This window comes from Jaculus jaculus, chromosome 3 (assembly GCF_020740685.1).
Source record: "Jaculus jaculus isolate mJacJac1 chromosome 3, mJacJac1.mat.Y.cur, whole genome shotgun sequence".
In the NCBI taxonomy this organism is placed as follows: Eukaryota; Metazoa; Chordata; class Mammalia; order Rodentia; family Dipodidae; genus Jaculus; species Jaculus jaculus.
Window position 1 is genome coordinate 147,219,657 of NC_059104.1, and position 144,179 is coordinate 147,363,835.

General features: G+C 45.9%; 1 long non-coding RNA gene across 1 annotated transcript; it reads right to left on the bottom strand.

Moving 5' to 3' along the window:
• Window positions 1–27,837: 27,837 nt before the first annotated feature.
• On the bottom strand, window positions 27,838–107,125 carry LOC123459268. Its single transcript, XR_006636168.1, has 3 exons — window positions 106,999–107,125; window positions 98,149–98,299; window positions 27,838–27,949 (listed from the first exon to the last, which is right to left on the bottom strand). It is a non-coding gene; the product is annotated as an uncharacterized LOC123459268 (long non-coding RNA).
• Between the last annotated feature and the right edge of the window lie 37,054 nt (window positions 107,126–144,179).

Below are 144,179 nucleotides of genomic sequence, written 5' to 3' on the forward strand. Positions count from 1 at the left end.
GGAGACATTTTGCTGTGCATTTCATAGGGGTTATCTTAATTTCACAATTACAACAAGTCCATAAGAATCAGTGTTATTCCTCTTTTGAAGATGAGGACTCAGAAGTGTCTATATCTTTTCCAGAATTACACAGCTGGATATTGAGGTAGTTAGGCAACACAGCCAAGAGTTCTAGCTCCAAAAACTGATCATAGCCACTGTGAGAGTCCCTTGTTTCTATGCTATAAAAGACTGTCCAACCTGGGCCGTGCTATCTTGAGCTCCACTTTCAAAGGACAGGGCATGCTTTTTACAAGGAGAAGTAGAACGGCAGTGGTGGTTATAAAGCTGGATCCTATAGCTAATAGCTTTGATCTGCTCCATGGCTCAATTTCCATCTTTAACATGGACTAAAAACAAACAAACAAACAAACTCAAACTTCTTAAGAGAGCCTCTTAACTAAGAGAAAAATGTATTGGTTGCATTTTTTACTGCTATAGTCCAATATCTATCTGACAGAAGCAATTTTAGGAAGGAAAGAGGTTAAGAGGAGTTTCTTTTTGTTTTTTTGTTTGTTTTTTGGCTCCTGGTTCAGAGGATACAATCGCATTTTGGTGGAGAAGTCACTGAAGAGTTTGGTTGGTGAGGCAGGGGTGGGAGTGAGGATGAGAGCGTGTGACATTAAACCACAGCAGAGGTGAGGAAACCAAGGAGATTCCCTAGGGAAAGACTGTCTATAAATGCAAAGTTGAAAGTTTGGGGTTGCTCATAATTTCATACTCTCAGGATGCCCCACCACACACACTGACTCAGTTTCTCCCTCCAGCTTATTCAAATGCAGAGACAAGCACAGGAGTCTATGCAGTCTTCTTCACTGGTTATTCATCTATTCTTTTACTCATGTATCTCACATCCACTTAGCCACCTGCTCATAAATTCCTTTCATCCTCTAAGAGGGTTAATTCACTCAAAACACACCCACCTATTCCTTTACTCACCCACACACCCATCCATCTACCCACTGACTTATTAATCTACTGTCTCATCCATCTGTCCATTCACCCATTCACTACCTATCCTCCCAATCATTCATCAAGCCATGCACCTAATCATTCACCCATTCATTTACTGTCATAAATTGTAGCCGTCCTTCCACCCACGCACTTATCTATACATCCATGAACTCATCCATCCAACCCATTCTCCATGTATTCATTCATTCATCTACTCATCCACTTATTCAACCATCTGCATACCTACTTGTTAATTAATCCACCCAGTCATTTCTACATTAGCACACTTATCTATCTATCCTCCCATATTTTCATCAAACTATATGCCTATTCATTCCTCTAAATTCATAAATTCCATCCATCCTTCTATTTACCTTCCTGTGCAATGACTCTCACATCCACCTACCTACAGGTTTATCTGTCATCTCACCCATCCACCCACTACCCATTCTTCCATTCATTTCCCAACATATTTTGCCCACCTACTGTATCCTAGGCTCTGTATTATGTGACGAAGATACAGAGGTTAATAAATAACCAGCTCTGTCTTTGAGGAGGTCAAATTACAATGGATAAGATAGTGACATGAAAGTGAATTATTGTCATAATGTGTAATGAGGAGTGGGAGCGTTGGAAGCACAGAAAAAAATGTGGGATTTATAAGGAAGACCCCATGGGGATTAGACCATGTTGGTTAGAGAAGGCTTCTTCCAGGAACTGATGTCTGAACTGGGTATAAACAGGTGGTTAGATGTTACCAAAGTGAAGGGGAGAAAGTGATTCTCAGCTGGGAGTGACATTGCCCTTCATGAGCTAGTTAGCAATATCAGGAGAAATGGTTGGTATCACTAGTGGCAAGAGAGACAGGTGCCACTGGCATGCAGCAGGGAGAGCCCAGAGGTGCTGTTTAAACATAAAGCCACCAAAGACAGTCCCACCCCAGACAAAGGACTCAGCCCAAAATATTAATACTTTGATAGCTGAGACACTGCTCTAGAAGGTCAGCAGATGTTTATGATGGTTGTTATGAAGACAAGAGGAAGCTGTGAGAGAAAAATCCCTGGGAGGCAGATAGGAGATAGATGAAAGACTGTAAACCACACTTAGGAGCAGCCACCTTGTAGGAAGCTCTAGGTCAGGAACTGGGGACCCAGAGATAACACTGCACCCAGTCACTGCTCTGCAGATTTGTTATCCCACTGAGAAAAAGGCACATTGCTAACGAGGGCAAACAACCTCTAGGAACTCAGAGGCTCCTATGCGCCAGTCACTGTACCAGGATCTTGGCATTGCTAATTCATATAGTTCTTATAGATGACATATATTTGTATAATATATATAATATATAATTTATATATTTCTTGTAATTCTGAGGCAGATGCTATATTACAGGTGAGAATGCTGAGAATAGGATTTTTTGAAAATGGTTTTTGAGGGCTGGAAAGATGGCTTAGCAGTTAAGGTGTTTGCTACAAAGCCAAAGGATTCTCCAGGACCCATGTAAGCCCGATTCACAAGGGGGCGCATGCATCTGGAGTTCATTTGCAGTGGCTGGAGGCCCTATCTCTCTCTCTCTCTCTCTCTCTCTCTCAAATAAATAAAATATATATTTTAAAAAATGGCTTTTGAGCTCTGGCTGGTAATTTCCAGGGCCAGAATTGGGTCCCCCCCCCAAACACTGAGCTATGGGTCAGGGAGACACAAGGTCCCCAAAGTAATACAGACCATTGTCAAAGCACTAGGTTACCTGTAAGAGCTAACGGTAAATCCCTAATGCTGAAGATACCACAGCCTGTGGCCACAAGACATCAAGTGACCATGCTAGAACTGAGAAGGAATCCACTTCCTCCCAGCTAGCCCTCATGGTGCTGGAAAGTGCTATGGCAGCAGCTGGAGAATCACAGCTGTCAACGGATTGAATAAGCAGGAGATTCCGCCAGATGCAACATCAACCAGCCGCACAAGAAGTGTACGCTTGTGCAATAGTGGCACACCGCCAATGCAGGTAACCAGCTGCTCATGGATAAAACACGAGACCCGTTCAGTGGGGCAGAACTCATTTCTGTCTCTGGGCACCAAGCTAGATAGCCTAGAATAGGAAACCAATAGGCTCCAACTGCTCTTTAACTAAGAAGAGTGAACATGCCCATCAATAATCCCAATAACTATGTTTATCCCCTTTAATTCAAACTGCTTGCACCTTTGGCTGAAGAATCTGTTCTAACTTACAGATGGAGAACACTGGGGAGAACCAGGATGCATCAATACATAAAGAATAGAGAGCTGACTGTCTACCATGAGATGAGTCACCCCTACCACCTTTTCCCCAGGTCCAGAAGTCACTGCAGAGGAAGCGGTGACACAAATACTCCCCTGACAGCTAGCCGGAAAACCAGTTCCAGGGAGATGGTGACAGACCCTGCATTCCCTCAAACCTCATCAAAACATATATCCAGGGGCTACGGAGAGAGAAACACTAAATCAGATCTTTGTCTTGCCTGCCAAGGCTCAGAGAACCTTGTAGAAGAGGGGGTGGATAGATGGTAAGTGCCTCAGGGTGGGTGGGAATGGGCACCATGTCCCCTTCCTTCCACCCCACAGAGACTGACTGAGGCCTCTTGGTCCCCACAATGAATACTAATGACCTCACTGAAGAAGACCCTGAGCAGAACTGGGGGAGGGGGAGTGAGAGGGTCTAAGAGTACACACTTTTTATTTTAAAAAATCAATAAGTAATAATAAAAATTTAAATGGTTTTCATAGCCCTTAGACCAAATTCAGTGAAATCTTTTTTTTTTTAATAAAGTTTTCTTGGAATTCAAACAAAATAACACAACCCGGTTCTGCATTGCACAGTGAGAAAGTGGTAATACACCAAATCCCTACAACTCAGCCTGACAAGTACAGGTGACAAACTTTGGGTAAACTGGTAGCAGAGGATGAGGCAGGTCGCGGAGTTCTGGGGACAGCAGCACTTGGCCTTGAATCAAGAAGAGTAGTGAGAGCACTGAGGAGATGGATCAGTAGTTGAAGACACTTGCCAGGCCTGATGGCCCAGGTTCAGTTCCCCAGTACCCATGCAAATCCAGGCGTGCAAAGTGGTGCAAGAATCTGGAAAGTCACCTGCAAGTCATTTGCAGCGGCAGGAGGCTCTGGCCTGCCCATATACTCTCTCCCTCTCTCCCTCTCTCTCTAATTAATAAGTAAAAACTCTTTTAGAAAGAAAAGAAGAGTCAGAAATGCCAGAAAGACAAGGGGCGTTAATAAAACACAGATGGGTCAGAATGTGGCGAGTTCTGGAACACTGTGTAAGCAAGATAGTAGGAGAGGTGAGGTAAAGGATCCTATTAAGAGCCCACTGCAGAAAACTGCTTGTGGGCTGTGCTGGTTCAAGAAAGGCACACATTGGCACAGAACAGAAGGGAAGCCAAGACATAGGCATTGGAATGCCCCATCTGGAGCCTCGGAGGAATGAAGGAGAGAAGGAATGGAGAGGATTTGGTATTTTGAATCTGTGTTTGACCTCTCTGTTCCTGGCTCTTCTGATAAGAGAATCTGTTTCTTTCTCTTCCCTGGTCCACACAGAGTCCCCAGAAGCCCACAGGGAGCCTGCCTCAGTGTACCCTGCCCTGGCTTGTCCTGTCTTTAGCAACATCATACTCTTTCCTGTTACCCCTCCCTGGATGCCTTCAGTGGTCCACCTGCATCTCACACTCACATGCACAGTCACATACAAACCAGACCTCTGAGCTTGGTGGACACTACTCATGAGATGAGGAAGACCACTGACTGAAGAAAACGTTTGCTGGTCTGACCGCTCGGAGCTACACCAAGGCGTGAGGCTCAAAGAGAATCAATTTCATCCAAGGCATCAGAGAAGAGACAGGGAGGGGAGGGCTTACTTCAGTGGAAACCAAAGAGACATGATAAGGGAGCCTTAGCTTGGGCCAGGGAAAATCTTTACAAATTGAATTTCTGGCCCTGGTGGAGATAAGCCAAGGCTACCAGTGAGAGAAGCCTGCCTTCCATGGAAGAGCCCAGTACTCCAGAGTCAGAGAGCTACCCTTGGCCTCCAGGGAGGAAGGAGAAAAGAACAACTATAAAAATTTTATCACAAGAGTACAGTGTCTCCTTGCAAGCTGCCTCAGCCTTGCGATTCCCCTGCCAGAAGGAGACTGGCATGGGGTCCTAGAGGTGGGTGCCCCAGGACCCACTTCAGTACTTCAGGTCCAAAAGGAGGCTCCTGTCTGGATGGGACGGGCCCTTCCCTTGCACTCCTGTCTCAGAGAGCTCCTTGAGAGGATCAGGTTTGGCAGAACTCTGAGTTCATAGCCAGTGCCATGCGCACAAAGGAGGATGCTGGGAAGTGAGACCTGGGATGTGGAGAACAGGCTGTTATGACAAATATGTGTATGTATTCACATCCTCACATGTCTGTGAATGTGTGTTCATGTGAGCACACACATGCACTGAAAGAATCCAGCAGCAGGATGGACAGCAACGGAAATCCCTCAGAAGCTGCGCCTGCTGTGAGGTGAGGATGGCACCCCTCTGCCTTTCCTAAGGGTCTGTCACAATGCCAGTGACATTTCCTCATGATATGCCTTATACCCTCTACAGTTCTCCCACTCAGTCCTTCAAAGCACCAAGAACAGCACCTGGCTCTGGATTAGGGCATATATGTTAGGGAAATAAATGTCTGGTTCATTTAATCCTCATACCAGTCCTAAAAGGAAACATATCTGTCATCAGGATTTGCTAAGGAGGAAGTTAAGGTTTATGGATTAGGAGTACTTAATCTACGAAAAGAGGAACGCAGGCTTGAACCCACATGCATCTCATTCCAGAGCTCATTCCATCCTCTTCCGGCCCAAAGGCACCTTGCATTAGAATCAGAGAAGCATTATCCAAAATTTGGAGTTGTAAGATGTTACAAGAAGATACAACTGGATTTCTGTGAGTAGAATCACACACTGTGTTAGCTTTTTCTGGGGAGATTTGAACAAATATCTACTTACCCCAAATAGCATACCATCAATAGTCCGAAATAACAAGTCCACCTCTTTGGCGATTAATGAGTTTGTAGGACTTACATACAGGAGGATGGGTAAGCAGCTACTTACAGGAGTGGAACCCCAAGAAAGCCACATCGCCAAAAAGTCTCACCATCGCATGTATAAATACAAGTTCTCACTCCTCTGAAGTTGAGGCCTTTCACTCTCTCTACACTCCAGCCTCTCCAGGGACAAAGACAAGGCAGCTTGGGCAGGATTACATACGGCTGCAGTGTGGGGCAGGGGTTAGCACAGGAAGGAGAGTCTGGAATCTCAGGTTCCTCGCAGGTCAACACAGGTGCCGTAATTAAGAGAGTGATGGCTGTTATCCCCGAGGGACAGCATCCCACAACCCCACCCAAAGGAAATAGGCTTTGTGGGGTACTGGAAAATGAGGGGGAAAATGGAGGAAGGCTCTAAGGAACCCCAAGATTTTCCCTCCAGGGATGGTAGCCACATGTTGTCTAAGTCATGAGGTATTGGGAACCTCTGTGTCTCTGGGTATCTGGTTTGGTTGAGTGTTCTCTGTGTCTATTTCCTTCACCCTTATGCTGATACCATGGTCTAAGCTACTCAGCAGCAAACAACCTGACGTGATGCTCACACAAGTGCAATAGTGGCACACAGCCATGATGGGAAACCAACTGCTCTTGATTTGGCTAACTGATCTGCTCAGTGGAATGGAATAGCTGGAGCTGGGAAACAAGTCAGAATCAAATCCAAAATTGAGCCTGCTCTTCGTTATCAAGCTCCCACCAATTGTGGGCTACAAGAGGGCCTAAACCTGTTAAATTCACTCTACAAAAAACAATGTTATCCCATTTATCTGGTGCCAACTTTACTCTCTGTTGGAGAATTTGTTTCTCTTTTTCAGATAGATGAAGATCATAAGAAGAGAACCACCCCATCATACCTCAAAAGGGACCAAGATGAAACTAAGAATAAATGGGGAAACAAGGAAGAGTGCTCTTTTTATGGTGAACCTGGTACCAGCACAAGGGTGAAGGAGATAGACACAGAGAACACTCAACCAAACCGAATACCCAGAGACACAGAGGCTCCCAACACCTCGTCACTGAAGCAGACCAAAAATGAACCCAACATGGCTCAGGGAAATTTTGCGGAAGAGGGGGCAGAAAGAGTGTCAGAGCCACACGTTGGGTCATGATACACAGAGACATTGCCTTCTACTCATAACTGATGGCTAACCCCACAGTGCATGACCCATATTCCCCAACTAGGAAGGTCCCTGTGTAGGCGGGGGGGGGGGGCAGGGAGGAGGCTAACAATGTTATCAGCTTGACTGTATTCACTGAGTACAAAACTAATAAATAAAAAAGGACCCTTCCCCAATGGCTATAAGGACAACAGCCCCTTGGGTCCAAGGATTTCCTCTCAGCAAGACTTGAATCTGGAAGAGATTATGTTCTTTGCACAGCCGGTGAGCCACCTTCAAATGACAACCTGCACCTTGACACTGGCAAGGCAGGGACTCACCTGTAACATTCATGACCCGGACATCTGATCCTAACCCATCTTCCCCTGCCCAGACCATCCATGGCAAACCAACTTGTGGCATTTTGAGACACCTAGAGAGGTTAGACATCCTAACTAGGTCTCTCCTGGGCCTGGGCCCCTCTGTGACCTTGGGTTTGCCTGTGTGAGACACGATACTGCCACTCAGTCATGCATCCCTGAGGCTCAGACCTGTGACTTTCCCCTCCTGCCTCCCCAGGCCTTGTGCCTCCCCTTGGGCCCCAAGCAAAGTCCCTGGCCCATCCCCCAGACCTAAGCTGCTCACACCACTGCAGAGGGTCAGGTTCTCTGGGCCATGGGAGATCATTATTTTAGAATGTGCCCACACCTCTGGGAAGTGTCAGGGCACAGAACAGAGTGAAACTAACAAACCAACACCACCCAACAACAAATGCCACATATCCCCACACGGACCTGACAAATGAAGAAAATAATTTGGAAGAGGAAAAAAGGTTAAGGCTCTAAATCTTGGCAGGGCCATGGAGGTGAGAAAGTCTTCAAAGGGCGATGTCCCAAATTAGGGCACTGTCCCTTTGTTCCTGGGCTTGGCACTCCTCTCTGTGTTAGAGGCTGGTGGGCTGTGTGTGGCACACCAGTGGCTTCAGAGGACAGATGCTGGGGGCCCCATTGGCAGGGACTATTCCTCATAGGCCATGCTAAATGATCTGAAATGGGGTCACTAACTCCAGGACCACTGAACATGGAAGGGCAGGGCAGGGAAGGAGAGAAGATAGGCCAGCAAGTTCCCAAGCCCAAAGTGGCTTCTCATGCCCTTTTCATACCCGTCACAAGAAGCTTTAGAAAATGTAATGGTTAATCCTGTCAACTTGATTGGAATTTGGAACCACCTGTAAGCTACACCTCTGGGCATGTCTGTGAGTACATAGGCAAAGAGGGTTAACTGAGGGTGGAAGACCTACCCCTCGTGTGGGTGGCACCATCCCATGGGCTAGGGTCCCAGGCTGAATAAAAATGAGAAAGTGTGGACTGAGGTCAAGGCACTTGCCTCTGAAGCCTAAAGACCCAGGTTCAATTCTCCAGATCCTATGTAAGCCAGATGTACATAGTGGTGCATGTGTCCGGAGTTCGTTTGCAGTGGCTAATAGCCCTGGCGTACCCATTCTCGCTGTCTCTCTCTCCCCCTTTCTCTACCCCTCTCTATCTGACTCCAATAAATAAATAAAAATAAAATATTTTAAGAAAAAGAATCTATGGCCTAAAAAGGAGCTATGATCGGCCTTGTCAATGACAGAGATCCACCTGTGCACCTGTTTCCTGGCACATCTTAATAGTACAATAGGATTCCTTAACCTTATGTCCCCACTGTAGGCAACATGGCTTTTTAAAGGAAGAATTATAAGGCTGGAGAGATGGCTTAGAGGTTAAGGCACTTGCCTGCAAAGTCAAAGGACCCAGATTCAGTTCTCCAGGACCCATGTAAGCCAGATGCACAAGGCAGCTCATGTGTCTGAAGTTCATTTGCAGTGGCTGCAGGCCCTGGAATGTCCATTCTCTCTCTATCTCTCTGTGCCTGTTTCTCTCTCTCTCTCTCTCTCTCTCAAGTAAATCAAACATAAAATATTTAGAAGAAGAATTATAGTAAAATATACACACAATGAAAATTACTATTTTAATTACATTCAAGTGTGCAGGCTTGTGCATTAAGCACAATTACATTGTTGAACTATTGTCTTTACCATCTGTGTTCAGAGCTTTCACACCTTAAAAAACTGAAATTCCATACCCATTCAATAACTCCCTACTCCTGCTTCCCTCTAATCCCTAAAAACCACCATCCTACTCCATTTCTGTGTATTTGACCACTCATAAGAAGTTAAATTTTTGTAATTGGTGTACCTCATACAGCATAATGTCTTCAAGCTTAATCTGTACGTCTAGCTTTCGAAACAATTTTGTAGACACATGTATTCATGGAGGTACTTGATTGAGATGGCCAAACTGTCTGCTGCATTTCACAGCTGGGTGAAGACCAGAGAGAGGATCTACATTTTAAAGAACAAGTCCAGAACAAATCAGAAGACTTAAATCAATTAGTACTCCTGGATTGGGACTGGAAATATATAGCTTAATTGTGCTGGCCTAGCAGCATAAAACCCTGGATTCAATTCCCAGCATACACCATACACCTGATGTGGTGGTGCACAGCTGTAATACCAACACTTGGGAAGTAGAAGCAAGAGTATCGGAAGTTCAAGGTCATCTTTGGCTGCATAGTAAGATAGTGGCTAGCCTGGGATAATCAAGGCTGGTCTTGGTGGTGCACACCTTTAATCCCAGAACTTGGGAGAAAGAGGTAGGAGGATCACTGTGAGTTTAAGGCCACCCTGAGACTACAGAGTGAATTCCAGGTCAGCCTGGGATAGAGCAAGACCCTACTTCACACCACTCCTCAAAAGGAATAATAATCCTGGCTTGGTGTGATGGCCAGAACTTGCTATGTAGTCTAAGCTGGCTTTGAACTCATAATCTTCCTGCCTTAGCTTCCTAAGTGCTATGATTACACATATGCCCACTGTACCTAGCCCATGTGCTGATTTTTAAATTTTTGTCTTAATTCCACTTCTGTAAAATAAGCATACTTTATTCCAAAATATTGAAGAGTTACGTGAAATAGTGAATGTTACATTGTTTTTTCTATGACCTGACACATGTCGGAGCCTGAATATCTTTCTGCTTTCCTTCTTTCCTTATCCCCCTTTTCTTGCCTTCCTGCTTTCATTCATTCAGCCTGACTCTTTTCCTCTTCCTTCTCCCCTTTCCTCAGATAAACAGTCATTCATCAGGGGATTAGACTCCTTCAGCTTCCCTTCTGCCTGCCTCCCAGCCACCCCAGGCCAAGAAAAAAATGCTTTATGTATGTTCCAGGTAGCACATTAACTGAGCCCTGTGTGTTCAAATGTGTGGATCTATTTTGAGCCCTCTCTCTCTCTCTCTCTTGCTCTCTCTCTCTCTCTTCCCTCCAATCTAGGCAGATGTCCCTGTTGGGACCTGGATACCCTTTCTCAATGCCTTCCCATGTTCATCTGGCCAGTGGTAATAAACACCTAAGATTCACACACCTCAAGACATTCTTTGCTCTAGAATCTAGCATCTGCCCAGCTATTAATAAAGGAGCTCTCTTTTTTATTTTTGGCATACGTATATGATATGTGGATGTGTGTCCATATTAGTGTAAGCACACGTCTGTGTATGAATTCACGTGTGTGTAAGCATCAATAGCCAGAGGTTGACCCTGGGTGTCTGTAGCTTATTTTATAGCTTTTTTTTTTTTTTTGACATGAGACCTGTCACTAAGCCTGATGCTCACCAATTCAGCTAAACTATCTATCCCAGAAAGTTCTATGGATTCCCTGTCTCTGCTTCCCTATGGCTTGGTTATGGGCACATGTTGCCATGCCCACTTATTACATGGTTTCTGGGGATCCAAACTGAGGTTCACTTGCTTGTGAGGCAAGTACTTCACCCACTAAGTCACCTCCCCAGCCCCACTATTTGAGTCTTTACTCCCTCTCAACGTGTGGAAATCCTGAAAGAGCATATTTGTCATGTCAAGACATGAGCATTCCTGGGCCTCCGGCACGTAGGTCATCAAACGTTACCCTCCTCCATGTCACCTACCTGTAAGACAACTTCTGCTGTGACTGGCAAAGTCCTCTGGATACTTGGAGAAAGTCCCCCAGCCTTGACCCTTGTCCACGTCCCAGCAGAACTGTCTCCCCCAGACAAGACACCCCAACTTCAACAGGGCTTCCTCTATCCCTTCCCTCCAGGGAGGAACTGAGGGAGACATGGAAGAGGGCAATGATCACCCAGAAAGAGACATCCATACTACAATATACAATGCAAAAAGGTAACACTTCTCCCAGGCACACACCCTGCAGGGGGGTGGGGGACATACCTACTGGGATAGGAATTAAATAAATAAGCAAACAAATAAATAAGTAAATAAGTAAATAAGAACATGAATGGATGGAGAAAATGAAAGAGAAGAAAAAAGACTGTATTTAAGAGAAGGGGGCCCCACCTCCACCCTCAGACCAGCAGTCCAGTCCTCTCACCATCTGTTTAGGTAGGTCAGATTTTGTGGCTAAAAAAATTGATGCTGGCCCCATAAATATAGTTCATATTGCATTGCACATATTTATAAATATAAGTGCTGTAGCACCAGCACATTGCCTGTGAAGAACGCAGGCAGGTTGTGATTAGAGGTGAGCCAGTTCCTGATTGTGGGTTAATTAGCTCTGCTAATAAACTGCCTGTAGCTTCACTTAAGAAAAATAATATATTTCATCTTAGGTAGAACAATTACAGTACATGCCAAATAGATACATTTACTTTATGAACATTTAAAATGCTTTCCTTGAGGAAACACACACACACACACACACACACACACTATGTTTTCTTTTTTGAAAAAAAGAAAAAAATTCTCCCTCCTCCTATACTCCCCATGACTGGATTGTGGCATGGGAACTTCAAAGGGATCCAGGCACTTTTCCAGTTCAAACACTCACCTTTGGTCGCTGGCTATTGGCAAAGAGCAAGTGAATGACATTAGCTAGATCCTAGAAGGGTCCACAGGATGAAGGGCTCTAAGCTCTGCAGAAACGCCTTGGTGAGCAGTGACAGGGAAGCTTGGAGTGGACATCCCTAGCCTCCATGAAGGTGCCAGCATGGACAGCGAGTTGATAAAAGGCTTGCTTGCAAAACTTGCCTGCCCAGGTTCAATTTCCAGCATGTGGATGCAAAGCGGCACATTCATCTGTGATCCCAATACATCTAGTACAATGGAAGGCAGAGACAGGAGAATTCAAAGCTGTCAAGCCAGCTAGTTTGGCAGTTCATTTTCAGTGGTAAGAAGCCTTGTCTCAAAGAAGATGGAGTGGAAGAAGAGCAGAAGTGCCTCCATATACACATGATGGCACATGCATACACACACACACACACACACACACACACACATAAGTAAATAAATAAATAAAAATTTAACACAAAGAAAGAGCGTGGGAGATCCAAAACAGATGCATAGAAACCTGACCCCAGACCCAGTGTCAGGGCATATCTGGATCCAAGATGTATAGGAACTTCAAGTGTGGCCAGGAATCCAGAGGTAGAGTGGACATCCAGCTTTGACATCTCCTCTGCCCCTAAGGTAGCTAATACCTGACTAACATCCTACGTCCCTCCTTCTGTACCCTTTGCGTACATGGCTAACTGGTGGTGGCGTTCTCCCTACAGACCCCAAGCAACCACTGTGGACTAACTGAAAGTGGCAAACCTCCTTGATGTTCCTGGTTTAAACCTGCCTTTTCGGTTCATGACAAGAAAAGTGAGATTCAAAGTAAAATCATGCTGTGTTAGCATTTTCAGTGATCTTCACAGAGATCTCCCAACCCTCTACCACAAACTACATGCAAGGGACTTCCAGCTATATGTAGGACTTGGCTTCATGTGGTCTGTCTTCAAATAGGTCACACTAAATATCCCAGAATGCAAGAGAAATAAGTGACATCTGTTCCCAGCATCATCCTTGGATAAAGAATCTAAGAACATAGATTGGAGGGAGGGGAAGGGTCCATGGACCATTAAGTCTTCCATCACTAATAAACTTCCTCCATGGGCACTGAGCCAGGCGAGGTGACAGCAGCCATTTTGATCAACAGTGTTGCAGACTCCCGGTCACCGTGCCATCGTGGCTAGGGCTGTCATAACAAAGTGCCATACACAATGGGTGGCTTAAACAATTAATTTGTTTTTCAGTTATAGAGGTTAGAAGTCCAAGATCAAGGTGTCAGCAAAATCCATTTCCCATAAGGCCTCTCTCATTGATGTGGAGACATTGTCCCCCATGTGCCTGTATTCTTTGTGTCCTAATCTCTTATAAGGACACTAGTTATATTAAGACTCACTTTGATGATTCCTTTTAATCTCAATTATCTCTTTAAAGGTTCTACCTGTACAAGTGCTAGGAAGACCCAAAACGACAACAAGAAGAGAAAGCCCAGGGCTTAGCACTGGACAAGTATCTATCACACCTGCCAGAGCTCAGGGAACACTCCAGAGGGAGTTGTGAAAGAAATTTGAGTGCTGTTCTCACTACAAACCAGAGAACCTTCTCTGTGGAGATGGTGGTAGACACTGAGAAGACTCAAAACTTGGGCTCACCAGGCGTGGTAGCACATGCCTTTAATCCCAGCACTCGGGAGGCAGACATAGGAGGATCACCATGAGTTTGAGGCCACCCTGAGACTACATAGTGAATTCCAGGTCAGCCTGGGCTAGAGTGAGACCCTACCTCAAAAAAAAAAAAAAAAAAAAAAACCTTGGGCTGGAGACATGGCTCAGCAGTTGAGGGCCCTTGTTTGCAAAGCCTGATGGCTCTGTGTTCAATTTCCCAGCCCACAAAGTAGTACAAGTGTCTGGAGTTTATTTGCAGTGGCAGGAGGCTCTGGTGTACCCATTCTCCTATCTCCTCTCTCTCAAATAAATAATTTTTTAATTGTTTCCTTTGATGTTTCAGGCGGACCTGGAATTCACTCTGTAGTCTCAGGCTAGCCCTGAACTCACGGTGATCCTCCTACCTCTGCCTCCAGAGTGCTGGGATTAGAGACGTGTGCCACCACACCCAACTAATAAATATATTTTTTTAATTCATCGGAGTAGAAAATAAGAGGTTCTAAGAACTCAATACTAAAAGAGAGTTCCACCATGCCCCCCAAGGCTCAGGAACCACTGCAGAGAGTTGGGGGTTGAAAGAATGTAAGAGCCATGGGGTATATGAGTATACTTCAGGGCACTGTCCTCCTGACATAAACTGACTGTTGCATACAGTGGTTACTGATATCCCCATATGGTTGTTTGGGTTGGGTGTTCTGGGTTCTGGATCTCCAGCTGGTAGCAATTTAGGTATTGGAGCCTCCTGGAGGCAGTGTATTGCTGGAGGCAGACTAATGAGTATTATAGCCAGCTTCCCCTTGCCAATGTTTGGCACACTCTCCTACTGATTTTGCCCATCTGATGTTGGCCAGGAGGTGATGTCCACCCTCTGCTCATGCCATGTTTGCCCCTGCCGTCGTGGAGCTTCCCCTTGAGTCTATAAGACAAAATAAACCCTTTCCTCCCAAAGGCTGCTTTTGGTCTGGTGCTTTGTGTCAGCAACATGCAGCTAACTGCAACCCCCCACAAGATCATCACTGTTCTGAGCCCACCAACACTTTGACATGAAGGACAGAGAAGGACAAAAGGAAGGAGACAACATGACAGAGGAAGGACAACCTTGAGAGAGGAGGGTTCTCAGGGATGGGGATGTTGGAGAGGGGACAAGTAAGAATAAAGAGATGGAAACTTGATCAAATTACTATATGTTCATATGTTAAAGTTCTCGATAATATTTTTTTAAAGATCCTACATATAAACACACTGGAGGCTAAACAGTCAACGTATAAAGATGGAGTGCAATTTGGTCCATAGCACAAGGTCATCATTTGAGAGCCGTGGAGCTGGAGAGATGTCAAATGGCGCCATGTCCTACCCCTGACCAGAGCAGAACTCTGCCTCTAAGGCACATGGGGGCTCTTCCAACTCTGCTCCAACAGGGGCAGGACCTCTGCCACACAGAGGTGCATGGAGGAGGAGCTAGCTACTGTTGTCAAGGGTGTCAGTGCTCACCATGGTAAAGAACATTCTCTAATAGGCAGAATATGGAGACGTGCCATGAAAGAAAAGTGGAGAGGTGCAACATCACTGCATTTGACAGTGGAAGATGGGGGCTATACGCCAAAGGAAATGAGTCAGCCCAAGGAAAGGAAAGGGACCAGATTTTTCCCTGCAGTGTGTCCTGAAGGGAAAGCAGCTCTGCTGACAACCTTGAGTTTAGTGAGACCCATGGTGGCTGTGATAGTTTGAATAGATGGCCCCCAAAATAATCAGTGTTTTATTAGCTTGTAGTTTGGATCTGCAGCCAACTGGCTGGAGGTGGTGGCACTGGGCAGATCTTAGGGTCCATCCCTAAGGTGTGGTAGTGGGTTTGAGATTCCAATCTAAAGATAGGCAAAGGGTGCCTAGCTGGAGTTCCTGAAGTGTGCAGTGCTGTATGGCTTTTGGCTTTTAGGCTTGTGCTTCTCTCTGTGTGTTTGAACCTGTGAAGGCAGGCCAGCTTCTTCTGCCATGATGGAACTTTCCCAGGATCTGAAAGCTTCAATAAATCCCTTCCTCCATAGCTGTGCCTGGTCTGGAAGTTCATCTCAGCCAATCTGAAACTGTCAGCTGCAGTGGCTTTCTAACCTAGGGAACTCAAAGATAATACATCTTCATGGTTTTAACACACCAGATTGATTATAATTTGTAGCAGACGTAATAAACTTTTTACCTATCTAAAAAGTAATGAAGTTCTCCAAATGCTGGAAAAGGGAAAAATGACAAGAGCCAAGAAGGCATGTCAGCAGATAAGTGAGAAAAGGAGGTAGGCAGTGACACTTGGGAGAGTGGTCCCCAATACTTCTGTCAATCAAGCATTTGATGCACATCTCCGCTGTATAGAGTGTGATCCACTCATGGGTGCAGCTCATTACCCACAGAGAGTGAAAGCTGGAACCAGCCCTCGTGGCTCCATGGACTTTACTGACATCTTTAAGGGGCCTCTCATCCCACAGGACAATATTGGATAATATGAGTTACTCTGTAACACATTGTCAGCTCTTCCAGCTACAGCTATCAGCTTCACTTCTTGGAGAGATTATAAGATCAATTTTGGAGTCAAACCTAGGGATGGGCTTGGTGGTATATGACTATAATCCCAGCAGTTAGGAGGTGGACACAAGAGGATCAGTAGTTCAAGGTCATTGTAGCCTACATAACGAGTTCAAGGCCATCTTGGGATATCCAAGACCCTATCTCAAAACAGAACAAAACCAAAGTTTCCAACAAATTATTTGAAATGAAAGGTGTCCCAGAATTTTGTCTTCTCCTTCAGAAATTAGCATCTATAAAAGGCCTTGTTAAACATGTTATTTCTGACATAACACTTGTTGGTATCAGTTTAACCCTTTCTATAATATCATTCATCTTATCTTTGGATTCTTCCATAAACCCCCAAGGCCACTGGCAGTTAAGTCAATGAGCTATGGAGATCTCAGCTTTGCTTGGCAGAGGAAGAAAAACAAGGAGGTTAGGGGCTCCAGAAACCATTGTTTCTGCCAGGCCAGGGAGCCACCACTGACGCCATGCTGGCCAACCCTGGAAAGCCTGGCAGATGATAAGCACACCCAGTTTTCCCTTTTTCTCACAAAGCCCAGGACCTAGGGACATGTGCAAGGCACGTCTGGGCTTCAGTGTAAAAATAAATCTAAGGCTGTCAATCCCCAGCATATTAATGACAATTAATGATTCGCACTAATCCTCCCCAGCTCTCCATGGGCATCTGTGACGTGCATTGAGCTAGACACCAGCCCCAACCCCCCCCCCACCTCCTGCAGATTTCATCCATATGCCAAGCTGCTCCAGAATGCAGAACTGGGAGGGAAAGTTAAGGAGACAAGATGCCCATGACAAATCGGCTGCCAGACAGTAGCTGGAGAGGACCAGCCCAGCATCCGTGGACGGGGCCTCTCTTCCACCTGCTCTTCCCTGGGACTCTTACACCACAGGCAGCCAGGATATTCTTCTAAGAGCCTCTGGGCTGGGAGCTGTAGCCAAGGAAACAGGCTTCAAATGATGCATGCTCCTGCCTTGCAGCTCAGACCCCACTCAAAAGACAGCCTCATTTCACCCCTGATGACCAGCCTCCCTGCTCAGGGACCTACATACCACAGGTATCGTAACCCAATTTCTGGGCTAGAAGCTTCTCAGAGACAAAAAGTCTCTTCTATGTGCCTCCCCACCACCTCCCACACACACTGAAGTGAACACACGGGGCATCTGCTGATCCTACCTCCTCCTGCACACTATAAGTCGGGCAAGCAAAGACCACATCCACTATGTTTCCTAATCAGTTTCAATGGCCTGGCCTGGGACAGAGGGTTACAGATGCAGAATAAATGTTGGCTATCTTCCTGGTCCACCAACCCTGCATGGAAAATGATAGAACTCTAGCACCCACGTGCAAAGTGCCCTGTGTGTCTCATTCCACCTTCCCACCCCCCTGAGCTTTAAGGGCTGTTCTTACCCTCATCATTTAGAGGGGGGAAAAAAAGTACCGATAGCTGAAATAATTTTCTATGAGCCTCGCAGTTCCTAGGTGTTAAATCCAGCTAGTGTCTGCCCTGGTTCAGACCAGAGGCAAGGTTTTACCTTATGGGACCAGAATCTCCAAGGTCATTTGCCCCAAGGAGATCCACTTGGTTTTTGAAGCAGTCCCAGAAACTGGATTTTTGTTAGATGCACATTTTATGCATAAGGAAACTGGGGTGTAGACCAGCTAGGCAAGTTTCTCAAAGCTACTGCACAGAGCTGAGGTTGGAACAAACTGTCAGCAGATGATGTTTTGCATGCTCCTGATTGGTCTATACCATGACAAACAGATGCAGAAAACTGAAGAAAGCTTGCAAAAGGCACTCAGGGGGGTACTAGCAAGAACTAGTTCTGAGCCAGAGCTTATTTTTCTGAGTTTAGGGCAGGGAGGGAGAGTACTGCTCAAGCAGGAGGTTTTTATATTTTTGGGTTTTTCGTTTTTGTTTTGGTTTTGCTTTGCTGATCACTGGGCCTGGATCTCTCTGCAAGTCTACAGTTAGGTATGTAGGTGGCTCTAGGCCCCATATCTGTAACCCAGTCACATGGGAACAGGCAAGGGACTATGGGAGGCCCTGCCAGCTTCTCCCAGTGTGTATTGGGATGAACTCTGCCATGATAACACACTGTCTTTTCTTGCTAGTTACATTTAGGATTTTACAGCCATGTATACATGACTGAACCAAGGAAGCCCTGCCAACCAAACACCCCCATGACTCCCCACTTGGCAGTGCCACTAATTGGGTACTTAGCTAGGGTAGCAATGAGAGATCTTTGTAGCCACTATGGAAACACACACAACGAGGAAACTGACACTTCCTTAGTCCAACATGGAACATCTAGTCCTCTGTACTGAAGTGACATTGAGTTTCCACATGGAACTTTGGTGGCAAAGAAAAACCTTCTCAAAGCACTCAGCTGGCCTTACTTAAAAAACAAGTGGAGTGCTGCAAAAGACTCATATTGAACAACCACATACTCTTACGAAAGGACACCCCCTCCCTGGCAGGCTTGGGAGACCCTGCAGAACAGCTCTCTTGGAGGACTGTACCTACAGTTCGGGAGTCCGGCTGTGTGGCAGCAGGGCCTGACCCCCACTCTGCATTCCTCTGACGAGTGCTGCCTCTGCCCTTCGTTCCACCCCCCCCCAACCCTCCACTCACCCGCCCGCTCAGCTCCGCAGGCCTGGGGGTGGCTCCCGAGGGGACCAACCTCAGATGCACTTTTGTCTTCCCCCAAGTTACAGAACCATGTGACTTCTACCCCTGCGACAGCCTGTCTCTGAAGGAGGTTGCCATTTTAGAAGAAATCAGTAGTATGCCCCTCCACCTCCAGGGCAGAGGCAGACATCTTGTCTTGAGGTCTTGGGTAGAAAAGGTCGCCGCCTGTGACAAGCCTGCCCCCTGCCTGACCTGTCCACACAACAGAGGGGGAGGCATGTCGTAGCAGCTTCAGAGCAAAAGAAAGACATGTCTTGTTGAGTTATCAGCCCACAATGCTTTTTCCAGTGTCCCTTGTGTGTGCCATGTATGTGTGTGCACACACATACACACAGATACTTGCACACGTGCACAAAAAGAGACACATGCAGGCATACATGCACATACAAAGACACACGAATACACGGTCATATGCACACAAGCATGCGCTCACATTGATGTATGCACACACACATCCATCCCTATTCCCTCTGACAGCTTGTTGGTCCAGGTTTTTCAATCTCTTTCCATATTATTACCATAATGTCCCGTCAAGCAGCATTCGTCTTTGCCCCATCTAGCCCCAAACTCTCTTCTGACAGGCAGCACCTTGCTCAATATCCCTCCATGGGCTCCCCCTGGCACCAGAATTATTTCTCCCAGAATTCAAGGCTTTCTGTAACCAGGTCCCAGCAAGCTTTCCCAGCTGTTGCTTTCTCAACTCACATGCCCTCTGGCCATCTGGTCTCTCTTGACCCCCTGTTCACACGCCATGCATCTCCTCCCTGCAAGTTTGCTCATCCTACCTCCTCTGCCTCATTTGTCCTCCCTCCATCTCTACCTGTCACGCCTCACCTCACCTTCAAAGCCCAGCCCCTGTGTAGCCTCCTCCACAAAACTGCCCACACAGTGACTGGCAAAAGCAGGACATTTTCACGAGCTACTTTGATGTACTTTTGTGATGAAACTGGTTTGCAGCAGAAATCTTTGATTTCTACCTTTTTACAACTCCCATCCCATTCCCGATTCTCACCCGAGAGGTGAGCGTTGCCCAGGGGATAGTTTGGGGATGGGATGGAGATGCCTGCTTGACACATCTGTCAGATTAAGAATAGTTGGGGGAGAGTGATGGCTTGCTTTACAAAGCATCAAAATGCCTCGTTGTAGGACTGGCTGCATCCGAATCTCCTGTTCTCCGCCTGCTCTGTGGCAGGTCCTGCCCAGTGCTTGCGGAATCAGTGAGCGAGCACAAAAATGATACTTGTGCCACAGTGCCTTGTGCCTTCCTTACTCTTGAGCCCACTGGGAAGAATCCAGTCAGCCTCCCCGTGGAACCTCCCTCCAGGCCTGTCCACTGCTGAGCCAGGCACTGAGTGTCGCAGCCCCTCAGCTCCTCCGCACCTTGGAGCCCAGCAATGGGAAGGGAAGTTGAAGGAGCCCATAGCAGCCCATCCACACCCATCCACAGCCACTCAATGAGCTGAGCGCTCACTTTGCCAGGGGCTATCTTGTTCCCCTCCTCTTCCTGCTGGGCTCAGTCCTAAAATGGAGAGGAGGAGGGAACTAGCCTATCTATAGGCTTCCCAGTTCTCTATTTCCTCCATGGTGACGGTCTTCTAACCAGAGCTGAGAGACCCTTCCTAGAATTCTGCTGCCAGGGGCCACCTGTCTCATGCCATCTGCCCGTATCTCTACTCAATGCCTCCTCCAACTTGTTCATTACAGGTGCTGTTGCCACTCTCCTTCCAGGTTCTCACCAAGCCCCTGACCTTTTCTCGGCACTCACCCAAACGTCATTCTAGGGAACACGACGTAACTGTAGCTAGCTTCTGATGCAGCACCAAGGGGGTGTGGGGCAAGCAAAGAGTTCCTGTAGTTCATGTCTGCAGCCCCGCTGGATGGTGACACTCTCCTAGAGGCCCTTTCTGGAACAGTTTGGCCCTGTCCAATGCTCAAACACTGGGGAGAACAGAATATGAGTGAACAAAATGTCACCTTCCATTGGCTTAAGCTGGTGAGAACTTGAGGTCATTGGGAACAGCAAGTAGGGCACCCTGACACCAGCCACTTGACTACACCAAACACCTGAGACCCAGTGTCCCTCGGCTGATCCTCTAGGGCCCAGGGAGCCAGCAGGACTAAGGGCCAGATTTCCGCCCCTCCTCTTGGCCTTTGTTCAGTTATGCATAGGCCAAGTCTCAGGACAACCTTCCTCTCACCTCTGTTCTTCCCAACTTCTTTTTACCAGATCCATGCACTCACTACCTCTACTATCACTTACTTACTATCTTTCCTTAATGACATTCCTCTTATATGTGAATAAAGATGGAATTTGCTATCTTAAGCTTTTTTCTGAGAAACAGACCCAATGGGGTGTTATTACCAAAATATGCCTGATAAGGAACTGACTCACATGATTACAGGGCCTTGTAATTCCCAGGTCTTCAGTGAGCAAACTGAAGATACAGAATAGCTGATGGTAGAGCTCAAGTCCAAGTTCAAAGGCCTGAGACCCAGGAAAGCCAATGGTGTAGCTGGCTCTAGTCTGAAGGCCAGCAGAACAGAGACCCAGGAGGAGCTTATGTTTCAGTACAAATCAGGAGTCCAGATAAAACCAACACCTCAAATCAAGAAGTTCAGAGCTGGGGAAAGGGCTCAGCAGTTAAAGGCACTTGCTTGCAATGCCCATCAGCGTAGGTTCGATTTCCCAGTACCCACATAAAGCAAAGGTGCACAATATGGCACATGGTCTTAGTTCATTTGCAAGAAGCTCTGGCATGCCCATAGTCTCTCTCATACACAATAAAAATAAATAATGTAGTTGGGCATGGTGGCACACACCTTTAATCTCAGCATTCGAGAGGCAGAGGTAGGAGGATCGGCGTGAGTTCGAGGCCACCCTGAGACTATATAGTGAGTTTCAGGTAAACCTGGACTAGAGTAAGACCCTACCTCAAAAAAACCCGAAATAAATAATTAAATAAAGTAAGAAAATTTTAAAAAAAAATGGGAGTTCAGGCAGCAGAAAGTGTCCTCTTACATCTGGAAGGGTGAGCCTGCTGTTCTACTCAGGCCTTACGATGAATGGGTAAGCCCCCCCCCCACACACACACACACTAGAAAGGCCCTGGAGAGGCTCCTGCTCTGTGGAGTTCACTCCCTGGTTTAAATGTTAAGCTTAGAGCTGGATGTGATGGTACATGTCTGCAATCCCAGTATTTGGGAGGTGGAGGCAGGAGAATTATGAGTTCAAGTCCAGCCTAGGCTACATAGAGTTCAAAGCCTATGCAAATTAATAAGATTTTGTATCAATAAATAAATAATAGATGATAGATAAATTTTTAAAAGTTAATCTTTAGAAATACCACCATAGACATGCCCAGACTAATATTTGATTATAACCAGGTTCACAAATAAAAGTAACCATTACACTTGAGCCACAATAAAAGGTAAATACACGGGAAACCTGGCACTATTATTAATTCTAGCAAAAATCCATAACCTAGATGGGCATGGTAGCACACACTTTTAATCCAAGCACTCCATTCGGGAGGCAGAGGTAGGAGGATCGCCATGAGTTCGAGGCCAGCCTGAGACTTCATAGTGAATTCCAGGTCAGCCTGAGCTACAGTGAGACCCTACCTCAAAAAAAAAAAAAAAAGAAAGAAAGAAAAGTCCATAACTTACTATAGAATTGTGTCAGGAATGATTCAATCCTTGCTTTCCTTACTATTCTAACAGCAAGGTTGGCTGAACATATTTTATGTAGTCCATTGTATGGCTTTAAAACACTTTTATATCCTTTATGCCCAATAGATGTAAGTGGATATAAGAAAATTTAAATACTTTTTCTTTTTTATTATTTATGTATATGTCTATGTGTGTATATGCATATGTTTCGGGGGGGGGGTACATAAGGGAGGTCAGAGGACAACCCTGGAGTGTTTCTCCTGTCCTTCCACCTTCTTCTGAGACAGGATCTCTCTTTCCACTGTTGCTTTTCAGTTTCTAGATTCTCCAGGCTCCCCCTCCCACTGCCAGAGGTGCACTGAGGTTACAGACCCGTGAGCACTTTGTGTCCAGCTTTATGTGGGCACTGAGACGGAAGGAGGAACTCGGGTACGCGAGCTAGAGGCAACCAGTCCTAGGTTCTGAGCCTGAGATCTGCATTTTTTCCTGTGTTTAAGAGAGATGAGAAATTACTGAGGAAATGTTAATGGTGAGTTGATGTCACACTGAGACTTCCGCTTTAAGATAATCAGAAGAGAACCAGGCATAGTGAGACATGCTGGTAATCTCAGCACAGAGGAGGTTGAGGGAAGATTGAGAGTTGGAGGCCACCTTGGGCTTGGCAAGGAGACCCTGTCTAAAATGAAGGAAGAAGAGAGAGAGAAAGACTGAGGGGCTTAGAGAGATGATCTGCTCTTTTAGATCCTCGGATAAATCCAGATGTGCTGGCATGTGACTATGATCCCGGAACTGGGGAAGTGGAGCCAGGTGGCTCCCTAGTACTCACTGGCTAGCTAGTAAGCAAAGTCAGTCAGCTCCAGGTTCAGTGAGAGACACTGTCTCAAAAAATAAGGTGGAGAGAGACCGAAGAAGACAAGCAACAGCAGCCTGGCCTCCACAAATGCATGCACGCATATTTTTAAAACAATAATCAGAAGAGAATCCCAGGGCTGGAGAGATGGCTTAGCAATTTAGGCATTTGCCTGTAAAGCCTAAAGACTGAGGTTTGATTCCCCAGTACCCATGTGAGATAGATGCACCAGGTGGCGCATGCATCTGGAGCTCACTGGAGGCCCTGGTGCACCCTATCTCTCTCTCTCTCTCTCTCTCTCTCACACACACACACACACACACATGTGCGCACGTGTGCACACACATAAATAAATAAATAAATAAATAAATAAATAAATAAATAAATAAATAAATATTTTTTTAAAAAAGAAGAAAAAAGAGAATCCCAAAGGACTATTTTCCCTGTATTTCATCTCTTCAGTATGCAGCCATGTCCCTCACACCACCCCCCCCCCATCTCAAGCTACTCCTGGTTGCCACAGGTAGACTCCACTCCCACCTACAGGCCAGTTTTCTAGATTTATGGGTCTCTGAAGGCTGAGTCACCTCAAAACAGCAATCATATCTCTCGTGGTACTTTCCACCCAGGAGCCACTTAATAGACAGTGAATCAGTGAAGGCTTGGCCAGGACCATTCTCTGACCTACTTCGCAGTTTCCATCATGACAGAGAATATGGGACTAAAATGTTAAACCACACTAACAGTTCCATCTACCAAGAAGCTCCTGTGGCACTTAAGGGCAGGACTATGTCTAAAGGAATTAAAACAGTCAATAGCTCCGAGGCAAGATTAAGACATTTTGAGGCTCTAAACTATTTTCCACATCATCCAAAACACCAGAATGTATTTTTAAAGAAAGAACATTGGGCATTTATATCTAAACAGAAATTAAAACTTCATGTATACAAAAGCACAGTGTTTTTAAAGGAGTGGAGGAGAGAGGGGGGATAGGAAAAAGGAGGAGAGAGAGAGCAAAGAAGAAATGGAAAATGTAAAAGGGCCTGTCTGAAATTAGATCATGGCCCTCCCTTGTGGGAAACTCATCAGTGATTTTTGCCTCATAAACAGGAAAAAAAAAAATCCAATCTCCTTTGCAGAAACTCTAAATCTAGTCTCCCTTAGAAATTCATTTCTAAAAAAAAAAATAAAGAAAGAAATTCATTTCTACATGTTCCACAGGAAGAACTGAGAAAAGGCATTTCCATGCACATTGAGGGGCCACTTAAAGCCATCTTCAGCCAAGAGGCTCCACTGTCAGCCAGGAATCCCTGGGCTGGCCAAAAATCTCCAAGGTAAATAAATATAGAGTTCCGGGTACTATTTGCTTTTTTTAAAAAAATATTCATTCATTTGAGAGGGAGAGAGTGAGTATGGGTGTGCAAGGGCCTCCTGCTACTGCACACAAACTCCAGACACATGTTGCACTTTGTACATCTGGCTTTACATGGGTACTGGGGGATTGAACCCAGACCATCAGGCTTTGCAAGCAAGTGTCCTTAACCACTGAGCAAACACTCTCCAGCCCACCCAGGTACTATTTTTAAATTTCTTTAAAAACCTAATGGGTGGGCTGGGGCAATGCTTGCAATCTCAGTGCTCAGGAGAGAGAGACTGGATGATCCCTGGTATATGATGGCTGTCTCGACTCGGGGAGACCCTGTCTCAATAAATAAGGTGGAGAGCCATTCCAGAGCACAATGGCCATTGACCTCTGGTCCCCACACGCACATGCACACCTGTTCATACATGCCCACACACATACAAGCACGGATACACACATGCATGTGCACCACACACACATATGCACTCAAAAAAAAGCAAAAAAAAACCCTAATGGGTGTCGTACATTTCATCGCAAAGAATTTATTAACTGCATAGCTGAGTGATGTACCTACTTCTAGTGATTCCTTGTTTTTGCTCATTGCTTTTGCCTGTCTCCTCCCAGGCATGTAAGCTCCTTACCATGTATTTACCTAATTTCAATACCATTTTTTTTAATTTCTTAAACCCTGGCACAAGGTTCTTCTTTTTTAAAGATACTTTTATTAGTTATGGGCACACAGTATGTAAACAACACATGTGAGTACCATCCTTTCCCGCATCCCTGCCCCTTTTCTGAAGGGGCCCTCCTTGTTGGGGATGCAGGTCATCCCCATGGGGATTGTGGGTCATGCATTGTGGGGGCCAGCAGTCAGTTAAGGGGGAGAAGCAATGTCTCTGATGGCACAAGATTTTTAAAAGATGTCTGAATAAGTGAGTCAATAAATGATTGGAATGTGGTATTGCTGTATGCTATTTTCATTATACACATATCTGTGTCTTTGATTAATCAAATTGTGGAGGCAAAATCATTAGTTGTGAATTTAGAGGGGAAAAGTCATGCAAAACAAGTGCTCAGTAGCCAGGAAGCAAGAAGCAGTCTTTCTGAAAGTGACGTCTAGGGGCCACCAGCCAAAGAACTTCTGTGAAACATGGTCAACCCCAGATTGCCAAGTCCTGCTCTAGAGCCAGGAACTCTGAGCAGCTGAGACCCAGATGCAGGGCTGCACATTTCACGGGAGTTCTTTGGGTTATTCTTAAGTATATTCAAGTCCGAGAACCTTTGCCGTAAGTGTTTCTGGGCCATTCCCATACTGCCACCTGCCACCCAGAGCTTAGATGGGCTCAGGCAGCTAGCTCATCCCGGTACTCCAGCTGTGAGCGCTCATCCCTCACCTGGGACCCATAAACACTGTGTTAGAGAGAAGATGGAGTTAGACCCCAGCGTAAATCACACCCTCTGCCCTGCTTTCCACCCGCCTCTTCTTAAGGAAGGCCCCAACCCCAGGGACTGCTCACCGGCCATTTCAATAAACTCCGACTGGCCTTCTATCAGATGGTCCAGTCAATTAGAACTTCATCAGGAGTCAATTTGTGAGGCCCAGCTGAGATGTAACTATAGATCAGGGCGATGGCAACTGATTATCCCACTAATGGAATATTCCATTGATTAATTGAGCATTTAAATCTTTCAGAACGTGGCTGTGCTAGCTGCTATTGTCACTGGATGAAAGGAACAAGAGACCACCCCAAAGAGGAAACTGCTGCTTCTTTCTTCACTCGGGAGCTTTCAACCAGAGAGCAAGTCAGCGGGAAGAGCCCAGAAAGCAAAAGCAGTTGAAAGTCTTCTGCACGCTGGAGAACCTCCCACCCTGGGCTCAGCCAATCAGGAAAAAGTGAGCACCCCACAGAACCGTCCATACCAGTGCTTGTACTACACCCAGATCACCTGGAACCTTACTGAAACCCAGGCCTGTCTCTTAGTCTCCGATCCATCATGTCTGTGGTAAGGCCTGAGAATCTGTATTCCTAGCCGGCTGCTAGGGCCGCACATTGAGTAGCACTTTCCTACAACTTATCAGCACACATTTTAAAAAGCAAAGGTGCACGTAGAATAGCGGCACATGCCTTTAATCCCCAGCGCCTGATAGAGGCTGAAGTAGGAGGATTGCCATGAATCTGAGGGCAGCCCTGGCCTACAGAGCGAGTTCCAGATCAGCCGGAGCTAGAGTGAGGCCCTGCTTCAACTAATAATAATAAAAAAATTAAAACATCCCAGACACAAAGTAACCATGGCATTCATAACCTCACAGGGGCTGACACTATCTACAGAAGACCTGCATAGTAGGAAGGGGAGAAATGATGACATTAAAATAGAACAGGATCTAGTTAGAAAGAAGAAGAGATGCAGTGAGGGGGGAGAGGAGAAGAGGGAACAAAGAAGGGTGCTGGGAGGGGATTATGATAATGGTATAGAAAGTGGGAGTGGAGCTGGAGAGATGGCGGCCGTCAAGGCTCTTGCCTGCAAAGCCTAACACCCTAGGTCCAAGTCACTAGTGCTCATGTAAAACCAGATGTACAAAGTGGCACATGCATCTGGAGTTGATTTACAGGAGCTAGAAGCCCTGGTGTATCCATTCTCTCTCTCTCTCTCTTTCTCTCCTTGGAAATAAATACATAAAATATTTTTTAAAGAATGCTTATAAAATCAGGGGGATATACACCATCTGATACCTATTTGGATTTCGTTTATAATTGAAATCTTATAACGTCCATTATCAACACCAGGGCCTTATTGACAACAGTTATAATCTATGTATTCATGCCCCATGAATGGAGAGGTAGATCTGTAATATATATTTTACCAATGCCTATAATTTAGAAGTGAGCTCTGTTTCAGGGTTCAAACTCGACTCCAACTCTTCCTGGACATGGGACTCTGGGTAAGCGACTTGGCTTCCTCAGGCCTGCCATCCTTGGCTGTGATGGAGAGGACTCCCGTTCCCACCTCGTACAGAGGCCTGTGGAAGGAAGACACATAAAATGCTTAACGGTAGCTTGGAACATGGTGAAAATGCAATAAATGGAAGCTATTACTATCATTACCCTGATACCGGATACCTAAAAAGGTCTCTGAAGTCAGGCTCCCTTTGGGGGAAAGAGCAATGTGATTGCTGTGTGCTGAGACGCTGCTTAAGGGGTGAGCAGGGCAGGGAGGGAGCCCGAGTCTCTGCATCTTGTCTGCTGGGTCATCCCCACAGCCAGACTGGGGAACTTTTCATGCTCTGGCTGGGAGCTAGAACCAAATCTCTTCAGCATTATAGATTGTTTGAAAGCAAAGAGAGAGGGAGAGAGAAGGAGGAGGAGGATGTTGATGTTCAAAAAGGCCTAATGGGCTATGCTCTGTTTCATGATCTTATTCAGTCTTTACTGAAAATTTGCTGCGGTCACACATAACTGAGCCCTAGAAGAGGAGAGACATTAGCTCTAGACAACTAGCTGGTGGCTAGAACCAGAGTCCAGATTTTCCCAAATCTACAATCCATGCACTCTCTACCTCACTACACAGTAGCCCAGCTCTGAGTGACTTGGTGGGCAAGGCTGTCATGCAGTGCACCTGTACAGAGGCATATACACACACATGGCATCCAGGCAGATGTGAGCCACGTGTATTCAAGGCACACTGCAGTAAGTTATTCTAGTGACTGAGCATCTGGCCTGACCCCTGCGGACCTTTAACATGAGGCTCCACGTTGCGGGCCCCAGTCTTCCCCTGATAAACACAGTCTGCTTCACTGGTCCTTAAATTTTCATGTGGATGATCTACAAAGCACAAAGGATGGCATTGGCTCTTGAATTATTTTACCCTGTAAACCGCTCCAACAGGGAAGATTTCACAAGTCCCCTGGGCAGTGGTTTTGAAAATGAAAATCACCCACAGAATTAATCGCAAGGCTTGCACCGCTTTGGATGAAGCACCATAAGTAATGTCTGACTCTTTAAAACCTGCTGGAGGCAGATTGTTTATCCGTGCCACACCAAACTGGACTCACCATCATCATATAAAAATTGGTCCTATAAATGATGAACTCATCAAAACCTGAAGGCCTCTTGTAGCTCCGCCTGAGAAATGCCACGCTCTGGTATCATTTTCTCCTAATGACTTGAGTCCCAGTCTTAGAGGATGACGCATGTCAGGGCAGTCAAGAAACTGGGTTGAATACGTATCTTCAGCCCCAGCTTTTGTGAATATATTTTTTCCATATTTGGGGAACCTTGTGAATGGACCAGAGTAATATTTAGTGTCACATACGGTACACTAAATTGGATGCCAGAGTATGGGTCCTAAGTAGGCTCTTCCACTAGTCAGCTGGTGAATTTAGAAAGTCGTTGACTCCTCACTGGCCTCAGCATCTTCAGTTCTGATGCTCTGTGATTCCAAAGGATGCTCTCCACTTGATACATGGGCTCTGAAGGGCCCTGCCTCACCATGAGGGCACCTGGGGCACCTGTCCTGCACCAGGCTATAAGTTGAGCCCTGGCAGACGAAGTACAGAACAGGCAACTTTTCATAGCCACGTGGGGGCAAGATGCAGGCAGCATAAAAAATTCAAAACGCAGAGATCAAAATTTAGCCAACAGTGTCAAGCCACACCCCAGCTGAGCCGTCTCAGACTTCCCTCAGGTTCTGTGTTGGTTCTGAACCTTGCCAACTACAACCTCATCCTGGCTGAGACTTGAGCCAAGAAGAGCCAGCCATCCTGCTGACTCAGACCAGTGGAATTTCACAGGTGATCTAAAGCTCAAGTACCACCTTCCAGGTGAGCACAGGATCACAGTGGCTCCCTGGGCACTTTGTAAGAGAACAAAGCTGTAACCACCTACTCAGTACACAAAGAGTGACTTTGTAGGTCCTTGGGCCTGTATGATTGAACCCACTCTAGTCTCAGCAAGAAATGAGCTCCAGCCTCACCCTCAAGGCTGTTTCCAATCAGTCCCCAACTCACTGCAAGTCTTGCCAGTCCCTGCTTGACTGCACGAAAGTGCCAGAAGGATTGCCCAAGTTTCCCTTTCCCAGCATCACACTGAGGTGGCAACTGGGAGAATGAATATAACCATGGTAGTGCTTTTGGCTGTGTGGAACAGAACACCTAATAGAAATTAACCAAGAAGGGAATTAATCATCAAAACTCACATTGAAATCACATCATCACAGTGAGTTAAAAAAGTGGAAACTAAATCCAACTATGGCATTGGAGGGAGAAACCTGTGGGAGGTGTTTGAGATTAAATGAGGCCATAAAGGCGGAGCCTCTAGTCCAGTGGGATTGTGCATTTATATAAAAAGAAAGAAAGAGGGCTGGAGAGATAGCTTAGCAAAGCCGAAGGACCCAGGTTCCATCCCCCAGGACCCACATAAGCCAGCTGCACAAAGTGGCACGTGAGTCTGGAGTTCATTTTCAGTAGCTAGAGGCCCTAGCACACCTATTCTCTCTCTCTCTCTCTCTCAAATAAACACATAAAATATTTTTTGAAAAAGAGAGAGAGAGCTGAGCAAGGACATTCTTACCATGCCATGCCCTGCACTGCCTTGAGACTCTGCAAGGTCTTCATCAGCAGGCAGACTCTCATGAGATGTACCTTCTGCCACTGGGCTCGACAAGTGTACGGTGATTTGAAAGTAAAATGTCTCCCATAGCCTCACGTATTTGTGATTAAGCCTCACACTTAAACCCCCGCGGGTGAAGCCCTTGGGAGGTGGAGCCTTGCTGGAAGAGGCATGTGGGTGGGCTGGCTGGCAGAAGAGAAGGACTTGTGGCCACAGCCCAGCCCTGCTTGTCAAGCTTAGCTTGCTCTCTCTGTCTCTACTTTCTCCATGCTGGTGTGGAGATGTGGTACCCAGCTGTCTGCTCCTGCCGTGCTTTTCCTGCCATGATGAAACCTCCCCTGAACACTGTAAGCAGGAAGTAAAGCCTTTCCTTCTATGCGCTGCTTCTAGCCGGTGTTTTGTCCCAGCAACAGGAAGGTAAATGCGACACCAAGCAAGCCTGAGAACCTGAGTGCAGTCAGCAGCTTCCACATAACAAGTCAGTGGGCGGGTGGGGTGGGGAGACATACTCAACAGTCCTAAAGTAAGCAGAGACAGGAGAGTCGCTGGGGCTCACTGGTTGGCCAGTCTGACTAAAAATGGCAGCTCCAGGCTCAGCAAGAGACTGCATCTGGAGGAAACAAAGGAGAAGAGCAATGGAGGAGGACACTCTATATTCTCCTCCGACCTCTATATGTATGTGCACAGGGTACTCATGACCGCACACAAAACATGCATATAACACACACACACACACACACACACACACACACACACAATGTGCCCCCTTTACTTTGGGCTTCCCAGCCTCCCTAACTGTAGAAAATTTCTTTTCTTTATAAATAAGTAGTTTGTAGCATTCAGTTATGGCAACAGAAAATGGACTAAGGCCATAAGTTGTGGAAGCAGGAGCATTCTGGGGTCCATACAGCGAATCAACGGTGTCATCAAGGGTCACCCCCTCTTTCCCTCTACTCTTTCATGATTGTCACTTTCCTTAAGGCCTTTCTCCTCTTGATCCCAAAATGACTACTGTGACTCTAGGCAGTCCATGTTCACACAAACATCCATGTTCATGCTAAAAAAAAAAAAAAAAGTCTTTCTCTCCTCATGTCTCTTTTTTGTGTGTACATGTCTGTGTTTCAGTGTGTGTGGGCACACATGTGTGTACATGTGCATGTGTGTGCAAGCGTATGGAGGTCAGAGATCAAGGTCAAGCATCTTCTCAATCACTCTGCACCTTATTTTCAAGGCAGGGTCTCTCACTGGACCTGGAGCCCAGTGAATCTGCTAGCCAAGCAACAGTTAAGCGCTGGGGATCCTCCTGTCTCCTCCTCCAAGACACTGGGATTCCTGATGCATGTACCACACCGTGCTTTTACATGGGTACAAGGATCTGAACTCAGTTACTAATGCTTGCAGAGAAAGCACTCTACCAGTTGAGCTATCTCTCCAGCCCCACACATCTTATTTTTAGAGACACATGCTTTGCTCAGAAACTTCTTCATACATTTCTCCATTGTCAAAGAGTAGATCCATAGATCCCATAGTCTGCAAGAGACTCTAGGAAAGTGGGCGTCATTCTTAACACTGAAAGTAGAAGGCCAATAAGGGCCACAGATCTATTGTGTCAGTAATACAACAATGTCTGCCTCATCTAGTGAGATGGCATGTTGGGCATAAATGTCTTTTAAACATATGAACTTGCTTCCTGATGGAGTCTGGAGCTTTGGGATGGTATAAATTCCAGAAGCAAGTTCTAAAATGGAACAAGAAAGGCTGTTCTAGGCTTGCAGCTTAACCACAAAGCAGCTCCCCACCTGATGCCAGGGGACACTGTCCAGATAGAACACGATAATGACACCCCGAGAAGATGCCCTCCACTGCTCACAGGTGAGTAATATAAACACCACAGATAAATGTGCTTATGGGAGCCTTGGCACTGTCCTAGGTAGGTCTCAGATGTCCTTGCCAATTCTCACATCCCCCACAGCACTTACTCCCTACTCCAAGTCTGCTCTCATTCTCACCTCCACATGCCAGACGGGGAATGAAAGTGGCCATAAAAGAAAGTGACCAACAGCTCAAACCTGATTGAATAATATTTTGTGAGAAAGAAGAAACAGCTCTTTCTGCATCCTTCCTCCCTGCTTCGAGTCTTCTGCTTTTGGCTCAGTTAAGACAGAGATTAAAGCTGGGCATGGTGGCACGTGTCTTTAATCTCAGCACTCGACAGGCTGAGTTAGGCAGATAGCCGTGAGTTCGAGGCCAACCAGGAACTATGTAGTGAATTCCAGGTCAGCCTGGGCTCTAGGCAGACACTACTTCAAAAAAAAATTTAAGAAAACAAAGAAACAGATCAGGGACTGGAGAGATGACTTGGTGGTTAAAGTATTTGCCTGCAAAGCCTAAGGACCCAAGTTTGATTCCCCAGTACCCACGTAAAGCCAGTTGCACAAAGTGGCGCATGCATCTGGAGTTCATTTGCAGTGGCTGGAGGCCCTAGCATGCCTATCCTCTCTCTCTCTGTATCTCTCTGTCTCTCTCTCTCTCCCTTTTTGGCTCACTCTCTATCAAATAAACAAAACAGTTTTAAAAGACACAGATCACAAATAAGAAAGCCCTAGAGAGTAGCAGGAGACAGACAAGAGTGGCGTGTGTGGTGTGTGGATGAGTGCATGCATGTTCTCTGTGTGTATTGTAGCTTGACAGAACCAAGTATTACACCTTAGAACCATGTCTGAGTAACCCATCTCTCCAAGACTATGATGGAGTCCTATAATTGCCCAAGGCAGCTGAAGAACAGCCAGCTTCTGAGCGGAGACCACAGCTCCTACTGCACCTGCTAGCTTCACGTGGATCCTGCAGGTTCCCAGCCTCACAGCCTCAGCACCCCATGTTCCCTGGCTGTGCTAGAGATGCCCAAAGCCACACGGCCCCCAACCCATACTGGAACTACATCTGCTTACTGTACACACAGCATTCATGGTCCTCAAACCTCTAAGCAGTAGGTGCTGTCCCCTCTGTTCTACACCGGGGACAACAGGTAGTCCTCCCCAAACCACACAACTAGTAAGTGGCCAAGCTTGGATCTGATATCGGATCTCTCTCACTTAAAACCTCCTCCACGGGCTGAGGTCCCCATCTTCCTTGGGCTTGGGATGGAAGCTTTCAGAACGCCTGAGGGTAACAGAAGACAGTTGCTTTGCCCACATATGTCTGGTACATTTTTGTAGCATGAGAAGTTCCTCCTTCATAGCAACCACTTGGGGTTTTCACTGCTAACCCCATCCTCCAGGACAATAGCAGTCTGGGCTGGGCATGACTGTGTTCCCACACCCTACCCTACCCCAAGCCCTTTGTGTTTATTAAACTCTGGGATTCACTTTTTTCTTCCTAGTTTCTCATTCGTGTTTTTTTTTTTTTTTCCAAGGAGTATAATAAGAACAATTGATTTTAAAATAAAAATCTCTGGCTGATGTACAGAGGCATTATCCAGAAAGGTTGAAAATGATGAGGAGGCATTGTTCCCTCATCATGCTTACTCCGTAACCTTGCACTTGAAACACCACAAGACCACGGCGGCTTCTCCTGATGGCATCACGTGGAGCAGCTGTTTCAGGTGGGCGATGTGTAAGACTGTTCTGGGGTGCCCTTGGCCCAGGGTGCATGCAAACCACAAAGGACAAAAGCTCCTATGTCTGCAGAGCTGGGCGATGCCTTTGGCCATCTGGAGTGCTGCTGCTTTCTTTGCTTGTTGGGAAACAGGAGGACGGTTCCATCCACGAAGGGAAAGAAACCTTGAGAGTCTGTGAGTCAGTTTGAGCAGAAAGCTACATAGAAGCCCAGAGAACTTCAGAAGAAAAAAAAAAAAAAAGTGAACATGACTTCCCCTGGGACAGAGCCCAGTTTTTTTTGTTTTTTTTTTTTTCTATATCAAAGTCTCTGCTGTGAATTAAGCTTATATTCTCCCATTTCTAGTGAGTGAGGTTATGGGAAGACTTAGACAGTGACCCCTAGAAGAATAAGTATGTTTATCAGCTTTCTGTTACTATAACAAAATACCTGGGATAGTCAACTTAAAAAGAGGGAAGGTTTATTTTGGCTCACAATATTGTCTTGGTCCATGGTCAACTGGCCCCACTGCTTTGGGGTATGTAATGAGGCAATGCATCACAGTGGGAACACATGGTAAATCAAAATGTTTCTCTCATGGCTGGGATTTGAAAAGGAGAAAAAGAGGCCAGCATCCTACCATCTTAAGAATATGCTTCCAGGGCTGGGAAAATGGCTTAGCAGTTAAAGTGTTTTCCTGCAAAGCTAAAGGACCCAGGTTTGATTCCATAGGACCTATGTTAGCCAGATGCACAGGAGATGCATGTATCTAGAGTTTGTTTACAGTGGCTGGAGGCCTTGGCATGCCCATTCTCTCTTTCTCTCTATCTGCTTCTTTCTCTCCCTCCCTCTCTCTCTCTCTCTCTCTCAAATAAATAAATAAAATAAAACATTTTTTAAAAAGAATATACTTTCAGTTTCCCCATTAGGCCTCCCATGAGGTCCTATCTTTAAAGACTGCCCTACCTTCTGGTTGTACCATGATGTGGACCAAGCCTTCAACACACAAGCCTTTGGGAGACATTCTGGACCCTAACTGTAGTAACGCATATCCGTGCCTTCACCACATAGAGCCTCATGGTGCAGAGAGAAATGCCAAATGTCGGTCCTAAGCCATCTCTTTTTGCAAGACTATCCTTTTACCTAGCATAATTGTATCCATGCCCATCTCTTCAGTTTCAATTCATACCCCCCAATAAAGTCACACTTTAACTCACCATCCTAGAACTTTCCTCTGAGTCAGCTTTAACCACTTAGATGGCTTGAAGGTATTCAGATGGAAATAGAGTTGTAGCCCTGTGACCCTGGAGTATTGGTTCCAAGATCCCTTATAGATACCAAAGATCCAAAGAGGTTCCAAGCTCTTAAATAACGATTATTTCTATCACATAGGCATCTCTTCCCATGTGCTGTAGGTCACCTCTAGGTTATCTGCAGTATCTTATAGAGCATATATACTACAGTATCTTATAGAGCATATATACTACAGGGAGGTTGATTGTGTTATTGCGATAGGAAATAGCAAGGGTTTTTAAAAAGCCTGTACAAGTTCACTACAAATGTAATTTTCCCTATTATTTTCAGTCCAAAGTTAGCTGCAGATATGGAACTCACAGATATGAAGGGTCTGAATGTATTTATGAAACATGTCTGAACCTTTATTTTTAAAATGCTTTTTTATTTTTTGAAGCACATGTCTGATATGGAATTATATATATTGTCAAAACTTGAAACCAAACACAATTCTCAAATGGGAAAATTACTTGAACAGACACTTCACCTCAGATACACAGATGCAAAAAAAAAAAAAAAAGTGAAAGGATGGGATTGAGGAAATGGCTTAGCAGTTAGGCATTTACTTGCGAACCCTAAGGACCTGGGCTCGATTCCCCAGGACCCACATAAGCCAGATGCACAGGGGGCATGGCAAGTGTGTCTGGTATGCAGTGGCTAGAGGCCCCAGCATGCCCCTTCTTTCTTTGTCTCTGTCTGTCTCTTTCTCTCTCATAAGGAAATAAATAAAATATTTTTAAAAGTGAAAAGATGTGCATCATTAGTCATTAGGGAAACAAAACAAATCAACAGAGATAGTGCTTCACACCTGCTGAAATAGCTCAAGTTTAAAATAGTGAGCCCAGGCTGGGGAGCTGTACCAGTAACTGAAGTGCTTGCTGGATAAGCCTGGAAACCTGGGTTTAGATCCCCAGAACCCACATAAGTTCCAGGTGTGGCCTGCATGCTGGTGATCCCAGCACTCCAAGGTGGGCACAGACAGATCCCTGGGCCAGCTGGTTACAGACTATCCAAATCAGTGGGCTCTGGGCTCAGTGAGAGACCTTGTCTTAATAAATAAGGCAAGTCACAAAGAGAGGCATGTAATATCGACCTCTGGCCTCCAAAACACACACACCTGCACACATGTACACGCATGCATGCATACCACATGCAAACACACTAAGTAAAGTAAGCAACCAAATAAATAAAATGTAGCTCAGTGGTAAAGCGCCTGCCTATCATAAGCGAAGTTCTAAGTCCAGTCCTAGGTGCTTCAATAAATTAAACAACCAAACTGATAATACCCAGTGCCAGCAGGGTTAGGGGGCTGTTGGGACTCCAACATGTTGAAAGTGGGAACATAAATTATTATAGACTCTTTTGAAAGCAGCTCCGCAGTTTCACGTCAACAAGGTTGAACATCCGTGTATTCGTACATATACATGCGCATGTACCATGTAACCAAATTACCTTACTGCCTATTGCCAGGCCCAGCCCTCGGGGCTGGGTGTTCACACCCTGGGGGTGCAATCTGGATTGGAAGCAGTGGACGACCCGAGCTTAGATGTGAGGTCAGAGCATCCAGGACTTGTGTTCCAGAACAGAATATAGTTCTCTTTAGCCCTGTGCGCGTTGGGGGGCGGGGAGGGCGGGTAACAGAAGCCATAACAGAGAAGGCCTGGGCGGTGGGAGAGACACTTCCACTGCCCGAAGCGTCCGCGGCGGCGTGATTCCCACCGTCAGGTCTCACGTGCTGCTGCGCTCATCCAGAGGGAGCCGCAGCAGCCGCATCCCAGTGAGTGCGGGCTCTGTGCTGGGACGCGCGTGCCTGATTGATGCCAAAGCCCTGCTGCCCAAGCTAGGGATGAGGCCTGAATACACAGTATTCGCCAAGAAAGATGTGACAGGGTGTTGGAAATACGGGTCCCACCCAATTCCTCATTGTAAAGAAAAGGAAAGCGAATGCGCATGGACCCTATTCTGGGGGCACACGTTCCGAGTGTGGGTATCCCCAGCGGATAGCTGAAATCGCCAGTGGGACTGAGCCCGTATGTACTGTTTTTCTGATGACCAAGTCCAATTTATAAATTAGGGGATCATAATGATAATGATACTAAAGTGTAAAGTGTAACTCCAGTATTCAAAGTTATAGGAAGGTGGTCTTTCTTTCGCCCTCTGAAAATGTCTTGTCGACGCGTATTCATCCTTCTCGTGGTGGTGTCTATGTGATGAGATGAAATGAGGTGTGTAAGCACACAGCACGGGGCACAAGAGTGGCTTGTACGCATGCCCTGAAATCCCACAGCGGCCCATCCAATAACCACGACAGCTACCAAGGGACTCACAGGTGAGGAGCATATGCCACGCGTACACACTGCGCAGAGGGAGGGGCAATGCCCTGACGTGATATCAGTGAGACAGTGCAAGATTTCATCACGTGACTCAGAGCAGTGTGCAATTTAAAACTGACGAAACAGGGCTTGGTGGAGCACACCTTCAACCCCAGCACTCAGGAGGCAGAGGAAGGAGGATCTCCAAGAGTTCGAGGCTACCCTGAGACCACATAGTGAATCCTACCTCAAAAAAACAAAAACAAACTGGATGCACAAAGAACCAGTCTACAGCAAGTAACTGAATTCATCAAAAGGGAAACTACAGATGAAGGCCACTGCCATGACTCCACCGTGTGGGGCCTCTAAGGGGACAGACAGGTCATGACTAGAATGCCATGGCAATGCCAGGGCCCAGATAGGCAGCCTGGTGCACCACTTGTACATTTGAGACTTGTGAACAGGACAGAGAATGCCTCATGCAGGAGGAAGTGTCAGTCAAGCTGTGTAGGGATATGTCAGCCCAGAAAGCAGGCTGTCCCCATGTAGATGGGACCTTCCTTCTTGAAAACTATGGGAGCCCAAGCCAAAGTAACCCATTCTGCTAAATTCAATACTTCTACCTTTCAAATAGAGCCAAAGAAGTCCTAGAATCACCTGGCTCGATTGAGGGAGGCATTAAAATAATTACCAGTGTCTAACACAGAAGCAAAGCTCAATAAGTATGACGAGTCACTAATAATTATAAAAAATAAAATTAACTTTCAGGATGAGAAGGAGAATGAGATTAACAAAATGGCACTGGTCCCTCGGGCCCAAAGGAATGGGGGATGAAGCAGGAGTCTGTCTGTTATGAGTGCAGGAAGAACTCTGGAGGCTCTTGACTCTCAAGTACTGTGTTTGTAATTTACTCCCAGTGATCTTGCTGAGGCAATTAATTAACCCTATTTCTGTTTTCGCTCTCATTAATATCTCTCCCTCCCCTTAATAGGCACGCAAAACAAATAAAAAAAAATATATTTGATCAGTCATTTTCAAAGTACAATCTTTTGTGCCTACTTGTTTTCTGTAATATACTTTGGTGATTTTTTTTAAAGATGCATTTTTATTTACTTACTTGCAAACAGAGAGAGATAGAGAGAAAAGAGATGGAGAGAATGGGTGTTCCAGGGCCCTTTAGCCACTGCAAATGAGCTCCAGACACATGCAACACTTTGTGCATCTGGCATTACGTGGGTACTAGGGAGTCAAACCTGGTTCCTTAGGCTTTGTAGGCAAGGGCCTTAACCACTAGACAATCTCTCCAGCCCCTATTTTGGTTTTTATTTCATTTGTCTTTTTTAAAATATTATTCATTTATTTATTTATTTGAAAGAAGGAGAGAGAGAGATAATGGGCATGCCAGGGCCTCCAACCACTGCAAACAAACTCCAGATGCATGCACCACCTTGTACATCTGGCTTACGTGGGTCCTGGGGAATTGAACTGAGATCCTTTGGCTTTGCAGGCAAGTGCCTTAACTGCTAAACCATCTCTCCAGCCCCATTGTTTTTGTCTTCAATACTACCCCACTTTTATTTGTATTGATTCAGTAGTTCCTATTCTAATTTCTTAAGATGAATTCTTAATATCAACCCTTTTAAAGGGCAGGAAGCACCATCTTCACTAATAATGAACACATTTGGGGCTACAAATTTTCCTCAAAAGCAGCTTGTCCTGCATCTCAAAGATGTGGGGACTTCCACCCTATCTAAAGAAAGACTTGGAAACACAGGCCAGCTTAAAGTCTAGGCTTTAGTGGAGTGGTCACAGGTTGAGGCATGTATCATGAGACACACAGGCAGCATGCTAATAGGTGACTGTCTAACCTAAACGTGCAGCTTCCCCCTTAGCCTCCCTGTGGGGCCCAGTCTTGCATCCTCTCTCTGTGGATGTGGACAGTCACTTCTCTCCAGCTTCTCTTCACAAGGTGGCTCCTGCAATCCTCCTGATTCACAAGCATAGTTTCCTCATGCCTCTACATCCCTTTGATACCTTCCTGAGAATGAGATAGTTTCCAACATGGCAGATTATGACCCTAGATGGGAACTGCTGTCTACCTCTGGCCCCAGCTGTTCTCACTCCCCACACTACCCTCCCTGGTCCTTCATACCCCAGCAGAACCACACAACATGTAGTTCCATGTATACCCAACTCGTTCTGCAATTTCATCCCTTGTCTCCATGGGCCAACCCAGCCTACCATGCCCACCAGCATCTCCCTGCTAGTTTCTGCCATGTATCACTTCCATCTCAGGTAGCCACATGCTTCTGAAGCCTCCCTCTGGCACTGTCCCCATTCCCTGGCCAAGCACTCCTCAGTGCCCACCATCCCTAGACATCACTCTCCCCTTCTCTCAGCACACTGCATTAAAATAGGCCATCCTTTCACTAATGATTCGCCTACCATTTACTGCGGACCCTACATGTTGTCTTCTTTAACCCAGATTCCCAGCCCTTCACTCAGATGCAAACCTGAACTCAGCTGACAAGCATCTTGAACTGTTGACTTAAGAGTTTTCCAGTTCTTGCATTGAGCAAAAGTTGTGCCTATGTGCCAATGCAAATTCAGGTTGCCTCCCCCCATCCTTGTGTGTGATCCACAGTGGTGAAGGACGGCATGTGCCCTCAAGTCCCCAGGGGAAAAAAAAATAAAATCAGGTCTACAGAAAAAGCTGACTTTGCCGCTTTTGCCGTGGCAGATGAAGTTGACCAAGGAAGCACTTTGTTAAGAAGTTTTTATGAGCCAGGCATGGTGGCGCACATCCCAGCACTTGGGAGGCAGAGGTAGGAGGATCACCGTGAGTTCAAGGCCACCCTGAGCTTTCACAGTCAATTCCAGGTCAGCCTCAGCTAGAGCGAAACCCTACCTCAGGGGGGGAAAAAAAGAAGTTTTTGGGCTGGAGAGATGGCTTAGCAGTTAAGCTTTTGCCTGTGAAGCTTAAGGACCCCGGTTCGAGGTTCAGTTCCCCAGGTCCCACGTTAGCCAGATGCACAAGGGGGCGCACGCGTCTGGAGTTTGTTTGCAGAGGCTGGAAGCCCTGGCGCGCCCATTCTCTCCCTCTCTCCCTCTATCTGTCTTTCTCTCTGTGTCTGTCGCTCTCAAATAAATAAATAATAATAAAAAAGAAGTTTTTATGTCACCATCCCATTCTCCATAACTGGAAACAAAAGAGTAGTGCAGTACTTTGCCAACTTAGAGCTCAGTGTGCGCACACCGATCACCCAGGGATCTTGTTCAAATGCAAACTCAGACTCAGTGAGTCTGGGTAGGGGCTTGGTAGTCTGCATCTCTAGGAAGGTGACTTCCAAGGCAAGACTTTCTGCAAACCTGGAGACGTTCTATAGTCTCTGCTGTCTATGTGGTGGCCACATGTAGCTAAGTGACCAATGAACTAAACTTTTAATTTTCTTTCATTTTATCTCACTAGAATTTAAATAGTTAACATGTGGTTATTGATGGTTACCATAGCAGTTGAGTGTGGCTCTAGAGAAAGCAGAGGAAGAAGGGGTTACAGCAAGGAGGCACATGGTTGGTTGAAGGACCATTCTCCCTCAGGAGTGGAAACAGTTGGAAGCTCTGCTCCCAGTAGACCCAGCTTGGCTAGAATTCAATGCTGGGGCCAGAGCCGGCAGCTGGGACAGGGCTGGGTGAAGCTGACTGTCTGGCACTGAGAAGTTTTCATAGCATACTTCAATAACACCACCTTTCTTCCCTGAGAAGGACCTGGAGGGTAGGTGAAGGGCAGAGGAAAGAAGGAACTTCTGGAGGTCAGTGGCCTTCAGAACAGGTTGAGATAGGGGCAGGACTGTTACAAAGACTTACTATATGTTAGGCACTAGTGTAAGAATGGTATTCGTGGGTTTATTTCAATCTCCACACCAAGTTTACCCTTTGTCCAGTAAAGGCTCAGAGGTATTAGGAAGCATGCTTGAGGTCCCACAGCTCCACCTGGAAGTCTGGCTCTAGAGCCTTCGCTCTGCCAGAGTCACTAAGGGGTGGTCTGTCTTGCTTGTCATGATCATACTAAAGAATGTCTGTGATCCTCTGGCATCCAAAGAGGACCCTTGGTCAGCATCTCAGGGCTCTTATTTTATGCCATTTGTCCAATGAGATGGTAGGTACTGCCAAGGACTGGTTGGTAGAACGAAGGCTGTTCCATTGTTAGTGTAGGGAGTCTCTGAGCCCCACTGGGATGCCAAGGCAAGCCCCTGTGCCCCCTTTTTCTTTAGCACATTGGTCCAGTCCTTGTGCTATTGAATCCCGACCCCACCCCCTCATCTACTTCCATGTTGCAGAGATCCCAGAGGAGAAAGACAGCGCACCAAGAAAGGTGGTATCCATGGGGAGGGGCTTCAATTTCACCCCAACAGGGCACCACCAGACACAAGGCAGAACAAGCATTCCTTGCCTGGCCTTTCTCAACTCCAGAAGTTGCAGGCCCTTTAAACTGAGCCAGTTCCCACTGGGCACACTTAAAGCTCACTTCATTCATGAATTAAGTCCCTGACATCCCATATCTGTATGATCAATATGTTTGTTTATTAGCAGCATCTGTTGTGTTTTAGCGACGGCAGTGGGCCCCAGTGAGAGGCCTGTTCAGTAACCACAGAGCAGTGCTTGGGACCCAAGAAGAAAGGCCTCCCGCTAGCAGATGGGAACTGTGACTGGGTAAGGTTTCAGGGTAATGGTTCTTTAATTGAAATCACCCTTTCAGTAGCACCACTCTGTTGGGAGCTGTGCTGATGGCTCCTAGCTGGGTCACCCTTCGAAATGGTCCATTAGCTGGTGGGTGTGTTCCCAGCTGCTGTGCCTAGGAAGAGCCGAGCTGCAAGGGTGGCCTGTCCTTACTCAAGCAGCCATGGTTTTCAGTGCTGAGGTGAGCACGACACGGGGCTGAATGCACTCTGGATGCTCAGACCAGACAGCCTGGCCCCTTGGACACGCCCCAAACCTGAGCTCAGCCCAATTTCCCTTCGCCTAGGTGCCTTTTGCCTCAGTGACTCAAGGACCTTATTTCTAGGCCGAGGTGTGTTTTTCCAGAAGAGGATCGACTCATTATTTTGCAATTCCAACCTTTTCCACATCATTGTCCCTGCCTCTCATCCATTTGTGATGCCAGAGGTCCACAGGGGGATCCTGAAATCACTACTCCATACATGCATGCCAGGAACCAGCTGAGGTTCTGGAAGCAAAAAGGCAAGAGAATACAGTCTTGCCCTAGGGGATTTAAAGTCTTATGGGGACAAAGGCATGCAAAAAAAAAAAAAAAAAAAGTAAAACATAAGAAAATAGCCAAAATAGTCGTTTTATTGAAAATGCCATGTGTCGTGACAATGGGAAACACAGCAGGTGAAACCCCAAGTCAGGGAAATAGCATGCAGAGAGCTGGCATCGACGCTAAAGAAATCTGTTCTGAGATTCTACAATGAGTTTTCTGAGCCCCCAGCCCTTTCTGCTTCTTCTAGATCCTCTATGTCAATGTGGCTGGGTAGGGCTCTTCTGTGCCCCATAACATGCACTGTGCACCACAGCCCAAAAGGCTGTGTAGTGGTTCTCAACCTGAGGTGATTTGTCCCCCAGGGAGATTTTATGATATCTGGAGGTTCCTGGTTGCCAGATTCGGCGGGGAGGTTGAGGTGTAGGTACAAATGACATCTAGTGGGTAGAAGCCAGGAGTACTGGTCAGCATCCGACAATGCACAGGATGGCCCCAACAAAGATTTAACTGGTCCAGCACATCATTAATGTCAAGTTCAGAAACTCTAGGATTATATAACCCATGCCTTCATAATTTATCCCAAGTAAGATGCAAACACAGGGACCCTCACTTTTTCTTGCCTGCCCTACTCCAGATCTGTCCTCCTTAATCTGTCAAGCATTCCTGATGCCACAATATGAATGCTACTGATGGCTAGTCTTGCTGCCTGGCCCACCATTAGCATCGCCACACTGGACTTTGGAGTTTGATGCTGGGTAGCATTTTCTATGAAAGGACTCTGGTTATTTGTGCTTCATCACCAAATCTTCAAATCTCTGGGCTGTCTTTCTGGAGGATGTTCCAGATGAGCTCACCCATCTCTGCAAGGATACTACTGATCCTGTCCTATCCTGCTGCCTCCATCCCATACTCCGTTTGATGGGTGAAGACTGCTACTATCCCTCTCTCACCACAACGCCAGCCTCCCTCCAATCCTCCAGCCCTACCATTCACTTGGTCATGAATGTGGGCAGTCCTGGTATACAAAGCAAGGTCAGGTAAATAATTGTGGCGAACTTATTATGACCCATTTTTGAACACCTGGCTTAATAAATGCCTATACCCAAAGACTTGGACTTATTTCCAGAATCTATCACTTTATAATATCATCATAGCTTTGAGGAACTGCAGGTGGGACCCAAGGCCTTTCATATATTAGGCAAGTGCCATAATGTCATGATATCAAAGATGGTGAGAAACCCTACCCTCCTGGGTGTTTCTGAGCAAGATGCTATCATCAGTGTGCTTACTGTCATTAGGTCAACTTCTCAAAGGTTATAGAGATACATGTGATTATTCTTGAACTTTCTAAACCAAAGGTGGCAAAAAGCCACCTGCAATAAACCAGTGGCTGCAACCTGGAGCAATCCATTGGGAAGGATGCTGGGATACTAAGAAGTCAAAGTCAAGGTAGGCCAGAGGTCCTGGGATTCCTGATCATTTTCTTCCATCCTGTGATGGACTTCAACTCTGATCACAAACTCACTGCTGGTGTCAGTCCCTCCCATTATAAAAATTCCAGATCCAGAGCCAGGTGTGGTGGCACATACCTTTAATCCTAGCACTTAGGAGGCAGAGGTAGGAGGATCACCATGCGTTCAAGGCCACCCTGAGACTACATAATGAATTCCAGGCCAGCCTCGACCAGCGTAAAACCCTACCTTGGAAAAAGAAAGAAAGAAAGAGAGAGAGAGAGAGAAACTTCTAAATCTTTACCTATCTGAAGCCAAGGTCAGGAAGAACAATAGTCAAGATCAATTAGCAATGTCTTCAAATACATAGAGGTGAGAGGAGTGGAGGCTGCTGCGCCAGATGTTTGCCAACGGAAAATGAATTATACATTCCTGGTGCTGTTTGATTAGTAGGATGGTGGCTGCAGCTGACAGTCAGTGCCTGGGTCTTCACGAGAGACCCAGATGAGCAGGGAGATGAATTGCATCCTAAGTGAAGTCGACAATGCATCCTTGTTGGTTTTCACCTGTGGCTATGTGCACATTATCGGCTTACTGATATAATTAGAAAGTAAAATTGTCTTCAGTCTGCAAATTTCAATGACCCAGTATTGGAGAGGTGCCAAACCTGTGACTTTGTTCTCCTGAATGTCAATATTCTCATACCTTAGAACATCCCAATAAACAGGGACTTAGAAAGTCCCTGGGGGAGGAACCAGCCATTTACCTAACATGTGAACACACTTTCTGATGTTTCTGCCATACTGCCCTGGCTTGTGTCTAAACAAACCAGTGCCTGATGAAGACTTACAGTCCTCTGCCCAGTGCAGCCCATTTCCATGGGGCTTGATCAGAAGTTCTGGCTGGTTAAACATCTTCTTTAAGGAGAACAATGTCTATAGACCTAGACCACCTCCAGTCCCACTTCTCCCTTTGAAGAGCCCTGAAACAGAGCAATCTTCTTTCAGATATTCTTACAGTTATCTCAGGAAAGGATACCATAGACCAGAAATCAGCAACCCATAGCTCTGGGGACCAAATCTGACCCTCCACCTGTTTTGTAAATAAAGTGTTATTGAAACACAGCCACCATCCATTTGCTTATGGAAATATTCGTGCTTCAATAGCTGATAGTTGTCCTAGAGACCATATGGTCTGCAAAATCTAGGATGCTTACCTGTCTGACCATGTGCCCAAGTTTGCCAATCCCTGCCATGGACCAAAACTTTGGGGCTGCACTGAACAAGCCAATTCTCACCAGTATGCATTCTGAGATGTGACACTGTCTCATCATTGTCGTGATCACTTTCCTCTTAAAAGCTTCCATTAAGAGAATTTCTTTTTTGAGGGGGTGGTTGGAGAAGGATTTGTCTTGGCTCACGATTTGAAGAAATGCAGTCCATCATGACAGGAGGGCACCACAGCAGGAGTCTGAGGTAGTCCCATTGTTTCCTGTTTCCATAGTCAAGCGGCTGAAAGAGATGAACACTGGTATTCCCTTATGCTCATTTCTTAAAGAGTGAGCCCAGCAAGCACTCCTGCAGGGCCGGGGTCAGACTCATTTCCTTGTTTCTTCTTAATACCAAGCCAGGTTTTTGACAGAGAAAGATTATTCCCACTTCCTCGTGGTCAACAGTCACTGCTTATTTACAAGGCATTCCCTGCTGACAACAAAATCACACCTCCACTTCTAGCTAGCATTTACGGAGCACTGAGCTGGTGATAAGTAACTGGGCATTGCTGCTTTGTCTCCTTTTTCCAATTGTCCTATACAGGGAGGTATTTAGCCCCATTTTCTAAATGAAGCAGTTGGAGGCTTAGGAGAGTTACATAAATACCCAATGTCATGTCATTCATAACAGACAAAGTGTGACTTCAGACTCAGGTCCTACTGATTCCCAACCTCCCTTTTAAGAAGTGCTGTCCCCTTTCCAGGTACTAGGACCCTGTTAGGATACATTTTCTTGTGCTTCCCAGATAGGTAAGTCTGGACTTCAGCTTAACCATTTAGCTCACTTGTGTTCATTCACTGAACACCTGGCTCCTTAAGCATGTGTCTGGCCCTGCTCTCAGTGCTGAACCAAAGAGATGCAGAACCTCTGCTCTCATGGCATGTACCTTCTGGTGGGATGAGAGAGAGAGGCATAAATCACATAAAAAAGAAAAATCAGAAAGTGACAAGTGCTGTAAAAAAAAAAAAAAAAAACCAATAAAGCAGGGACAGAGTTGCTTGCAGAGTTGGAACAGGGTTGTAATTTTAAGTGAGGTGCTTACAATGGCCTTGACTGGAAGGTAGCTTGTACAAGGTGAAGGTTTAGGCCACACAGGCACCAGAAGGAAGAGCCTTACAAACAGAGGAAAAGCAAGTGTCAGGACCCTGAGGCAGGGGCATGGCTATCACAAGAGACCAGCTGGCCTGGGCCAGAGTAGGACAAGCCAAGTGTTCCGGGAGAAGAGACACAGCTGGAAGGTCTGAACAAAGGAACAGTACCAGCCTCTTAGGTTTCAAGTGTCTCCCATGGCTTCTGGGTTTCAAATGGACTCACCGGGACCAGTGGAGGAGCAAGCAGTGTGGCTAGGAAACAGCTGAAATGCAGCCGTGCCTCGTGTATCCCTGCAGCCCAGCAGCCGTAACTCCTACATGGTTCTCAGGAGAATTTTTTAAAATATTTAATTTTAATTTCTCTAATGAGAGACGAGAGAGAGAGGAAAAATGGGAGTGTCAGGGCCAATGCAAACAAACTCCAGATGCATGCACCACCCTGTGTATCTGGCTTACGTGGCTTCTGGAGAATCCATCCTGGGTCCTTAGGCTTCACAGACAAGTGCCTTAACCACTTAGCATCTCTCCAGCCCAGGCGATTCTAATCAAATCAAATTATTCCTATCACCTGATGACGTTGTAGCCATCTTAACATCATAGTGCAATGTGATACTAGCACATGGGTGGTGTTGTTGGTGTAAAACATTCCCTGTGTTGCCAGTCACATACATACAGTGATGTACACTACAAAATACATAATGGTAATATGCCACTATGTTACTACTTTGCTTATTTGCCATACTTAAAAAATATTTCTCTCTCTCTCTCTCTCTCTCTCCCTGTGTGTGTGTGTGTGTGTGTGTGTGTGTGTGTGTGTGTGTGTGTGTGTAGGCACACCAGGGTCTCTTGCCACTGCAAATGAATGCCCACCTGGCTTTTTGTGGGTGGGTGGGAAATTGAACCCAGGCTGGCAAGCTTTGCAAGCAAGTGCCTTTCACACTAAGCCATCTTCCTAACTCCTACACCATACTTTTCATCACACACACACACACACACACACACACACATCAATATGCTTATACCTTAGACTATCCCAATAAATAGGGATTTTGAAAGTCCCACAGACTGAAACCAACCTCTTCTCCAACACGTGAACACTGATGTTTCTGCCAATCCACCCTGTGTATATGTATAGAAAGCATTTACTGTAAAACAGCCTGGTGTGGGGCAGCGTCTCATCCATCTTGTGTTTAGCACATCTCTTGATTGCTTCAAGAGGCCACGTTGAGTGATTGATCTGTACTATCTAGGTCTGCTGCATAAGTGCAAGCCCATGACAAAATCTCCCCTTAATACATCTCTCAGCATGTGCCCTGTCACTTGGTGATGCAGGACTGTACTCTAGAAGAGGGGTGGTGACCATGCTGGTCCCCAAAGCAGAGGCAGGGAGCATCCGGTGGATGCTGGATGCATATTGAATGTAGAGCCAACATGCTGTCTCATGGGTAAGGGATATAGCATGGAAGAGGCTGGCCCAAGACATGGAGGCCATGAAGACTTCTGCCCTGAGGACCCACAAGGACAGAGATGGCAGAAGCCTTTGTGAGGGACAGGCCATCGGTTGAGTTTGGGCACATTAAATCTGAGATCCTGCTACCCAAGCCTTACCAGGTAGGGGTGCTGAGGGGTCAAGTGGCTGCAGGGGACTGAAAGGTCAAGGAGGATGTTTGTGTTAATTCAGCCCTCACTTTACTCACCGCAGTTTATTTAGGGCACCTACTTCAGTTCAGCAAGTAACAGAGACATTAAATTGTTCCTGGAGGAAAATAAATAAGCTCGTATTTAGATCAATACTAAGTGGCACGTCCTACTGTCTAACACTATTAACAGGCATCACTGCTGTCAGCAGCTCCACCCTCCCTGCATGCACGTACACACGCACGCATGCACGCGCACGCACACACACACGCACGCACGCACACACCACTACCACCACCACCCGAATGAAACAGTCTCCACGGAGGAGACTCTGGGAAAAGGGAAAGCAAAGGGATGAGGCGGGTAAATCCTGGAATAATACAGAGTAAGTTCCCTCTTTGCACTCTTTTCCTCAGGAAAATATATGGTGAGATACCTTTATCAATCAACATAAATCTATGTCATCATTTTTAATGGCCACATGGCATTTTATTATATGAGTAATCATAATTTATTTAACCAGGCCCATCTTGGTGGTCATTTAAGATTTTTGAAAGGTCTATTTTTACAAGCAGTGCTGTGCTTCCTCATTCACAGAGCTGAGCTGGAAGCCAGTGGCCTCATTACCTCCACATCCTGGGCTCTAGCACTTCTGCCCTCCTACACCCACCAGAAATGTCACTCCAGCAATCTTGGAAATGCCCCCTAGTCCCGTGAGCATCTGCCTCATGGCTCATTTTTCCTAGATACTCTCTTTAGCAGGAATGTACCAGAGGGTGCTGCTGCCCAAAGAAGGTGTATGGCCTTGTTTTCCTTAAAAAAATATTTTAATATAGTATATATCAGTTTTTATATAATATGTGTAGCATATTATATATAACAGATTATACATTTTACCTTTTTTTGTTTGTTTGTTTCTTTGTTTTCTGAGGTATGCTCTCGCTGTAGCTCAGGCTGACCTGGAATTCATTATGTATTCTCAGGGTGGCCTCGAACTCACTGCAATCCTCCTACCTCTGCCTCCCAAGTCCTGGGATTAAAGGTGTGCACCACCACGCCCAGCTCAGATTATAGTCTTTTATTCTCTCGCCTTGCTCCTATTTCCCTGGAGTCCTCCTCAGTGGGGTAATGGGATTAGACTGCAGCAAGAGAAGATTCATGACCTACATTTCCCCCCCAGTTTCATGATGGCTTCTGACAAAGAGGGCTCAGCTGGTTCATAAATCCACACTCAGAACTCACTAGCACAAAAGTTCCAGCTAGCCAGACCTGGGAGACTTTTCTCTTGGACTTGGGCTGGAAGATTTAGACATTTTAATTAGAAGTTGTTATTAATGGGAAATGCTGCAAATTAAAATGAAGCCTCCTCCCTCTCTTGCCTGCCTTCCCCACTATATTTATCTCTGATCTCAATTAGAAAGTTCAGGGACTCACTGCTGACTAGAATTTGTGGAGATGAAAGCTGCTGGAGACACCGGGAGGAGGGTGAGGATGTGGGGAGGGAGGGGCTGACAGGGAAGGGAGGGGGTATGTGTGCAGGTAGCCTAGATCCAATGGAACCTCCTTGAACCCTACAGGCCCATGGCATAGAAAGAAGTGTGGCCTAGGACTACCCCAGCAAAGTCTGCTCTGCCTTTTCTGCTTCTAACCCTGATGAGAAATGTCTGCACTGCTCCGAGAAGGAATAACTAGTCATTGACACACACGAGCCCTCAGCGGTATCTACACTCTGAAAGGACTGCATTCAGGGAACATTAGTGAGACCTTCAGTTTGGTGTGGTTTGTAAATCTTCAAATGAGAAGCAACCTGGGTTTTTCCCAATGGTAAGGATAATACACACTTGTATTTTAAAAACTCACACATCCTCAACAGATGAGTGGATAATGAAGATGTGGCACATTTATACAATGGAGTTCTACTTGGCGGTAAAGAAAAATGAAGTTATGAAATTTGCAGAAAAATGGATGGACCTGGAAAGTATTATACTAAGTGAGGTAACCCAGGCCCAGAAAGCCAAGCGCCACATGTTCTCTCTCATATGTGGATCCTAGCTACAGATGATTGGGCTTCTGCGTGAGAATGAAAATACTTAGTAGCAGAGGCCAGTAAGGTAAAAAGAAGATATAAAGGGTAGAGAAAGGAAGGGAGGAGGATACTTAATAGGTTGATATTGTATACATGTAATTACAATGATTGTAATGGGGAGGTAATATGATGGAGAATGGAATTTCAAATGGGAAAGTGTGGGGGTGGGGAGGGAGGGAATTACTATGGGATATATTTTATAATCATGGAAAATGTTAATAAAAATTAAAAAAAAAACCTCACACATTACAGATAAGGTTAAAGCAAAAATCACACCATTTAAAGAGCTGTTGTTAATAGTTTTGGTGACATCCCACTTGCTATCCATCTCTATCTCTCTTTCACAATTTTATATCTTTGGAATATATATATATATATATATATATATATATATATATATATATATACACACACATAATGCCCTGAGGCATGCTCTTCCTTCAACAAAATATATGATAAAATATCTTTCTCTATCAATCAACATAAATCTATGTCATAATTTTTAATGGCTACATGGCATTCTATTATATGGGTACATCATAATTTATTTAAACCACGTCCATTTTGGTGGTCATTTAGGGTTCTTTCCAGGGTATGTTCTTACAAACAGTGTGGTGCCTTCACATTCATAGAGCTGAGCTGGGATTTACCATCCACACTACCTCCATCCTTATGCAACTGGGCACTGAGACTTTCAGGGGTCCAATAGCTCCACCTATGGGCTGGAAGACCTCACAGCAAAAGCATTTGCTCAACAATCCCTGTCTACTCAAGAAACTGTTAAGTGTAGGTTCTCCAGCCCCTAGAGCTATGGAAAGCAGCATGATTCCAATATTTAGCAGGAAATCAGGGACTTGGTGCAGGAGCATAGGAGAGGGGTAAAAGGGAAGATGGTGGGAGGGGACTATGATCATGATATATCACATATATGTATGAGCATTGTCAATTAAAAGTTTAAAAAATATTTAGCAAGCCTCTCCTCGTGGCTCACAAATCCAAGAGCCATAGATGAACATTACCCAAGCTTAAAAACTCAGTGTAGTTCATCATTATCATTCTGTAATTCTTCCATCCACAAAAATGGCTATTTGGAGATATAGTCATTATAATTCTATCGAGAGAGAGAGAGAACCAGCCCAATAGCAAATCCTAATATCTACCAATACTAGCTGTAAAGAAGCAAGCAACTTAACCTCTCTGAGCCTACCTTCCTCATTTGAAAATGATCATTATATCACTCTGACAAGTTTGCTTGAGAAAAACATAATATACTGAGATACTCCACATATTGTAAGTGTAGTGATAACTTTAAAAAATGGTAGCTTTTAGAAAAATAATAGCAACTACACATTGAGCCTGTGGAAGGCACAAATTATGACTAGCAAACTTCCATATGACTTGTGCTGGTCTTTCGTGAAGTATGTTCAAAGCAGGTATAGATCTATCTGTACGCAACCATCTCAGGAAGCCAAGGCTTAAAGAGGTGCCAGGTGGTGAGGAAGTGAGGATAGAATAAAAGGGACATCTAGGCCAAAGACAGAGACCTAGAAATGAGACAGAAAGCAACCTAAAAGTCAGGATGTCCCACTACCTGTCCCCACACTGAAGTCAAAAGCAGATCTTTCTCCATACACCAGTGGGGTCTGCCTGCTGCACTCCAGGGAGAGCCACCGCCACAAGCAGGACCTTCCTCCCCCTCTGCAGCAGCCAGGGAAGGAGGCTGGGCAGCCTTCCGCATGACAAGATGATGAAGCACAGGCTGGAACATAAGGGAGATGATGCAGTTGCAATAAGCAGAAAATGGACGTGGTCATGGGTGGCTTTGTTGTCATTTGTCAAGGGCAAGAACTGGCTCAGGTGACCTGATGACCTCTTGGCAACACACTCTGTGTCCCATATCTTATTGTGCATGTCTTGTACATGGTCTGCATTTCCAATCCCAGCTGAGGTCAATGCATGCTGAGGACCCTCCAGCACACCATGAGAGCCAGCATGGTCTTAGGACAGAACAAGGGAAAAGGGCTCTGTCTCATGGTCCATACCACATACAGGCTCCTCTATCTCCTCTGGCCCCTTCTGTTATTTATTTTATTATGTATTTATTTATGAGAGAGAAAGAAGCAGATAAAGAAAGAATGGGAGCACCAGTCACTGCAAATGAACTCCAGATGCATGCACCCCCTTGTGCATCTGGCTTTACATGAGTGAAGGGAATTGAATCTGGGTCCATTGGCTTTGCTGGCAAGTACCCTAACTACTAAGCCATTTCTCCAGCCTGTCCTCTGGCCTCTTCTATGGGTGATCATGACAATCTCTGCCTGGCTCCATCAGTCATGAACTTTCTACTGTGAGCTCTACCCCTCCCTCAGGTCGATCACATGGAGCCCTGCTCCCTAGCTCAAAATCTATCCATAGCTCACCACTGCCTGCACGGGATTTGAACCCATCTACCCAGCATATTGAAAACCCTCCGTTGTCTAATCCCAAGTCTCTCCTAGCCCTGCCTCCTCTCTAGACACAGAAACATCTGGCATGCCCAGTACATGTCACTTGTTTCCCCATCTCCATGGCTTTGCTTAAATGATCTCCCGTATCACAATCTCTCCCGCTCCCTCACTCCATGTCCGCATGCCTCAATTCTGCCCAGCTCAAAGTGACACTTCTGCTGGTCACCAGTTCAGAGGTAATCCTTCTCCTCTGACTTCATTTGAATCTTTCATGTGGAAGCTAGCATTCTAAATCTCTTAATTATTTATAACTCTTAGGAACCAGTCTTATAGATTCCTCCTAGAAGAGAGGGATATTGTCACTCACAGTTGTCACAGTGACACTTTGGGGCATTCATATGCTCTTGGGACTTAGGTAGCCTTCTATTACTCATACCATGTATCAAGAGATGTTTTCTCATCTGTAAACCAGAGCTAACAGTACCTTTCCAGTGTTAGGTGGGTATCAAATGTTCACAGAGTTTCTGTGCTTTGTACTAAAAGTGGTGGTTAAAGGTGGAGCCAAGAAGGAAATCCAGATGAAGTGTGTGATGTGGGACTGAGCACATGGAAGTGGAGATGTCTCTACTTCCCCTCTTGGACTCTGGGTGAATTTCGCTACTATCCCACAGAGATCCCTAAGGGCAGAGCCTCCCGCCCTCCACAGTACCTCCACCTGGGCTGCTGGGGGATGAAACCGAGAGTATTTTATCACCCTTCCGGAGTCCCTTAGAGAGGTGCTGGACCCTGCCTCCCCCACCCTAGCATCTGGCCACCCCACCCCACCTCTGCTCTCTGCAGTCCTGGGTCTGGTCTGACCCCTGCTGTGGGTCTTGGGCTTCCCCAAGGTTCTTACATGCCTGGCCAAACGCTACAGATCCCGAAACCACCGCTGCCGCTGCGTCTGCTAATTGCTCGCTGCTATCTCTTCCTCTCCATAGGAATATCATTGCCAGCAATTAGCGTGAAGATCCTTCCCCACTCTAGTTAAGATCCCGAGCTGCAGTTAAATGCTCCCAGATCCTATTTAAATGATTTCAAATGCAATTCATTCTGGCTCATTAAATAATTCCATGGACGGCTTTCTTTGCCTTCGTCACCTTAGAAACCTCTTTTCTTTTCTTTCTTTCTTTCTTTCTTTTTTTTTTTCAGGAAAGGAAAAAATACACACACAAGAGGGCTAGAAGTGCAGACAGCAGTCTGGTCCGAGGCAGGGAGCTGGAATGAGATTTCTACCCTGGCCGCTGTCTCCTTGGTCTGCATTTCTCTCCACCCTCTAGCTCCCACCTGGCTCTCAGCTCTCAGCTCCCTCCTTCCATCCTTTTCTCTCGGAAATGACTTCACCTGACAGCTATGGATTTAGAGCTTTTTTGCCAATTACTTATGCCCAGTGAGAAAATAGGTTTTTAATGTCTGTCCTTGCTTGGCGCAGCCTGGCTAGCTCCTTGTAAAGCAAGGCTGCAGGGCCAGCTCCTTGAATAGCCTGTGCCCATCGCCCAGGCAGCCCTGGCTAGGGAATGCTGCCTGGTGAGAACCACAGGAAGGGGCAAGAGAGGAACAGAGGCTCCATTCTTAGGGGATACACCTGGGAAGTTCCCAGCCCGAACCATTCCCACAGCTCAGCTTAATATTCATTCTGCCTTCATTAATTGTGTTTTTCACGAGTACATACCTGTGTGTGCTATATGTGTTCATATGCATGTATGTATGTGTATGTGCATGGGTTACACATGTATAGTCCTCTGTCTTCCCAGTGCTAACGTGACAGGTATGCACTGCAGTGCCTGGCTTTGATGTGGGTGCTGGGGATCCCAATGCAGATCCTCGTGCTTGCACAGCAAGCCCTTTGCCAGCCGAGGCATCTCTCCAGCTCACTGCTCCATTAATTCTAAGACCCACGAGCCTCTACCATCCGCCAAGCACACAGTTAGCATTTTGCATGTACTAAAATGCAAAATCATTGACGCCATCCAGGGATATAAATGCCATTATTGCATTAGCATGTCATTTCACAGGGCGGGAAAGTTCCAGAGAAGCTTGATACAGCTCCCAAAGTCATCCAACCAGTCCGTGCTTCATCCGGAGCTTGAAGCCAGGCCTCCGTTTTTCCAGAGCTTCTAGGTCTGTATGACCACTCTTGTGCACTGCCCAGACTCGGTCACTTCCTTCTGGCCCAGGGCCCTGGCACCTCCGGGCTCCTGCTTGGGAAGACAAAGACTTCATGTCTTCTTTACAGCACCATGCATGGGCTGAGATGAGGGGCCATGGAGAGCATCATGGGAACCCAGGGGGCAGAGCTATCTATTTGCTTGGGGAAAGAGGAAGCCGATTGGTACACGCTCTGAAAAGAGGTTGCTGTCTCCCAGGCCTTGAAGACCAAGGAGGAAAAAGACAGATGAAGATAGGAGGAGAAGGGCATTCCTGGAATAGAAACACCACAAACAAAGTCTTGGAGGCCTGAAAGAGCCTGGACTGCTAGGTTGCAACCTCCTAAGAGAGACAAACACCTAGGGTTCAGCAGAGTTTTCCTTGCATAAATATTACTTTATACCAGTGGCTTTATAATGGAGGCAAGTTTACCTGTTCAAATGACTTTGAGCAGTGTCACAGGTAGGTGAAAAGGTGTTATTGGCACTGAGTATATACAAACCATGGATGCTTTCTATTAAGCACTCTAACATGTAAGTCTAGCTCCACATCAAGTAATTAACTACCCGGCCCCCAAATCTAAACAGTACTGAGGGGGTGACACTGGATTCTAGAATGTGATGGCACCATGGCCTTCAGAAAAAAGCAAGATTGACTCAAGATGAAGAAATTATGATGAGGGTCATGGAGAAGGGACGCTAAGAAGCTCTTAAGAATGGACCCAGTGTGAGCATATGGGGAGGAGAAAACACACCCAAGAAAGGACAGAGGATGAAGGAAGAACCTAGAAGAGTAAGAGGCCAGAAGTATCCCAGACTGTGCAGCGTGGCTGTGTGTAGGGTACATAAGGAGATTTAAGAGGAAAGGAAGGAAAAATCTAACATCAATTGAGAAAGATTCCGTAAGGCAGTGGGGAGCTAAGAAGGGCTTGGAGCACCAAGAGACAGGATCAGAGATGTGCTTTAATTAATCAGGCCTTAATTAATTAATCAAGCACTAGCATGTAGAGACTGAGGAATGGGATCCCTATGAGGAGGCCATCTCTATGATCCCAGCAGGAGTTTCAGCCGCGCTGAGCTGAAGAGTACATCCTCCCTCCGCTTGCTAAATCAGAGTGTCTCCTGAGCCACACCCAAAGCTAAGCCCAAAACATAAGACTGAGCCAACCGCTCCATGGGAGACACACAAACCCGGTGCTTGTCAATTAATTTAAATTTTAAATGTAATTTGATATTTTAATTTGTTAAAACAAGTCTGCAATGCTTTTGTAATTAAAATTATAAGATTTTGTTTTAAATGGAAAGCAAAATTTATGTATAAAGATCTCACTACAGTACTTCCCAGAATAACAATGTATTTGCCCTCAGCGGATCATGGCAGGCCCTGCAATGGGTGTTTTACATGAATGCAGATGGCCATTTTCTTTAGAAAAAATAAGTATTATAATTAATTAATAAAATAAAAAGCAGTGTTTGGTCTCAAGGAATTGGAATATAGTAATGGTATTAGTCTGTGTTTATTACTATAACAAAATACCCGAGGCTAGGTACTTTGTAAAGAAAAGAAGTTTGACTATCTTATAGTCAGTGGAAGGGAAGTTGGTATTCATAGGCATGGTACCAGTTTCAACTTGACTATGAACAATAGCCTCACAATAGAGGGAGTATGTAGGCCAGACATGCGAGGCAAGATGCCAGAGAGAGAGAAAAAAAAATGAGGGGTGGGGCCACATAAGAACTACTGTAGTCCCTTTCTAAAAGCTTGCCACCAATGACCTAATGACCTACTAGCTCCCATCTCTCAAAGGTCCCACCATCTCATTTTTTCACATGTATATGTGTGTGCATGTTCATATGTATTCAGGTGCACATACATGCATGGGCACATGGAGGCTGGAAGTTCACATTGGGTATGTCTCTCAGTTGATCTCTCACTGAACCAGGGGCTCTCGGATTCAGTTCACCAGCGAATCCTGGGGACCTCCAGTCTCCACTTCCCCAGCAGTAGGATTACAGGCCTACACTTCCATGTCAAGTTTTCACATGAGTGCTGGGGGTGCAAGCTCAGGCCCTCATGCTTACAGAGCAATAACTTTAACACCAGAACCATCTCTGTAGCCCTCTACCACTTCTTAATATTGCATAGTGGAGTTTGGAGACTAAGCTTCCAACATATGAACCTTGAGGGTGGGCACAAATCCCATCCAAACCATGACATTGTCAAGTCAGATGTGCAGTGGGTGATGTGACCTCTGGAGGCTAGGCTGGAAGGAGGTGGGCAGTGGGTGATGTGACCTCTGGAGGCTAGGCTGGAAGGAGGTGGGCAGTGGGTGATGTGACCTCTGGAAGCTAGGCTAGAAGGAGGTGGGCAGTGGGTGATGTGACCTCTGGAGGCTAGGCTGGAAGGAGGTGGGCAGTGGATGATGTGACCTCTGGAAGCTAGGCTAGAAGGAGGTGGGCAGTGGGTGATGTGACCTCTGGAGGCTAGGCTGGAAGGAGGTGGGCAGTGGATGATGTGACCTCTGGAAGCTAGGCTAGAAGGAGGTGGGCAGTGGGTGATGTGACCTCTGGAGGCTAGGCTGGAAGGAGGTAGGCAGTGGGTGATGTGACCTCTGGAAGCTAGGCTAGAAGGAGGTGGGCAGTGGGTGATGTGACCTCTGGAGGCTAGGCTGGAAGGAGGTGGGCAGTGGGTGATGTGACCTCTGGAGGCTAGGCTGGAAGGAGGTGGGCAGTGGGTGATGTGACCTCTGGAGGCTAGGCTGGAAGGAGGTGGGCAGTGGGTGAAGTGACCTCTGGAGGCTAGGCTGGAAGGAGATGGGCAGTGGGTGATGTGACCGCTGGAGGCTAGGCTGGAAGGTGGTGGGCAGTGGGTGAAGTGACCTCTGGAGGCTAGGCTGGAAGGAGGTGGGCAGTGGGTGATGTGACCTCTGGAGGCTAGGCTGGAAGGAGGTGGGCAGTGGGTGATGTGACCTCTGGAGGCTAGGCTGGAAGGAGGTGGGCAGTGGGTGATGTGACCTCTGCAGGCTAGGCTGGAAGGAGGTAGGCAGTGGGTGATGTGACCTCTGGAAGCTAGGCTAGAAGGAGGTAGGCAGTGGGTGATGTGACCTCTGGAGGCTAGGCTGGAAGGAGGTGGGCAGTGGGTGATGTGACCTCTGGAGGCTAGGCTGGAAGGAGGTGGGCAGTGGGTGATGTGACCTCTGGAGGCTAGGCTGGAAGGAGGTGGGCAGTGGGTGATGTGACCGCTTGAGGCTAGGCTGGAAGGAGGTGGGCAGTGGGTGATGTGACCTCTGCAGGCTAGGCTGGACAGGTACCTGATGAAGACTGGATGCAGGAGGAAGAAATTGTAGCCTCATATGCCAGGTTGCCATTGCACTGTTCTGTCCCCCGAAACAAGTAGACTTGGTCTACTGGAAGTATGACTGGAACTGCTTCATTCCTCCAGCCCACATTAGGTCTGCAAACTGAGTCCTGTGGCAGGGAAACAAGGTCCCCACTAGGCATCAGGATATGCGACACTGAACTGTGGCCAGGAAAGGTAGGACAGAAGAAAGTTTTTGTGAAGCCACCATGACTTTAACAGTAGAATATAGTAAAACCCTTGGGCTGGAGAGATTGCTTAGTGGTTATGGCACTTGCCTGCAAAGCCAAAGGACTCAGGTTCAAGTCCCCAGGATCTATGTAAGCTAGATGCACATACAAGGAGGCACATGCATCTGGAGTTTGTTTTCAGCAGCTGGAGGCCCTGATGCAGCCACTTTCTCTTTCTCTCCTTCTCTCTCTCTCTCTCCCTCTCTCAAATAAATAAATAAAAATAAAAATGTTTAAAAAAATACAGTAAAACCTGATTACTCCAACGCAAAGATACCAGGACTCAGTGGTATACAGAAACAAACACATCTTTCTCACTCGAGAGTTTGGAGGTGAGCTTGGGATGGCTCTGCGTCCCATGTCCCCTGTGGCACCTGTGAGCCAGACAGGCAGGTTGTTCTCAAGGCAATGACATAATCTCCAAAGGGCAAGACCAAGTGCATGAGGCATGCCCAGCTTGTTTGCATCATGTCTGCTGTGTGCAGCCGCCAAAGCTGCCCCGCGGTTCTCTGAGGAGCAGGGAAAGCTTGCCCTGTCTGGAAGGAGCAACATGCTGCCTGGAAGGTGCATGGGCAGAAGCAGAGCAGTAACTGACCCATGCCATCCCCTGCCAACTGCTTGCAGGCTCCTCTCCTCCTATACCGAATTCTCAAAAGAAGGATGAAGGCTCTCTCCCCTGAGACCCTGCGGTTCTGATTTGCAGTCTGGAAACCAGAACTGCAGGGATCCTGATGTTCCATCTATGCCATTCCACCTTCACTTCAAGGTCCTGTCCTTGAATTTAGCCCCAATCCCTTGACTCCATTGGCTGCACTTATTTCCCTGGAACCATTCTGCTTCTTCCAGAACATCATTCTCTTGTTACTATTTTTTTTTGAGATTGGGTCTCATATAGATCAGTCTAGCCTTGAACTCCTAACTCTCCTGCCTACACCTCCTAAGTACCGTGATTACAGCTGCTATTTTGACATTTTCATTTTGCCCCACCCCAATCCCAGCCAGTTCCTGCTCCATTTCCTCTGAAGACTTCTTTCTTCCATCTCTCCTTTGCAATACTAGCGTCCTTCAAATTCTGTTTTATATTTCATTTTATTCACTTCATATCCTGAGGGCTGACCTTCAGCGAACCTATGAATTCGAAGGAAATTTAAGTTTAAAGTGAAAGTTTAAGTAAAATTTTAAGTTAAAAGTTTAAATTAGGGGCTGGAGGGATGGTTTAGCAGTTAAGGTATTGGCCTGCAAAGCCAAAGGACCCAGGTTTGATTCCCCAGGACCCATGTTATTTGCAGTGGCTGGAGGCCCTGGTGTGCCTATTCTCGCTCTCTCTCTCTCCCTCTTTATCTCTGTCAAATAAATTAATTAATTAAATAAAATATTTAAAAATGTTTAAATTACTTAAGCTTCTGTACGTAGATGCCGAGATTGCAGGCTTATGGGATTCTTAAGATCCATAAACGGGTTCATAATTGGGCTGGAGAGATGGCTCAGTGGCTAAGTGTACGAACTGCACAAGCATAAGGGCTTGAGGGGGCCTGGGGCTCTCCAAGTTCAAGTCTGCAGATAAACAGCTGGACATGGCCATACGTTGCTGTCATCACAGTTCCATGGGGGACAGAGACATCAAAACAAGACAGGACTGAAGGGCAATGGAACAGGACACATGACCTTCCATTCTAGCCACCTAGGGGAGCACCCCTGCCACAGACGAGCATATGGGGCTCCACACGACACTTCACACACACACATGCACACACATATGCACACACACACACACATTAAAAGGGTTTATGGGGCTGGAGAGATTGGCTTAGTGGTTAAGCACTTGGAAGCCACGCGTCTGGAGTTCGTTTGCAGTGGCTGGAGGCCCTGGCACACCCATTCTCTCTCTCTCTCTCTCTCTCTCTCTCTCTCTCTCTGCCTCTTTCTCTCTCTGTCGCTCTCAAATGAATAAATAAAAATAAACAAAAAAATTTTTTAAATAAACAAATAAAAAGGGTTTATGATTAGTTGGCACTAGGTGCCAACCACCACTGTGCACAATTCCTGGTTAATTCTCATCTTCCTGGGGGCTTGTACATTTGCTCCTACCCTGGTGGCTCCTGATCATTAACTACACTCAGACCTCTGACCCCTCTCTACCCAATCCACTCAGTCTCACAGGCACCTCAACACAAACCCACAAAAGAACTCCAAGACAGAGCTCATTGGCCTGCCTTCATGGATTACCAAAGTGCCCCAAAATGCTTCACAAAGTCATGCCTGCTTTGTGCTTGACAACCTGATTATTTCTTAAATTTATGCCTTCTCATCTATCCCAGTGTGGGACCCAACATTTCTTATCCGAACATCGTTCCAGCTAGCTTCCATGCATCCAGTGCACCAGTCCACCCTCCACTGTGGTAGTCAGGAAATTCCACCTAAAATCCCGATAAGATTATGCCTTGTGTCTCTTGTCTAAAATACAATAACTCCCCACTGCCCAAAGTTCTCAGCCAGGCCCAGAAGCTAATTATGAACTTGTGTTTGCCTACAAAGTCAGGTTCATCTCCCCCAGATGTACCCTGGCTAATTATTTTCAATTTCCAAAACACATCTGCTCCCTTTCCACATTGAGCTTTCCTGGGCTGTCCCTCTACCCACCTCTCAATCATTCTCTTCCCTGCCCAACATTCACCATTCCTAAAATTCTAGGCTCCAATACTATCTCCTCTAGGATGAAATCAGGGCCCCCCCCCCACCCCCGCTGGGCGGGTGCTCCCTCTCTGGACTCCACTACTGCCAATACACGGTCCACTGAACTATAAACAGGAACAATGAGTTTGCCTCTCAAAGGCCTTACAGCAGGATACAGTAGAGGTGCTCTGCAAATGTGTGCTGAATGAATGAAAGGCTGAGGAACATACGCACGGATGAAGTGTTTTGTTTACTTATCAAGTAATATTGGGCAGGTCTTATAACTCTTATGGGCACCAGTTTCCTTGCCTGCAAAATGGAAATAATAGTCTAAAAAGATCAAGTAATACTAGACAATGAGTGTTAGTTCTTTCACACAACTGAAAACAATATAATCAAAAAGTTATTGAATATGAGATAGCAAGGAACATTTAGAGAAGAAAAAGGGACAGAATAATTCACACAGTGTAACCGCAGTGGTCTAAAGGGGCACATGTGCTCATCCCCGCAAGACGAGAGAGGCATGGACCAACATTCATCCTTGAGCAGTGCGACTGGGTGACTTCATTTTATATTCCTATATTTACCACATTCTCCTAAGCAAGAATGCATAACTTTTATGATGAAAAATTAAACTTTATTACCAAAAAAAGAAGAAGAAAGAGGTTTCTAAGAAAAGAACCCTGCGTCCTCCTCACTTGGCAATGTGTTCAATGCCTCCCCGCACTCCCCAGGAGGGAGCTCATCGCGTCCCTCCCAGCTCTTTTTGTTCCTTTACAAAGGCAAGTCCACCCCACTTCATCTCTCCCACTGAGCTCCACAGCACTGCTGGGTAGCCAGGTGCTCTGAGGGTGTCTGTGATCGGGAGGAAACCTAGAGCAAGCTTTGTCTCTGGTCTTATGATGAAAGTCCCACGCAGATGCGGTGACTTCCTCTGGACTTGAAGTTCTGCACAGAGGAAGCAGACACCTTTCTGGGAACCCTGTGGTATGCTGAAGGACTTATGGAACCATCTCTTTTTAGACTTCCCATTTTCAAGGTCTGAGGCTCTGTGCTTGCATCTCAGGCCTTGTTAACAGTTGAAGAATTACTAAATTAGAACAATTTCAAACCCATATGCAGGGGAGTGGTCCAGGAAACCTGCATTCTCATCCAGTACTGGTGGGAGCTGAAAAAATTATACGCTCCTTCTCTTACAATTAGTATTTGACTTTGTGGTACCCTCCTAAGACTAGTCAGGAGGGTGTAAGACAGATAACTTTATGTGGCAGCTTCAGTAGATTATAGGATATCCAGATAGCTGGTAAAACAAGATTTCTAAATGTGGTTCTGTTTCCAGAAGAGCTGAGCATTTGAGTCAGTAGACCAAGAAGCAACCCAATATGAGCAGGTACCATCCAATCTACTGAAGACCCTAGAAAAATAAAAATGCAGAAGAAGGGCGAATTACTTTCATTTTTTTTTTTTTTTTTTTTTTTAGCTAGAATATCCCTTTGCCTTGGCCCTTGAACAGAGCTCCTGGCTTCTGGTTCAGGAGCCTTCAGGCCTTGAGAGTCTAGAATATGCACCAAAATCTCCCTCCTTTCCTATCCCCCAGCTTTCAGACCTTGGAACTCAACCCAAACTAAAACAATAAGTTTCCTGGCTATCCAACTTCCAAATGGTACATCATGGGACTTCTCAGCCTCCACAATCACATGTGCCAATTTCTAGAATTAATCTCTTCTTCTGTATTTATAAATATCATATTGGTTCTGTTTCTCTGGGGAATCATAAAACATGTGGCATAACATAAAAACCAAAATAAAGTTTTTAGTTGGGCATAGTAGTACAGGCGTGTAATTTCAGCTACTTGGGAGGCCGAGCAACCCTTTAGAGATTAGTGTTGCTCTCATCTTTGGTCAGACAAGCTTGTTTTTACAGAGGGCAGTGACTACTGGGTAAACAAACACAAAACTCATCAAACTGCTAAGAATAAGTGACTGCTAAGTGCTCAGTGCTAAATGACACATCTCTATCATTCTCTCCAAGGCTCAGGGAACATTGCAGAAGAGTAGATGGAAAGAACATAAAAGCAAAAAGGATGAAGAGGAGTGCTTTGGAACAATGTCTTTTGCCACAAAGTGGCTGTTGCATTTATGACCTCATACAGATGTCATTTCCTGCACACAGCCTGTACAATATTGGGCCTATCAACATTCCATCATGAATGGTGGAGGAGGGCACAAAAAAGATATCAAAATAGAAGAGGCCCTAGTTGGAAGGAAGAGGGGGTTCAGTGGAAGGAGGAAGGGGGACAGAAGAAAGTAATAGGAGAGGATTGTGATCAAGTGCTTTATGTACATGTATGAAAATTGTAAATAAAAAGTCTAAACAAATAGTTATGGTATTATCAAATAAATTACTATGTAACTATTCAAATAACAAAGTAAAAGAATAGTTAATTTCATGGAAAATGTTAATAGACTGTTGTTATGTTAAAAAAAAAAAAAGCAAGTTATGGCCGGGTATGATGGCACATACCGTTAATCCCAGCACTTGGGAGGCAGAGGTAGGAGGATTGCCATGAGTTTGAAGCCATCCTGAGACTACATAGTGAATTCCAAGTCAGCCTGGGATAGAGTGAGACGCTACCTCAAAAAACTGAAAAATAAAAGGAAGTTATGGGTTGGGGAGATGATTCAGTGGATAAGTGTTTGGTGCATCAAACGAGTACCTCAGTTCAGATCCCCAGAACCCGTATTAGGCTGGATACTGTTGTGTGGGTGTCTGTAGCCCCAGCTTACAAATGGCTTGACTGTAGGAGGCAGAGGCAGAATTCCCCCAGAGGTCTGCGGGTCAGCTAGTTTAGTGACTACAGCAATGAACAGTCAGGGGCCTCACCTCAAAACAAGATAGAAGACAAGCACCAGGGGTTGCCCTCTGGTCCCTATATGGGTGCTGTGGCATGCGTGTGCCTGTGCATACACACACAGAGAGACACAAACACGTGCACACACACGCACACACACAGCTGGTTACTATATGGTCACATATATGATCCCACATTGCAGTATATGTAAGCGCATCCTAAATGTATCTGTAAGCATAGAAAAGATTCTGATAGGATAAACAGAAAACTGTTAGCAGTTATTTCTAAGTAGTAAAATTTCAAGTGACTATTTTTTCCTTTTGACTCATTTCTACTTTCCACATTTCTTGCAATTAGTTTAGATTGCTTTATAACAAGAAAAAGAAACATTTTAAGGATTGCATTTTGACAAGCTTCCAAGTCTCTTGAGCCCTTTTATTCAGGTTTCATGCTACAGAGTGGACCTCTTCCCTTTCTCCCTTAATTCAAACTTCTTAAAGAATATGCCCAGATTATCCACTTAAAGCATGGGAGCATCCCAAAACTCTAGTAACTTCTGCTTCCTCAAAAATCTCTCCTTATTAGTGCAAGGAGTAGAGTATTAGGACAGTATTTGCATATTCTTCTCCCTGCCCTACACACACACACACACACACACACACACACACACACACACACACATACTGGAAAATGAATTAGCAGCAAAGAAAGTGAAACCAGAGCTGGAGAGGTGATTTAGTGGTTAAGTCGCTTGCCTGCAAAGCCTAAAGACCCAGGTTCAATTCCCCAGAACCCATGTAACCCAGATGCACATAGTGGCACATGCATTTGGAGTTCATTTGTAGTGGCTAGAGGCCCTGGTGTGCTCATTCTCTCTCTCTCCTTCCCTCCCTCCCTCTCTCTCTCTCTCTCTCTCTCAATCTCTCTCTTTCTGTATCTCTCATAATAAATAAATAATTAATTTTTTTGAAAAAATGAAACCAGTTGAATGTCAGATGAACTTCTGCTTGCATGGAATATCTGGTGTTTGGATTTCCTTACCTCAGATGACCATAATTCTCTTATAGATTATTCACCATGGAGAACCATCCCAAGTGACAAACGGAGACACAAATCTATCCTTTGATCTTCTCACTGTGTCCCTGGTGTAGGGCTCTATCCTTTAAGGCAGAAGAGAGTCTTTTCAAAATTCACAAGGTGGCCACCCTCTTGCCAGCATAGGCACCTGCAGCATTGAGTTTCCTTATAAAGAATGTTTGTCTACTTCACACAAAAGCTCTATAAGCTAGTACTAGCCTTATCCTTACTGCGGTTTGCACTCAAAAACCAAAACTGATTTCTTCCATCAGCCCAGGTGACTTTCATAAAGATATCAGATGTAGTCACTTCTCATATTGTGATGGTCAGCTTAACTGGATCATCTAGGATCACCTCTGAGGCTATTTTGCAGAGAGGTTTCACTGAGGAAGACCCATCCTGAATATGGGACTTACTACCCCATTGGCTGGATCCAGGACTGAATAAAAAGAGAAAAAGGAGCCAGCCATGGTGGCCCATGCCTTTAATCCCAGCACTGGGGAGGCAGATATAGGAGGAGTGCTGAGAGTCTGAGGCCACCCTGAGACTACATAGTTAATTCCAGGTCAGCGTGGGATACAGCAAGACTCTACTTTGAAAAAAGCAAAAGAGAGAGAAACAGGAAGAATCCAGCTGTGTGTAGCTATTTCCCTTGAATTGAAACGTTCCTTTCTAGAGCAAGAAGGGCTCATGAGATTCGGAAGTATATGTAATTTTCAAGGCTCAGAAAGTTACAAGACCCACTAGAGCCCTTCCCCAAGGTCATTTAAGCAGTAAAGAAGTGCTAGGTTGTGAGCTGCAATCGAGAGGTGATCCTGGTGGCTGGAGCTCTGCAAGCTACACCAGGAGATTTAGAGATACAACTTTCTGAGGAATAATCCAGATTGGGGTGGGATTTTTTTTTTAATTTTTATTTATTTATTTATTTGAGAGCAACAGACACAGAGAGAAAGACAGATAGAGGGAGAGAGAAAGAATGGGCGCGCCAGGGCTTCCAGCCTCTGCAAACAAACTCCAGACGTGTGTGCCCCTTGTGCATCTGGCTAACATGGGACCTGGGGAACCGAGCCTCGAACCGGGGTCCTTAGGCTTCACAGGCAAGCGCTTAACTGCTAAGCCATCTCTCCAGCCCTGGGGTGGGATTTTAAATGATACAACTGTGTCAGAGCCACCCACACACCTGTAATTAACCCTGGATTACTCACTGATTCATCAACTTAGACCTGGGAGGAATTATTCCTTTGGTTGATCACCAGGGACCTATCTGGACTAACAAAACACCCCAGGGAAAAACAAATGATGCAATACCATCCAGGCACCAATACTCCCTTCTCTCCACTTCCTGACAGGATACGTTAGGAGCAGCTGTCTCGTTCTCCTACCTTCACGATGGACTGTCCCCCATCCAACTGTAAGCCAAGATAAATTCTTTCTTTATGTTAATTCTTGTCAGGGCACAGCAATGAGAAAAGCAACTAACATATCTATAATCTTCCACTAAAACTCCACTTGCTTCAACCCCAAGTTCCTCTACCTTCTCCTGAAGCAAACAACAGCCTTGTTCTTCACTACATATCACGGCAGTGCAGTGTAATCCAGCGGCTCTCAACCATGACTCACATTAGAATCACCTAAGAAGACTCTGAGAGTCCAGATACCTCAGCCACACTTAAGACCAATTACACAGAACCTCTAGGGCAGGACCCAGTCGGGGCTGAGGGAACTGGCTAACTTATTAAAGTTAAAATAATGTTAAAGGTCTGATGCAAAGACTGTTCCTCTGTGTATAGGCACAGATTTCTGAACAAGTGTTTGTTTTTCTTTAACCTTTTGCCAGTCTAGTTCCTCAAGTGGGAAACCACCAGGTCAATGATTCTCAGTCAAAATTATTTGCAAACTGTTTAAACTTTTAAGTATTCCACTACTGTTCCCAAAACAGAAGTGAGAAAGAGACCCAGTAACTAGGGCCTAGGAGTACTGAAGAGCATAAATAGGCATGAGGTGCTAAGAATTGGACTCACCAGGCCATAAAACAATATGAAGTCGGTAGAGCCAAATGCTCCTTGAGGCTCCTCTCATCTCAAAAAAGAAAAGGTGTTGTATACCAATGTGCAACACCAGCAGGAAGATAAACCTTAATGCTTTGGTGCGGATCGCCAGAAGGGATTGACTATGAATTATCTAAATATAATACCATTTCTTTTGTCCAGATTCAGGTCAACAGGCTCAGGGAATTTGCTGTTATTGTCACTTGTCACTCTTTCTGTATCCCATGTCATGTTTGTACTTTCTGTGTGCCAGGCAAAGGCATTTCATTATTAACAGAATGTTCAAACACTTGGCTCCACTGAGAGGCCAGTAAGAGAAGTGAGGTGACCTAGCAAAAGAAATAAAAGCACCAGGTCTGTGTGCATGTGGGGGGGGGGGAGCGGGGAGGAAGGATCTGGCATTCCACCACTTTTTAAACTTTTGCAGTCAAGCTACTGCCATTTTCCTCCATGATTATCTATCCTGGCCAGTGGGCTAATGTTGTATAAAGACTCTATCTACTTTCCTCACAAGCTTTATGAAGATCAGTTGATATTGTGAAGCTGAAAACAATTAATAGAGTAATTAGAAGAAAGCTTTAAAAAATATTTTAAGTACTTGGTGTGTGTATTTATGTGTTTGTGTGTAAGTTCCTACATCAATTCATTCCTTCTTTCATTCATTCAACTACTGATGATTACTTTCCTCTTATACTTCATGCCAATTCCAGATTCTTGGCATTTGGTGATAAACAGCAACAAAAAGACCCAACCTGCTTGGAGCCTTCAACGCCAGATAGTGCTAAGTTCTATAAAGAAGGAGAAAAGGTAGGAAGAGACTAAAGAGAAGGTGTCCTTTAGATGGAGTGGCTAATTTCCAGCTCCACCCTTATTGGCTAATAAAGCCTGATTGAGCTAGGTTGCTATCAGTTGCCACCAAAAGTCCTGATGTAAGTGACTTTACAAATGCAAGGTTTGGCAAGGAAACTGCTCTGATAGTTACGATAGCTGTGCAAAAGCCTCCTGAGAAAGAACTGAACCACATCCCTAGAAACCTGTGTCTAAGATATTTATACCAATGAAACAAGCCAAGGACAGGAAGTTATCAATAGAATGCCAAAAATAGCCTCAATGAAATTAAGTACATTCAAGGGTCCTTCCTCCAGATTCATCTGCTATATCAGTCCTCTTGAAAGCCAGGCAATGAGCCTTGTTAAACATGTGATCATCAAGTCAAATAAACCATTCTGTGGTCAGCTGGCAGTCGCAGCGCTGTGAGACTGAGTCCCCATCACTAGCAGGGACCTGGAGGACTCTCGGAAAGCACTAGGGACAATGGCAACAGGGCACTGTGGCGGCACACACAGTCACTCAATGTTCTGCCATCTGCAGGGTAGCTAGAGACTGAGGGCTGCAAACTCTGACCTGACTCAAGGCTGTAGACAGCTAGGCCTGCACAGGTTTTCTGGGCTTGGGGCCTTTCATTTTACATTCCAAACACTTTGGAAATTTTCTAAGGCTTCATAACTCACCTTTCTTCCCACTCCAAACATATCCTGGAATGCTGGCATGGTGACTAGTATTTAAAGGGAAGCCCCAACCACGGGGGTCTTCCCAGACGAAATTCTCAGACAGAGTGATAGAACATCTTCAGAATTCAGATGCATAAGACAGACATGAAATTCAGAAATGTGTGAAACCGGAGCCTCCATCACTGCCCCCCCCAGGCTGCCACGCCCACACTGTGAATAATCCTCTTACTCACATTAAGACGTGCACGAGCCAAGCACAAACCTACTCAAAAAATAACACAAGTGTTCCAAGCTCTCCTGTAGCTGCTGGAGTTTTCTCATGTTTCTCTTCCAAAAAATGCAATAATTACCAAGACGCAGCATTACCTGCTGGGTAAAGGTGTTCAGTATCCCTGAACCAGACAGCATGAGGACCCTTTCCAGAATGCCAAGCAGATGTTGTCTGGGGCTGCACTGGTTTCAAGTGTTGCACTCCAGGGCTGAAATGAGCTTTTCTGTCAGGAGAGCTATGAGCGTTGTTTCAGCCTCTTTATGTACCAAAGTTTTGACTGCAAGAAACATCTGTGGTCTACCAGTTAAATGTGCATCACATCATTTCCATAAAAATGTAACATTAGATAGCATAAACAAAGGCCTGTATTGTCAAGCTAGTTTAATGTGTTTTTTAAAATCAATATTTTTAGAGAAAGAGAGAGAATGGGCGCACCAGGGCCTTCAGCCACTGCAAATGAATTCTAGATGCATGCGCCCCCTTGTGCGCATGTGCGACATTGCACGCTTGTGTCACTGCATCTGACTGTGTGGGGCATGGAGACTGGAATACCTGTTAACATTCCACAGGGCACAGGATAAACTATAACAATAATCTTGTTAACTTTTGTTTTTTCTTCACCAGACCTTGGGAATTCAACACAAGGAAATAAATAAGGATTTTAAGTTCACACTATGAGGAGTTAGAATACTCTGAATTTATAATGATAGTCAACAAATTGCAGGTTAAAAGCAACACAACATCTCTACTTATAAATTCCCAAAGTATAAACTTTCAGAAAGACAATTCAAAGCTACCAAACAAAACCACATCCATCTGGCCTCCCACCAACAGAGGGCAATAGTTGCCATCAAAGGTCCTTTCAGTCTGGTCCATAGAGAGTCCATAGTTAAGTGGCAATTTCTGGAGTTCTACTTTTTCTTTTGTTGAGTCATTTTACAAACAGTATTAATCCCACTGTGTGCAGTGGGTGTAAAAGCAATGGAAGCCTTAAAGTTCTGGATTCAAAGAAGTTTCCAATAGTGACAGAATTGAAAGTACAGCTAATCAAAGCTCAAATGTGATGGGACAACATGACTGTTGTGCTGTGTGCTGTGACTCATTCCAAAGGAGGCGTACTTCAAAATGACAAAGTACTTAGCATGCAACTGGCTGTGCACACACTGCTCATGACAATTTGAGAACTAGGAAGAAGGCCACACAGAAGAACTTTAGACAGGGGAGAGGGAGTGACAAGATCAGCTCATGAGCCAGAAGAAAAGTGGAACCCAGCAACAGGGTATGATGAAAGTGCTTTTGCTGAAATCTTCATTCACCTGACACCTAGTTCATGGAGTGCCTACTATAAGCCAACCAACCTTTTTGCTGGCTACTGGGGATACATTAACAACTGAAACAGAGGAGCTGGGCTTGCTCTGGGGAACTTGCCATCGATAATGGGGTCAGAGATGGTGAATGGGCACCAAACAAACTGGAATATAGACTGACACTGTGGACACTCAAAATGCAGCAAAGCAGGAGTCCAGAAGCTGCTGAGAGCTCAGCACTAACGCAGACTTAAAGCACACCCACCACTGCTCAGGGGATTTTGCAGGAGAGGGGACAGAAATATAGGAGCCACAGGGCAGGAGGGAATGTCCAGAGCATGTCCCCTGCCCAGTGACTGACTACTCTCTCACATCTCATAACCCACAACTCCATAGTGAATATCAGCAATCCCACTAAGGATTCTTCTGTGGAGTGGGGGCAGGGAGGTGGGGAATGATGGTACCAACACATGATGTATCCATTCAAAGTTCCAATTAAAAAAGTGAAAAAAAAAAGGGCTGGAGAGATGGCTTAGCAGTTAAGCGCTTGCCTGTGAAGCCTAAGGACCCCAGTTCGAGGCTCGGTTCCCCAGGTCCCACGTTAGCCAGATGCACAAGGGGGCACACACGTCTGGAGTTCGTTTGCCGTGGCTGGAGGCCCTGGCGCGCCCATTCTCTGTCTGTCTCTATCTGCCTCTTTCTCTCTCTGTCGCTGTTAAATTAATAATCAAAACAAAAAATCTTTTTTAAAAAAAGTGAAAAAAAAAGAATATAGTAGTATAAATGTTAGTAGGTGCTATAAAAGGAAAAAAAAAAAACAGCACTGACAGAAGCAAGAGGAACAGAAGTGAGTTAGATAGTCTGCTAGAGATGGTTCTTAGTCCATAACCCAAGCCCCTTCAACTGTGTAGTGTTGGACTGAGTGAGGGATGGTACTGCAGCTATCCTGGTGACCGAGACACTCCACAAAATGGGAGTAGGGAAGGGAGGAAGTTACACTGCTGTGAACTGATCTCTAGAGAAAAGCTCACCTGTAAAATATTTATTAGCACAAAGAAGCAGCATCCACTGGTTTAAAGGTTTCAAAGGACTCATAGTCTGATTCAATGGAAAAACAACTAAGTCCCCCTAGATTTGCAAGCAAACAGACTAGCAAACAACATAAACTTTTCTTTTTAAAATAAACTAATCTGGGCTGGAGAGATGGCTTAGTGGTTAAGGTGCTTGTCCGCGAAGCCTAAGGACCCATGTTCAACTGTCCAGATCCCACATAAGCCAGACACACAAAGGTGAGGCAAACACAAGATCACACACGCCCACTAGGTGGCGTGAGTGTCTGGAGTTCAATTGTAGTAGCTGAGGCCCTGGCATGCCAATTCTCTCATCCCTCTCTCTCACTCTCTCTAAAATAAAAATGAATCTGTGTGTGGGGAGGTGTGGTGTGGTGTGCATATCTGGACATGTACATGGAGGTCAGAGGAGAACTTCAAGGTGTTAGTCCTTAGTTCACACCTTATTTGAGACAAGGTCTTTTGAACAAATTAATGTAATTATTTTAAAAGGTTATACTCTTATATCCCCTTCCCCTGGCCCCATCCCACTGAGAGCCCACCCTTCTTTAGGAATGGGGTTATGAGGGCCTCAGCCAGTTTCCATGGGAGGGGGTGGGACCATGCCACAGGATAGTCTTCCCATCCAGTGGCTCTTATAATCTTTCCAGCCCCTCTTCCACAATGTTCCTCAAGACTCAGCAGGCATGTTAGCAGTCTGATTTAGCACTGAGTATTTTAATCTCTGGATTTCTGCTTTGAGGGGTGTTGATGGAGCTGGTTGTCAAGCTAGCAGTGAGATCAGTTACTCGTGTTAAGATTGCCACTTTCTCTGCAATGTCTCCTGGGCCCAGTAGATGTGGTAGAAATGACACATCTCCTAGTAGGTAGTCGGCTATCTTTTCTTGCTATATTGATGGATCTGAAGCATTAAAGGAGCTAGCCAGTTTCCTTGGCTAGGCAGAAAGACAGTGATGGGGGTGGGCCTTGGTAACAACTCCTCTTTCTTCCTGGCCTGAGTGAATTTTCCCATGGAACTACATGCACTAAGAACTTTTACTTTCATTCAAGCTGACCAATCACACACCCTGGATGGATGAACTTCTCCATTTAATAAAACTTTAATTCCCATGAAAACTCTGAGGTGTTCCCCCGCCCCCAGCTCTGAAAGCATCCTCCTCACAGAGGAGTCTGTTTTCTTTCCCTGTTACTCTGAAATAAACTTTATTTTTAAAAGCACTTTCCTGCCCATTAATTCTTTAATCAGCAGAGAAAATGAACCCAGTACCCATAGACAGTATCAGATCTTGGATCTCCCCAGTATTCTCTGCCATCTGTAAAATGGAATTTCCAACCCAAAGTGAGAGCATCGTGGATTAAAGGGGATAAGCATAGTTAACTGAGAGACTTTTAGATGTGCATACAGGCTCTTCTTAGCCAAAGAGCCGTGAGGGCTTCCCTCCAGAGAGACAAGGTCTTTTTTGTTTGTCACTAAGGAGTCCAGAGTAGCTAGCCTGTGAGCTTGGGGGTTCTCCTGACTCCACCCCGTGGGGCCATAGGTGAGCTGGGAGTATAGACACCTATGCAATTTGCATTGCGCTTCTGTGGCTCAAACTGCAGTTATCAGACTTGCACAGCAAGTGCTTTTGCCCACTAAGCCACTTCCCCAGCCCCTCACTTAGCACACACAGCTGTGGGCTTCAGCATGGCCGCGCCACACATACACGCCAGGGTTCTGTGCTCTCACTGGTTCCCCTGCACTGCTCTCCTCCCCCAGGCTCCCTCCGGCTCCAGCTGGTTCCAGGCCTTCCTCCAGTCAGCTCCCCTTCTGCTCTCCTTTTACATGCAGCCCTTAACCTGTCCTCAAATAGAATTCCTGCGCTGTCTAGTAAGGTCTTGGTGTGGATTTTTAGTCTCTTGTCACTAAAGAACTGAGGAGATGTTCAGCTCAATTTTGGTAAAAGGACTGTCTGTTCAGGCCTTCCCTGAATTCTTACTTTTCCTTCTCTTGCCTATCAAGAGTCTCCTCGGCTTTTTCTCTTCTTCCCACACAGATCTTGGCGTATGTTGTTCTACACTTCCTGTGCCGTGCTCTTACTTTGCAGACAGCCCTTCTTTATTTAATAGGTCAAATTTCAGTTCAGTGTTTAACCATCCTAATGCAGTGTTTTCTAAGATTAGTTTTTGATACGCGTAATAGAAAAGTCCAAAATTAACAATGACTTTAAAAGATGGAAGTTTATTTTTCTCTAAAGTAAAATTTGAGAAGTTAGAAGGAAAATACAGCAGCTCCACTCCACAGAATCTTCCACAAGCCAGGTGCTTTCACCCCAGTACCTCTACCAAGCACAACCTCTCTTTACCTCAACGAAGCAATGAAGCTGCTTGAGCACCAGCCATCATATGCGTATTCAAAGATTCAGTACAAAGAGGAGGAGAAAACCGTCCTTTCAGGGAACTTTCCTGGAAGCCACACTAATCAACACTTCCACATCTATCCCTTTGCTCAAACGAGTCAAACTCAGCATGCAGTTTTTAAGTATTCTTCTGACAAAACAGGAGGCATGAGCTCTGAGTGAGAGAGTGGTCTGCCTTCACAGATTCAAGCTTGGGTCTGGCCTCCTTTCTTGTAGGTGTTGAAACCAAAAATCCTCTGTGAAGCACACCTCCAGGAGCCTCCTCTTGTGTCTGGAGTCCTGAAGAAGCAGAGCTGGGTGCGCTCCCCCCTCGTCAAAGGGCGTCCCGCGCACCGATCTGTAATGCTTCCCACGCCATTTCCTCCGCCGCTGCGCTACTTAAGGCAGAGGCCAGCTTTTATTTATCTTTGTCCTTCAGTAAAATGTTATTGTTTTCTCCATAAAGTCCTGGCAGGTGTCCTGATCAGGCTATGTAGGTTCTGCTGCCCTTGTGGATGGGAGTTTATTTTCGCCTATGATAATATCTAGTTAATTATTGCTGATATATTGGAATTTTGTTGCCTTTTATTTTTATCAATCTATGCACAAGATATAAATAGTCACTGGTTCAAAGACATTTCCTAAGAGAAACATTAAGCTCTAAGAGATCTCCTTCTCCCTACCTCGTAAGCCCAATCCGGAAAGCAACAGCCCTTAGCTCTTCTGTGTGACCCTTTTGGTATCCGGAGCTCTAAATACCATGCTTGTAAGGTTAGTTTCTGATTCTTGATTTGTAGGAATTATCTGTTAACTCCCCACTAAAGACAGTGAAGCACCACCTCTTTCCTCTCTTTCTCTGTCCCTGACCACCCCACCTGACCCCCCACACACACTTCCTTTCCTCGTGACAATGCTATGATACAGTACCACACACCAGATGGCTTCAGGACAGAAATCTATGGCCTGAGAGTCCTGATGGCCGGGGACCCAGAAGCCTGAGGCTCAGTGAAGGGAGCGCCTTCTGAGGGCTGTGAAGAAGGAAGGGTCTGCTCCCGGCCTCTCCACTAGCTCCTGCTGGCTTGCTAACAGTCTTTGCTATTCCTTGGCTGGTGGAAGCCAAACTCCAACTTTGTCCGTGGAATTCTCCGTGTCTCTGTTTACACGTGTCCACTCCCGCTCACCTTTTGCGTGTGTGTGTGTGTGTGTGTGTGTGTGTGTGTGTGTGGCGTGCATGCACATGTGTATGCATCTTGCTCAGCCTCACCAACTTTTCTGTTGTTTTTATTTCTGCCACCGTGATTTTAATTTCTAAAAGTGTACTTTGTTCTCAAGTATTCTTTTTTACAGGATCAGGCTCTTGTTTCACTGTTGAAATAATATCTTTTATATCGTCAAAATATTCATGATACGCCCTTTTTTTTCTTTTTTGGTTGACATAATCTGCTTCCCTCAAAAAAAAAAAAAAACTACTTCCTCCCTGTTGCCTTTTTATGTTTGCTTTCTATATGGCTTGGAAACACAGCCTGGATTTCACAGTATTTCACATCAGAGTCTTCTCAGATCTCTGATGATCATATTTAGGAATGATAGCCTAAAACATTGATTAGAAGCTCTGAGCCCTGTATGGGACTTGTTGAAAGTGTTACATTGTTCCGTGATATGGCTAGGCTATTTCCTGGGAATCTCAGTTAACCCTTTCCAGGCCTTTCTTCTTGAGCTACAGAAATTCCTCAGATTAGTCTTCTAATCTCCTGTTGGAAGTTAAAGGTCTGTATTCTAGGATTCAAGGAGAGTAAGGAATTGGGGAGATTGGCTGGGAGTCTTAGCATGTAGTTTGTGTTTGGTCATTTTGTCCCCTTTTTTCTACTATGGCACTCCTGACTTCTACTGTGCCTGGTATCCATCCCCTGTTCACAGACCCTGTATTTTACCTCTCGAGAAAACAAGCCACTCACAGCTTCGTCCCTGTGAAAGGGCTTCCTACTCTGCGGCAATGAAGGAGGCAGGGGGTAAGTGGGAGTGTCTTAACTGCTTGATGATGTTTTCTGTGATCAAACATATATGACATGACATGTTCTGCCTTAACCACTTAAGGGTAAGATTCACTGGCATCAATTACATTTACAATGTTGTGCAACCATCAAAACTATTCTCAAATTTTTCCATTGAAAATTTTTTTCAAGTTTTTCTGAACAGAAACCCTATACCTATCCAACCAATAACTTCCCATTCCTGTTTCTTTTTATTGACATGTGTATGAGTGTTTTTCATATGCTTATTCATATGTGGATAGGCATATATGTGTGTGTAACTGCTGGTGCCTGTGTGCATGTGGAGGCCAGAGGTCAACATCAGGTGTCCTCAGTTGTTCTCTACCTTATTTATTGACCATTTTCATACTATAAATAGTGTTTCTTTTTTATCTCAGACACTTCCAATTACACCTTTTTTAATGTATAGTTTTCTATTGACAACTTCTATAGTTAAAATAAACCATGATAATTCCCTCCCCCACTTTCCCCTTCACATCTCCACTTTCCATCATATCCCCTCCCTCTCTCCATTAGTTTCTCTTTTATTTTGATGTCATTGTCCTTTCTTCCTATTACAAGGGTCTTGTGAAGGTATTGGTAGGCACTACAAGGTCGTGGATATCAAAGCCAATTTCTGTCTAGATAGTTGCATTGTAAACAGTCCAAACCTTCTGTTGGCTCTTACATTCTTTCCACCACCTCTTCTGCAATGGACCCTGAGCCTTAGAAAGTGTGATAGAGATGTTTCAGTGCTGAACACTCCTCCATCACTTCTTCTCAGCACTATGTTGCCTTTGGGGTCATCCCAGTGGTCATCGCCACCTGAGAAGAGACGCTTCTCTAACCAAGAAGTGAGAGCAGCATTAATATATGAATATGAACATTAAGTATGTACTTACAGGGTACTTTGGAGAACATAATATATGTATTTAGGCAGATATGAGCAGGCTTTATACCCCTAAGGCTCATGACCTCCCCTGCCATAGACTTTTGATTAGGTTTTCAGTACCAGGCATATATTCCCTCCCATAGAGGAGGCCTCCAGTCCAATTAGAAAGCAGTTGGTTTTCCCCAGAACAGACATGTCACTATTGCACCCGTCGGTCATTTGGCCTGTCTAGCCAAAATTGAGGCTTCCAGTGCCACTGTTTCAACTGCTGATGACTTCTGTCTCCTATAAGGCTGCATGCAGTGCAGCTTTTTCCAGCTTTCAGTCAGTGGGTCTATAGGAAAAAGGTTTTCAGCTCAGCCCCAGCTTGATTTCTCAGTGACCATGCTGCCAAAGCATGTGGATTATCCAGCAATAGGATCTTACCATCTGTTTCTTGTGGGAAACCAAGGGCCTTGGCAATAGCCTATAATGTTTTGAAGGCAACAGGGACCTCCCTGGCCAAAAACTCACTGGAAGATAGCTCATTCCTAGCCTTGAAAATTTACTAGTATGGCTTCTGGAGGTGCCATTATCCAAAGCGGTAGGCTCTCATATGTCTTATTCAGAATATCTTGAATTTTGATTGAACCTCCTCCCACTCTTCTTTGACTCAATCTCCAATAGTGGCATGTCTGTTCTGGGGAAAACCAACTGCTCTCTAATTGGACTGGAGGCCCACTCTATGGGAGGGAATACATGCCTGGTACTGAAAACCTAATCAAAAGTCTATGGCCTCGCTTAAGCCATTCCCCTCCCTGTAATCTGTTCATATATACCATACCATCCCCTTAAGTCCTTCCCTCTCCTCCTTCCCTTATAGCCTTTTTCTCGTTTATTCACCTCTGCTAATGGTTTTTGGTTCCAGCTCACACACAAATCTAAACATTTGTAGCTAGGATCCACATATGAGAGAGAACATGCAACCTTTGGCTTTCTGGGCCTGGGTTACCTTACTTAGTATAATCCTTTCCAGGTCCATCCATTTCCCTGCAAATTTCATAATTTCATTTTTCTTCACTGCTAAATAGAACTCCATTGTGCAAAGGTACTACATTTTTATTATCCATTCATCTATTGAGGGATATCTAGACTGGTTCCATTTCCTAGCTATTGTGAATAGAGAAGCAATAAACATGGTTGTGCAAGTATCTGTAAGGTAGTAAGAAGAGTCATGAGGATATATGCCTAGGAGTGGTATAGCCAGGTCATATGGTAAATCTATTTTGAGCTGTCTCAGAAATATCCACAATGGATGGACCAGACTGTGTTCTCACCAACAGTGTAGAAGGGTACCCCTTTTCCCGCATCCTCACCAGCATTTATGGTCATTTGTTTTCTTGATGGTAGCCATTCTGAGAGGAGTGAGATGGAATCTCACTGTAGTTTTAATTTGCATTCCCCTGATGCCTAAGGATGAAGAACACTTTTTTAGATGTTTATATGCCATCTATATTTCTTCTTTTGAAAACTCTCTATTTAGTTCCAGAGCCCATTTTTTAATTGGGTTGTTTCTTTTCTTATTGTTTTGTTTGTTGAGTTCTTTGTATATTCTGGATATTCATCCTCTGTCAGATGTGTAGCTGGCAAAGATTTTCTCCCACTTTGTAGGTTGTTTCTTTGCTCTATTCACAGTGTCCCTTGCTGTACAAAAGCTTTGTAATTTCATGAGGTCCCAGTGTATACCTTATTTTTTGACACAGAGTCTTGCTGAACCTAGCACTCACCAATTCAGCTAGACTGGCTAGCCAATAAACCCTAGGAGCCCGCTTGACTCAGCCTCTCATGTGCTCATGTTACAGGCACATACCTCCACATCTGGCATTCTATGTGGGTGCTTGGGAATGTGGATTCAAGTCCTCATGTATGCATAGCAAGGACTTTACCCACTGAGCCGTCTCCCCCGCCCTCTAACTGCCTCTTAAACAGCTCTCCACCACCAATCCCCTGACACATCAGTTCCAGAAATTTCTTGTGCCACCAATCCCAGATTCTGCAGTGTAAATTGGATCAATGCTTTTTTTCTGCTGGATTAGGCTTCTTCTTCCTCAGGTCAGCTGTGGAAGTCACAGTTGTCCACCAGCTTGCTGGATTCCAAAATGTGGTCTTCACTCCAGTTCTTTCCATATTGTTGTAGATTTGTCATAAAAGAGATCCCTTATAGTCAGTCATGTTAGTGGAGTTTCAGGACAGTGTAAGTTTATTTATTCATTTGTCTATTTATGTTTTAGACATCTGAAGACTTTGCTATAAAATAAACATAATGTTATCAAAGTTGTTTAGTTACATTGAAACCTTGGATTTAATTTTCTTTCTTGTCTATTGAAATGTGGGATTATATCCATCTCCACAAAATTCCATGCATGATTAGCAATGTTAATTCTCTTTCTATAAACCCAGTCATGGGGCAACTACTGACCATAGTTGTGAATAAAATGTTGTGTATGAAACCAGAGAAAATAATGATGAGTTGACATAAGAAAACCTGGAAGAAAAAGAAGTCTTTTGTTATGTTCAGTCTTATTTTGTTCAGAGAGTGACTACCCATACATGTAGACCTTCCTTCATGAAGTAATCTAAGCCAAGTTGTGTGTGGTGTTGCTCACCTTTAATCCCAGCACTCAGGAGGCAGTAAGGGAGGAGGATTGCCATGAGTTTGAGGTCACCCTGAGACTACAGAGTGAGTTTCAGCCTGAGCTAGAGTGAGACCCTATCTCCAAAAACCAAAAAATTAAAAAAGGCTGGAGAGATGGCTTAGCGGTTAAGTGCTTGCCTGTGAATCTTAAGGAGCCCGGTTCGAGGCTTGATTTCCCAGAACCCACATAAGCCAGATGCACAAAATGGTGCATGCAGCTGGACTGCGTTTGCAGTGACTGGAGGCCCTGGGGTGCCCATTCTCTCTATCTCCTTCTTTCTCTCTCTGTCTTCCTCTCCTCTCATATGAATAAATAAAATCTTTTTAAAAAAGTAATTCAGTAGATACAGGTCACGGCTACAAAATCAGAATATGACTCGGATTGAACTTGACTCAACCTCAAATTGATTTCATGTGTTTGTGGCTTTATCTTGTTCTGTGATACCCCTAGGTAAGTTTAGTCTTTCCTTAGGTAGATATCTTAGACACCCTCATGGGATGGTTCACACAATCCCTCTCCTCACTTTCCACTGGGTCCAAATGTAGTATGAATTTGTATAACCCCACAGAGCCTTCAGTTTTCTAAATCTGTTTCCAAAATGTAATCACTAGTGTCTGTGGTATCATTCCTCAGTATATACCAATTTACTGAGAACTTTTCAATACTCAAGGAAGTGGTGAAATTCTGAGACGTTTGGCAAGTCACATTCCAAGCAGGAGTTATTTTCACTTATTAAACAATTTCCTGTCATCTCAAGGTATCCGTGTTGTGAAATGCTAAGGACAAACGGTAACTGAACTATGAAGTTGAGATCGCAGAGTGCTTTGCTTAGCAGACTTAGTTATGCAACTCCTACCTATCAGGAGATATTGGCCGACTTTTAACTATTCAGATATATGTAGTTTACCATTGTGAAGTGGGTACCTTTGTCAAAGGTCACAGTTAGGGAAGAGATTAGGGAGGAATGAGAAAGGTCAGACAGACCTAGTCAGGCAAAATGTTGGGGCTTGTCTGTTGGTATTCAAGACAATATGGATTTAAATAAGAATGCTCAATCCACTATTTTTTTCAAAACATAGTTAAATATACAAATCTAATATCTGACCACCTTGCCAAATGTTCTTATTTCCAAGTGGCTTTTAGCTGATTCTCTTGAGTTAAGTAGATGATCATATTTCGTACAAATAGTTTTAAGGCATCTTGCAACAGGGCCTATTAAGTTGATGCAACTCCCCTCCAGCGACACACGCGTAGAAACACTTAGTGTTGTTTTTAAAATATGGCTGGGTTTCAAAGAAATAAAGGGAAATGTCATAATGCCAGAAGTCAAGATAGAAGCCAGAGCTAAAAAGATACAGAAAGGTCATGACTGCCTGCATAGGCTTTTGGATCTGTGGACTAGTTTCTCATACCTACATATGCACAAGACATGCTGCCCAAGCCCTGAGGTAAGGAAGGGGGGACTGAGCTAGAACAGATATTTCTTGTGTCGTGTCAACATCTCATCTCCAGTGCCAAGGCCAGACCATGTGAGTCTAGCAGGTAAGATAGTTGGAAGGCCTTTACATGGCAAAGTGATATTATCTGACTTGTGTCTTTAAATTCCAGAGCCATCTGAGTGGAAAGTGGGTATCAGTGGAAGCAGTAGTCAAGGAGTGTGGTCTGTTGTCTACCACTGTGTAGCATAACCTCCCACCTCCAATTCAGGAGCACTCACACAATAGCCATTTCATTACCTTCATTAATTCTCTGGGACAATTCAGCATGAGCACAGTACAAATAAATATCAGAGTTCATGCTATCTGAAACCTCAATTGAGACATCTCCAATGGCTAGGGATGGTAAAAGCTAGGCTTACTGGACCTGACTCTTGACACACACACACACACACATGACCCTCCTAAACTTTCTTACAGTATGGCCGCCCACTTACAAAAGGAAGAATCCAAGGAGTATTCCAATAAAACCAAAAAGAAGACTTTTTGAAGCTGAGTTGTCACCTGCCATCACTTTTACCATGGTGAAGTGGTCAAAGAATTCCCAGGTCCATGCAGGTTCAAGAGAAGGAACACTGACCCCACCCCTTGATGCCAGGAGTGTTGAAAACCTGGGGACCATGTTTTCAAGCTACAAGAGGAGGAGTGTGGCTACAGATAGGTGACTATGAAGATGGATGGAGAACAGAAGGCATTCAGGAATCCATTCATGGAACTTGTTAGTGAATTATGTGCTGGATGAAAACATGATGTTAAAAAAAGAATGACTCATAAATGTTTGCTAGGTTTATAGGAAGACCATGACCATTTTTGAGCTGGAGAAGAAGTTGCCCTGGAAGGCTTTATTTCATTCTAAATGAAGAGCTAAAGATTATTTTTGACTCCAACAACACACACACACACACACACACACACACACACACTATATATATATGTGTGTGTGTGTGTGTGTGTGTGTGTGTGTGTGTGTGTGTGTATTACACTTGAAATGACTTTTTTCTCTTCATTTAATCTTTATAACAACTCTGTGAAGTAGTTGTTTCTATGCTGATTTTTCGGATGTAGAAATCAAAATCCAAAGGGTGAACTTCTTGTCTCAGGTTATGATGTAATAAGTCAGTAGCAGAGCCAGGGTTCAGAAAGACCCTGCTTCCCAAGGGGTCCCCCAAGCTCAGAAAGATTAAGTCCAAGATCACACAGAAGTCACAAAGCTAGACTGGAAAGCAAGCGCTAACCCACAAGCCCGCTCTTAGTACTGTGTACTCCAGGAAGAATATGAACTCTCTTGGGGAAACACTCAGCTCCCCCAAGGCCCTAATGTTCCCAAGACAGTCTGTCGCCATGTGAATGCTAGATGAGTTTGTCTCAAAAAAAAAAAAAAAAAAAAAAAGAAAGAAAAGACACACCATTAAGTGCCTTCACCTGAAAGTTACTGCACAAAAGTTGTCCCCAGACCTGCAGCCACCCAGGCACAGTCGCTCCTGAAGACGCAAAGCTGCAGGGTGTTCGCCCGAAGGCGACCTCAGCGTCAACGATTTTTGAAATTCAGAGAGAAACTGTTTTGTTTAAATCCTGGATCCTTGATTAATCACATCAGGCATCTTTGAAACTGGCTGCAATCTTTAATTGCGTGAAATTAACACCAGGACACAGGTGAAGGGGGCACTGAGAAGAGGAAATGAATGAGGGTTTTGGAGCTGAGCACACACACTCTTTCCTCTATCTCCTTTGGTCCAGAAGATGGGCCTGTCTGTTGTCTCCCTCTGCACATCTCCCACTAAGCTTTGTGAGATCAGAGGCTTATCTGCAATGCTCGTTCCATCACTTCAGGGTTCATTTAGGCCCTTTAGAATATGGTGACACTTGTCAAGTAAATTAATTCCTAGCTTAGAATATTGGAGGAGTGAAGAACATTAACTCCATGGGTGACATCTCAGTGTGCCCAATCCACCACAGACGTCCATCTTACCTACAACCACCTGGACCAGGATGGCTTCATCTCCAGAGCAGTTCAGGGCTTCCAGGCACATGGTAGGCATGCTGCCTGGAGGGCATTCGGACATCTGAGAGCTACTAGGGGCCTCCATGTGGCCAGTTTCCCTAGGCCAGGGAGTGCCAGAGGCACCAGGCAGCTAGGGCTATAGCCAGGAAATGCTGGGGCCCTCTCCTGCCGTGCCATCCAGCCTCAGCCCCCTACGTAATGTTGGCACCAGAGGGAGGACTGCCTGAGCCCCCGCCCTCAGCAAAGGCTTGACTGAACAAATTCCATAACCCAAGTGAAAGCAAGAGAGAAAGGGAAGAATTAAGGGAAGGAAGGAGGGGAAAAGGAAGTAGAAAACGGGCACTTGTTTCAGAAGGACAGAGTTTCTGAGGGAGGAGAGAGGAGAACAAAACTGAGAACTCCTTTCTTCTTATTGTACACTCTTCCCAGGCATGGCAAGTTCATTTCAGGAAACTGTGTTGTAATGCAAAGGTTCTTGTAAAGTTTGGAGGCAGACAGACCTGGTTTGGGTTCCTAGTTTTGCCATTCACTTGTTCTGTGACCTCCATAGCCTCTCTGAACCAGTCTCCTATGTAACCAGCTCAGGAAAGAATCTGCTTATGCCAGAGATTTGTGGTGAACAAGAGATCTGGCCCCAAGCCAGCAGTCCTCTGAATGTGATCCTGGGACATACACCTTCTTCAATGCTGCTGCACACTGTGTGGTAAGCCAAGGGAGAGCATGGGGGTGAGGCCCATGAACGGAGAGGAAGGGGCAACTTCAGAACATTCTGGCCCTAAGGAAGGAAGTTGAAGATTCCTGCCTTTACTGAGTGCTCATGTCAGTCTGAGGAAGGAGTCCAGGTGGAGGATAGAGACAGAGACATCACACAGCATGTGAGTGCAGACCTCCAGGATGCTCCAGAGGACAATGTGATGACCAAGAGGTTCTCTCTCTGGTCCAGTGACTGGGCTCCACACCAACATCAATATCCAAGCTCTTTTCTCTTACAGACACGATCTCCTCACCCATACAGTAAGGGAGTCAGAGAAGTAGCTTGAGTGCCTCTTGTACTATGCCATACAGAAACTCTTCCTGCCCAGAACCTCAAACATTCTGCAGAAATAATATTAGGTGTGGTGCTGCGCACCTGTAGGCGTACTGCTCAGCAGCCTGAGGTGGAAGAGGTCAAGGCCAGGGCTGGAGAGGTCGCTTAGCAGTTAGGGTGCTTGCCTGGAAAGCCAAAGGACCCAGGTTCAATTCCCCAGGACCCACCTAAGCCACATGCACAAGGTGGCACATGTGTCTGGAGTTCATTTGCAGTGGCTGGAGGCCCTGGTATGCCCGTATTCTCTTTCTTCTCTCCCTCCCTTGCTCCTTCCCTCCCTCTCTCTCTCTCTCTCTCTCTCTCTCTCTCTCTCTCTCTCTCTCTCTCAAATAAATAAACAAATAAAAATAAAATGCTAAAAACAGAGTTCAAGGCCAGCCTAAGCAACATAGCAAAGCCCTGTCTCAAAACAAAACAAAAACAAACAAGACCAAAGTACCCTTGGTGCAGACCTGGATCTGGCCTAGGGAAGCTGAAAGGGCGAGGCATCCAGGGTACCTCATCACATAAGGCAGGCGTCAGCACTGACAGAAGCTGACCCACGGCTGACAGCAGCAGGTCCAAGGCTGCCAGAGGCTCTGAGCACTGACACACCTGGAGCCAAATCTCCTGAACACCTTGCTTCCTTGTTCCAGAGACCGGTTCTATTGACAGACAAAGCCTTCAAGAAACTCACTGTGGTTTGATATGCGTCCCTTAAAGCTCGTGTGTGTGTGTGTGTGTGTGTGTGTGTTGGAAACAAGTCCCCGATGGAATAGTACTAAGGTAGAGAAGTTCTTAAGAGAAAGAGAATGGGAGAAACACCCTTGGAAAGGGTTGGTGTAGTTTTCACAAGACTGGGTTCATCCCCATGGATGTGGTTTGTTATAAGAGCCTAGTCTCTGCCCCTCCCCAGCTTCTGTCTGCACATAGGCCTGTGTCTCTTTCTACTTCTCTACCATGCTGAGATGCAGCCTCTGGTGGCCCACGCTGGCTGCACCTTCCAGCCACCAGAGCCAAGTATGCCTCCTCTGTACACATCCTCGGCTGCTGTGTGATGGCGACACAGAACCCAGCCTCAGGCCTTCTCCAGCGTCTTAGATAGAGGAGAAGGATGGGCTTGGGGCGGGATCCTAAATTAGAAGCAGAGAGGGGGGAGAGTCAGTATTCCACTGTGGACAGAATCACGGAGTTAGCACAGCTTTCAGTCATCTGCTGAGAGCGCAGGAGGGACGTTGTCATTTCATCCACCCCAAACTCTCAGAAAGAGGTGCCATCACTGCCCTCATTGCACAGAGAGGGAAACTGGGACCCAGAGAGGAAGGCTTATCTGTGCCAACAAGTCAGTGGGTGGCAGAGCAGGGATCCCAGGCCAGGCCTGCCAAAGCTATGCTCTTCTGTTGGCTAAGGCCTCTCTGTGTGATGTCCCAGGAAAGATCAAGAGGCCAAGTCAAGCACATATGTCCTATGTCACAGACGCCAGATGTTTCCAAATGTGTCAGGGAGCTTCCAGGAAGGAAGGAAGAAGAAGAGAAAGACAGTCTGTGCCTTGGACCACACTTCACAGGACTCTGGGAAGAAGTTTGGACTGAGAGTGGTCAGATGCTGAGTGTCCCTGCAGTTCTGTCGATGGGAACGGTACCAGCCAGGCTCTTTGCTGCACACAATAAAAGCTGACTTTGGGCTTCTGCAGGCAGGGAATGTTTTGGAAGGAGATTAGAAGAACGAATGGGAACCCTGGAGAACTGGCAGAAACCAATAGCGGCTTCCCCCCACGTTGACCCTAAAGGAAAAGGTTGATGGGACCCCTGACAATGGGTCTCTCCTTCACCCTGGCAGTGACTCACCGCAGGTGACACCGGCCCTCTCCTCGGCCATCTCTGCAGCAGTAATTCATCTCCAGTGTTCTGTGTCTTTGCATCACTCCTCCCCACTCTCAGGTCCAGGGAATCACCACTAAGATGTGTGTGTATGTGTGTGTGAGAGAGAGAGAGAGATGGGGTGGATTCCAGAAACAAGCACAGGCTCCAATGTCCCAAACAGTTGGGACATGGTTGGCCTCCATCTGCACGATGTCTTTCCCGCAGCAGGTGCTGGCTAACACACCCAGATTTAATCTGGGTCCTACAGAACCCCCATGCTTCAAAGCAGGGTGCCTCCAGGGGAATAAGGAACAGTCACCTGGCAGGCAGAAAAACCAAAACTCATCATATTTAGAAAATATCTCCTATCCATTCCAGTCTTCTGACAAGCTCGGCCTATTTCCCTGAGACCCTTTTATTCAGACTCTCCCCCTCCTAAATTCTAGAAGACAACAAAGAAAGGACATTGTTGAGGTCAGCCAGAGGAAGTCACTAACCACATGACTTCCACAGCTTCCCCCACTGAGATCTGTGGCTCGTGCTAGGGTACGGTGCCAAGCCACCCAAGATCAAACACCCATTCATCACTAGCTGAGTGACCTTGGCATGTCACATAAGCCCCAGCCTCGGTGATGTGAAACGGGAAACAGTAAAACAATTGTCCTCCTCACTGGCCTGTGGAGGGACTTCAGTGACACAAGGTTTGTACTGCTGGGTGTAAGGATGGTGTGCACAATGACTACTGTCCCCAGCTTTGCACGCCCTCCTGCTTTACAAACCCCAATGCCATTCATTGTCTTCTGCTTCATTCTCAACACCCGCCTGCTTTCTCTGCCCTGACACAGTGACTTCTCTGGTAACTTGTAGACATTATGGGTTGTGTGTGTGCTGACAATCCGGAAGCATCTGATTCTCCTTGTAGCTGGAGCATCTCCTTCCCTGGGCCTGCAATGAACACTGTGAGCAGCCTGCCGCTCCTTGCCAAGCCCCCTACCACCTTCACTTGCTGCTTCTCATTCGTCGGGGCAAGGGGTGGGGGGAGGGAGCAGTGGAAAAATACGGGTCCTAAGAGCTCCTGCTGGCTTGCAAGCTGCCATCTGCCATGAGCACCCTCTAGAGGGGGAGCTGAGAACGCTGCCTTCTGAGCACTCTGGGCCAAATCCTTGCACCTCCTTCCAGAGGCCATATTGAATGTCTCAACCCACGCACCCTCTTTTTGTTAAGTCGTCTTGAATTAGCACTACCCTGTTAGAACACAGAAACATTCCAGTGAAACCTTGGAAAGGCCAGCCCTTCCCATCAGATTTAGATTGATAAGCAGCTCCAACCACCTCCACCTTTTAGTCCCCTGTTCGCCACCACCAGCCCTAGCTCTCTGCCCTGCAAACTCTGAAGGACATAAATCCTGTCTTCTCAATGGAGCACTCAACCCACTCCATCCAGCATCCTGGAGTCCACAGGCTCCCTTCCCTCAGTTGAGGCAGTGAAGAGCACCCCACGCCTTGCCTAATTAATGCACTGTCCCATTACTACTGATAAGATACTGTAAGAAGGCACTGAATAAAGCCAGTTTTAACGGGAGCTGGGGCTGACATGAGGAAGGACATGAGGAAGCTGTCAAGTAATCTGTCCTTGCCACTCTCCTGCCATAGCCAGAGCATCTCTCCAGCCAGAACCCACAGATGCACCGGGCAAGATTGACATGGGGCTGGTTTCTTACTGCTGCCCGGATGGGTCCCGATCTGGGGACTTCATGAGCCTGGAAGTCAGAGGCAAGCCATGCAAGAAGCGAAGGGAGCCTCCTCTGCCCCTTAGTGCACCTGGTGGTCCTTACAGAGCTACCATGTCCCACTACAGAGCCATGGTGGGAGGGGAATGAGATAATGACAGGACAATGATAATGATGACAATGACAATGATAACAATGCTTGTACTGGTCACTTTCCTCATTGCTGTGACAAGATTCCTGGGGAAAACAGCAGCCTAAGGAAGGTTGGGGTTTCGTCGGTGTCATGGCTTGAGAGCACAGCCCATAGTGGAGGGGAAGCTTGGCTGCTGCTCACATCACATCTGAACTCGGGAAGCAAAGAGGAATGAGTACTGGTGCTGGCGCCAAGCGAGCTTTCTCCTTTGTATTCAGCCCATGACGTGGACCCTACCCACATTCAGGGTCTGCCTTCCCCCACCCCAGTTAAATCACTCTGGAAACACCCACACTGACACACCCAGAGATGTGTCTCCTAGGGGATCCTAAATGCAGTCAAGCTGACAGTCAGGCTCAGCCATGATCCTGATGATGCAAAATGACAGTCACAGCTCACTGTACAGATAGTCCCCAACATCCAGTGGCCCGACTTATGATTTTTTTTTTTTACCTTTACCATGGTGCAAATGCAATAGTCTCTGGGTAGAAACTGTACTTTGAACTTTATGTATCCTGATACCGTCCCTCAATTCAGGGACTGGGACAGCAAGCCACAGTTTCCAGTTTGGGCCCATGATCACATGGGGAACAATTGAGGCATAACAATGTGCTATGCAGCGGAGCTATGATGGTCAGTGGTTTGGGTGTGGCCGGCACATTTTTAGTTTATACCAGGCTTATCAGGTGGAACCTCACAGTAAATGGGGAGCATCTTCACTCTCATATCAGTAAAGGTTACATTATTGCAGGGGTGTCCAACCTCTTAGCTTCACTGGGCCACAGTGGATGTCTTGGGCCACACATTAAATATAGAGACTATGTTATCTCTGAGGGGGTGTGGCAGGCAGACCATTAACCCCTGGCACATGTGACTATTTTTTAAAAATTTATTTTTATTTATTTATTAGAGACCCACACACAGACAGAATGGGAACCCGGGGTTTCTAGCCACTGCAAACAAACTCCAGATGCATGCGCCACCTTGTGCATCTGGCTTACATGGGACCTGGAGAATCAAACCTGGATCCTTAGGCTTCACAGGCAAGCACCTTAACTGCCAAGCCATCTCTCCAGCCCACCTGTGACTATTTTAAGAGAATTATGGGTATGGAGAGAATCAAGGATGCTAACTGTGCAGCTTTAGCAAAAGTGTCCTGTATCATTGGGTCAGTGCAATCATAGCGTTCTTAAGAAAGAAAGGAGTGAAAGAAGAGTATCAGAATCTGAGAGAAAAACCAGGGCTGGAGAGACATCTCAGGGGTTAAGACCATTTCCTGCACACTGGGCCATAGGGGGCCTGAGACCACTGAGTTTTATTCCCTAGAATCCACATTAGGCATAGCCACACATGTGTGTTACTCCAGTCCTGTGGGGAGCAGAGACTGGAGCTCTGGAATCAAGAAGAGACTCCATCTCAAGGAAACAAGAAGAGACTCCATCTCAAGGAAACAAGCACATGAGCAGTAGTAGAGGACACCTGACATCCTCCTCTGTCCTCCATGGATGTGTGAGGTGCTGCATCTGCACACATGCACACACACACACATGCATTCATGTATATACCACATGTACACCATACACACCATATCACCTACTACACATATACACCCATGCAAGATACATGTGTGTGTGTATGTGTGTGTGTAGAGATAGAGAGAGAGAGAGAGAGAGTCAGACCAGCCATCACTGATTTTGAAGATGAACCAAGGAATGAGGGCAGCTGAGAAAGGAAATAGATGCCTCCCTTAGAGCCCTACCAACAGGTGAATAACTTTAGCCCAACAAGACCTGCTTAAGGCTTCCAAGCTGCAGAACTGTGCAGTTTTAAGCCACTAAATGTGCAGCAATCTGTCACAGCAACAATAGGAAACTGGTATGCATGCGTACTTGTTTAGTCCAAGTTTGAGCTGAGAAAACTGAGACTTGGACATTGAGCAATTTTCTTATGGTCACAGGGCTAAGAAGGACAGTGGGAAAGTGGGAATTGAACTTATGGCTATGACCCCAGGCCCAGAGCTTTATCAGTGTACCAGGCTGCCCTTGGCTAGGGGGGTTGCTGTGTCCTCCACTGCACATCTACTGTCATATTGAGTCCTCCCAGCTGGCCCATGAGCCTGATGCCACCATCTGCTTGGCATTGTGGAAACTGGTGACTCCTAAGTCTGATGGGACTCAAGCACATCTCAGCTAGAGGGCAGGACAGACAAACCACCTGATTTTTGTGTTGTGGGTCTCTAACATTTTCTTCAAACCAAACTTCTTTTACCCATCAGTGTGGACTGTGGACATTTCCATACTGGATGCAAGAGAGGTCTGTAGCCACAGAGTGAGATGGGACACGATCCTGAGTTCTCCACGATCTAGCTTTCCTGCAACATGAAGGGAACATCCAGGGCCTTTTCTGTCTCAGCCTCTGCATCCTGGTTCTAATACTTGGAATACAGTGTCCCAGAACTCACAGGACAGGGCCTCACTTACTCTTCTATTTCCAGTTGTGTTGGCCCAAGATTCTGGCTGAAAAGCAAATCATGCCAGCTGGGCCCACTAGACTGGTGGTTTCTGTCAGGGAATTTGCTTCCTGCACATCTGTGATTTTCTAGAATCTCTCATTCCAACCTCATAGGCAACTCCTGGTGGCTTTCCAAAAACAAAAGGATGTGGGTTGAGTCCCTGTACTGATGGGCAAACTGCCCCAGTCTTCTGCTCAGGATAGAGGGATGGGCAACAGAGGAAGCAGCAACAGGACCACGGTGGCTGGCCTGGTGATCACTATGACAGATGCAAGGTGGTTGGCTGTGTCATTTCCAGTTGATGCTCCTGTCTAGTCTGCTAGGCTTTATGCCCTGGAAAAGGGATCAGGATGCCACTGGTCATCACCCGGCTCAGCTAGCAGAAACTTCCAGGCAAATGTCCCTCATCTTTGTCTCTGGCGTGTAGACCTTCAAGGTTTCATTGTCTGAGACTAACCGGAAGAGGTGATTGAAAATGAGCAGACCCTCTTGGTTTTCACAGTGGAAAATCTGAGCTGAGGGAAGGCTGGTTGATTTCTGTCCAAGGTCATAGATTCTCTAAACTAGGACTTATGGGGAGGAGTCTCAGTTGTTCTTGCAGAGAAACTAATCTCTTCCATCTGTCCTCTGGTGCGCCCCGGAGCCTACTCTTTTCCAAATGGATACCGTGGTGGCCAAGGCTCAGCCCTCAGTGGCCCTCGTGTTGTCTATCGGTTCCTTGCCATTTTGGTTCTGACTTGGATCCACTTTCAACAAAGAAAAACCAGGGAAATGAGGAGAGGTGCCCATCTTCTGTGACAGAAAAACTTAAAGAAGTGCTCAAAATAAAAGAAGACCAGGCCAGATATGGTCTCACAAACCTTTAAACCCAGCACTTGGGAGGCCAACGTAGGAGGATTGCTGTGAGTTCAAGGCCAGCTTGAGACTACATAGTGAACTCCAGGTCAGCTTGGACTAGTGCAAGACCCTACCTCAAAAAAAAAAAAAAAAAGACCAGAAAAGATAACATCAGGGCTACCCTGGAAGAGGGAGCAAGGCTGACAGTCTTGAAGAGATGATGGCCAGATGCAAAAGATGAACACAGGATAGACATCCGTTTATCCATCTACCCACAGCTTAATGAGCTCCTCATATTTGATCCAGCCAAGCACACTCATAAAGTAATGGAGCCTCCTGTCTGACAAAATGTCTATCTGTTTCCATTTGGACAGAAGAGCCTGATACAAGCGTACCCTGGGAGGATGATCCAAGCCCTACCTCCATTTTTACCTGAAAGCTTAAACTGTAGAAGTCTAAACATTTGGAAAACAAGTAAAATGGGTATGTTTGAGCCTAAGAGACCACCACTGAGGCAGTTGTCATGCCCTGGCTGAGGTCAGAGAATGTTGTGTTTTTTTTCTTCCAGCCAGAGTTTTAATGTACACATTGCTGGAGGTGAAGGCAAGGGGAGAGTGGGGGGATGGTAGGAGAAGGTAGAGTCTACTGATCAAGGGATCCTAAAGCAGAGAGAAAAGAATTAGAGAATGTGTAAAGGCCTTGGAGAGAAAAGTGATAATCAAGAGAATAAGCAAGCCAGGCGTGGTGGCACACGCCTTTCATCCCAGCACTTGGGAGACAGAGGGAGGAGGATGGCTGTGAGTCTGAGGCCACCCTGAGACTACCAGGTCAGCCTGGGCTAGAGTGAAACCCTATCTCAAAAAAAAAAAAAAGAAAAGAAAAACAGAGAGAGAGGAATAAGCAAGGAGAGGGGAGACTACCTAGGAATTTGTTTAATAGAATGAAGCACCCACATGAGAATGAAGCCAGAAATGCTGCAGGGAAGGTGAAGTTTCCACAGGTACAGGAGGGAAGACCACAACACTTCAGCCTGAAGGAACGGGCCACCATCATGGCTATGGCTGCAGGAGCCCCTTTAAGAGCAAGAAGAGGCACGGGCGCCAATGTAAGGCAGTAAGGGAGGTTACCATTACAATAGGCCACATCCGAGAACCCCCCATAAAAGTAGCCAGATTCATGAAAATGCCATTAGAGTTTCTTGCACATGGAGGTGGTGGGGAATTCTGGAGGACTGGGTAGGAAGGAAACCACAGGAAAAAGTTCAGGTTCTTGGCAACTTCAATGCATGGAAACATACAGGGAAGAGAAAGGGAAGAAGCAGAGAAAAGGCTAGAAATATCACTAGGAACTTGTCAGAAACTGGCTGAGGGGAGAGAAAGAGATATTCCATTCTAGTGATTGGCCTGTAACACGGTGGTGTCATGCCCCTCAACGTGCCCGCAGGTCACAGGGGAACCTATTATGCACCATTACCTCACATGAGCTCTATTTGGGAAGTGTGATGGTATAAACACTCTGGGTCAAAAAGAGCCTGAGCCCTTTTATCCAGGCTGTAACCAAGGTAACAACAAAGGCCAAGGGCTTTAAATAAATCATAAAAATTGTTTATCACCTCTCCCTGCTCCAATCAGAGATGTTGTGATAAGGAAAATTTGTAATTTACAAAATATCAAGGGAGGGAAGCCTGGCATAGTGGCTCATGCCTTTAATTCCAGCACTTCAGAGACTAAGGTAGGGAGATCTTCATGAGTTCAAAGTCAGCCTGGACTAGAGTGAGACACTACCTTAAAAAAAAAGTCAAGGTAAGGGACTAGATTGGCCTCTACCTTCTCACAAGACACAGTTAGGGTTTAAGTTCTTTCATTTTTACGTATTTTTTAACTTTTCTTTTTAATTTATTTGAGAGAGAGAGAGAAAGAGAGAATGGGCACACCAGGGCCTCCTACCACTGCAAACGAACTCCAGACACATGTGCCCCCTTGTGCATCTGGCTTATGTGGATCCTGGGGAATCGAACTTGGGTCCTTTGGCTTTGCAGGCAAACGCCATAGCTGCTAAGCCATCTCTCCAGCCTAGGGTTTAAGTTCTTAGCACAGTGCATCTTAGAGGCTGGGAGAGGGCTCAGCCAGTAAAGTGCTTGTTGTTCAAGCATGAGGACATGAGTTTAGTCCCCTGGCACTCACATAAATGGGAGTGGTGTCACATACCTGCAATCCCAGCATGGGGGAAGCAAAGACCAGAGGATCCTTTGAGCTTGCTGCATAGCTGGTCTAGCTTAATTAGTGAGCTCCAGATACAGTGAGAGACACTGTCCAAAAATAAGATGGACAGCAACTGAGGAAGACACCTGACATTGACCTCTGGCCTCCACGCGCACATGTACACACACGTCCCCACACACATTTGAACACACACGCACACCTGCAACAACAAAACAAGACAGTGTATCTCAGACTTCCATACACAAGGCAACCGTGCGGAAGTCTAGTCTAAGCCATGGAGTCTTAATCTCCACCCTGAGTGTGACGCGCAGGGGGTGGGCGGAGCCTGTGAATCTGTATGCTTGGCCAGTGCCCAGGGAACACTGATGCTGCGATTCTGAGGACTGTGCCAACTAGCACTGCTTACAGCACAGAGCAGCCTGTCTTGACACCGACCTCAGGCCCTTTCTTGCCCTTTGTCTCCCTCTCGCACCCGTCTATGCCCTTGGAGCATGAAGGTCCCTGTGACTTGAGAAGCGTTCTGGGCTGTCATTACCCCCGGGAAAGCAAGGGGTCCTGGTGAGGGATGGTCATCCCATCTTCTCCTCAGGCCCATGGACACAGCGGGAGGACTGGACACAACTCTTGGACTGGGAAAATGGGCAGCCATCAGCACTTTCCCTCAGCCTTTGAATTGCCTCCTCCCTTGTCCAGCCTCTTCACCTAAGCTGTAACATGCATGACGGCAGGGCCTGGCCCATTAGTGGGCGCTTAATAAATGTTTGTATGTGAACTTGTGAGTGAATCGCTCTCTCAAAGCCCTGAACAGGGCAGGCATTCCTGTCGGATTAGAGAAAATAGGCAGATGAGGGCCAGGGCCAAGAATTTCTCTCTATAATCTCTCTAGCCTCTCAGCTTCTTCCCTGCTTTAGTCAAACCCTCCAGATACCCCGAGCTCCTCTCTCCAGCATCGGACCTAAGAATCCCAGTAAGCTGGCGAAGACAGAACACGCCACCTCCTAGGAGATGAAGAAAAGAAGGGGAGAGTCTCTGTCTGACCAGCAAAGACAGTGAAAGAAAATAACATCTCCCCAGGGCAAGGCAATGGGAGACTATCTTAGAGCAAATGATGCAGAGTTGGGGGGAGGCTCCCCCGGTTCCCACAGCCCTTCAGCAGTCTCCAGTTCTGCCTCCCTCCCCCACCGGCCGCCTCCTACTCAGAACCAGTGACTAATTGCACTGCGTTTCTCTTTGACTTGCGTCACCCAGCAGAGAGCGTGTGGTTGTTTTTACAGCTTATTCTTTCAGAGATTCTAAGTGACATTTTTTAAGTGCTCTCCCCCTGCCTAGGAGCCGCACAGCCGCCTCGACTCTCTTCCCCCTCAGTTTCTCTTTCTCTCCCCCTCACTCCTCTCCCTCTTCTGGGGACCACTGGCAAGAGAACAGTGCAGAAGGCAAGGGGGTGAGCCACAGCTTCCCGCTCCCTGACTCTCAGGAGACCCCACTGGGGGAGAAGACACCAGTGCTTCCCCCGCCATGGAGGCACCCCACCCCGGAAGAGGGCCCACACAGACAGTGAGGTAAAAGGCTCCTTTTCCTTCCTCTCTTCCTTCTTCCCTCACTCCATCTATGGACATTTTCTGAGTACCTATTATTGTCCACTCTAAGTATGAAATTGCCAGCAAAATGAACATCATTTCTGCCCCCAAGGGGAGGCCCATGGGTATTGATGAATTAACAAACTATTATAACTTGCCAGGCATGTGCTACAATCTGGAAGGCTATAGGAAGCATTACGTTGTAGACGCCAAGCCTAATCTGCAAGAGAAAAGATGGTCAGAGCAGCTCCCGTGGGGTCATGCTACAAAAGAACATATTACACATAGGAGGCAGGAAGGAGGCAGAAATAAAACTGAAAAGTCGCCCAAGTTTGAGTGCCATAGTAAAAGCACGGCAGTGAGCCACCGGACGGCTTGTGAGCCACTGGACTGGTCAGTCCCACTGGTGACACTCCAGCTTCCTCCTTGGTTAAATGAGAGTTGGGGCTCGATCACCCCTGACATTCCCTCTAACCCAGAGTGATGGCTGGGACCCTGCCGCATTATCAAGGAAAGACAAGCAGTGCTATCAAGGAGGGCTGTGCGGTGGAAGGGGCCGTGGGCTTGAATGATGAGGACTCTATGTAAACCCAGCCACTTCCTAGTTGGCAGGACCTTGGGCAAGGCAGATTCGCCGAAGTCTCCTCAGCTGTTTGAGGCAGGGTGACAATGTTACCTGTCACAGGAGCTTACGGTGGAATGACATGCGATCGTACATTTGGCAGGTGAGAACAGAGTGGCAGTGTTCTGAGCTCCTGCTGTCAAGGGCACACCTCTGGGCCCCACACAGAATGTTCAGGACATACGGATTTCTCTGGATATGAATTTTAAGAAGGAACTGTTCCCAGCATAAGAAAGAGAGTGCTTAAAATTTAAAACGCCAAAGGTGGGACCGCACGGGCATACAGCCACCCACAATGCATTGTTGGTCCTTAGAGAGTCTTTTGAACCACAAAGAACCCCCAGGCAAAACCAGGAACTAGCTGTATCATCACAAGATCCTGCCTTGGGTTTCAGCGACTTCCTACTCGCAGCAAGAAGCAGGCATCTCTGAACCACAGGGAATGAGGCACACAAAACCAAACCAAAAGTGAACCACAGCCATCTCAGTCGGTGAGCTCAAAACCCTCACCTGCTCCTCACGAGGAGGACGCCAGGTCGGGCAGACATCTGCACCATCCACATTGTCTCTGTGGGGATTACTGGTCAGCAGACTGATACAAGAGTGAAACTTCTCTAAAAACCCCATTGCTATGGATGAATTAACAAGCTGTTAAAACTCACCAAGCATCTCCTACAGTCTGGAAGGCTATAGCTATGGAAGTCTCCATGAGATGAAGACCTCCTGTTACATGTACATACCTAGGCAATGTCTGAAAGTAATAGTCAAGGCCCCACTGCCAACAAGGAGTAAAATCGGGTAGGCTATGCCCTCTAGAATCCTGTCTGGGGATGTGCTGCTGTTATGGAATAAATTAGCATGGTGCCGGGCACACTAGGACACTTACTCAAACAATAGCTTACTGTCCATGACTCGCAAAGTGAATTTTCATCCAGTATCTCCCTTAAGTTCCTAAACTAACCCCACAATGAAGACGGTATGTGAATCCTCTTTGTGGTGGCCCGAAGTGCCATTTACCAAATATTCCTAGTCCACCTTGTCTCGGAGCATGTATTAAAACTGTTCTTCCCAACATCCTTGGGTTAGAAGTGGCCATGTGACCGCCTCCAGCAACTGAAAGGGAGTTGAGCTACCAGTGCGGCTTCCAAATGGAAGCTGGAAGAACCGGCATGCCTTCATTGTCTCTGACTCTCCCCTGCCCACTGCCAGAAAACTTGGAAACATTTCTGATGGCAACTATCTTCTCATCCTGAGTCCTGAATGAAGACAATGTGTAGAAGAGCCTGGAATGGGGCCAGGATGGACTGAAAAATGAATTATAAATAAACCCTTGATGTTATAAGAACTGAGGTTTGGGGGTGGTTGGTTACCATAGCACACAGCCTGTACTGATGGATACGTTCATGGCACAAATAAGAAAACTGAAACTAAGTTCAATTAACTAATTTGCCTTGGGCAACATAGCAAGGAGGTGGCAAAAAAAAGAAAAAAAAAACAGGGTATCAAAGTATTGTGGTTTAGATATAAAATCCCACTGCTTATGTGTGTGAACATGGGATCCCAGCTGGTGATACATCAATGGGGATGGGACTTGAGGTTTTGTTACCTGACCCAACTTGCTGCTTCCTTTCCTGCTTCCTGGGCTGCAATGTGACCAGCTCTGCCCAGCTCTGGCTGGCTATGCCTTCCCTGCCATGAAGGACTCTACGCTCTAGAGATCTGGTCAAAATAAGCTTTGCCGTTCCCTAAGTTGCTTCTGGTCATGCATTTGTTCACAGCAATAAGTAACTGATACCATGCTCCTCCAGCTTCTAAGCTCTATATCGCAAATATTTTTTGTGTCAATTTTGAATTCAGACCCTTTGAAATTAGAATTACATTACCTCTTTTATCTTTGTCATCAATACCTAGGCCCAGCTTCTGGCAGGAAAAAAAAAAAAAAAACTCAATTCATGTGGATCTTCACTGGATTGGAACTTTCAGGAAGTTTGGAACTTCTCAGTTACAGTCACAGTACATGTCATCATTAAGCACAGAAAACATCTCACTCTGCCTCAGTTTCCCTAGTACTGGATTCATCAGCCATTTCTACTTGCCCCTTTAGGACAATATACTTTTTTGTCTATACCAGAAGAACCAAGTTCTAGCTTGAGTGTTGGGGGGGTGGCGAAAGTCCTGTTCACAAACAATCCAATCCCCCAGGCTGCCCAGCAGGGCTAGAGACACTACCGTGTTCAGAGAGTTCTGGGATTAACTGTCCACAGAGCTCAGTCATCAGTGACAAGGAGGACACATTTAAACTGCAAGGCACAGCCATGTCTAGCATAGCCTATCCCTCCAAGGAGAGGAATAGATCCAGCTCTGTCAGCAGAGGTAAAAATAGCTCAGAGTCACCACTCTTGGCTTAAGTTGCTTTTAGCAAGAGACGTGGATGCACCACTCAGCTAACCTCTCCCCAGCCGAGGCCTGCACCATGGCCCTGAGCAGCCCGTCAGACCTGAGGTCACTGCACAACGTCCTTTGTAGACAACTCAGAGTCCACTCAGCTTCTCCAGCAGTTCCAGCATGCTAGCGCAGTGGGTGCCATGGCCGCCTTCTTGGTGGTACCTCAGGGATACCTGTGCGTCCTCAAGAAGCTCAGGAATGGCCTGGATGGCAAAGGATGATATAAATTAAACACTTACCAGGTATCACAGTTGCCCTGGTCATCGTTCATACTTCAGTCAGTTAGACCTCATCATCCCTCTGTTAGACTGATTCTGATTTCTTCTTTGTAACACTTTTGAAGTAACATGTATTGATTGTGCATGTTAATGTTCAGTGTGATGTTTTAATACATGCATATTGCATACATACACTGATCAAATCAATTAGCCTTTGCGGCCCTCTCTTCCGAATCTTCCCAAAATGCACAACAGGTTACTCTTGAAACCTAAGTATCCCTGCACGCTGAGGGACACCAAAACCTATTCTTTCCATCCAGCTGCGACTTGGCACTCATCGTGCAACTGCCCATTGTCAATGCCTTCTTCATTGCCTAGATGAAGAAGCTGAGGCTCTGGCAATAAGTCACTTACTTAGCAGAGTGCCTGTCAAGGGTCAGGTATTGTAAGACCCCCAGAATGAGGACCCCACGCTCTGCCCGGAAATGGCGACACCCCAAATCACTCGGGAGAAATGGTCTTGATGCAAACAGCAAGAGGATTTTTATTCCAAGCGCACTGGGGCCCACAGTCGTACACCGCGCAGGGGTAGAGGACTGCAGAGCCCCGAATGCAGGAACGGGACAGTTTTTATAGGGTTTCTAACAAAGTCTGTGCATTAGACCAATCATTTTTTTAACATCAGGAGCCCATGGGGTGCGAGCCAGTCAATTTGTGCCACTCCATAGTTTTTAAGCCAATTAGTTTAATTTGTTCAAGCCCCTCGTGGACCAATCAGTCTCCTATGACCTTGGAGGTCAGCATTTGCGCAGGTCCTTAGGTGGGGGTAGCAGAGTGTGGTATCAGTCTCCTATGACCTTGGTGGTCTGAGGCAAGCTGCTACGGCTTATGGTGCAGGCTACTAAGGCTTACGGTGTGGGCTATTAAGGCTTATGGTGCAGGCTATTTACAGAAACCAAATAAGTGGTTCACTTCATTACTCATTTCCCATCCTTGAGGGCTATCTCATGCCCTTTTTACCTAGTTTTATATTAGGAGCAGGCTCTGATATAATGAGAAGAGGGATTCTTTACTTGCTTCTAACAGAGAGTAAAGCCTGGAGTTTGAGGTATGCAGGGGCCCGCTTAAGCTCCCTTTGGAGCGTGATAGTATTTCTGGGCTTCTGAATTCTTGGGCCTTTCAGTATTCTCAGAAACAATAACTCTTCTTACTGTCTGGAAGACCCAGACTTCAAATTATTCCACAATGTATCCAACCCTCATCTTGATCCACAAACTCTTTAGATCAAAATAACTTGAAGTTCGATGCAAATTAGAATCACACCAGAGGTTCTAAAAGATGCAGATGCAGGACTACTACCAGAGTCCAGCTAAATAAGAGTACATGGCCTTAGGGAACAGGGCTGGGGTTTTGTTACACTTTCCAGATAATTCTAAGTTATACCTGAGTTTGAAAACCACTGACCTGGGTTGGGGAGATGTCACAGCAGTAAGGCACTTGCTTGCAGTACCTGATGGCCTGGGTTCAGTTGCCCAGTACCCATGTAAAACCACATGTACAAAGTACATCTGGAGTTCACTGACAGCAGGAAGAAGCCCTGGCATGCCCATTTCTTCTCTCTCTCTCTCTCTCTCTCTCTCTCTCTCTCTCTCTCTCTCTCTCTGTGTGTGTGTGTGTGTGTGTGTGTGTGTGTGTGTTTCTCTCTCCATGCAAATTTTTAAAGCTTTATTTTTATTTATTTATTTATTCATTAGAGACAGAGAGAGGGAGAGAGAGACAGAGAATGGGAGTGCCAGGGCCTCTAGCCACTGCAAATGAACTTCAGACACACACACCACCATGTATATCTGGCTTATGTGGGACCTGAAGAATCGAACCTGTGTCCTTAAGGCTTCACTGGAATGCGCCTTAACCACTAAGCCATCTCTCCAGCCCTTTTTTTAAAAAAAAGAAAAACATTGACCTAATGGAAGAAACTTTCATGGTCTCTATTTAAACCCCCTAGTCTCACTCTCCTGTGCACTGAGATAATCTCTAACATCTTACTTTGCCTACTTTAAATCTAGAAGATCTAATCTCTGACCATTAAGGACTAAAGGGGATGGCATATTTAATTGCTACAGCATCTATTACAAAGAATAGAATTTTCATGACTTCATGTTTCTGGAGACCAGAAAGTCCATGAGCATGGTGCCAGCATCTGGTGAGGGCCTGCTTGCTGTATCTGGACATGGTAAAGAATATCATGGACCAGAGGGATGCCTACAAAGCCAAAGAACCCAGGTTCAATTCCCCAGGACCCACGTTAGCCAGATGCACAAGGGGGCACACGCGTCTGGAGTTCTTTTGCAGTGGCTGGAGGCCGTGGCATGCCCATTCTGTCTCTCTCTCTGTCTGTGTCAAATAAATAAATAAATAAAAATGTTTTTAAGAAAGAATATCAAATGATGAGACAGAGCAAGTGAACTAGCTTGTGTCTCTCTTGCTGCTATTATAGTCATTAATGCCACCATAGGGTCTCTATCCTTATGACCTCATCTAGTCCTGCTGACCTCCCAAAGGCCCAGCCTCCAAATACTATTAGCATATGATGTTGTGAGTTATGTTTCTAACGTATTAATCTTCCATAAATATTTTCTATATTTTCATTTATTTATTTATTTGATAGAGAGAGAGGCAGATTCAGAATGAGTGTGCCAGAGCCTCTAGGCACTGCAAACAAACTCCACACTCATGTGCCACCTTGTGCATCTGTCTTACTTGGGTCCTGGGGAATCAAACCTGGGTCCTTTAGCTGTGTAGGCAAGCAACTTAACCACTAAGCAATCTCTCCAGCCCAATATTTTTTAAAATTTTTATTTATTTATTTTCAAGCAGAGAGAGGTGCAGAGAGACAATGAGTTCTCCAGGGCCTTTAGTCACTGCAAATAAACTCCAGATGCATGTGCCACTTTGTGTATCAGGTTTCACATGGGTACATTGGACCTGGGTCATTAGGCTTTGCAGGCAAGTGTCTTAACCACTGTGCAATCTCTCCAGCTCCTCTAATAGTTTTGATTTATTTTTATACGTACATAATGTATTTTGGTCATAATCCCCCTCCATTATTTGCTATTGTCTCCCTACCCTCATGCTCCTTCCACATGACTCCTTCTCTGTGGTGGTTTGATTCAGGTGTTGCTCATAAACTTAGGTGTTCTGAATACTAGGTTTCCAGCTGACAGGGATTTGGGAATTAAAGCCTCCTGGAGACTGAGTATTGTTGGCGAGGGGGGGGTCGGGGAGAGGGGCAGGGAGGGCTTATGGGTATTATAGCCAGTTTCCCCTTGGCAGTGTTTAGCACACTCTCCTGCTGCTATTTTCCACCTTATGTTGCCCAGTGAGGTTCACCCTCTGCTCTTGCCATCATTTTCCCTGCCATCATAAAGCTTCCCCTTGAGGCTGTAAGCCAAAATAAACCTTTTTGTCTCAAAAGCTGCTCTTGGTCAGGTGATTTCTGCCAGCAATGCAAACCTGACTGCAACATTCTCCAACTAGTACTTCTCATCTCTCTCTGTGTGTGTGTGTGTGTGTGTGTGTCTTCCTCCATCAACCATCATGACATCCTGATGGACTCAAAATTGAGAAGGTAGCTGGGCGTGGTGGCGCACGCCTTTAATCCCAGCACTCGGGAGGCAGAGGTAGTAGGATTGCAGAGAGTTCGAGGCCAACCTGAGACTACATAGTGAATTCCAGGTCAGCCTGAGCTAGAGTGAAACCCTGCCTCGAAAAAAAAAAAAAAAATGAGGAGGCAACAATAGCCACCTTAAGGTCATGAATGTAATTGCTAATTCACAACACATTGAGCACACTTAAACTACAGCCAGTGCTCACAGAGCTGATCCCACTTGTGGTTGTCACACTCATGAAAACCCATTTCCTTGAAGGCAGACTAGATCTAGCGCCTCACCGTAGCCCGTAGAACGTGAAGGGAGTGACAGGACGTCACCGCCAATACGGAAGTGACATTGAAGAGGCTCTGCTGTGCTCTCACACTTACTTCCTCTGAGGGAAGACAGCTGCCAGGATGCAAGCTGCAAATGGAGTGCCTGTTTGGCAAGAAGTGGATGTCTCCAGCCAACGGCAACGAGGACCCAAAGGCTCTCGGTAGCCATGTCGATGAGCTTGAGCGAGAACAAATCCTCCCTAAGGAGACTGTGATAATCGTGGCTCTACCTGATCATGACGACGGCCTTGCCAGAGACCCTGAGCCAGGGGAGCCCGAGATAGGATTTGTTACCTAAGCCACTAAATTGTGTGGTGATTTGTTAAGGAAAAAAAAAAGAGATCATGGACTGGAGAGATGGTTAAGACACCTGCCTACAATGCCTAACACCCTGGGTTCTGTGCCCCAGTCCCCAGATGCAGAGAATGGCACATGCATCTGGAGTTCATCTGCAGTGGCTAGAGGCCCTGGTATGCCCATTCTCTCCCTCTCCTTCTCCCTCTCTTACTCTCTCAAAATAAATAAATAAATAATTTTAAAAATAGAAAACTGTTACAATTACTCTTGAATGTAGGATACTGTGACCACCATAAGAAAAAAGGTCCCTAATATATCCACATCCTACACCTGGGAACTGTTAATATGTTAGTCTATATAGAGAAATGGTCTTTGGGGCTGGAGAGATGGCTTAGTGGTTAAGGTGCTTGTCTGCAAAGCCAAAGGATCCAGGTTTGTTTCCCCAGGAACCACATCCATTCTCTCTTCCTCTCTCTTTCTCTCTCTCTCTCTCTCTCAATCAAATAAATAAACAAACAAAAATGGTCTTTGAAGGAGGGATTGTTCCATCCAAAGCAGTCATCTGGCACCCCCAGGGATCCTACAAAAGCACGCCACAGGCTAGCCCTTTGGAGAGCTGTTAAGTGGCAGGATCCCACAGGGCAAAACCAATGCCATTTTGATGATCTATAAGATCATCTCCAGGTGCTCACAAGTCAGAGCACTCCTCCATAATTCCCACCTGGCCTTCACTCCAGCATCACATTCATATCTTCTTCCCATTGCTCAGCTTTCAGAAGGTAGAAGTCAGGTAGAGAGTGAGGATCCTCATCAGGACCCCCAGATCCCAAGGCCATGATCACTTCACAGCCCCATATGACTTTTCTCTATTCAATCAAATCATCTCCGGACTCCACTCCCCACCCTAGACTACCACATCTACCCACTATTAAGACTGCTTGCTCTACATACTCAATCTAATGTTGTTCCTAGTCAAACAATTGCCAAAGCTACTGAGAAGCCAGGGCTCAGGGAAGTTAACTGATTTTAAAGCCTGTACTGAAATACAGATTTTGTGATCCCAATCCTACAGCCAACCTTTCATCCTCTGCCCACTGACCAGACTTTCATCCTCTTTTAGCAAAAGAGCTCAAATTAAAGTCTAATTTCAAGGGCTATGAGAGAGGCAGGCAGCTGTGCTCCAAGGTTCAGTGACAGAATTGCTACCACTTCCCTATGTCTCAATTTCCCTAACTCTGAAAGGGAAAAGTTAATAGGGAAACAGAGTGTTTGATTGTGTCAGGGAGCTGGGGAGGAATACAGAAATACCCCCAAATTCAGTACCACTCAGATTTCCAGAACCAAAGCTGAAAACCAAATTCTAAAAGTTTTGTGTGTGTGTGTGTGTGTGTGTGTGTGTGTGTGTGTGTGTGTATATATATATATATATATATACACACACAAACTTTAAAAGTTGGAATGTGGGTGTGAGCGCTACTTTAAGGGTTTATAAATTGACACATGGATCACCTGTCAGGGAGCCAAGATCGGAATACTGGTTTTAATTACACCGAATATTTCACTTTCTTATGCAGAGGCATAATCAATTATCTTATTTAAAGGCATTACGATAATGTGTGTGTAAAATGGAGCCATTCCCTGTATTGCATTAGATTCTTCTAATTATAGGAGAATGTTTGGAGCTAAAATGTCAGCTTGTCATCCGGATGGCTTGTAATTCAGGATTTGCATTCATAGACGGGAAGGGAACTTTGACAAAAATTGCATTCAGCTCTAGCTCATCTGGCCTCTGCCTCACTGGCTCCAGCAGCAAGGAGGGTGCTGATCTCTGCTCTGCCCCTGCCTGCCATGGCGGGCTTTCCATCCCCATCCATTCCCAGGAGGCCAAGGCACAGAAGGCACAATGGGAGCAAGGAAACGATCAGAGGTCAGCAAGCCTAGAATGCTGCAGAAATAGAAACACTGGATCTCTCTTCAAAAGCCTCCCGACTCCCTTTCTGTTCTTCCTAGTAACAAAGATCCCAAAAGTCACTTAAAAGACGTTAAATTCCTATGGCATTTCTTAGGAATGTCTATCAGATTTAATTCGATCCCACAGATGCATCATGAGTACCTACTAAGTGCAGCATGCTGGAGATGTGGTGTGGAGGGCACTGGCCATAGGGTGGGCTCTGGAGCAGACCTCATCCTTCAGCCTGCAGACCTCACTGGACACGTGCACCCTACGCAGACAACTCTCCAGGCTCTCTGGGAAATGAGGATGGTAGTGTGATGATAAGGATGAGAGAGATAGTGTCTGTGAAATGCTCAGAAGGAGCCTGATATCAACTGAGCATCAACAAACGTCCTTGGTCATTACAGCCACCGCCATCACTTACAACGGGCTGGCAGAGGGAGCAGGCATCCATATCAGAGAGACCCCTCGACTGCTCGGGGGTAGTTACACGGGCACTCCATGCTCACCCAGTCAGTGCTTTACAGCAAACTACCTCACCTCCTGCGACTCTGTCTTTCCACAACTCGTATGATTAGCTGCCTGACCCCTCCAAGCAACGAGGTGAATGGATTTCCACCTTTCAAAATGAGCCCTCTGCCAAGGGGAAGCATGAATATCGGCCCCTGTGGAGGAAAGAGGGTTCATAGAGAGTGTCTCCTTCCCAATGGCTAAATTTGACTCTCTTCTGCCCAGCTGTCCAACTCTCCCCACCTGTGGGTACCCTCAGCTGCCTCTAGTTCGCCCTGAGTATAGAGGCCAGAGCTGGCATGGAGGAGGAGCTCTTTCTCCGAGAGCAGGCAGAAGACAGCGAGCTGGGGGCAGGGTCCATTGGAAAGCAGTAAGGCTCAGCCTCCCTCCCCACGGCCTGGGCCCCACTCTTAGAACGCTCTAAGGCAGTTCGCTCATTTCTGGGGCTCCTCACCTAGGCTGTTCCCCCAATCCCTGCTGCCCAGGACCTAGGTCAGTTCTCTTGCAGTTCAAAACTCCCTGAGTAAAGCCTTGGACTTTCATCCAACTGCCCATTGTTCCCAGATGTCCTCCTCCCAGATCAGATTCCACAGCTGCAAGCCTGGTCACAGGGCTCTGGGAACTTGGACTGTGCCACTCTCTTCCACTGGAGAGCACAAGGCTGGGCCCTGGCCTAACCTAGAAATGTTCTGCAGTCCCCAAGAGCTCCCAGAATGATCAAGCCAACTGTGACCAAGTTCCTGGCTGGGGAGATAGCTCAGCAATACAGCACTTGCCTGTGCAAGGCCGTATGTTTGCCACCCCCCACCCCACCCCTGAGTACTAAGGGGAAATAAAAGTAAACTCCTGTATCCAGGCGTGGTGGCACACGCCTTTAAGCCCAGCACTTGGGAGGCAGAGAAAGGAGGATCACTGTGAGTTTGAGGCCAGCCTAAGACTACATAGTGAATTCCAGGCCAGGTTGGGCTACAGTGAGACCCTACCTTGAAAAACAAAAACAAAAAGAGTAAGCTCCTAAAACACCAGCCTTCCCAAAAGGCCTGTCAGGACGAAATTAGCTTGCCCTCCCACCCCCAGCTGTCACCATATTTCTTCAGCCTTTCTTAGATTTCAGGAGACCTATACATGGGGCTGGTCTCTGCAGCTCCCATGGAGACTGGCCACGGCCCCTCCCCTGTTTCTGTCATCCCTGTATTGTGTTCTGTTCTGGGGTCCTAGTTTCTGAGAGCAGAACCCTATCTGAAGCCTCCTTATTTTTGGAAGTTCAGCTTTTAATCTTCGTGTTTGGCTTTGTTTTTTATCACGTTTTTGTTTTCCACTTTTTCAAAATATTATATGCCAAACCAGGAAGAGAAGAGTATTGAAATCTTCTTTACCAAAGTACTGTATGTCAAAAAGAAGGGGAGGCGCATACTGAGCACTCATTACAGAAAACGTGTAATGGACAAAAAGGGTGGAAGATGGGAAAGCCAGGAGGACTTTGCAGTTAGCATGTCTGTGTCGAGTGCTATAGATGGGCTTTGTAAAAGTTTTGATTAGCATTTATTAATAACACATAATAATTGTTTCAGTGGAACATTTTCATACATGTGTTTTGATCATATTCATGCCCCCATTACAGTCCCCTGTGCCCATTCCATGCCCGCTTGTCCCTTTCTTCCCTCCCTTTCTACATTCATATATGTGTGTGTGTGTGACTCAGTGACGTTAATGAGGGCTGTTGACATGAGTATGGAGAAGGGGTCACGGACAGGCACATGGACACCTCACCAATGCCTTAACCAGTGCACAAAAAAATCTCTCTTCCCCCCAGCCAGCAACCACTAACTGCTTATATCTCCTTGGGGAGGGGGTGAGGCCTCATGAGCCACTCCTCCTTCCACAACAGGAGGTCGACAGTCCCAGTCTCATGCAGGTCTTTCTTGTACAGGTACCCACAACCGCTGTGAGGTCAAGAGTGCCATGGCCACGTCCTACCAGGAAGACAGCACTGCGCAACACGCCCCTCTTCCTTCAGCTCTGATATTCTTTCCACGCCTCCTTCTGCCACGTTCCCGGAGCCTTGCAGAGAGTGATACAGATGTCCCGTTAGATGGGCTTTGTGGCATCAAATTAAATCAAAGAGTGTGCATATTTAATAGTTTATTTTATTTATACTTATTTATTTGAAAGAGGAAAAAAAAGGGACAGAAAGAGAGGGAGAGAGAATGGGTGCACCAGGGCCTTTAGCCTCTGCAAATGAACTCCAGATGCATGTACCACCTTGTGCATCTGGCTTATTGGGTCCTGGGGAATTAAACCTGGGTTCTTAGGCTTCATAGGCAAGTGCCTTAGCCATCAAGCCATCTCTTCAGCTCAATAGGTTATACTTTTTTGTTGTTGTTTGTTTGTTTTTCAAGGTATGATTTCACTGTAGCCCAGGCTGACCTGGAATTCACTCTGTATTCTCAGGTCGTCTTGATGTCACAGTGATCCTTCTACCCCTGCTTCCCAAGGGCTGGAATTAAAGGTGTGCGCCACCACACCTGGCTAATTTTTTTTTTTTTTAAAACTTCAGTAGAAGTATGGAATCTGCTGATCTGTGAGACCCACTGGGTGATCCACATTTCCTTCCACAAGGATGCCCTAAGAGTCTAACTTCTATGGAGTGAACCCTTCCTTCAGTCAAACTACACCCATGGCGTCCACTAACCTGTGTCCTCAGCCACCGGGGCTCAGCAGCTCCCTGCTCCCCTGAGCCTCACCGCTCCAGCTCTGTCCAGCTGAGCTCCCCATGCCTCCCTTTGCGACAGTGTCTCCTCCACACCTCCAAAAAGATGATGTTGCTCATCTTCACCATCACACTTGCTCCTCCCCCTCCTTGCCAGCGGTATTTACTCACTTAGCCAAGCTGGCACCGTCCAAGTCATCTCTGACTCATTCTTCTTGCTCCTACCAGTCATTCATCAAGTCCGCTGTGTTGTCTCTGAAATGTCTTATACATCATCCCACACTTCTCCTCAACACCCCCCACCACCACCAACACCGCTGCTGAATAACTTCACATCTTACCATGGCAGTCAGAGCCCTGCCTAATGACCTCGTCCTCCTCTCCCAGCCACACCCAGTGCACACTGAGTAGACGCCAGGCACTACCTCAGGCATTTTCCCCTGGCACACCTCTCAACAGAAAGGCCACCATCGCTGGTCCTGTGCTACATCTGAGAATCCAATGTGCCAGAAACAAATGGGCATTTCAATCATCTATTAATAAGTAACAAGGTACCCCAAAAGATGGTGCCTTGAAACACAGATGAGGTTTCAGTTTGCTCATCCTCCGAGTTTATGATCTGGATGCGTCTTCTGCAGGCCTCACCTGAACTCACTCATATGGCTGCAGTCATCTGATAGCTCAGCTGGGGCCAACTGGTCACAATGGCTTTACCCAAAGATTTGATAGGCAGAGTTAGTTACTTATTAACAGAGGAAACTGGTTCTCCTTCACATGGGCTCTGGTCCACCCAAGCCACAGAGGTATCCTTTCGTGGTGGTCTTAGGGCGTGATCCAAGAGAATAGCAAACATAAGCAGTAAGTCCTCTTAAATTCTAGGCTGTAAAGCCTACCTAGTAACATCACTGCCAGGTTCTACTGGCCAAAGAGGCCACCAGACAGCCTAGTACCAACAAGATAGGCAAATGCACTCTGCTTTGTAATACAAACGACATCAACATCCTGTTGCAAAAGGGTGAAGACACAGGAAGGCCTGATTCATCAGAGGCCTCTGTGATAATGAGTATCCAGACCGAGGGGTTTGTCCACACCGTCTGCTCAACTTGAAAACCCCAGGATATGCCCCAGGGTCTTCCGATTCCAATGTCCACCCATATTCACATTTGTCTCCAGACCTATTTCCCACCAAGAAGAAGCCAACAGTGGACAGGTCACTCTTAGTAGCCATAGTGACAACACTGGCCCCTTGAGCCATGCTGCCCTTGGTTCTAGAATGATGGGCACAATCATCACAGCATCTTCAAGTACCTCTGGATATGATAGCAGGCACCCCCTCCACCTTCCCACTCACACCATCTAGCTTGGCTCTAGCAAGCAGCATAATGCGGGACTCGAGAACTCCTCCAAGTCCCTAGGCTCCATTAAGAAGCTGATTAAAATTTGATGCTCCCATTTAACACCTATTAGCAAACACAGTGCCCTCCTGCTAGGATAGAGGACTTGGAAGATGGGCCTCCCCAGCTCCCAGCAGCACCCTTCATGCCAACAGGGTGAAAGAAATACAAGCAGAAGTGGATGGGGTAAGGAGCAAAAAAATGTGGAGATCTATATATCATTTACAAAGTGCCAGCTCTTTCTGAGCCCTGAAGTAGGAATGGTCATTGTCTCCAATTGCAAGCATCCCACAGTGAGCAGCAGGACCAGACCAGACCAGACATGAGAAATGAACATCCAAGAATCCATTGCCCTAAGGGATGGCCAATATCCTTCCCTGGCCTTCCCCCAGGAAAAGTCCAAGTCGCCTAACACCATGAGAAGATGCATCAGGGGAATGAATATAGGTAGGATTGAAATGCTCTGAATTGATTGAATTGGATCTCTGTTCCCAAACTCAGCTAAGGAGACTCTCCTCAAAAACAAATAAATAAATAAGCAGTGGCCGAAAATCTCTGCCTCGCAAGTGAAATGACTTAGGGGCAGAGCAAGTCAGAGGAGAAAGAGAGAACCCAGCTATCTGAGTGGTTGCTATGTGCCAATGCCGGGCATGCATAAGCGCCTCATCATACCAGACACAGTAAGCAAACTCTCTGCCCTCAGGGAGCACCTAATTTCACCAAGGCTACAGGTGCACACATCTCACATTAAGTCACACTACAAGGTATTGTTCGAAGGAGCACAGAACTGAGGCTCAGGTCCCAAGCCTGTCATCTATTGTGTAAGAAACTTCATAAAAGCTACTTAAAATAGCATGCTCCTGAATAACATTTTATCAAACACAGGAGTATCCTCCTGCAAGGAAAAGAACCCAAAAGAGGGCTTCACTGGTGACCTGGGAGGCCAGGATGACAGCCACTAGCTAGCTAGGAGAGCCTGGCATGTCACATTTCATCTTGAGCCCCGCCACATTCATCGGTAAAATGAGGTTACCACCAAGCAGGATTACTGTGGAGATTGGGTGACGCCTTTATTAAAGGTCAGTGGCTTTCAGTCACAGTCTGGCTACCACTGACAGGGCTTGGTGGGAGCCACCTTCTTTAAGTTATTATGAGACTTATCTAGTCAATTTTATTTCCTCCCTGAGAGTCACAAGCCTTCTTCTCCAACTCTACAACCATGGCCCTCACTGCATCCCACCATAGGTGTCCTCACAACAGAGCCAAAGTAGTAATTAGAGAGCAAGTAATTAGAGAGCAGCTCCACATGATCCTTACCCATAATTTGGACATTCCCCCAACACACTCATTTCACCCCCCCACCTCAGAATTCTGCCTTAGCTAATGGCTCCTGCTATTCCTGGTTCCTCTGCTGATCTTTTGTCAACCCAATCAATATGACTTCCTTTTGAAGCACCATCTTCTCTCTTTTACCTGGAACAAATACTTGACTCCAGCACCAAGCTTCCATGGGGATATAAGGCCTGCACACCACCACGAGGCTCAGGGTAGATCTATCTTGCAGGAAATGGGACCCAACTGTACCTTGAGGAATGCATTATCCTGGCTTGATAGAAATGGGTAGCTTCTCAGCAGAAGGATCACTGTGCCTTGCTGAGGGCCAGGCTGGCAGGACATTCTGATGGGGTTAGTGTGGTATGACTTGAAGGAGAAGAATCGAATCCAGTGGTGGCCCTTCCAACTGGGGAGCAAAATGAACTCTTTGGACAGTGGCCAGGAACTTCCAGTAGGGCGTTTCTGAGTAACAGAAGGATGGACTTTAACTATCAGTTGGAAAAAGGATCCTAGCAAGTGTTGGGGAGGTGGCTCTTCTGAAATTGGAACCTTGTGTATAGGGACTGCGGCCATTCAGCTCACTACAGCTTCCTTCCAAACAGACAGGACCCAGGCTTCAGAAAGGAAGACCGTCTATGTCCATACCACCTTGAGAGCACCCGATCCCATCAGAAAAGAAAATCAAATGACATTTCCTTTGGTCCTTGGAGTCCCTCCTAGCCACACTTTTATTACAATAGACAACCTCCTCATCTTCCCTGTATGCTGGCTCTCTCCTCCCCTGTACAGCCTACAATATCAGTGGGTACCCATAACAATGCCCTCTCAGGGTTGGGGAAATGGCTCCGTCAGTACAGTACTTGCCTGCCAAGCATGAGGACCTGAGTTCCCTCTTCAGTACCCATTCCAAATGCCAGGCATGGGGAAGTGAGCACTGGCGAGGCAGGGATGGGAGAACTCCTAGAGCTGGCTTGCCTACTTGTCTACCCCCATGGGCAATCTTGCCTCAAGAAAGATGGACAGCATACTCGAGGATAATATCCAAAGTTGTCCTTTGGCCTCCACATGCACACATACCACATACACATACACACTCTTGTATATGTGTACAAAAAGTTTCCCTGTCACACACTAGACTCGTCATGCTCACAAACTGCTCCTAGCAGGCTGTCCAGTTGAAAGAGAATGCTAAATTCAAGATCCAAGTTGTTCTTCGTCTCCTGCCAGCTGTGCAGAATGAGGCAAGTTGCTTAGCTTCTCCAAGCCTGGGGTGAGGGCCATAATCTCCTTTTGCCAGGATGGTGGTGGGGTAAAATGAAATAATGTCTATCCAACCCTGGGCTGCATGCATAGGTTATAGTGGGACCTCGATAAGGGGTCCTTCCTTCCCACTCTGACTCCTGTCATCTCACTAGATAGCCACTGGCCCATGACGGCCCATAAGTGACACTCCACCTGTGGGCTCAGAGATGCCTCCCCTCTGCTGTATCCCTATCTTCTTGCACCATTCCCACCGCCTCTGCCTCCACTCAGCATCTCCCACATGGTCTCCCAATCTGTTGGGATAACTCCTCCATAGTCCCCCTGTGGTGACCAGGGGAAGCTTCTTGAAGACCGAGAAACAACTACCCACGCCCCTCAGTCCTCATGATGTAGCCAACTCCTCTGCCCAAACCCTTTCCTTCTCCACACTCCTTCTTCTCACCCTTCACTTCCCTACTGTACTCTATAATCCAGTCCCCTCAAGCTTCCCAACCTCTCCACATACCACATTCATGGCCTCCTGCCCAGAGACTACAGCTCAGTCTGTTTAGAAGGCTTTCCTTCCATTCACAAAGCATCGGGTCCAGGTGACACTTCCATGAACTCAGAGACTAGACCCATTCCAGATCCTTGACACAATCTTCCCTGAGACCCTAAATGGATCCTCTTGTTTCTTTTTTTTTTTTTTTAATTTAATTTTTTGAGGCAAGACCAACAGACTGGCCATTTTTATGAAAGAGCAAGAGTAAGAGAGAGAAAATTGGTGCACCAGGGCCTCCAGCCACTGTAATTGAACTCCAGATGTGAGTGCCACCATGTGCACACTTGAGTCACTTTTTGTGTCTGGGTTATGTGCCACCATCCTGGCAAAAGGAGATTATGGCTCTCACCATTAGGCTTTGCAGGCAAGTGACTTAACCACTAAGCCATCTCTTCAGCCCTTGTTTCTTTCTTTATCCCAATCTATAGTCCATGGACCATAGTCCAAATCCAGCTCATTTTTCCTATGGCCCATGTGCTAAGGATGTTTTTTATAGTATTATAAGCACTCTACCACTGAGATACACCTTTAGTCCTAGTTTTGACATTTTTAAGTATCCAAAAGTAATATAATAGGTGTCTTGGGCTGGAGAGATGGATTAGTGGTTAAGGCACTTGCCTACAAAGTCTAACAACCTGGGTGTGATTCCCCAGTGCCTACATAAAGCCAGATGCACAAAGTGGTGCATGCATCTGGAATTCATTTGCAGTGGCTAGAGGCCCTAGCACAACCATCCTCTCTCTCTGTTTCTTTTCTCCCTATCAAATAAAGGAAACAAACAAAGTAAATAAATAGCCAGGCATGGTAGTGCATGCCTTTAATCCCAGCACTGGGGAAGAATATGTAGTAGGATTGCTGTGAGTTCAAGGCCACCCTGAGACTACATAGTTAATTCCAGGTCAGCCTGGGCCAGATGAGACCCTACCTCAAAAAAACAAAAAATAATAAATAAATAAATAAATCTGTCCATAGCTTTATTCAAATACAGCTACACACATTCCCCTAGGTAATGTCCAATATTGCCTTTGCACAACTTGGAAAGTTGAGTCATTGCAACAAAGACTGTATGACTTACAAGGGCTAAAACATTTACTCTCTCCCTGGCCATCAGCCTAACAGCAAAGCTTGTTGAGCCTGGCTCTGTGCTATTGCAGTTTTTGTTTCAAATGGCTCTTGCACTGGGATTATCTATCTACTCTCTGGATGGTGAGCAGCAAAGTCTTATTTAGCTCTGATTCTTGGGCCGGGTCCAGTCCTTGGCAATAGTGAACACTTAATGTTGTGTGCCTACCAGAAACACCTCTTCAGTGGTCCCAGTTCCCACAGGCAAGATCTGGTGACACCCAGTTTCCTTTGCCCCTCTAGCCCTCTTGGTGGTAAAGTCGGCTGCAGACCCTTCCTGAAACAAAGAACAGATGTTATTCCCATCTCAGTGATAGAAACTGCAGCCTAACACACTGAGATGACTTGCCTACAAGCATGCAATTAGACGAAGGCAGAACAAAGATTCGAGTCCAGAGCCTTCTCCCCCCACACTGCAAGCTCTACACTGCCCCCCTCTCATCCATGGTAACCAGAGAACCCCTTGGCTCTGGGGAACTGGAATTCCTTCAGTAGTAGAGCCTTGGGACCAAAAGCAACTCCCCGAGAGGGTTTGTTGCGTGGGGTTTACAAGCAGCATTTGTCTAATAAAGTAATTTCTGAACATCTCACATCCCCTAATTACTTGTCACAATAATGTGAGGCATCTCCCTGCATGCTTGTTTTCCTGTCGCTGGCACAGCGCGGGAGCTCCTGGGCCTGGGAGGCGGAGATAAATATAGCCACTCATTTACTCACCAGTTGGGTTGCCTGAATGTACAACAGTGTACGTTGCCACCCAACACGTGCCAAGCTCACACACATGTACACGCGAATCAACTCCGCTTGGACCCCAAAGCAGCATGGACACTTTCTGGACCCACTCTAACTTGGAAAGGGACATGGACTTGTTTAACATGGTTCCAACTGGCCAGAAGTGGGACCATTTTGGGGAAGGAGTTACTAAGAGGCAGGTTGGAGTGTTGTATAAGAAGGTGTGTTCCAATGCTGGGCCCATAAGCTTTCTGTCATGGATGATGGAGGAGGGCATGAGACCCCTCTCCGTCCCTGAGGAGTTACTAGCAGCTAATGGTTGCTGAGGAAGCAAGACATGTTTTCTGGAGTGGCATAGTCACTCATAAATCACATATGCTTTGGTAAATAATCCCTACCCATATTCATTCAGGTCACCCTAATTAAGCTCAGAGAGTCACACCCACAGACAAGATAAAAAGACATCAAAGCAGCAGAGGGACTAGTTGGGAAGAAAGGGTTCATTGAAAGAAAGATAGGAAGGGGGGATTAAGAGAAGGTGATAGGGAGGGATTATGATCAAAATACACTATATCCATGCATAAAAAATTTCAAGAAATAAAATTTAAAATAAAAAGGTATGTTACTATTGGTGAAAACCCTAATGGTACCCTGTTGAGGGCATCTTTTCACTAGGTAAGGACAAGGTGGCCTCTGATGTTCCCACAGGTTTCAAGTCTGACATTTTTGCTTAACAAATGTTCCGCCAGCTTTTCTTCCACCCCAGCAGCTCAGATTGGAAGCACAGAAGAGCTGGGTATGGCTGAAGGTGTGGAGGAAAAGCAAAACTCTTATACAACATGTCTACAGATGGCCTCACATTCAACCATAGCTTTCCTTAGGGTCTGGCACCAGGCTCTACCACCATCTCCATCTCTTGAACCGTGAGGTGGTAAAATATGTCATTTCAATTCTTCAGTTCTGGGTCCACACTCCCCTCTTTCCTCAGGCTCCCCAGCTTGTGCCTTGTGTCTCCCCCAACCCTCCAACTCCTCATACGTACTATCCAGCCTATGAGAAGCCTTTATGGCTGTCCTGGAAGCCCTAGATTTATAATGTCCCAACATGAGCATGTGTCTGTGTGTTTCCTCTCTTTCCATGCATATATGTGATCAGAACTATTCCCAAATTTTCAGGTTACAACCTTTCCCCAGCATCTCCCAGGCCAGTGGAAAACTTGCCACTCTGAGCAAATTCTCCCATGTGGCATGGCCTTGCTCAGCAGGTCTCTCTCTTTGTAAGGTTCCAGGCACATACCAAACAGAATATCTGGTGAGGAAGTGTTTGACCGGCTCATTCCAGTGTATATGAGTCTTGTTCCCAGGGTCCAATGTTTCTTCTGCTCTCAGAAGACATTCTGGGGAGCGCTGTCCTCCAAGTCCACCTCTCTTAGGTGTAATACTGTAACATTTGTTAGACATGAAGATTGACTGGAGCATGCTTTGTAGCCAATAATAGTGGCAATTGGAGCAAACAGCAGGGTCTGCCCACCGTAGATATCTACATAGCAACTCTTTGAATTTCCGTACCTCTGCTTAGCCACCTGGCTCCACCTAGGGGTTTTTTCTTCACCAGTTACTCCAGAAGAAAATGCTTTCTCTCTTACATTTCTCTCTGTTCTCTCCTACCCACTGATCAAGCTGAAGATTCTGCAGCACCTTAACAAGCCAAAGAATCATGGTAGAATATAGAAGGAACTCAACGTGGGCTGGAATTGTGTCTCTACGAGTGATGGTTATATAACATGGTAGGCGCCAAACCCTGTTTAGGTGTAGTTTCTTCGTCTGTAAAGCAGGGACTATAGCATCAACTTCTGGTGAACACATGCCAGTTTTGCTAACCTAGTAACAATTCTCCTATCTTCTGATGTCAAAATAGTAATTTCCCTCTGAAGAACCTCTGCCAGTCTCACTCCTTATATATATGATTTGAATGGGGTGTATTAGTTCCTTTCCTTATTAACTGATCAAATAACTAACAAGAAGCAATTTAGGGGAGGAAGGATTTATTTCAGCTTCCAGTTCACAAAGATGGAGTCCACCATGGTGGGGAAGGCGTGGCAGCAGGAAACTGCAGTGGCTGGTCACATTGCAGCTGCAGTCAGAAGGCAGAGAGGAGACAGGAAGTGGCACTGGGTTATAAAGCCTCAAGACCCAGCCCTAGGGACGCACCTCCTCCAACAAGTCTCCCACCACCTCTTAAAAGTTCACAACCTTCCCAAATAACCCCAAGAGCTGGAGACCACATATTCAAACACAGGAGCCTGCTGGGGGACATTGCACATTCAGACCCCAACACAAGACTGAGGCCTCATTGTTGTAAGTGGGCAGCTACCCCAGGGCTGGCTGCAACTCTCAGGCCACACTGATTGGTTCAAGAAATGTGAGATGCCTGGGAGTGTAACATCTGCTGCTATCTGGCTAAAAGTATATACTATGCCCACCAAACTGCCCAGCAAGCACTTCTCTTAATGTTCATACCCATATATTAATGCTACTCTTGCTTTTGGTTAGAGAAGCTACTCTTTTCATATGGTGGTGACCTCTGGGATGACTCACAATGCACCATGGTGCTGAAAAGAGTGACAGAGGAGTGCTCAGCACTGAAACATCTCTGTCACACCTTCCAAGGCAGGGTCCATTGTAAAAGAGGTGGTGGAAAGAATGTAAGAGCCAAAGAAGGGGTAGGACTCCTTACAACGTGCTCCTCCAGACACAAAATGGTCTGGATGTCCATGACTTCACAGTGCCTGACACTACCTACACATCACCCTTATAATAGGAGGAAAAGATGATGACATCAAAATAAAAGAGAGACTCAGGCTGGAGAGGTGGGTTAGAAGCCAAGGCACTTGCCTGAAAAGCCAAAGGACCCAGGTTCAATTCCCCAGGACCCACATAAGTCAGATGCACAAGGTGGTGCATGTGTCTGGAGTTTGTTTGCAGTGGCTGGAGGCATACCCATTTTTTCTCTCTCTCTTTCTCTCTCTCTCATAAATAAAAATATTTTTAAAAAGAGAGACTAATTAAGAGAGAGGGAGGGGATATTATGGAGAGTATAGTTGTGAATGGGAAAGTAAGGAGGGAATCATCATAGTTTATTATCTGTAACTATGGAAGTTGTCAGTGAAAAAAATAATAATAATTTTATAATGAAAGGTCATATGAACCAGGCGAAGCTAATGATCATCAGGCCTGAGACCTCTGCTGAAGCCCCTTCCTTAGGAATTCTTCCAGGAATATGAGATTACCACATGTCTGTCTGAGGAGGAAGCCAACACAAAAGAGGAGAGAAATGAAACATTGAGACATATCTGAAGATATTACTTAAGGATGTAGAGCTAGCCATATCTGAAGTTCTGCCTTTAATTTCCCAGTGACATAAGCCAGTAGATTTCCTCTTTGGTTTCAGCTAGTTTGAGTTGGATTTCTTTCAGTGGCAACTAAGAGTACTGACTAATATACTACCTTGGGGCACTTGTCAGAATCAAATGAAACAGCATATGCAATCACCTAGCAGACGGCTGGCACATAATAGGAACTCATTAAATATTAGTCACCTTCCCAACAAGAGGAGGCAGGGAAAAATGCCAGTGGACACAAGACTGAGAACACAAGAAAGATGCATAATCAACAGAGCAAGAGCCCAGAGGAGCTGAGAAGGGAGGAGATCAAAGCACCGATGGGAGGCTTAGTCTGAGCTGAGAAGAGGGCAGCTCTTCCTCGGAGGCAGTGGGCCCCAGGAAATGAAGAAAGGCCAAGGAAGATATTGAAAGGTTGGAAGACTTCATTATCAGGTATCAGGTAGTCTAGAGTTGGGGTCATCAGCAGAGTTGGGATGCTCAGGTAGTTTTAGGGATTTAAGGAGAGTCAATGAGAGTTGGCTTCGCAGCCATAACTGTTCAAAGGAGAGAAATGAGACTGCTGCACATCAAAGGATCCACTGACTGCCCAAAGCTACTGGGACTCTAATACAAACAACTCACCTCTCCCCCTTCTTCCCCGCCCTGCAATGTTTCTTTGACCCTGATTTTGTCAACCTTTGGGGTCTTGAAAAGACAGGACTGCATCCTGCTTTCCAGAAAACACAGCTCAGAGACCCACACCCAGGAGCCTCCACCCGAAAAGGCACACGGCCCCTTTTTGAGAAGAATTGCTGTTGAGTGAAGCCTCCTGTGGTGATGTGAACGTAAAGTGTCCCCCATAGGCTCATGTGTTTGTGATTAAATTTCCTACCTAGTCCTCAGCTTGGAGCATTTAGGGAGTGGAGCCCTGCTGGAGGAGGTGTGTCACCAGGGCCAGGCCCTGAAGTGGAGGCCAGCCCTAGTTATGTGTTCAGAGATGACTCATTCTCTCTAGTGCTCTGCTATGGATGTATGAGGAAGTGAGCCAGCTTCCTTCACCATGATCAGAAACTGTAAGCCTGAAATAAACCCTTTCCTCCCATCAGCTGCTTTGGGTGGGGTGTTTTTCTCAGCAATGAGAAGGTAACTGCAGCACCTCCTAGCCTGTCCTACTTTTTCTAGAGAAATAGGTTCCCAGCAGAAGCCATTCTTCCATTAAAGCTCCACGCCATGGGTTTGCCTCTGAATCAGAAGTTGGCAAATGTTTTCTGCACAGGGTTGTATAGTAAATATCCTAGGCTTTCTGGGACACATGGTCTGTGTCATAGTTAAATACTCAATTCTTCAGTTGTGGAACAAAAGCAGCCAGAGACAACATGTAAACAAATCAGCATGGCTGGATTCCAATAAAACTTTATTTATGGATATTAAAGTTTGAATTTCATGCAGTTTTGAAGTATCATGAAATATTATCCTTCTTTTGGATTTTCTTCAACCATTGAAAGATGTTTAAAAAAGAAAAAAACCTTCAGCTCCAAGCTATACAAAAATAGGCAGCAGAGCAGATTTAGCCCATGGGTCATAATTTGTCAACCCCTGTCCTAAATCATAGAACCAATGGCAGCCATTCGTCACATGCCTTCTCCACACGAGAGCTACTTCTGGCTCCATATTTAATCATCACTGCCATCTTATTAGGTCAGTAGTATTAGCCCCATTTCTTAATTTGGGAAATCTGGGTTTCATAGAGCCTTTGTGACTTGCCTTCGATTATTCAGTCCGTGGGTAGACAGATGGGGTTTCAAGCCTGTCTCTTCACCCCACTATCTACCAAACCTCTCACATTTCCTAAGCCTCTTCATTGAAGGACCTCCTACTGTTGTGACCTACAGTTATTTGTAATCTTAGCTTGGTTCTCCTTTGAAGCATAAGCTTTCCACATGAGGATGAGTGTCAATGTCCCTCCCCTTGCTGCCCTGGGCCAGCCTGCCTTAGCCACTCCACAGAGCAAATCAAACCGTGAGAGTAGATTTCCTTTAAACTAAAGACCACAAGCCCAAAAGAGCCTTAAGTGTTTCCCAGTGATCCTAACTAACATGGTTTTCTAGAAACTTCTGTCTCTCTCTTAGATAACTACTGAATGCCTCTTCTTTACATATGCCTCCAGTATGCCCTGCTTCTGGGAAATTCCCTCAGTATAACATACCTCACTCTCCTTGTTGTGGTCATGTTTGCACTGCTGGCAGAAACCTGGCCAAGAACAGCTTGTGGCAAAAACTGATTTATTTTAGCTCATGGACTCAAGGGGAAGCTCCATGATGGCAGGGGGAAACGACGGCATGAGCAGAAGGTGGACATCACCTCCTGGCCAACATCAGATGGACAACAGCAACAGGAGAATGTGCCAAACACTGACAAGAGGAAGCTGGGCTACAATAGCCATAAGCCCACCTCCAACAATACAGTGCCTCCAGGAGGCTTTAATTCCCAAATTACCGTCACCTGGGGACCTAACAACATCCAGAACATCTGAGTTTATGGGGGACACCTAAATCAAACCACCACCCTCATGACCTCGCTTCATCTTCAGCAAGAAGACAAAAGCCCCTTAACTGCTAAACCCACAAACATCCCTCCACCCATAGGCAGCTTCACAAGGCTGCTCGAGGCGCAGGTCCTGGCCTCCCCCCACCACACCTCGGCCTCCGGGAGCATCAGTCTGCTGCTTGAGCAGGAGCGCATTCCCCACCTAGGGCCCTGGCTCTTCTTTGCCCCTCCATCGCCTGCCTCTTCACTCCCTGCTCTATGTAGCTTCAGGGCCAAGCTCCCCTCCTTAGAAGCCTCCCTGGATCATCCTGGCCAACAATCCCTCCCCTGACTTTGCCATCTCCTAACTCTGTTTCATTCTCTCTTCCAGGGTCCCACTTTCTGACCTACTCCACATACACATTGTCCTGTGTGCTGGTTTGGTGTCACCCATGGTGCTTAGAGCTCAGCCAAGGCAAGGCCTCCGACTGATCTGCTCAGAGACGGAGCCTCATCTTCTAGAATAGGTAACATCCAACAGGCATGCAGCAAACACTTTTGGCTATGCTTAGAAAACCCAGAACCCCCTGGAAAAAAAGAAAAAAACTTTAACTAAATTCTTTCTTTAAATTTACTATCTCTAGAACGTCTTATCCCTGTAACGCCTAGGCCTCCTTTCCTGGCCCCAGGGGCTGACAGGGTCTGGAGAGTCCTAGGGATTCTGCATAAAACACCTTTGTTCTTCCTTCTCCTCCCTCTGCTGCCTAGGCCAGCACCTCCAGGGCTTGCTGGCACTTGAGCTATTTCTGAGACCTTGTAAACTTTCTTTAACTTGGGAGGCCCAAAGTGATGCTAGAAACCAGCAGTGCAATTACTGAGCTTTTCAACTGCCAGGCTCCTTTGTGCTCAGTGTCCCAAGAGACTCGTGGAAGGCCAGCTTGTGCTGGATGAAGGAAGGAAGAGGTGAGAGCTCAGGAATAGGGAAGCTTCCAGACAATAGAGCAGCTCCTTGCTAGGGACCTAAGAGAAGGGGCAGCCAGGAGGACCTGCCTTGTTCCTCATGACAGATGCAAGGTTCTATACCTCAAATTAGAGCCTGGAATTGGCTGGTGAGATTGCAGACCTCTGCCGGACCTGGAACAGCAGAGAGGTGGGCAGTGGAGGGGGGTGGTGAACTGGACTCAAAGTTGAGTCCATCTCCTTGGCAAAGAAGCTTGGAATTACTCCTGCTTGTCCCTCCAGCTGTATCCCAAAGGATGCCACTCAGGGCTCTGGACACACAGATGTCCATTAAACACCTGTTGCATTGCAAAGCTTTAATGGCTTGTGTGTCTGTCTTCAGAATCTGTAGCTTCTTAAGGCTTAAAGCCGGCGGTTTTACATCCCTACAGTGAATGCTTAGCCGCCATTGGCTGAATAAAGAAATGGCTCAAGAGAGGTTAGTGGCAGTGGTGTGGGGATGGGGTCTGGGACTCACAGAATAGGAAAGGGATTCCATGGGTTAAAAACTGCTTTGTAGCCAACCAGTTCTCAACTGCGGGGAGAAGTAATTTGGTAAGGAAAGAGCTGAACCCCATCTTAGCTCAAGCCAGGCATATCCTGGAACTAAAGAGCTGGATGTAGCCCCAAGGCCATTCTGCCCTTTGTTCTGCCTTCTAGTTTACAGATGTCTGCTCAGCCAAGAGCAGATAAGCAGAGCTGTTCTCCAAAACCAAAGTGTGCCAAAGCTTGAGAGGACTTCATGACTCTTCTGATCCAACCTTTCAAGTCAAACATGCAGGAAGTGGAGGTGGGTATACGGAGCTCTATGGTACAGTCTCATCGCTACCCTGGCGAGCATAGCACCAGGATCCTGCAGAGAGAGCAGGCCTTCCCTCCCCACAGGCCTAAAATGGCATCCAGCCGAATGGTCTCTGGAGCCCTGTGGGGTCCACGCAGATGGGGTCTGAGCATGCAGACACCCAGAGAACCTTTCCCAAGTTGTCCCTGTATAGAAACAGCTAGGTCTTTGGTTGTAAGCCAATTTCTGGGTTTCATCCCTGACCGTGCTGACCCCAAGCATCTGAGATGGGGCCTAGAACCTGTAGTTTTGCAAGCTTCTCAGGAAATATTGAAGCAGTTACTTCAGATCACTGTTTGGGAAGAGGAAGCCCTAGATTCATTCCTTTATTGAAATAATGATTAGCAGTCTAGACTAGCCAAGAGATCAATGCCAGGCACCTGCCCTTCCTCCAGCCCTTTGCAGATGTCAGGCAAGGATGGCTCCCAGGCCGCACAGGGCTTCAGGCAGAATCTTCCTTGCACTGTCCTCACTGGGGAAGTTGACATCCTTTAGAAAGATAGCCCAGTGCAGGGCGTGGTAGCGCACGCCTTTAATCCCAGCACTCAGGAGGCAGAGATAGGAGGATCACCATGAGTTCAAGGCCACCCTGAGACTCCAGGTCAGCCTGGGCTAGAGTGAGACCCTACCTCGAAAAACCAACAAAAAAAAAAAAAAGGAAAGATGGCTCAGGAGTCTTTTGGAACCTGCTACCCTCTGAAGTGACTAAATGGTCCAGCTCACGTGCTTGTGGTAAAGCCCTCACTATTATGTGAGTCCCCCGCACAATGAGGAGAGCCCAACCAAGGGCCAGTCCTGGCAACAGGCAATAGGAAAAGAAAGCTCCTTCTAAGCTCCCCAGTGAACACTCACACTGGCTACGATGACCCCATGAGGACACCCTGGCTCTGAAAGGTCCAGTCATTCACCTGGTAGGAGTTTCTGCCTAGAGCCCAAAACTTCTGACCCAAAAGTGGTATGGTCAGCTTCCCCATGGCTGGATATGTGGAAGCCCTCCTTCCTGCAGAGGGTAGCCACAGACTAGACTCTGCCCTACGCAGGACCACCAGTGGCTGAGAGCTGGCCAAGAGAGGAGGAGGGAGGCCTGGCAGGGGTGTCTAATCCAAGTGGATGGTGTCTTGATCACCCCCTCTGCCAAGTCAAGAGGAAGATTTTGCTGATGTGGCGCACCTCCCACATCCGGCCAGGAACCAAAGGAGCAGAGAGAGCTCGCAAGCCCGAAGTGCTAGATGAAAGCCCATTAATAAACCTGCTGGCAAGGGCCAGACTCAAGCAGCGCAGTGCACGCCATTCATAAATCTGTGGTCTGCGGGGAAGCAGGCCCTGAGCGGCCTGCAGCGATGTCTGAAGTGGAGCTTGAGGGGACTGAGCCTCTCCATGCCCGTGGTGGGCTCAACAGAAGGCATGGGCTACCTGGACAGCTCAGCGGGGAGGAATATTCCCAGCCTGATGGTCTCACTTAGAATATGGCCCAGGTAACGGCTGAGGTCCTTCCAACTCCACTCTCCTAGGATGCCTATGAGAGCCTAACTAGGAGGCTCAGTTTACCTTTCAGCAGGCTGAAGAACCAACATACATGGCATACCGGCCAAGCTCCAGGAACCCTAAACTCTCTACTCCACTGAGTCCCTCAATAACCCAGGGAGGTGAATCCTGTCGTAATCCCAATTTTCAAAGGTGAAAAGTAAGGCTGACAAAAGTAAAATAACTCCTCCCCATGGAGCTAAAACCTTCAGACTGGCCTGCCCAGACCCTTTTGGAAGATGACAGGATACAAGTCAATCAAAACAAAACAGAGGTATGATTCAAACTCTGGCTGCCAGGTCTGCAAAGCCCTGTGTTATTCTAAAACTTCTTCCTCCACACTAGTTCTTCTCAACAGGGGTGGTTCTTCTTGCCACAGGACAGTTCACATTTTTGATGCTGTGCTAAACATCCTACAGTACACAAGACAGGCCCTCACAAAGAACAGCTACCTGGAGCACTGTGACAATGCAGCCCAAGGCGGGTATTCTTGGTCCAGAGTCACTGAAGCCTGAATTGACGTACACTCTGCTCTCAACCAGAGACGTGGGTTCTGTCCAGAGCCTCTGAGGTAGGCCAGAAAGTTCAGGCCAGCAATCTCCCGAGTGTCCCACGTAACGCCGAGTATATATGCCTGTTATGGGGATGTGAAATGGAAGGGGGTCTGTACCCAAACAACTTTAGGAAACAATGGATTCACCAAAACCAAGACGTCTCTTGTACAAGACTTTCCTGTGTTTTTATTGGTGTTGTGACAGCTCTTTGTCAATGTGACAAAAATCCTTGAGACACTCAGCTTATAAGAAGGAAAGGGATGTTTTGGCTCATGGTTTCAGAGATTTCAGTTCATATTTGCTTGGTTCTGATGCTTTCAATCTGTGACAGTACAGTTCATCAGAGCAGAAGTTTGGGCAGATTCATAAATTAATGCTACTCTCACTTTTGGTTAGAAAAGTTTCTCTTTTCAGATGGCGATGACCACTGGGTAGACTCAATATTCATCAAAGTGCGGAGAAGAGACAGTGGAATGTTAAGCAAAAAGTGAGACATCTGGGACTGGAGAGGTTACTTGCAGTTAAGGCACTTACCTGCAAAGCCTAAGGACCCAGGTTCGATTCCCCAGGACCTAATGTAAGCTAGATGCCCAAGGTGGTGCATGTGTCTGGAGTTCATTTGCAATGCCTGGAGGCCCTGGTGTGCCCATTCTCTCCCCCCTCCTCTCTCTCATAAATAAAGTAAAATAAAATAAGTTTTTAAAAATGTGAGACATCCCACCAGGGAGAGGCCCTGGGTTTGATCTCAGCACTGGGAAAAAAACAATAAAACACTTTTGTAATGCCAAAAAAAAAAAAAAAATGTGAGACATCTCTATTATACCCTCTAAGGCACAGTGACCATTGCAAAAGAGGTGGTGGAACGACTTTAAGAGGCAAAGGAAGGAGAGGAGTGCTTTGCAATACTGTCTGCCAGGTACAAAATGGCCAGGGCATTCATGATCTCACAATGGCTATGGCTACCTTCAAAGACATGCATAATAGGAGAGGGGGAAATGATGACATCAAAATAGTAAAGGGACCAGTTGGAAAGAAGGAATTCAGTGGAGGGGAGTAGAGGAGGGGGAAGGGGAAGATGGTGGGAGGGGATTATGATCATAGTATGTTGTCCATACATATGGAAGTTGTCAAAGAAAAGTTGAAAAAAAATGAAGTCTTGGGCAAAGAAGGCTGCTTACCTCATGGTGGCCAGCAAGCCACAGAGATAGGGAGGAAGGAGCTAGGGTCCTCCATTTTCCTGCCTTCCTTCTACCAGCCTGTGTTTTTTAAAAATCCCACTGTCTCTTTACAGTGCCACGAGCTGGCCACCAAACCTTCAACACAGAGCTCTTGGGTGATGTTTAATATCCAAACCATAATTATGATGATCAATTTTAAGATGTCAACTTGAAACACTTACCATGTAGCCATGAAGGTGTTATGTTGATATTGTCAAAACACTTATCATGTAACCATGAAAGTGTTAGGTAGATGTTGTTAAAGCCCATCATAGGCTGGTTTTAAGTAAAGGACAATGTGGGTTGGCCTGATTCAGAGGGTTCAAAGGCCTTAACAGCAGATGTAAAGTTTCCCTGCTAGGGAGGAAATTCCACCTGCAGGCAGCAGCCTCACCTCTTGCCTCAGAGGTCCAGCTTACCCACGGGACTTCAGATTTGTCCTGCTGGCCCCCACAATAATGCAAGCCAATTCCTTATGATAAATATATCTTCTCTATAGGTTAAGGAGATAGCTAAGCAGCTTAGAGCCCTGGCCGCACAAGCATGAGGACCTGAGAAGGCCAGATTTACCCTGAGTTAGGTCTCTAGCACTTGTGTAAACATGCCTGGAACCCCGGTTCTGTGGGGAACCGAGACCAGAAAGTCACTGAGGGTCACAAGTCAGCCAGTCTGACCAAAGATGGCAGCTCCTGGTTTGATGAGAGGCTCTGTTTCAAGGAAATTCACAGATAAAAGATACAGAGGAAGGTACCTGATACTCTCCTCTTTCAAACACTAGTGCATGGGGTATGCCATCTGCACACACAGGTGCATCCAACACACACACTTCACCACACACCACACACACACACACACACACACACACACACACACACACACACAATATCTTATCTGGTTCTGCATATCTACTTAATCCTGATTGCTACAGTTAAATCAGAATGTCTAAGAGCAGAAGACAGCTTTTTAACAATTCTCAAGCTGATTGGGACAGCAGACCCTTGAATTTGAAGAGCACCCCATATAGTCAGGTTCAGCAGATCCCTCTGGCAAACACTGATGAGAACAAACTGGGCAGGTCAGTCACAAAGAAGCTTCTGGGCTGGTTTTTCACAGCAAGTCCTCAGGCTCTCACTGTGGGCAAAGGACCTTCACCTCCCCACACTATCCACCAGTTACAATCTTTGCTTCTCCCAAAAACTGGTTCTTGGCATCCATCCTGGGGTCAGAGCCCACTCACCGTGACTGGCTTTCCTTGGGCCCAGATCATTGTTCTCGCTCAGAGTCTGTGTGCAAAGCAGAGCTAATACGCCCCAGCCCCTAGGGTGGGGTGTGCAGACAAAACGGGAGAGTTTATGCAAAAAGCCTGGCTCACAGTGGGTGTTCACCAGAGCCAAGGCCCTCCTCTCTCCTCCCCTCTGACGACAAGCTGTGCTAAAACAGGCCTCCTGCTATATAAGGAATAAGCAGGGTTTTAAAACCACTCAAAATGGGCAGCAATTGCCAAATGATGCTACGGAGCTCTCCTAGGCCCATGGCCCACCCTAAATTTAACAAGCTCGTGTTTACAAACCCAAATCCATGCATCTTCAAGGCTCCCACACATTTCCCAGCTGTCCTCCCCAAGAATTCAATTTGGAGAATCTCTGGCAGAGGCCTTACCAGCTGGTGCCTCTCAGAGTGTTCCTGACACTTGCCCGGGCCCAAGGCATACTACTCATGTGTGGGAGAGAGATGACGAGACACCTCTGCCACCTGAAGACCACCAGGACCCCAAGCAAGAGGAGAAAATCAGGCCAGGACTCTGAAACCAAGCCATGCAAGAGACTCGAGCAGCTAAAACAAACCTCTCTGTAGGACCTGGCTCGTCCTGTCTCTGTCCTTTTCTCCTCTCTGTACACACCAGACTTACACCCATGCATACAACTCACGTATTCTCAAACAGTCCAATCCCACGGACCACAGCCCAGAACCCAGAAAGTCATGGCCACCTCTAGATTGGACAGAGCACAGACTGAGGTTGGCTCATGGCAGGGGACAACACAGCCCTCTCTTGGGACCTGCTCATCCTTTTTTCCACATTGCTTCTCAAACTCAGAGACATCTGAATCATAAGGACAGCTTGTTAAGTACAGATTATTAGTCCTACCACCCAGACATACAGATTAGGCAGATCTGGGCCAGGGCCCACAAACTGGCATCACTAACAAGTTCCCAGGTGATGCTGATGCCACCAGACCAGAGACTATATTTAAGTGGTCACAGCTTTCAAGTCTGGATAAGTTAAGCCCCCTGACTCCCAAGCAATTCCTGATTAAGAATGGAGTCTGAAGCCAGGCATGGTGGCACACACCTTTAATCCCAGCACTTGGGAGGCAGAGGTGGGAGGATCACTGTGAGTTCAAGGCCAATCCTGAGACTACATAATGAATTCCAGGTCAGCCTGGGCTAGAATGAGACCCTACCTTGAAAGACCAAAAAGAAAAAAAAAAAAAAAAAAGAATGGAATCTGTGGCCTAGAAAGATTGCTCAGTGGTTAAGGTGCTTGCTGCTGGCAAAACCTAATAACCTGGGTTTGATTTCCCAATATCTACATAAAGCCAGATGTACAAAGGCGCATCCATCTGGAGTTTGTTTGCAATAGCTAGAGGCCCTCATGTACCCATACTCTCTCTGTCTATATCGCTCTGATTGCAAATAAATAAATAAAATATTTTTTAAAAAAGAGTGGAATCTGTGCATGCAGGCACGCCTGCATGTGTGTGTGTGTGTGTGTGTGTGTGTGTGTGTGTGTGTTGGGGTGGGGCAGATGCCGATAGTGGTGAGCTCTGTGAAAGCCAGGCTGACAGCTGCAGGAAGTGACAGTTGACAGCCTGAGAGCACAGAAAGAGACAGCAAACTATAAAAAGCAGCCATAGGAACCCAAAAAGCAAAGCAGGCTGAAGCCATCTCTGGGATATGGTGATTATATTCTCCCAAATAAGTCCCGAGAAGGGTGCTCTCCAAGTACCATGCTGTCGTGGCATGTGCAGAGAAGACCCCGATGTCGAAAGGAAGCAATATTTGGGCTGTTTAGGAGGGCATGGAGACATAAAGTTAATTTTCTAAAAATTGACATCTAATTTGTTGGCAATAAAAATCACCTGGGTGCTTAATGGGTTATAAACTTGGCAATATGGAAAACTTTTCTCTGTGGACTCATTCATTTGCTCAGTTTCCTAGGATCTTATTCTTTAGGAGCACCTGTGCCTATGTACACCTATAGACAACGACATATTTCATACCAGAAAACCATTCACTAGGGGGTTGAGGATACAGTTCATTCATAGAGCTCAGCGCAGCATGCACCCAGGTTCAATCTCAGCATTGAATTACTTAACTCATTAATTCATTTGCTACTATTAACTGCCACCCATCCTCAGTTCTCCAACGTTAACTCTTCTTTGACCATGCAGGTGGGGGTGTGGGGGTGTGGGGATGTAGCTCTTTCAGATGCATGATAGCATCCTTAATTGCTCCATTCTCCTTCTTCACCGTAATGTGATGGATGGGCTGCAATTGTCTTTTCCAGATGTTTCCACATGTAGAGCAGAACGTAGCAGGTGCTCAGTAAATAGATGCTGCCTGCAGAAGTATCCATGTCCTTACAGCTTCTCCTGCATGTACGTACATATGTACACACACACACCTCCTTTTCAAAGAAAATGTAGGTCAAGGAACATGAGTGTGTGCCTAGAGGCAGCCCCACTTTCTGAAAACAGCCCAAGTTGTGCTTATTTCTACTCGCGAGGGAGCTCGGCAGCCCTCCACACAGAGCACTGTCTCTCTTTGCTGCTGGTTTTAATGAGAACTGCATGTTGTGGGTAAGGTAGGGACATAAAGGGTGCAAACTCAAATTAGATCACCCTTCTCCAAGTCCCCTCCCCTTGACTGTTCTCAATGAGGCCAGCATCCAGCCCTCTGACCCACCTGCATCCAGCCCTCTGACCCACCTGCACCCAGCCACAGGCACACCAGCCTTATTCTCTCTCCCCAGACAAAGCACCCTCTCAGAATGGGGCTCACAGGACAAAGCTTGGCACCCTCTGCCCAGGAGATGGAAATAAAGCACAAAACCAGCTGAAGAATAGAAAGTCATGCCTTCCACGATTGATTCATTTGCCTGTAAACGAAGAGCATTAATGAGAATCTACAGAGCTGGTCATCAGCCAGAACGCCCATGGGTTAGTGGAGGAAATGAAGAAAGCGGGGAGCGCAGAACCGGTTTTGTGAGCAGGATTCAGACACGTTGGAAGCCTCTCTGCCACCCTCCTCAGCCTGACGGCGCCTTCCCTGCCAGCTACAGCTGCAGGAGCACATGCCTTGAGAACTCTGAGAGGTTCCTCAGTGTGTGAGGCACCCTCCATCAGACACCCACGTGGAGAATCACCTACTGGCTGCCATAGCTCATGGAGATGGTTTTTATTTCTCTTTTGGTCAGTTTATGACCAAATAGATTATGATTCTCCCAAAACTTCCAGAAGTTTCATGCAAGGAAACATATAATATCCTTCTTTCTCCCTTCATTCCCCTCACTACTACTGCTCCTCCTTCTCCTCCTCCTCCTCCTTCTCTCTCTCACTCTCCCTCTATCCGTCTATCTGAAATACACTGTCTTTCAACTTGCAATCCTGTCTTGGCCCCTGCATTAGGGGATCTATTTTTTGGTGTGTGTGTGTGTGTGTGTGTTGGTACATGTGTGGTGTACGCACATGTGTGTGCAGATATATGCACCCCATACACCCACATGTGGAGGCCAGAGCACATCAGTGTCCTCCTCCATCACTTATACATGAATTTCTTGAGACAGAGTCTTCTCACTAAACATATATGGCCATGCCAGGCTATTTATGTGGGTGAATCAGGTCTGCCCAAAGTCTCATGTTTGCATGGTGTATTAGTCAACTTCTTGTTGCTAGGACAAATTACCTATCCGAAACAGTTTAGCAAAGGAGAGTTTATCTCAGTCTACAGTTCCGAAGGGCAGAGAAGCTCAAACAGTAGGGAAGAAGTAGAGAGCAATGAATGCTGGTACTCAGCTAATTTTCTTTCTCTTTTTCTTTCTTTCTTTCTTTCTTTCTTTCTTTCTGTTTGTTTGTTTGTTTGTTTGTTTGTTTGTTTGTTTGTTTGTTTTGTTTTTCCAGGTAGTGTCTCACTCTAGTCCAGGCTGACCTGGGATTCATTAGGTAGTCTCGGGTTGGCCTCCAACTCATGGAAATCCTCCTGCCTGGGCCTCCCAAGTGCCAGGATTGAAGATGTGTACTACCACTCCCTAGCCTTGTTTTCCCCTTTTCATACAGTCCAGGTCCCCTAACCCATGGAATGGTACCACCCACAGTCAGGGTGGGTCTTCCCACCTTAATTAATCTAATCTAGAAAGTCCCTAAATGACATGCCCAGAGATGACCTCCTCATGGTGATTCTTATCCTGGCAAGCTGACAACCAGAGATTAACCATTACCTGTGTCAAGTGCTCGTAACCCCTGAGCCATGTCCCTAGCCCAAGGGAATCTAACTTTTTAAAGCAACAGTTTTTCCTGTTGGTCACCAAGATCCCAAAGGCACATTTCTCAGGCACACTTCCTTTTCCTTCAGGATATACCAGCTCGGGCTGTGGGACACCTTCCCTAAGCACTCTTTGCCTGTCAATGACAAGGACCATTTCTCACTCATGCGGCATGTCTGCCATTATTCACTGACAGCTCTGCTCCAAAAGTTGGGCAGAAGGAGCCCCCTCCGTTGAGGATGCTAGCCGTCATGGTGGAAGGACAGTGAACGTGGGCAAGCGCGTGCTTGGCCTTGCAGCTTCATTAGCCACAGCCGGTCATGTGGCAATGCTGTGTGACTGGGTACAGAACCCCTCCCCTAAGGAAAAGAACCAATGAGAAAGACACCAAAAGGGAGGGGTGTGACCTACTATTGCTACCTGGCTTCCCAGGCTTTTGTCATTCGTATCATACTGTCGTGTGTCACTTAATGTGCAGGATGGGATTCTGAGAAGTGTGTCACTCAGTAGTCATTGTTGTAGAAACATCAACAGAGCTACTTACACAAGCCTGGCCGGCCTCCTTGATGTAATCAAGGCACACAGTAAGCTGGAGATGGATGAGGCCGCTTCCAGCAGAACATGGCAGCTGTTTTACAGTAAGCACTTTTTTAAGTAGAAGGGGGAGATAAACTTCAGTGATAAAAGTATAATGTAATTACATATTAGCAACTATTATGTACTGCACATAATTCTATATGCTGTATTTTTATGCATGTGTATATGCATTGTGCATATATGTGTGGAGGCTGTTCCTTTCGGGTTTCCACCTTTTTTAATACTTTATTTTTATTTATTTATTTGAGAGAGAGAGGATGGGCACACCAGGGCTTCCAGCCACTGCAGACAGGCAAACCCCAGATGCATACGCCACTTTGTGCATCTGGCTTATATGGGTCCTGGGGAATCGAACCAAGCACCTTTGGCTTTGCAGGCAAGTGCCTTATCTGCAGTTGGACTAGGCTGGCTAGCCTTCAGACTCTAGGGAACTTCCTGTCTGTACCTCCCCTCCCCCAGCCCAATGCTGGGATTAGAAGCATATGCCCACCATGCCCAACATTTTTTACATGGGCTCTGAAAGGCAAACACTTTACTGACTGAGCTATCTCCTCAGCCCCTCTACGTGCTATACTTTCATAAGACTGGAAGCACAACAGGCTTCTTTACACACCACCGTCACGACAAGCCCATGGGCGATGTGTTGCCTATGACGGTAAGATGGCTGTCTCATCACTAGGTGACGGGCATTCTTCAGCTTCGTTATACTAGTCTTATGTGACCGTCATCACATGTGTGCTCCGCTGTTGACCAAGACGTCACCATGCATGTCGCGTCTGTTCTTTTACCATTCACCGCCAACACCACCTACCCCACCACCACCCACAGCATCGTCATTCTCCATTACCACCACCTCATTCGCCAGCCTCATCACAACCACATCAGCATCTTCCACACTGGCAACAGTCTTTGCACAGCCTCCCTGAAGAAGACAGCATGCGTGGGGGAGAAGCCACCTGGTGAGGAGACAGGATCAGAAAAATCGAAGGAGGACAAGTGGAAGAGGGTGTTTAACGCAGAGAAGATCCTGCGTGGCCAACACAGCTGGTTGTTCGCCCTTACAGATGCTCCTCGGACCTCTGTAGCGGGGATGCGCTTCCTAGTCACTCACTTGTTGAGAGGAGCAGGGAAGAATTGATGTGCTGGCTCTTTCCTGGCCTCCGCAGGCCACTGGTCAAGGTCAGCTCTGTAGACCATCTACTCTATCACTCTTCGGAGATGTCTAACCTGGCCTCAGCAAGCTGCCAGTTACAAAGCTAGAGCATCTGGGAGTCCAGGGCACTGGCTGGCACAGTGCCCACTTTCCTCTGGTTCTACATACTACCTGCTAGAATCCTCCATCTGTAGCGGTGCTGGCAGCAGCAACAGCAATCTGGCTTTACTGCTGTGGGAACAAAAGTGTGAACTCTTGCTAAGGCTGCTCAATTAGAGAGCAAGGCATGTGGATGAGGCCCAGGGAGAGGAAGATGTGGCCACATGTGTCCCATAAACTGAGTCCAGTACAGGCCTTCCCTGTGCCTTCCACAACTATGCACACTCATCTATCACACACGGATCTCATAACAGAATGAAACACTTTCAAGTCCTCCCAGGGAGAAAGGTACAAGTTCAATTAATAAAGGTGGTAGCAAATTGCATTCTCCTGAAGAGACTTAAAAAGGGTTAGCAAGTAGCCCTCGTAGTTCTGGAAAGCGCTATGGGAGCTGCTGGGGGACATCTGTCAGCAACAGAGTGAGTAAGCAGAGGACACTGCAAACTACAAAATCAACTGGCTGGACAAGAAGTATACGCTTGTGCAACAGTGGCACACAGCCTTTGCTGGTAACCAACCAGCCTCTGATTGGACATGAGGCCTGCCCAATGGGAGAGAACTCTTATCTGGTACTGGAAACCAAGTCAGAATCCCATGGACAGGAAACTCAGAATTTAGAGAAAAGTGCCCACTGCTCTCTGGATAAGAAGAATGGGCTTGCTCTCTTAAATAACTTTGTTTTTTTCTTAATTTTTTTGTTTTATATTTTTATTTACTTAAGAGCAACAGACAGAGAGAGGGAGAGAGAGAGAGGGAGAGAATGGGCACGCCAGGGCTTCCAGCCACTGTAAACAAACTCCAGACGCGTGCGACCCCTTGTGCATCTGGCTAATGTGGGACCTGGGGAATCGAGCCTCGATCCAGGGTCCTTAGGCTTCACAGGCAAGTGCTTAACCACTAAGCCATCTCTCCAGCCCTCTTAAGTAACCTTGAATATCCCCCTTAAACCAAGCTACTCTCACTCTGGGTTAGAGAATCTATTTTATTCTACAGATGGCAGAGAAAACAGAGAAGATCCAAGATCCATCAATATGACAAGAAGAGACAGTGGCTGCCCACCACAAGACAGGCCGCCTCTCCTACATCTGCCGGGCCCAGGAGAAGTTGCAGAGGAAGCCGTGACACAAGTACTGCTCTCGGAGCTAGCCTGACAACGGGTTCCAGGGTGATGGTGACACGCTGTGGTCAATCAAAACCCATATAAAGCAAAAATCCAGAGGCTTCAGAGAGCTCTTCACTAAATCACACTGCTGACATACCTTCCATGCTCAGGGAGGGGGGGCAGAGAGATTATAAGAGCCACAGAGTGGGTAGGAATGCCCCGAGGCACAGTCACGCCCCTTCCCCACAAAGACTGACTGAGGCCTTCATGCCACCACACTGAATACCATTACCCCACTGAGGAGGACCCCAGGGAAACAGGAGTGGGGGTGACGGAATAAAAGACTATAGCCTGTTATATTTTAAAAAAAAAGTTAGCAAGAAGCTTGGAGACGGCTCAGTGGGTAAGAGCGCTTTCCACACAAGCATGAGGGCCTGTGAGGATCTGATTCGCCCCGAGTTTGGCTCCCTAGCAGCCATGCAAACAGCTGGTCATTGCTAGGCATGTCTGTAACCCCAGTGCTAAAAGAAGAGAGACTGAAGATCTGCTGAAGCTGGCCGGTCAGCCAGTCTGACTGACTAAAACAGCATCTCCCGGGTCCAGCGAGAGACTCGATCTCAAGGAAATAAAGTGGATGCGCTACAGGAAGGGAACCTCTGGCCTCTGCAGATGCGCACGCGGGGCATGAGTTTCCACACGCACACGCATGCACATGCATGTGTGCAAAAACTGAAGTGAGCAAAGGGAGCCTGCTACGTGTTTCTTGCTGCCTCTAGCTGTGGCGTTCGTCACCACCCTCACACAGCGTCCACTGTGACTGGTCTGGCTTGCTTCTTTGGTGGGGTGACCTAGGCCTTCGTCCCTAAGAGTCTGAACCCTCGGTTTCCTTGACTTGTTGGAATATTGGTGTTAGACTTCCTGCCAGCCCATGAGCACCAAACACATCCCCAGGGAACCCTTTTGATAAGATACCTTTTCCCATCTCCCTTAGGCTATCAAAAATCTAGTTCCTTACTGTGTTAGTCGGAATCAACAACTTCTGTGCAGTAATCCTTTTCCTGTCATGTTAGTTTCACTGGCATTAGAACCCTGCCGTCTCTAAACAATAGCTGCAGTTTCTAGTTAAGTGGGGCACCCTACTGAGCTACCTTTTTTCAAAAAACTTTGGGACTATGAGCTGATAGAAATCTGGAAACTCAGGCTGGAGAGATAGCTTAGCAGTTAAGGCCTTTGTCTGCAAAGACAAAGGATCCTGGTTCGATTCTCCAGGACCCACATAAAGCCTGATGCACAAGGGGGCGCATGCATCTGGAGTTCGTTTGCAGTGACTGGAATCATACCCATTCTCTCTCTTTCTCTCTCCTCTCTCTCTCTCTTCCTCTCTCTCTCTCTCTCTCATTCTCTCTCTGCCACATACACACACACACTACCCCTTTCTCTCTCAAATTAATAAAATATATTTTTAAAAAAGGAAACCTGGAAACTAGGTAAGATATTATGATTCTACACTCTTTTCTAGTGTGCCCCAGCACACACGTGGAGATCAGAGGACAACTGTCTTGTGTTGGTCCTTGCCCTTCACCTGGTTTTGAGGCAGCTTCTCTCCTGACTTACTGCTCCATTTGCCAAGCTAGCTGATCTGTAAGCTTCTGGGAAATTCTCCTACCTCTGCCTCCTGTCTCACCATAGACAAGTTGGGATTACAGAAGGCCACCACAACTTCCAGCTTTTATGTAGGGTGTGGAGATCCAAACTCAGATACTCATTGTTGAGTCGCAAGCAATGGAGCCACTGAGCCATTGCCCTAGCCCAGATTTACCACTCTTGTAGGTGACATCAATTGCAAGCATTGACAGATGTGAGTTTTTTGCATCTACTAAATTGTTCACATGGGTTTTTTTTTTCCCTCTTTTATTATGTTCATATCATGAATTTAATGGGTGGATTTTCAAGGCAATCCTGGATTCTATTTTGGTCATGATATCTTATTCTTTGTATATATTGTTAGACTTGATTTGCTAATGCTTTGATCAGGATTTGATACTTTGAATATTTCATGCTATATCGGAGAGATTGGATAATTTTTTTAAGGTCCCTGTCATTATTTATGAACAATTTTGGAAGAGCTCCTTCTTTCGCTTCTGTCTGAAAGTTTTAAAAAGTGTCACGTTTATTTCTTTGTGTGCGTTGTATGTGTAGCGTGTCCATGTCTAGTATATGCACACGTGTGGGCAGGTGCAGGCACAGGTGCTCAGAGGCCAAAGAGGACCTCAGGGGTCTTCTCCTATCACTCCTCCACCTTGTTTCCTTGAGACGGAGTTTCACACTGAACCTGGAGCCTGCTGAGTTTTTATTTATTTATTTACTTGAGAGAGAAAGAGAGCAAGAGGCAGACAGAGAGAAAAAGAATGGGCATACCAGCGTCTCCAGCCACTGCAAACGAACTCCAGGCACATACACCACCCTGTGCATATGGCTTAAGTGGGTCCTGAGGAATCAAACCTGGGTCCTTTCACCTTGCAGGTAGGCACCTTAACCACTAAGCCATCTCTCCAGCTCTGGGTTTTTTGTTGTTGTTATTGTTACTCTGACCAGCTGATCAGTGAGCCCCAGCAATATTCTTTTTTCCACCTCTGCCATCCCCTGTGGTCTGTCCAGCTTTTTCTTTTTTTTAATATTTTATTTTTATTTATTTATGTGAGAGAGAGAGAGAGAGAGAGAGAATGGGCACGCCAGGGCTTCCAGCCACAGCAAATGAACTCCAGATGCACATGCCTCCTTCTGCATCTGGCTTATGTGGGTCCTGGGGAATTGAACCAAAGTCCATTGGCTTTGCAGGCAAGTGCCTTAACCACTAAGCCATCTCTCCAGCCCTGTCCAGCTTTTTATGTGTGTCCTAAGGACCAAACTCAAGTGTGAGAATACTTGTACGTCAAGCACTCTTACCTGCCGAGCCATCTCCCCAGCCCTCACATTTCTTCCTTCACTACTTGTTAGATTTCACCAGTGAAGTTATCTGAACCGGGAGTTTGTCTTGTGACAAGGTTTTTCTATTTATCCAGATTCTTACTATTTCTCCTGCTTTTTGTTCCTTCCTATGGATTCAAATTTGCATGTGAATGTCAATTCCCTTCAGCCTTAAGAACTGCCCTTCATTTTCCTGTCCTGCCAGATCACTGGTAATGAATTCTCTCAGTATTCTTTCATGTGAAGACTTTTACCTCCATTCTGGGAGAGTATGCTCACTGGGGATGGGATTCTGGATTAACCTTTTCAATCATATCACAGATGCTTGCCCACTGTCTTCCATCCTGAGGAAAGTCAGTGGGAATTTGAATCACTGTCACCATAAATGTGATGCTGCCTCATGTCTCTATGGCTGCTATCAAGATGTTCTCCTTATATTTGGTTTTCAGATGCTTAACTGTAATGTGCTTAGATCTGGTGTGATTGTGTGTGTCTCTGTGTGTGCATGTGTGCCCATGTTTACCTATGGGGCTCACTGTTCTTAGATTTGCACATTTAGGTCCTCATGAAACAAGAATTTCCAGCCATTCCAAACATAATCTTTTCTCTGCTCTTGTTCTCCTCTTCTTCTTGGACTTGAGTTCCACAGATCTTATACTTGTGAGTTTGATCTCAAACATCCCTGCTGTTCCATTCTCTTTTCTCTCTACTTCTGACTACAGAATTTCTATCCACCTCTCCTCTTCAACTTCACTGATAATACTCTGTCATATCCCTTTTCTTTATTATCAGTTTTATTGATTTCTATTGCTTCTATTATTTCCTTCTCACTAATGTTAGGTTTTTATTCATTTCTTAATTTTTTACAGCAATAAGCCACTGAGCTTAAGCCATTCTTTCTGACTATGAGCATTTCAGACTCTGATGGTTCACGTTCATCCACAAACTTTTACACACTGTTCCTACTACTGCTTAGATCAAAGTACTTCTGATCTTCCTTATAGTGTGGTGTTTTCCATGACCTATGGGTAATGTAGAGGTATATACATTCAAGTCTAAATATTTGGAGGTTTTCCAAGTACCTTACTGTTATTGGCTTCTAATTTCATTTCACTGTGCTCAGAGAACATACTCTACTAGTTCAGTCTTTTCAGATTTATCAAGATTAGGATTCTGGCCAAGTATATGGTCCATGATAGAAAATATTTCATATGCATTGGAAAATACTGTGAATGAATAATCTACAGATGTGGGGGGTATTACTTTATAATTGTCAGCTCGTAGTATTTTAGATTTTTTCATGTTGATATTTTACTTACTAGTTCTAGGACTTACTGTGAGATGATAAGAAAATGCCCTATTAAAATTTTATATTTTTCAGGTCTTTGAAAGTGGCTCAGCAGGTAGAAGCACTTGCCACACTAGTCAGTGAGGGCTGAGAAGGCCCGAGTTCAGCACCCAGCACCCACATAAAAGCTGAGTATGGGGCTGAAGAGATGGCTTAGCGGTTAAGCACTTGCCTGTGAAGCCTAAGGACCCCGGTTCGAGGCTCGGTTCCCCAGGTCCCACGTTAGCCAGATGTACAAGGGGGCGCATGCGTCTAGAGTTCATTTGCAGAGGCTGGAAGCCCTGGCGCGCCCATTCTCTCTCTCTCCCTCTATCTTTCTTTCTCTCTGTGTCTGTCGCTCTCAAATAAATAAATAATTAATTAAAAAAAAAAAAGCTGAGTATAGCCATAGACTCAATCCCACAGAGGAGACAGGAGAATTGCCGGGGTTCACTGCTCAGCCAGTCTGACTGAAAACAGCAGTTCCACAGTCTGTGAGATTCTAACTCAAGGAAATGAGCAGAAGAGCAATAGAGAAGGACACCTGACATTCTCCTCTGGCTCCGCATGCCCACATAGAGGGTGCATGCATCTGCACACATGTGCATGCAACATCACGCCACACCACACATGCTACACACAGAAAAAATAATTCTGTATTTTTCTCTCTCTTCCTTTAATTGCATCAGTGTTGCTTTACATATGCTTGCAGCTTCTTGTTAGGTGTGTATACACTTAGGATTGTTACATTTTCATGAGGAGTTGGCTCTTTCATCTTTTTATTTTTATTTGCAGAGAGAGAGAATAGGTACACCAGAGCCTGCCTCTAACCACTGCAAATGAACTCCAGATGCATGTGCCACTTTGTGCATCTGTCTTTAAATGGGTCATTAGGCTTTGCAGGCAAGCACCTTAATTTCTGAGCCATCTCTCCACCCACATTGGCCCTTTTATTATAATAAAAGTGACCCTTTTGGGTCTGAAGTACTCCTTAACTTTTCAGATACTCATCTGTGTCAGTCTTGTAATGCTAAGTGCTAATACTTTACACATTTGCTATTTTTTCCCTTCAATCTGTTTGTTTGCATATTTAAAAATGGCTTATTGTTGATAGCATATTGGGCCATATTCCTTTATTCCCATGGAATGGCTTGTCTTTCCACTTTCCATTTTGTTTTGCTTCTCTTTTATTCCTTTTCCTATTGTCTTTGGAATTAGCCCACTTCAAAAAAAAAAAAAAATCCCTTCTGGATGTGGTGGCACACATCTTTAATCCCAGCACTTTGGAGGCAGAGGTAGAAGGATCACCATGAGTTTAAGACCACCCTCGAACTCGAGACTACATAGTGAATTCCATCCAGGTCAGCCTAAGCTAGAGTGAGGCCCTACCTTGAAAAAAACCAAAATATATATATATCCCTTTTTATCTACTCCATTGCCATTTAAGCCATCATCATTAGTTTTGGTGATTCCCTTAGGATTACAATATGCATCCTTAACTTATCATAGACAACTTTGAATATGTTTCTTCATATTTATTCTCTCCTGCCTATACATTTTCTTCTAAAATATATACTGCTAATGTTTCCACATTAAAGAATTTTTTTTTAAGAATTTAAGGATAGCCAGGCGTGGTGGTGCACGCCTTTAATCCCAGTACTCGGGAGGCAGAGATAGGAGGATCGCTGTGAATTCAAGGCCACCCTGAGACTCCATAGTGAATTCCAGGTCAGCCTGGACTAGAGTGAGACCCTACCTCAAAAAAACAAAAAAAAAAAAAAAAAGAATTTAAGGATATAACTTTAGATTCCCTCCCCCCATTTTCAGCATTTTCTGTGCTCTTTGTTCTCTCTCATAGATCTCAGTTTCCATCTGGCTTCATTCCCCAAAAGAATCTCCTTAGCATTTCACAGGGTGGAGATCTCTCAGTCCTCAATCTTCATGTATCTGATATCATTATTTTTACTTTATTTATGAGAGAGCGCATAGGTGTGCCAGGGTTTCTTGCCACTACAAACAAACTCCAAACACAGTCACCACTTTGCACATCTGGTTTTACCTGGGTACTGGGGAATTGAACCCAGGCTGGCAGGTTTTGCAAGCAAGCACCTTTACCCACTGAGCCACCTCCCTGACCCTGATGTCATTATTTTACCTCTGCTTTTTCTCTTATTTTACCTCTATGTTTGGAAAATAATATACTGGTTATTTCTAAGTTAACATATTTTTCTTTCCTGTTTTCAATGTCAACATACTCTGTTCTGGAATTTTCTTAATAAACCAGCTGTTAGCATATCATCATTCCTCTGTATGCTTCCTCTTTTGATTCTTTTTTATCTGGACACCTTTACTATTTTCCTTCATGTGGACTGCTTTCGTTAGGCTGGCCGTATAGTACTTTCTTTGAACTTATATCCCTTCAAGTTTGCTTGACATTTTAGATCTGTAAATTGCTGATTTTTTTTTTATAAAATTTGGAAAACTTTGGCAAACATTTGTTCAAATAGTTTCCCTACCTCATAATTTTGTTTCACTCTTGGAACTCTATGTGCTAAACTTCTTTTTTTATTATGTTTATTAGTTATGTACACAGTATGTATACAGCCACATTGGTGCCATCGTTAGCCTCCTCCCTGACCTCCCCCCTCTGTGGGGACTTTCCTCGTTGGGAAATGTGGGTCATGCATTTTAGGGTTAGCCATCACTTATGGGTAAGAGGCAATGTCTGTGTGCCTAATGTCCCAACATGTGGCTCTAACAATCTTTCCGCCCCTCTTCTGCAAATTTCCCCAAGCCATGTTGGGTTCATTAGCTGGGGCCCTCTTGAGGTATGATGGGCTGATTCTCTCCTCAGGATCTGCATCCAGCTGAAAAAGAGAAGCAAATTCTCCAACGGACAGTGAAGTCAATGTGCTAAACTTCTTAATGCTCCACTTGGTGTCTGTAGATAATCCTCTCTTCTCTTCCCTTCCTTTCCCTTTTTCCTTCCCCTCTTTCTTCTTTCTCTCTATCTTTTCAGATAATTTTTTTTATTTTAAAAAATTATTTATTTGAGAGAAAGAGGAAGAGACAGAGAGAAAGAGACTGACTGGGCATGCCAAGGCCTCCAGTGACTGCAACCAAACTCAAGATGCATGTGCCCTTTGTGCATCTGGCTTACATGGGTCCTGGGGATCAAATGGGGTCCTTAGGATTTGCAGGCAAATGCCTTAACAGCTAAGCCATTTCCCCAGCCCCTCAGATAATTTTTATTAACCTGAAGCTCACTCACCCTCTGTTATAGCTAATCAAAATTTAATGTTTGAAATTCTTTTTTTTTAGAGAGAGAGAGGGGAGGAAGAGATAGAACTGGTATACCAGGGCTCAGCCACTGCAATCAAACTCCAGATGCTTGCATCATCTTGTGCATCTGGCTTATCTGGGATCTGGAAAGTCAAACATGGGTCCTTAGGCTTCCCAGGCAAACACCTTAACCACCACGCCATCTCTTCAGGCCTGTTTTTGTTTTTGCCATGCTGTGGCACATTCCTTTAATCCCAGCACTTGGGAGGCAGAGTTAGGAGGATTACCATGAGTTCAAGGCCACCCTGAGACTATATAGTGAATTCCAGGTCAGTCTGGGCTAGAGTGAGACCCTACCTCTGAAAACATAAAACAAAAAATAACAACAAAAAAGGAATGTGCCACCATGCCCAACTGAAAATCTTTTTAGTATTAGTGTTTTTATTTGGTTCTGACTTACAGTTTCATGTCTCTTGAAATTCTCCTCCTCTCCATTTACTATATTTATCTTTTCCTATACACTTTTCAATATATTTGTTATAGCTATTTTATTGCTAAAAGTAACATCTGAACAGGCTGTGGATCTGATCATAATGGTAATGAAGGTTGCTCAGGGAAGGCTCCCTTCATTGAAGCATTTAATTTGATACAATCTAAAATGCGTTTACTTGATACCAAGGTTTTAAGCAGTAGAGAAACTGAGTCTTATAAGGCTTCAGTCATTAACAGCTCCCTGATGCTAATTTATTATGGTTTAAGGATTATAAAAATTGGCTTTAAGGCTCTCAGTAAAATAAATTAGGTTCCTCTGTTTGTCAAGGTTTTAACTATTGAGAAAACAGAGTCTTAAGATAAAGGTTCACATATAAGTGTTTAGTTTCCAAAGATGAGGCATTCATACCTAAAGACATTGTGGCTTTAAAGATAGCTCCTGTTTTATTTATGCTAATTCTATCAAGTGGTCATCACTGGGTTTAATCACTTAGGTTCAAGTGATTTAATTTCAGTCACGATTAACCTTTATCCTCCTGTAGGTAAAATACATTGGGACAGCTTGCCTAAGCTTTATCAATTTTAAGTCATGGGTAAGACATAAAATTGTTTTATGTTAATAAAAAGTCCTATTATACATAAGATCAATTGCTATCCAAGATTAAGCTAAAAGCATTGGTTGTTAAACAGTGTTTTCTCATTCAAAACAGATTTGTCAAGGGTTGTATTAGAGCTTAGCTGTTTTGTTTCAACAATGACCAGATTCTGCTGTTTTATGTAAAGCAACTGTCTCATTTCTGGCATCTCAAGTCCAGCGCTTATAACAACATTAACTGTTAAGACATATTCACTGCTTTAGGGTACAGCCTCATGCTCAAACAATGGTCCTCATCTGAAACAGTTTCAAGTTCTGTGATTCTGTGTCCAACATTCCCTGGGTAATTGGTACCCACACAGGTATCTGGACTAATCAAAGATGTTTTCAAACACAGGTGCTAAGACTTCATACTGTCTTACTTGTCTTTTTGCTGACAATTTCTAGGTTAAATTAATTGGTTTAGATGTGTATTATTTTCAAAACTGGTGACAGATTCTGCCTGTATTTATAGCTATTAGATATTTAAAGGATAAGACATGTCTACTTTCTCTGCTTCAAGTATGGTCTATGCTGTCACAAAAAAAAAAAAAAAAAACTAAACTTAGAGGTTAGACAAAATAACTTAAAATATGTACGTAATTCTTTAACTAGATAGACTTTGGTAATCAAATGTGCTATATATGTGCATATATTCAGGTTGGCATAACTTCCTTTCTAAATGTTCTAATTACTTATGTTGAAGCCAAAGCCAATTGGAGTCCCAGAGCTAAAAAGGCCTCTATTTTGGCCCCTGTTCCCAGATCATGAGGGCACTAAATATGATGGGACACTTCTACACTGGCCCCCTGGTAAGTCTTTCTGATGAAGGAGGATACAGAGGCACAGAAACAAAACAAAAAAGATATATATGTGTAATGTCTGAAACAGAGTCACAACTGAGGAGAAATCAGTCCTTCTGGCTTCCCAAAGAAGGGAAAACTACTTGGCCAGCATGGCCCTGACTCATTCTAACAGACAACACCAGTATCAGAGAAGCTATAGGGCTACTCTTGGGTCCCTAACATCTCCTTTGCAGAGCCATTAATGACCTCCAAAATTAATCCTTTATTAAATTTTGTCTATCTGCTAGGTCTTAACCACTCAGAAAGAAATGTATGACCAAAGATAAAGAGATACCTCAAATATATAAATGGCCTATTAAGTAACACAACAAGAGTTTCCAAGAGGGGAAACAAACAAGGCCTTAAGACATGTTGTCTCCATCTCTAATAGTTCTAATTTTATAATAAGGAAAAACAACTATATATGTCAAAATGGTTATTTTCAAATTATATATATATATATATATCACATGTATTTATGACTCTGAGCAAGGGTCACTTAACTCAGAAGATTTCCTTATACTGGGAACAATGGTGAATCTCTTCTACCTTCTGCCTGGACATCATTAAATAAGTGCTGGGGTCAAACATATACAGCCCTTAATGGCACCCAATGGTTCTAGGGTAACAATATTTGGCCATGGCTACCTCCAGAACAAATTTAAACAGGTACACACTGGAAGGCTATTATACAAAATATAGTATACCATTATCAAGGTTAAATGTCATGTATATATTCCCGATAACTCTGCTAATAACTCTGTTTTACAAGCCATATACAGAAACAGATTCAGACCACATCAGATACTGCTGTGCCATTCAATGAACAGTTCTAGGAGAAAATCTCAGCCAGCTCATGCTTAGATGGTCCTCAGACAA